The 136,633-nt window shown below is 34.2% G+C and overlaps 7 protein-coding genes and 3 long non-coding RNA genes across 12 annotated transcripts in view; 6 read left to right on the top strand and 4 right to left on the bottom strand.

Annotated features, from left to right (window-relative positions):
• Nucleotides 1-6,995: 6,995 nt before the first annotated feature.
• On the bottom strand, nt 6,996-13,531 carry LOC147074189 (uncharacterized). 2 transcript variants are annotated; one of them, XM_085943593.1, is made up of 3 exons: nt 13,291-13,531; nt 11,086-11,232; nt 6,996-9,113 (listed from the first exon to the last, which is right to left on the bottom strand). In XM_085943593.1, the coding sequence occupies exons 1-3, from the start codon at nt 13,432-13,434 to the stop codon at nt 8,781-8,783; spliced, it is 624 nt and encodes a 207-aa protein (XP_085799719.1). In that variant the 5' UTR covers nt 13,435-13,531; the 3' UTR covers nt 6,996-8,780. The 2 variants fall into 2 exon arrangements, with proteins under 2 accessions (XP_085799719.1, XP_085799718.1); XM_085943592.1 differs by lacking the exon at nt 13,291-13,531 and having other exon boundaries at nt 7,371-9,113.
• A 1,189-nt stretch (nt 13,532-14,720) lies between these two features.
• LOC147074190 (uncharacterized) lies at nt 14,721-24,967 on the top strand. The gene is made up of 4 exons (XR_015070271.1): nt 14,721-14,873; nt 15,745-15,879; nt 19,542-19,694; nt 24,461-24,967. It is a non-coding gene; the product is annotated as an uncharacterized LOC147074190 (long non-coding RNA).
• Nucleotides 24,968-35,569: 10,602 nt separating this feature from the next.
• LOC147074191 (uncharacterized) lies at nt 35,570-40,855 on the bottom strand. The gene is made up of 3 exons (XR_015070293.1): nt 40,645-40,855; nt 39,484-39,636; nt 35,570-37,767 (listed from the first exon to the last, which is right to left on the bottom strand). It is a non-coding gene; the product is annotated as an uncharacterized LOC147074191 (long non-coding RNA).
• Nucleotides 40,856-41,538: 683 nt separating this feature from the next.
• On the top strand, nt 41,539-50,094 carry LOC147074192 (uncharacterized). Its single transcript, XM_085943808.1, has 3 exons — nt 41,539-41,760; nt 43,640-43,792; nt 47,853-50,094. Exons 1-3 carry the CDS (start codon nt 41,617-41,619, stop codon nt 49,218-49,220), a joined length of 1,665 nt encoding a protein of 554 aa, XP_085799934.1. The 5' UTR covers nt 41,539-41,616; the 3' UTR covers nt 49,221-50,094.
• Nucleotides 50,095-53,570: 3,476 nt separating this feature from the next.
• On the bottom strand, nt 53,571-60,156 carry LOC147074193 (uncharacterized). The gene is made up of 4 exons (XR_015070195.1): nt 59,942-60,156; nt 58,689-58,820; nt 57,233-57,385; nt 53,571-55,940 (listed from the first exon to the last, which is right to left on the bottom strand). It is a non-coding gene; the product is annotated as an uncharacterized LOC147074193 (long non-coding RNA).
• An 893-nt stretch (nt 60,157-61,049) lies between these two features.
• Nucleotides 61,050-70,290, top strand: LOC147074194 (OCIA domain-containing protein 1-like). Of its 2 annotated transcripts, none has more exons than XM_085943504.1 (5): nt 61,050-61,674; nt 63,603-63,729; nt 66,085-66,259; nt 67,870-68,030; nt 69,976-70,290. In XM_085943504.1, exons 1-5 carry the CDS (start codon nt 61,585-61,587, stop codon nt 69,978-69,980), a joined length of 558 nt encoding a protein of 185 aa, XP_085799630.1. In that variant the 5' UTR covers nt 61,050-61,584; the 3' UTR covers nt 69,981-70,290. The 2 variants fall into 2 exon arrangements, with proteins under 2 accessions (XP_085799630.1, XP_085799629.1); XM_085943503.1 differs by having other exon boundaries at nt 61,455-61,674; nt 69,981-70,131.
• Nucleotides 70,291-97,372: 27,082 nt separating this feature from the next.
• LOC147074195 (uncharacterized) lies at nt 97,373-102,249 on the top strand. Its single transcript, XM_085943923.1, has 4 exons — nt 97,373-97,417; nt 97,513-97,659; nt 100,408-100,560; nt 101,859-102,249. The coding sequence occupies exons 1-4, from the start codon at nt 97,373-97,375 to the stop codon at nt 102,102-102,104; spliced, it is 591 nt and encodes a 196-aa protein (XP_085800049.1). The 3' UTR covers nt 102,105-102,249.
• A 17,332-nt stretch (nt 102,250-119,581) lies between these two features.
• Nucleotides 119,582-123,930, top strand: LOC147074196 (uncharacterized). Its single transcript, XM_085944023.1, has 3 exons — nt 119,582-119,799; nt 119,878-120,006; nt 121,687-123,930. The coding sequence occupies exons 1-3, from the start codon at nt 119,644-119,646 to the stop codon at nt 122,716-122,718; spliced, it is 1,317 nt and encodes a 438-aa protein (XP_085800149.1). The 5' UTR covers nt 119,582-119,643; the 3' UTR covers nt 122,719-123,930.
• Nucleotides 123,931-129,232: 5,302 nt separating this feature from the next.
• On the bottom strand, nt 129,233-135,554 carry LOC147074197 (uncharacterized). Its single transcript, XM_085943925.1, has 4 exons — nt 135,547-135,554; nt 131,264-131,526; nt 130,454-130,548; nt 129,233-129,580 (listed from the first exon to the last, which is right to left on the bottom strand). Exons 1-4 carry the CDS (start codon nt 135,552-135,554, stop codon nt 129,233-129,235), a joined length of 714 nt encoding a protein of 237 aa, XP_085800051.1.
• The window catches only part of koko (cyclin Q), a 5,508-nt gene continuing 3,774 nt past the window's right edge, over nt 134,900-136,633 (top strand). Inside the window, exons 1-2 of the mRNA XM_085944114.1 lie at nt 134,900-134,962; nt 135,549-135,788. Coding sequence (XP_085800240.1) covers nt 135,573-135,788 — 216 coding nt within the window. The 5' untranslated portion in view covers nt 134,900-134,962; nt 135,549-135,572. The remainder of the gene's footprint in view (nt 134,963-135,548; nt 135,789-136,633) is intronic.

Raw genomic sequence — 136,633 nt, forward strand, 5'->3', positions numbered from 1 at the left:
TTAAATTTAACCGTCGTTCGTATTTCAAACCGAACGAAATTATTTATGTTGTTGAATGACAGATGGCGCTACGTCCGAGAAGAATTCAAGAGAAGCGTCGCGTCATTTTGACATTTCATTCGGCATATCACAACGCAGTGCGTGCAAAATTTTGTACGATTTATTTTAATTTATCTATTTTTATGCGCGTGTATTACAGTGCACAATGCCAGCAAGACGCAAGGGGGGCCATTTGGGCCGTCGAACATATAAAGCAACAAACATGCGAAATAGTAGAGCATAAAAAACAGACGAACAAATCCAAATAGATAACAAAAACGTGCGTGTAAGCATGTCGCAATTGCGTGCATCTCAATCACAAGAGGCACGAGCTGAACGAAATCAACAACGACGTTTGGGACGGAGCCAAACGCGCCGGTTTGTAGTTAACACACGCAGAGATGACCAAATGACCGACAACGCCAACAAGTACATCGAACATTTACATCCGCTTCGTTCCTTCGTCTCGCATTCGAGTACGAGCCAGATATTGAATATTCCGCTCATCCGAAAGTGCTGATTGGTGCTATGGACAAAGAATATCCCCATTGTCATGCGCTCAAATTCAAACATGAGTCAGCCGGGATGTGTTGCGCATCAGGAAAAGTGCAACTACTAGAAATTGAGATACCACCAGAACCATTGAACGGCTTGCTCATCGGCACGGTTGCAGATTCAAACCTGTTCCTGAAGTCCATTCGCACATTCAATTCATGCTTCCAAATGACTTCGTCCGGAGCAACAGAAATAGTTCACAATACTGTGGCAAATGGTCAACTATTCTATTCTACATTCAAAATCAAAGGCCAAGTATACCACAAAGTAGGCTCATTGCTGCCAATGCCTAACGAACCACATACATGTTTACAAATCTACTTCATGGGTGCGGCGGTGAGGACATCAATCATGTGGATGCACGTTGCGGCTACAATAGCCTCAATTCGCCTAATACCAGGCGCACCATTGGCGAACTGGACGCCCTGTTGAATGAGCACAATGAATTATTGAAATTCTTCAAAGCACACATGCACGAATTGCAAAGTGACAATCACGCTATTGTCATCAATCCTGATAAAACACCAGCTGGAGAGCACGTACGTGCTATTCAATGCGACTGTTGTTGACGACATTGCTGGAATCATGGTTTGGCGACCGCACATCGACGCGAGAAACCGTGATTCGAAGAAGAAACAATAATCTGGAGTTCATCGCTGACACACACTGTTCATACGACGCTCTCCAATATCCGCTAATTTTCTGGAAGGGACAAGACGGATATTGCATAAACATTAAACAACGAGATCCTGTCACAGGTAATTCATTCATTATGAACATCATTTCGAATTTAGAAAATGAATGGTTGATGTTTTTTTGTTTTTATCGGCGGTCATCGTCTACAGCGCTCTATTCCTCTTTCTGTCATAGATCCCATCCCCACACACTTACGATACATTCGTTATTTTTTATTTAACAACCAAAATATTCACTAGAAACAGCGCTCGAAATGGAAAAATTTACGAACCGGAGCGCTCGACAGTTTTCTGAAGATTTTTACATAGTAAAGTTATCAAAGTTTATGTGTTTTTTTCATAAAAATAAGTGTTAGATTTTCTATTATATGGCATATCCAGCTCAGACGGTCAAATTATCTATTCCACGAGACGGAGCGAAAATTTTACCGATTTCACGAATAGGAACGGCGCTCTGGTGCGTTCCGGTTCATTTCGAGCCCTGACTAGAAATAATTTATATGGCAGAACAACGTTTGCCGGTTCAGCTAGTTATAATATAAAAATGGGGCGGCATTTTGGTGCTGACTAGGGCATTTTGTCTAGGGGCGTCACTGGATGGAACCATGGTTATCTCAGGGGTCGTTAAGTCGAAACTTCACAGTCCACCATCCCCTTCGCCGTACCAGTTAGCATATATTATGACACAGCATGTAATATTTAAATAATTAAGTACTTATTTTACAATAATTGTCGCAGAATCAAAGTTTCTGTAGGTACTGAGTACTGCACTTCACCCATTATGAAAAAGGCAGCTATGCGACAAATCTCACAAATTGTGAGTTAGTGTACAGATCACAGAACAGATAATAAATAAAATACCAATAGGCTATATTCAATACGCCGCATGGTGAAGCAGGCTTTTAAATGTGTGAGTGTCCTACGAAAATGAAGCACACATTATGCACGTGCAATAGTGTGTGTAATACACCAACATTAAATGATCGTAAATGCATAAACCGAGAGCAGTTCTCAGTATTCGACGTTGAACGTATTCTAGACACGTGTGTAAGTTTAACCCGGCTTCATCCTTACTCGATTCGGTTACCTGCTATCGCCTTACCCGTTGTGTATTTCAGTTCCCATTATTTCTGAGTTCCCTGGTACAGATAATGCTCTACTAGAAATTCTGAACCCTTTGAAAACGTCAAAAGCAGTATACAATTTTATTATTTATTTAGTACCTAAGTATAAAAATCGACATAAGTATTGTTTTTCGTTTTTTTTCCACGAAAATGTTAGTTATTCTAAACAAAAAGACAGTATGTATTACGAGATTCATAAGCCAAAACACAGCACCGATTGAAAATATACAGGTTTTTGTTTATAGGTACCATAAATCAAAAGATTCATCCACATTATTGAAAAATTTCCTAAGAATAGTTGATTAAACTTTAATGTCTCATTATCTCAAAATGTGACGTGGACAAATTGCTGCATTTTTGATTGGGTATATTAAATTGTAACAGTATGGCAACATAAATGACAATCTCTAATAAGGACAGCATTTACATAAAATAATATCATAGATATGATTTTTAGTGGATAGATCGACTATATAGCTTGAGGCATCAACCTGTCTTCGGTGTCGTGATGTAAGAAACCTAAGTTTATTGCTAGCCTTCTCAAAACACGTAATTTGAATATAAAAATCGTCTTTTTGTATGAATAGGCAGTTGTGAAATTGATAAAAATACGTTTTAAATAAGTAAATTAATAAAATAAAATATTTAAGAATGCTGCATTCTTTATTGACAACAAAATGGAAGTCGTATTTGCGGTATTGTGCAGGGCTGGTCATTTTACGGGACGGTAGGTATTGTTTTATGTAGGTAAGGTTCCTGATATGGGATCGGCGACGTCTCTTCGCGAGGGGTTGTATTTGGTATCAATTGATTTTGGTTAAAAATCCGTTACAAGATAATAATATGAATAACATGAAAATAAATTGTTAGTCTAACATGATGATATTAAATCGAATTCTTTGCATAGAAAATATAGGTGGAATTATGGGATAATAAGACCAAAGCATGTTCGTACCTAGATTATGGTTACCTACAAAAAGGTTATGAGGTTGATATTGATTACTAAGAATGAAGCTATAATATATCTATTCAACTGCACTAATGCAATGTAAATATCTAAAATATTAATACGAACATAATATTCTCACGATAGATTATAAATGCCGAAGAATGCTTAATTATATCATCTCGATTGAGTATGTGAATAATATGCGGAACACTCTTAGAGAACCCCTGCCTTAACGAATTAGACCAGCGATACTCAACCTGCGGCCCTTTAAGCTTTTATGTACGGCCCGATACACATTTATTATCAGGAACATGATTTTTAATTTTGAAATAAACGCTTGATGCCTACACATTACTTTTGTTTATAATTTTTAAAATCTCAAAAATGTTTTGTAAAAAAGGGGGAGTTTCATGATTTTTTTCTCACACCAGTTTAGTAGTGATGCGGCCCGCGTTACTTTACAAATATATGTATTTGGCCCGAAGAAAAAAAAGGTTGAGTATCATTGAATTAGATTAATATGTAAGGGCATTGTTCTGATTAAATTTATTTGATTGAACATGTAAAGCGATGTCGCTGTACATAGTTTAAGAGTCTAAGACATGCCTTAATAGTGAAGCAAAAATAACTTTTTGTTTGAGATTTTGTTCACGACTATGGATTATTTTGTGTTTCTTTAATAATTACATGCAATGCGCTTAAATGGTCTTTCGCCAGTAAGAATCATTTATGCTAGGCCCACGCTAGACGGAAGTTCCGTCGCTGAAATTACGTCGCGGAACGTCCGTTACTAAACATTGCAGCCACATTCAATATTCCGTGGCAGATTATCAGTCGACTGCAAACGCTTATTTACTTACGCGCGCGACGCCGACTATCCGCCGAATGTGCCGCGTTGCATTAAGATCTGACGCTGACGGAAGATCGGTTCGCGGAGGACGGAGCAAACACCGATGTTTAGCGGCCCGCTGACGAACAACCGATCTTCCGCGTAATGTGCCCGATGACGGTAAATTATAAATGTAAGTAATAAAATGTATTGGCGTTCCGTCGTGCATCCTCCGCGATGGAATTTCGACGTAGTGTAGCACTGGCCTTTGTGTTTATTCAACTTCTGGATTGTTTGTAGGAAAAATTACATTCAGTGCACTTAAATGGTGTTTCGCCAGAATGAATCATTGTGTGTGCAGAAAATTTACATTCATGGCACTTAAATGGTTTTTCACCACTATGAACCATAGTATGTAACTTCAAGTGAGAACTCCTACTGCATTGGCGTGCCTCAAAACAGGTAATTCAGTGTTTACTGGAACACTGTACACTCAGCGTACCACTGAAATAAAACTACTTAATAAATCTATTGTAAGACAATTTTATTTGACTATAATACACGCTACATAGGTCTTAATATGATTCATATTAGGTAGATACCTAACTACCTAACTAGTGCTTTAAAAAAAATATATATATATATAACCCAATAAGTAATAATAATTAACAAAATGATGTCGGAAACATTTTTTTTAAATTATTCGGTTTCACTTTTATCATTTTAAGCATCGAAAATAATGACACGGAAATAAGCTTAATTTTGACTCAGTTATGTCGATTCATTATGTCGCCATTAACTCTATTGAATCTCCATTGGCGCACAAGTAATAGGTATGATTTACAGACTTGTTCGTTCATTTTGTGTGTTTCAAACATTATGCAGGCGCTCCATTGGCGAGCCAAAAGTCCGAGGACAATAACTAATAATATTATTGTCCGATTTGTTACTAATGGACGAGTAAAAAAGTCGAGCTCTCAAAAGTCAAAAGTTACGATTATCATAATTTCTTCCGATAAACCTAAGACTTTGTGTTATATACATGTATATATATATATATATAAATAAATAATATAGTACTTAGTGTAAACAACACATTAAGTTTCACGTTTTCTATTAACAGTCATAAAATCAAATTTAAAAAATATTAATAAATGTCTCATTTTCTAATATTGTCGGGTTGCTGCCATAAGTTGGGAAGTCGACAGTTTAGGTATATCGAGTTAATAACGAATTATGTATCTACATATCAAGGTCATCTGATATAATAGAATATAGTTTTTTAGCTATTCATACCGAACTTCGCCCGCAACAATTAACATCGCCTAAAATATTACCTTTCTCCTTTGCCACGCCATTCGGACAATCTTTCCAAAGAAAGATTATTAATTTATAATACATAACATTTTTGCCTAATTTTGAATCTAATTTAATGTAGGTATATGTGTCAGGAAATCACGTTTGTTTTTTATGCGAGAGTGTCGAGTTACGAATTGGCTTACATAAAATTATATGCAAAAAGAATCGGTTGAAGGTAAGTTATTAATTTTGTATTCTATATAACTCGTTATCGCCAAAATGATCTCAAGGCACCATGTTTACTTTTTATTATTTTACATTCCATGATTTATGTTTTTGAAAGTTCTATTTTAAAATAATATGTCTGCATAAACTAGTCAACTAATATTGCTATGTATTTATAAACTACGTAGAGTATATTTTTTTGTTTCATAATAAATTTAATATCCTGTTAAAACTAAATAAATAAACATGGATTAGAAAAAAATGTCAAACAAAAAACTAAATTACTCAATGACCATCTTCTTGGCTATGTGTTAAAACTGTGAACTAACATGCTCCTCCCATTTTTAACCGCACTTCCATTATAAACTAACAAGCTCCTCCCATTTAGTCGACAACAGCGCCTTCCTCCACGTAGCCAAGAAGATGTTGTCGTACAATACACCACCAACCACGATGACAAGATGATGAATATCGCATTGCAATTAATGCGAGATAAAAAATCAGTGTCCTATCAGGCCAAAAATCAATTTGGCATTCCAAGGAGAATATTGTTAGATAAGCTACATGCTAAACAAGAAAAACCTGTTTTTTCTCCTCCTCCATCTCCAATACATCTTACTCAGGAAGAAGAAGACAAAATTGTCAAAGTTCTAATTGCTGCAGTGGATGAGGAAGAGGACGACTTGTGGCGCATCGATATCTGTGGGCGACAATTTATATTTGATGGCAATCCTCAAATAAAAAAAGTAGACATACATATTCTTTTCTAAACGTAGGAAACTAAGTTAATTCAACAACACGAACCGCTCAGAATTTAAAAAGATCATGTACCGAAAAAAATACAATGAAATCGAAATGTATTTCGAAAACTCGTCTTGAAAGAGACATTAAAAGATGCACCGTCGGAAAAACATATTTAATTACGATGAAACCAATTTGGTGATGACCCGGGCGCGTCCAAGTACATTTTTCGTCGCCCTGTTAAATATCCTGAACCTGTAGTGAATTACACCAAAGGATCAATATCTGTGATGATTGCCATGTCGTCAGGTGGTGATTGGTTGCCAGCGTACGTGGTTTAGAAAGCGGAACATTTATTTCACCAGTGGCGAATGGATGGTCTTGTTGGAGCAAGATACAAGAGGAGCAAATCTGGCTGGTTTATTTTTGAAGACAGGTTCCAACAAATAGCGATACCTTGGGCTAATTCGAAAATTGCAATTTATGTTATTGAATATATAATATTTTCTATATGAGTAATCACAATTAACACAGTTGTATGGGATTTCACCAGAATGAGTCGTTTAATGTAATTTCATATTATTAGATAATGATATACAAGAGTAATAACATTGGTCACATTTCAATGGATTTTCACCCGAATGAGTCATTTTGTGTATTTTTATATGACCAGATTGTATACAAGAGCATTCAAATTGGTCACATTTAAATGACTTTTTACCAGAATGGTTCATTTTGGGTAATTTCATCTTAACTGATTTTATACAAGAATATTCACATTGGTTACATTTAAATAGCTTTACACTATAAGAGCTATTTTTCTGCCTTGTCATCATACTGGATTTAATACAAGGGTAAACACATTTATATTGCTTTTCACCAGAATCACTCATTCTGTGTAATTTCAACGAATAATTTGATTTACTGGAGTAATTTCATTAGTCACATTTAAATGGCTTTCACCAGATTGAGATAATTTGTGTATATTTATGGTAGCAGATCGAATACACGAGTATTAATTCACAAGGCACATTAAAAAGACTTTTCACCAGAATGCGTCATTTTGTGTTTTTTCATGTAACTAGGTCTAATACACGAGTATTCACATTGGTCACAACTAAATGGCTTTTCACCAGAATGAGTCATTTTGTGGATTTTCATACAATTAGATGTTATACAAGAGTAATTACAAAGGTCACATTTAAATGGCTTTTTACCAGAATGGGTCAATTTGTGTACTTTCAATTTAGAAGAAAGTGCACTCGAGTACTTACATTGGTCACATCGAAATGGCTTTTCCCCAGAATGAATCATTTTGTGTCTTTTCATATCACTAGATGTTATACAAGAGTAATTACAACGGTCACATTTAAATGGCTTTTCACCAGAATGGATCATTTTGTGTAATTTCAATTTAGATGAATGTGCACCCGAGTAATTACATTGGTCACATCGAAATGGCTTTTCCACAGAATGAATGATTTTGTGTCTTTTCATATTACTAGATGTTATACAAGAGTAATCACAAAGGTCACATTTAAATGGCTTTTCGCCAGAATGATTTATTTTATGTATCTTCATATTTCTAGAGTTTATAGATGAGTAATTGCATTTGTCACATTTAAATGGCTTTTCACCAGAATGGGTCATTATGTGTGTTTTCATTGCACTAGATTGTATACAAGAATAATCACAATGGTCACATTTAAATGGCTTTTCACCAAAATGAGTCATTTTGTGCGTTTTCATAGTAATGGATCTAATACACAAGTATTCACATTGGTCACATTTAAATGGCTTTTCACTAGAATGGGTCATTATGTGTGTTTTCATTGCATTAGATTGTATACAAGAATAATCACAATGGTCACATTTAAATGGCTTTTCACCAGAATGAGTCATTTTGTGCATTTTCATATTTTGAGATTGGATACAAGAAAAATTACATTGGTCACATTTAAATGGCTTTTCACCAGAATGAGTCATTTTGTGCGTTTTCATAGTAACGGATCTAATACACAAGTATTCACATTGGTCACATCTAAATGGCTTTTCACTAGAATGGATCATTTTGTGTTTGATCATATTCTTAGATATTATACAAGAATAATTACATTGGTCACATTTAAATGGCTTTTCACCAGAATGGGTCATTATGTGTGTTTTCATTGCACTAGATTGTATACAAGAATAATCACAATGGTCACATTTAAATGGTTTTTCAACAGAATGAGTCATTTTGTGTTTTTTCATGTTATCAGATAGTATACACGAGTATTCACATTGATCACATATAAAGGGCTTTGCACCCGTTTTATCCGCTATTAATTTTTATGACACGCTTTATGAAGCTTTAATAGAAATAAAGATGCAAAAAAATCAAAACAAAGACTGCACGCAAAATTTTTGTTACTAAACGATTTTTTTTCTAGCTTTATTACGGCTAGTAATAATTTGGGAGCTGTGACGTTTGATTGTATATGCTGACATTTATCAGTGTGACTAAAGACATTGGTAATCGCTTCATATAACTCCAATTCTTTTTTAATGTCTTGATAGTCGATCTGTATTTCTTCATATGGCTTCTGTACTTCTAAGATCCTCTCTGGCAATCCGAGACTAGTGGAATATGTCATGGCAGTGGTTGCAGGCATCAACTAAAAGAACGTGGAGTATATTGCATTAACAAGACAAACGACATATGTACATCGTAGAATATTATTTAAAAAATAACACACCTTCAATATGTAGGAATCTTGTCATACAGGGAAGATAGAATTTAGAATACGAAGGGTATGTTGACAAGTTATATTACTATCTATATGTATTTCATAATATTTCAGTAACTTAATACGCATGACGCTTCAATATTATATTTTTCAGACGATTGCTTATGTACCCAATTCGACATATTATCTGCTTCAGATTTCTAAGGTATGCGAAGACCTAAAGATAATACTAATACGGAATTTGGCTACACCTATTCGCCTGATCTTGTAAGGCTTAAGAAAAAAACACCAGTCTCTCGACTATCTTCATCAGAGGATCCTAATCCTAGCTATAATATACGTTGACAACCTACATATTTTTAGCAGCAGGCTAGTACTATTTACTGAGTGCAAGTCATAGTAACTATATTGCCATAGATTAAATATATTTCAGATAGAGTTATTATTTCATACACGGATATGGGATTCATCACATTGCTTATCCGACCCCAGCACGTCATCTTCCAATCATAGCGTAGCAATTATTTACATCGGTATTGCTAGGACTTGAAATTATTCCCCGATTTGCCGAATTTTATCAAGTACCATATTTATAAAATCAATGAATATACTTTATTTAATCTCAAAAATACAATACGAATTATTTTGTAAATACTTAAAAATATTACATGAAATAAAAAATGAGTTGTCGTAAGACAAATATTATGTTTTAGTTGAATTATACATTAAGTGAACAGCTTAAAGAGGTAAGTTGAGCGTGAATCAGCGACTGGCGGATTGGAAGTGACTAACAGCTGCTGGACATGCTAAACCAGAGGTGGCCAAACCATGTCGCATGCGCCATACGTGACACATTGGATGATAACAAGTGGCGGAATGATATCACTAGCCATCTCAATGATCTAAATTTAAAACTACAAGCAAGAATAAAATAATTTATTTCCTCAGTTCATTTAAAATGAAATTAAAACTATTTCGTTTACTCAACGAATAGTTCACAAGATTTACAATGTACCATTCTAATTATTGAACATACATAATTTTGAAAAACACTTGTGAGAAAATATAATATTATAATCAATAGAAAAAATCTTTTTGAAAAAGGTAAGACACCGCACACACGAATTATTTATTAACACAATCTCAAGTTCCGTCGGGTGTCTTATTTTTTTACAAAGATTTTTTTAGAGGCGATCGGCATGAGATGTTATCAAATAATGAAGTACCTTCATATACCTACTTAACAAATATTGATTTATTAATCTTTTTAACCGTTGCAGAACAGACAAGAATAATTTATAAATTATTAAGTAGGTACCTATATTATTTTGTACTAGGTATGATGGAATTGTTAAAACGCCTACTAAAGAGCAAATATATATCGAAATAAAAAAAAAACTTAATTTTTAATAAATATTAGTATTGGCCGACCGGCTTAAGTAAGCGTCGGCCTATAATATCGTGGGACTGGCAAATACACACGATGTTTTTCAATGTGTACTTGGAGACAGAGTATAGACCTAATAGGTTGAGCAAGTGGTAACATCCATTTTCCGTAAAAAAATCTGTTAATACAAACACCCACTCTGTGTAAGCACATTATGATCCTATTAGGATCATACATGGTCGAAAGAAAAAAAAATAGTATAAGACAGCCAAAAATATCAAAATTATCGAATGTTTGTCATTTCATTTCATCACTATAATATCATTCCACCCCTTACACGAGTACAAAAGAATCGTCTAAACTCATTCGATGGAGATTAAAATTAGAAGAGTATACATATGACATAGTTTATAAACCAGGTAGAATTAATTCTAACGCTGATTGTTTATCAAGATTACCTGTTAGTGTCTTAACAGCTGAAAGCACATATGTATTTAAAATAAAAGTACCTACCCGATTCACTCTCTCCGAATAAGAACAACCCTGATGCTGATCCTCACAATTGAATGGAGATTTTACGTCTTCAATGAACTCAGTCTTGATGTCAATTAGCTGAGTATCTGACTTCGATGTTATTATTGTCGGATCTGAAACAATATTCTGAAAAAACAAAACATTACGTTATAAAATCAATAATATTGTATAACAAACAGACAATACGTGTGAAGCTCGACCACACTCTTAACGGCCCACGTGCTCCGCGTAGGTCAAAATGGAGCTTTTATGGTATTTTCAAAGCATGATCCTGGACATTCCTTAAACGTAGTAGATAAGCTATTTATATAATTTTGAAGCCTTATTATCATTTATATTTATTTTAAACATTTGATGACTGCATAAAGTATGTTTATTACATAAAATAGTATTCTTTTAAACCTCTCGATCTAATGTTTCAGAATATAGTCATTAGTCAGTACATTCATGTGCAGTGGTGTTAAGATTTTTTACATTTATTAATTTTTAAACGCATTTCTAAAATCGTTAGTAAAACTTATGTTGACATTATTATAGTGAAATATTAACGATAAAAAAATAAATTGACTATCTCTGTGATCCAAAATTTGACAATTAGGCATTTTATTATTTAAAAAAAGGGCAAGATTAACACATTTGAAGATAATTCTAAAGATACTCATTATAAGCTATGTTTTTGACCATTCAAGTGTGATAAACATCCGACGAATAATGATTGTTGTATAATAATTATTAAACTAAGAATATAGTAGTATTTTTTTAAATACGCCGTTTCTTTTGGCATTTACCAGTGGTTAAACTACAACATATGGTCGTAGCCATACATTGATAAACTATAACGGAAGTAGGGAGTAAGATCATGTTAACGCGCGTGTTTGAACATGTACAGTTTAAAAAAAAAGATTTTTTTTTTCGGCGCACGCCCCCCCTTAATGGGTCTCACCTCTTACAGTCTTGAATGTAGACGTGGGTGTGTCTGTCGTTATCAAACGCCAATCTTCAATAAAAACGAGAATTTTAAAATATAATGACAACCAGCATAATTAATATTATTGCAAACAATAGTAATCTGCAATAATAATGTTTGAATTATTAATGTCAATTCATACGTATTATAAAGTAATTTAAAATAAAACAATATAATATTATGAATATAATTATGGAGATGTCATAAGGACGTCTTTAAAGTAGAGGAAACTGGTCGATACTCAATTATGTCGACCAATTGCAATTGCTACCTATATTGTATAAGCTATAAAATAAGGATACTCTATATTAATTCAAAACGAACGTACCAACTTTCCTTATCCAAATCAGTCGGTTTAAGACTCGCTAGCGACTCATTTATACCTAGTTTTTTTTCAATCTGTGGAAATGTTGGTGCTTTTTACTGGTTCTCCTTCATCGTAATCTGTCAGTCGCCATTTTGAATTTTAGCTATCTTTTTGTCATCGAATTATAGTGCGCGATCCAAGCCATTATAGTATTTCGACAAAAATTATAGGACGTGTAGAAAATGAAAGTTTTTTGTTTGTCACATAAACATAACGGAGAATTCGAGAAATTTCGATGCCCTGCTTAATTATAACACCTCTTACGACCGAAAAATGCTAACACCGGCCGCCGTCATTAACTGTCACGTTAGTTTTTAGAGTAGGTATACAACGCAAAACCACGTCCATAGACTAATATCGCACACTGAGATCTTTTATTATTTATATTATACACAGTCCCTCGCTTCACGTTATTACGATTTGCTGTGATTGAAGTACGAACATTTTACTAACCTAACCAAACCGGCGAATTCAATTAATAAAATTTTTCAAAATTGTGGTATTTTTGACGTACTATACTTTTTTAATAGTACGCAGACGAAAATGTAACTTTTTGAATAGTACCCGAACCAAAATGTACTATAATTATAGTTCGGTTGGCAACACTGCGCTCACTGACAGATGACAGCGGCCGGTGGCGGAGAACCAGTAAAAAGACCCGAAATGTTAAATAAATTTCTTTCACGGCTACCATTGAAACATTCCCAATTCGATATCCGAAATGACTACATAATTCGTTCGGACATAATATACTTTATTCCCGTTTACTTAAATCGTTGGCGTCATTATTTGTTGATTCTCTGGAGAATTTTTATCATAAGATAGAATAAATAACCTTTGAAAAACTAACCTCCGCAGCGTGGCTGGGACCATCAGCATACTCTTGGTTGATGCAAGTATTTGACTCTGAATTATTTCCCTGTAAGGACACATCGAACCGACGTTGCTCATCTGCATCAGGTTCGTAGTGCCCCGTTTCACGTTTTACGTCCATTTTACGTTTTGTAAGCGTCTGTTCTCAACGATTATCGAGTCACACTAACGAACTGGCGATATTGACAAACCGGTATCTGGCAGCCGTGACAGTAGACAATGATTGCTTGTACCATAGACAAAAGATAGAACATAATATTATTGCCACATTACATGACGTATTATTTTGATAGATGCATTTTAATCTAATCTAAATAATTTAATAATATAATAAGATGCATTCTATCAATTCTATTATAAAGTGCGAAAACATTATGAAACATAAATTTTGATATCTGGTTAAGTGTGAGTTAAATTAGTACGTTAGTAGTTAGTATAGGACGTTTGCGATTAGTTTGGCCATTTTATATCTGTCACTGTGATGTATTGTTTGTCAGGGTTTCGGCAACAGACGTAAATATTAATATTAATGTTAGTTGACCCTTGCTTGTCGCAGCGCATTGTCAACTGAAGATGGCGGTGCCAGTGTTGCTATCTTTTCAAAGTGGAATTATAGTACAGCCTCCAAAATTATAGTATTTCGGGAAAAATATGGTACGCGTTGTCGTATGTTGTCAATGTAAAGCAGTGTTGCCATCTTTTTCTATACTGATTATAGTACAAAGGTGTAAAAGTTATAGTCTTTCTGAAAAAATATATAGTACAGGAACATTTTTCGTCTTAAATCTTTTAAAATTATAGTATTTTGGTATATTTGGCGTAAAATTATAGTATTTTACATTTTTCGGGGAATTAAAATTATAGTATTGTACTATAATTATAGTACGGTTGGCATCACCGATATAAAGGTTTTTTGTTTCTCAGTAAAAAAAAAATCTTTCTCCGAGACCCCTTTTTATTTAGGTACCTCTTCCGACCAAAAATGCTTTATACGAAGAATTCAAGATATTTCATTTTAAACCAAATTCAAGGGACTTCTTTACGTTCTCCGCGCAATTTTTTATCGAAGTTCTTCAAAGCTTCTTATATTGCAAAATTATAGTACATTTTCACCATTTTATCGAGCGGAAATATCGAAATAATAGTACTTTTTACATATTTTTCCGATATTCAAAATTATAGTATTTTAGGCGTACTATACCTGTTTTATATCGTACATAGTACGCGGGCCACAATTAAAGTACAATTACTATAATTATAGTATGGTTAGCAACACTATGCGGTGCGCAGTGGCAATGCCGACGCTTTGTTTATGGCGAGAGATTAATACCGTTTAGCCTATTGTCTATTGTCACGCGTGTCAATCTACTTACTGACTCTTGTGATATTTTTGCGTCAATTAAACTTCGTAAAATGGATGTAAAACGCGAACTAGATGATTTTGAAGGTGATTCAAAAGCGCAGCAATGCTTTGATGTTACAACAATGCATCCAATCAACCCAGTTACAAACATTTGTATAAAGCAAGAGAGTGCTTACGATGCCAACAGCACTAATGAGGTTTGGTTTTCCAAACTTATTAATCATTGTCATATTGTTTATTCTACGTTGAAGTGGTTTCTTACTGATGCAAATAAAACAGTTGCATGATACATTGAACCTTACTAACTGAAACATTTTAATAAATTATGCATCGTTGTATTGACACTTAATTACGATTATTTGACTATGTACCTAACTATAGGTTCTGTATATTTGTGGCCTTTGGTTCACTATTTTCATTCATCTGAAGACAACTTGACTGTTGAACGTTTATTAATAATAGCTAGTCAGTATCGAACCGTAATAATAGGTCACATACAGAAACGTCCGTGTTTGATATACATTATATAATAACAATATAGGCGTAAACATCATCATCATCATCATCAGGGGCGCGACAACCCGGTGTGGGTCCAAGCCTGCGATTTCCTAACTATCGACTCGTGTGTCACCCGACAACATGACGTAATTGTGACGTAAGCCAATACACGCTCGAGGCAAGCCGCGCAACACACACCGCTCGCCATAGATATTATTATGATGAAACACCTATTTGTGTATGGCTACAATGAATAACGCCACTATTTGACTAGCGTTATTTTCTCAAATGCTTTTATCACTCCGGTAGTACGTCACAATGATGTCATATGACGTCATGTCGACCGGGCGACTGGGACTCGCAAGTTTTAACATAAGGCCTAAGGCCCCCTAATTGGTGCCGTCATTGATCGGTCCATATATACGGCGGAGAATTTTTCTTTCAAAGATGTTCAGGGCTCGTTCATTTCGTGGAGTTAATGTCCAGGTTTCCGATGCGTAGGTGAGCACTGGCTTTACAAGTGTATAGGCGTAAACACGTATTATAAATTCCGTCTGTCCTGTTTTTCAGAGCCCTGTAACCAGCCTTGTCAGCATTAAAACTGAGATTGATCCTCTCCGAGTTGATTTCAAAGAAGAATTTGTTGAAGAGAGTGATCCGCAACTTGGCTACTCATATTCAAAATGCGAGGCAGCATTAAATCAGGTGCTTACATACTTCTAAAATATTGTGTAATATATATCGTGCTTGTAAGTGATCATGTCTATTTGGCTCCGTTATTATTATACCAATTGAATACAAAGTCTATTTTGTAAGAATATGTTAATATAAATTTATCGTAACGAACAAAACAGTACATAATATATCAAATGTTTAGTGCTCGGCCATAGTGATTTGGCGGACGCGGCACGGCGGCGTCTTGCGAAACTCAAACCTACAACCGTGTGTATTATGCCCCAAAAAAGACACTCTACGAACATTTTACACACGGTTATACGTTTGAGTTTCGCAAGACGCCGCCGCGCGACCACTACGTCCTTGCACTTAGACTTTAGCTCCTTCAGTGTCTTTTAGGATACTAGATTTGTGAAAAAGACTCTGTTATTTAGTATATTTGGTATTTTATTGTTGACATTCATTAAGTGTGTGTCATAAATGTGTTGCATATTATTAATCCCGGTACTGTGCGTATCTACAGCGATGTTTTGTTCGGCCATTGCCGACTGAAGAGTTATTTACTATTTTAACACTTATTATTTTAGAGCAATATTTCGTGTCAGTTATTTGGTTATATTATTTTATGTGTGGAAAGCAGCGATTTACGAAATAAAGTCTGGTCTTGTGTTCAATACGAAGGTACCTACAGAAACATTTGTTATGATCGTTCATTTTATTTTCTTTTATTTTGTTAACTGTCAATTCATGGTGGAACTGCATTGCATTGTTGTTTAATTTAATAAAACGCATTTTTTGTAGTACTTATTTCACTTTTAATCAATAAATTAGGACCGGTTTTGTCCGCCTTAGAGGGACATTTTCAACAAGAAAAGCTGAAAATGTCATTCTGAAGCGGACGAAACCGGTCCTAATTTATTGATTAAAAGTGGAATAAGTACTACAAAAAAATGCGTTTTATTAAATTAAACAACAATGATCGTTCAAGTAAAATTATTAAAGAATTCCCGAGACTTTTACATCAGTACTTAGGCAGATACTGTTACACCCCCGAATAGTCCCCATTTGTGGATGTTTCCTCTGGGGGTCTAAAGAGACTTGAACCATCATCGATCTGACATACAGTATAGAGAAGAAAAAATAATAATAATAATAATCTTGTCTATTAGTGGCCTGCAGGCGCACAATCTTTCCTGCGTGAAAGCATAATGTGCGCGATATCGCGCGACAAAGATCTTGTATATACAGTCACATAGTGAACAACGGAAAAAGAGAGGTTAGTCGCGTCCAATCTTTCACGCGTGCCACACGTCAAATCGTTTTTAGCGGCCTTTACACGTACAATCTTTAGCGCGTACTCAGGAGCGTACGCGCCAGATGCATTATTATGTTCTAAAATGTGTTTATGTAATTATTCTGAGAATTCTATAGGTGAATGCTGTTAATATATATTATATCCTTTGTATATCCATTATTACAAATCAAGCGTGTGCAGATGCCTAGTTCACGATACAATAAAATCACACACTCCTGATAAAAATATAGAATTGTCGTACACTTCAGCGACTTCCACGATCACGCGGTAATGAAAGCGCGATATGCCTTTAGACGCTAAATCCTGGCGCGCGCTCCTCAAAACGTTGTGCTATCGCGTAGGATATAGTTGATATTTAAATTTTAGCAGCAGACATCTGACACGTGTGATATAACGCGCTCAATACCGGGCTCTTGCGTACGCTCCTGAGCATGCGGTAAAGAATGTGCGTGTAAAGGCCGCTATTGCTTCGAGCGTAAACTTATCGCTAAAAGCGATGGGAGAATGCAGGCAGCGCTAAATTATTGCAACGGAGAGATCGAAAAGCAAACAATCTTGGCGCGCATGCGCAAAAGAGGGACGGTTGGTCAGCCATTTTGAAAACACAAAGAGAATTGTTTAATTATCGTAACAGAAAAGAGGTTAATTGACGCGCTCCGCAAATAAATTTATTAAAATGTAGTAATCATAGCTGTAAGATAAAACAAATATCGCCGTTTTCCACCATCATTCCGGTGTTATGTGTTCACTCCTGAGTCCGAAAATATGACAGACGATGATCAGAACACCGCCAGGAAGAAAAAAAATGCATATCACACTAGCTATTTGGAGGGAGAAGACAGTACCTACTAACGTGTGAAACAGAATTCAAACCAAGTGTTTTCTAGATAAGTGTCAGGAAAAAGAGTGTGTGTGTGTACTGTGCTGTCGCCGTGCGTTACATACAGATGAATCAAGACAAATATTTTATAATGTATTTGAAAATGTCTGTAAATATCCATGCACCTCAAAGTGTTATGAGTGTATTGTGGAGTACATTTACAAACTAAAATAAGCACATGTAATGGTACGTCAGGTGGCGAAAATTGACTTAGTCGATCTACTTACCTAATATTTTAACTGTGTAAGGATTATAATAATATACTTTTGTACTAACAAAATGACTATGCTATCACAGATTTTTCTCATTTGGTGCATTTCTGTCTTGACTAACTTTATGGTAGGTATTGAGATATCCCGAGTTCTGTGGATGTATTAGAACCCGAGACTCTCAAAATAAATTAATTAAGGGGTTCATGCTCAGCGTAGGTGAAAATGGAGCTTTTGTTCTATTTTCAAAGCATGATCCTGGACATACCTTAAACGTTGTAGATAATCTATTTATATAATTTTGAAGCCTTATTATCTTTTATATTTATATTTATATTATATATTATAATAAAAATACTTTATACAGTCATCAAATGTTTAAAATAAATATAAAGGATAATAAAGCTTCAAAATTATATAAATAGATTATCTACAACATTTAAGGTATGTCCAGGAGCATGCTTTGAAAATAGAAAAAAAGCTCAATTTTGAGCCACGCTGAGCACGTCCGCCCTTAAAACGTGGCTTTATATTTTCAACGGTTATTTTTACAAAAGAAACTTATGTTTAACAGTATCCAAATTATTTTTATATTAATACGTTCCTAAAGTTAATTATATCTTAACATTAGTTTATATTCTAGTTATTGATTATCTGAATTAGTTTTATTGTTAAGTTTAAGCGTGGCTGTTCGCGAGCTCAATTATCGTGTCTTTCTACGATTCGTCGAAGGCCGATGTTCACTCTTTAGATGGCGACCCCAGACTGACTTGTTTATATCGAGCAGTGTTGCCGTCTTTTTTTACATACTCCTTAATATTAAATCCCTTTGGCTTCCTCTCTTTTATTCGGCACAATCACATTCTTCCCTGATATAATATTATTATAATGAGATACAATTCTTACTGGCCAAGTACATGTTGAACATCTTGACAGTTAATTAAAAATTTTTGGACGTACGTACGCCCATTGTTAGGTGATGATGGATCAGGTGACATATTACACATAATAATTACGTAATTTAGACTATCAGGAGAGGCCCAATAATCATGGGTGTAACAGTATGCTGAGTTTTGTTGATTTTTCTTTAATTAAAGTATTTATTGGTCGAAAACAATCGATTTTTCTTTGACATCTCTATTGAGGTGTAACTTTTTAATAGAAAGCAAAAAAAATTGATACACTATGTCACCATATTACACACACAATTTTTCGGTACACCATATTATATCTTCATAAGTAGACACTTATATGCTTTTATATTTATAAAATCAATGTATTTTTTTAGATCACTTCAAAATACCCTACTAATTTAAAATCGGAGATTGGTTTCGAACAGGTTGACTCAGAGAATGAGATTTTTCAAGATGATGTAGAGCAAAGGAATGAAGATAACCCGCAACCTAGTTGCTCTTACTCCGAATGCAACCCAGGAAATCAGGTATATTACAATATATGTATTTAAAATAATCTACTAATACTAATATAACTATGTATATCATATTATACACATTTTCCTTAAAATTTAATCCTCCCAGAATAACAAGATTCCTACATAATATTTTTAAGATGTTTGATTTTTTAAATATTATTCCCTTATGAGGATGTAGGGCAAAGCAATAATAAGAACCAGCAACCTAGTTGCTCTAATTCCGAATGCATCCCAAAAAATCAGGTATCTACCTACATACTTAATGGTATGTTTTTTTTGTTGATAAATTTAAACTCTTCATGGAAGTTGTCACCTTGGACGATTGTCGCCAACTCCAACTTGATATAGATAATATATTAGATTGGGGCAGCCGTAACAAACAGGTCTTCAATATTGAAAAATGCAATATTTTATCATTGGCCTCGCGAGTATTATTTTTCCAATATTCGATGCATGGCATAGTTGTTTCGCGAATACCATCTGTAAGGGATATTGGCATTACGTTTGACAGTAAGCTATCATTTAGTGGCCATATAGCTATCATTTGTAAAAAGGCGCTACAAATGCTGGGGTTCGTATTGCGTACTTCCCGGGTATCTTCGGATGTTACTGTATTAAAAATTCTTTAGTAAGAAGCCGGCTTAAGAGTGGGTCGATTGTTTGAGCCTCGCATCAGTTGAAATATGACCTTGTGGTGGAGCGAGTTCAAAAAAAGTTTTTGAGGCTACATTATTTAAGGTTATATGGATACTATCCGTGGGTTTATCCAACTGACTTTCTCGGGTATGCTTACATACTGTAGTTTAAGTGCTAGAAGATATTATCAATATTATTGGCCACGAATTTTCTTCGACTTATACGTGGTGTTGGGGAGCACATCAGTCACTTGCGCTTTGCAGTTGATATTGTTATATTCTCACAAGACCCGAAAGACCTCCAAGGTAGAACGCAAAAACTCGCGAATCTCAGTCAAACGGTCGGCCTAGAGGTAAATGTCTCAGAGATAAAAGTGATGAGAAACTGACCAATGACTAACGCACTTTAAACAATTCACCACTACTAGGTCACAAAAAAGAGTGTAATGGTCATAATAAATGGTTCATGTAAAGGGGTGCTCACCCTGATCCATCTGTTGTTTTTTCACGTTGATCTTTCACTATTTAAAACTGTTAACAATAGTAGCTGATAAAAAAATTATAAAAAAAGTTAAATTGCATAATTTATTTCGCGTTTGGTTGCTGTGTGGCTAGCTACACCGGTTCTAATATATGCTTCCCACGTTAAACTTACCATGCAAGATTCAAGCACTTTCCCTTCAAGCCCGTTGGTAATACCCAATTTGGTGACTAGATGGACGGTAAAAGCCTGTACATGTCGAACATCGCTCTGCTATGTTATACCTAAACCGACAAACCTAATGACGTTACCCCAGTCCCGGTATAACCACAAAGGCACTATACCCTCAACCGGTCCTGCTCTTAGGCCGGATTGAGAACCTTTGCTTAAGCTAGCTCAGCCTTAAGTGGGAGGAGGTAGTCACCTAAAGTTCTGTTCGACACTATTAAACACACCGTATCAATATTATTTAAATTTAATTGTTCAAAAGAATCGCCACCTAGTAATAGGTTGACGTCGGGATCGTTAATTATTTTATTAACCTCTTATTTAATTTCGTAACTATATACGTGACATGTCAAAAACAGCTGACCGGCTATCACTCGATTCTTGTGTCAAATTATTATCCGTGAAAAACATCGCAGAATAATTCAAAAAAAATAAAACTCCTTAGTAACACAGTTTTAAATATTTATTAAATTATCTTCGATGGATAAATTTACTATAGTTAACATTTATCAATAGTTTAACATTATATTTTAATTTCTATTAAATATTTTTATTTATTTTATAAACTTATTCAATTATATAAAAACTAATTATAATTATTTTTATATTTACTTAATGTATACTTGCACACTTATATACTAATGAGCCGTCGCCTTTAAAGTTTGGGAAACAATGTTCCATTTATAAACGGACACGAGTGTACCATACCTATGACGAGGTAATATGACGATTTCGTTTGTTTACGAATATCTACTATCGACGCGTTTCGACTACGTCACCCACGATGACGACGCGCCGTAATTTTTCGTAAAATATCCCGAGGATATTTTCGAAATTACACGAATTTATTCTGTGGTAGCGACATAGCTGCGGACAACTTAACTCTATTATAGGAAATCGACGACTGACTTGTATGGAAAAAACGCGTTCCTTCATACTCTTTAGAAGGAAATTTTCCCGAAATGTGACGTCACAGATGCAAATTTCCCCCACTCTAAATTTATGTTTTCTTTGAATAACTAAAGAACTTTCCATAGTTTCGATTAAGATATTATGTCTACGCGTAAGGGTTCAAATACTTGTCATTGAAATATGAATTTTATTAACTTAAAATACACAAAAGGGTCGGAAAAAGTCTTACATGACTTTTCGGGGCGTGTTCACACGCGAAAAGTGAACCAATGTGGCAGTTTTTATACCTCCTCCGTGAGACCAAGAGCCAGACTCTTGGACCAATTACAGAAAAGCTATTCATTTCCCGGCTTTTCCGTAAAATTATGAATATTTGATTAGGTAAAAATAAGCGGCATATAGATGTCTATAGGTGGAACAAGTTTCGTTACAATCGCAAAAATCCCTCTGGTACTTTTAACACAGATTGGCTAAATATCTTCTGATTCATTTATCAGAATCGCGATTATTGAAAATGAAAAATTATCCGTTCAAAACGGTGCGTATTGCTGATACGAATAATAAAATCAACCGTTCGGATATGTTAGTGTAAACGGAATGAAGCAAAATTTAATCCAGTCGTTTCTTTTATATTCGGTACTTTCGTGCCGATCCTACTCAGCTAAAAGGTAGGTACGATCAAAATTTATATAATTACATTTATGAGGTACTTTTAACTAGAGATATGAATAGATCCAAGTAAGATTCCCACGACAAGTATTGACTTTCAAGGTTTGAAATTTACCTGTTTAGGGTAACTTTTTACAATTTAAAAATGATCTGTCGGGCTTAATTGTCAGATTTAAGAAATAATTTTTATTTTTAAATTAGCAAAATAATTGTGTCCTCAGACTTACATTGTTAGAATTTCTATTCCTAAATTCCTTTATTTACCTTTTACAAAAGAAGGTACTTAAACTCGTAGGTACCTTATTATAATTGATAACATTTATTTATTATTTAAATTAAGTGTGTGCATTCAATACTTACAATATGCAATCATTAGATTTTAATTACGACGTTATCTGATATCATAATTTATTTATTTAAGATATTTTATAAAAGTCAACGGAAATACATTGCGACAAATTTCAAATTCTTTCACGTAAATAAACTTTGATTTTATATAATTCAAAATTGGACTAATTATGAATGGGCATTTGTTTACAACATTTAGCTAATGATATCACATATCTCGTTTACATTTTATTATTTATTTTTAACCTTAACTCTAACATTTTATCTTTCAGGAAGACCGCTCGGTCTTCCTGAAAGAAACTCATCCATAGTTCACTCTGAGTGGCTGTAAGTCGCTCAGACTGTACTATGGGACTTATTACTCATTATAGCTTTGTTTAGAGGTAGGCCGCGTAATTGCATACAAAAATCGACATTTACGATCGAACTGAAAAGTTGTGACGTCACAAATTTACCGAAAGAAATGCCGGCTGTAGGCGTGCATTTCGTGGCCCTGTCACTAACCCACCACTTAATTGGATACTAATTTTCAGGAAGATTATCTTTCTATAACAAAATTCCAAAGCAAACGTGACCATGCTTAGCCCGGTTGCTCTTTATTAGAATGCATGAAAGTAAATCAATAACTCACACAATATTCTATGAATTTTAAACAATATGGCAGTGTGACTTGCACTCAGAAGAGATTACAAGCTGCTGCCAAAATTAAATAAGTACGTCGTTTGCGAATATTTTTGCTAGGATCATCAATCTCTGGTAAGGTGAATACATATAGCCGGGTTCTGTATTCGTGTAGTCTTAAGGCTCTACGCGTACCTTAGAAATCATAATTTACACATGAATTTTTTAACATTTATTATCAAATATAAATTGAAAAACGATTTTCCATATGAAAAAAATTGACAGAAAACACAAAACTTTCAAAGACTGATCAGGCCATTTAACACAATTAAGCCAACGTTGACTCAGAATGAGCGCAATTTTTGCAACATCAGGAAATTTTGTGTCTCAAAACAATAGGAGATTGTCAGATGCAGCTATTGACAGTCTGTGTTTTTTTAAATTCTATTTAATAAGTAATGTTTTGAATTATTATTGTATTCCTTCTATTTTATTTGTCTTCTTACATAAATAAAAAAAAATCATATTTTTTTGGAATTTATCTGTTTTTACACTGATTTTAGGATTTTACAGTTTTTTTTAAATATCCCGATATCTCGAGAATTCTTTTCTAGAAATCCCGAAACTCGAGAATTCAAAATTTCATCATTTCGGGAAATACCCAACTCTAGTTATGGGAACATAAACAATCGTCTGAAATATGATATTTAAGTTACATGCATGTTCACTTGAAATAAACAAATACTTATCAACATAGGGGGTATGTTTCCTTAAAATTATGTCCTCTCTGCACACTCTACAAGGTGTTTGATTTTTAAAATATTATTCTCTAATATAGGTTCCTATTTCTTGTTATTATGCAATACTTTACGTTATTTTAGTTGATTCCTGCAACCACTGCCATGCCCTATTTCTCTACTCTCGGATTGTCAGAGGATGTCTTAGAAGTACAAGAGCCATATGATGAAATACAGATTGACTATCAAGGCATTAACAAAGAATTGGGTGTACATGAAACTAATATAGTCCGTCGCACTGCTAAACGTAAGCATATACAATCTAACATCAAAGTAACTACGAAATTACACGAAGTGACTCATTCTGGCGAAAAGCCATTCAAGTGTGACCAATGTAATTACTCCTGTATAAGATCTAATTTTCTGAAACATCACAAAATGACTCATTCTGGTGAAAAGCCATTTAAATGTGACCAATGTAATTACTCTTGTATCCAATCTCAAAATATGAAAATGCACAAAATGACTCATTCTGGTGAAAAGCCATTTAAATGTGACCAATGCAATTACTCATCTATAACATCTGGTCAGATGAAATTGCACAAAATGACGCATTCTGGTGAAAAGCCATTTAAATGTGACCAATGTAATTACTCCTCTATAACATCAAGTGATCTGAAAATACACAAAATGACTCATTCTGGTGAAAAGCCAATTAAATGTGACCAGTGTGATTATTCATCTAAAACATCTAGTAAAATGAAATTACATAAAATGACCCATACGGGTGAAAAACCATTTCATTGTGACCAGTGTAATTATTTATCTCAAACATCGAGGAAAATGAAATTACACAAAATGACTCACACTGGCGAAAAACCATTTAAATGTGACCAATGTGAGTACTCGTGTATACAATCTCGTAACATGAAAACACACAAAATGACGCATTCTGGTGAAAAGCCATTTAAATGTGACCAATGTAATTACTCTTGTATAACATCTGGTGCTATGAAAAAACACAAAATGACCCATTCTGGTGAAAAGCCATTTAAATGTGATCAATGTAATTACTCTTGTATAATGAATAGAGATATGAAACATCACAAAATGACCCATTCTGGTGAAAAGCCATTCAATTGTGACCAGTGTAATTATTCATGTATCCAATATCGTTATATGAAAAAACATAAAATGACTCATTCTGGTTAAAAGCCATTTAAATGTGTTCAATGTCACTATTAATCTAAAACATCTGGTGAAATAAAATGACACAAAATAACTCATTTTGGTGAAAAGCCATATTAATGTGACCAAATGTGACCAATGTTATTTCTCCTGTACAACATCTGATTCGATAAAAAATACATAAAATCACCCATTCTGGTTAACAGCCATTTGAATGAAATCAGTGTGATCACTCGTGCATCTGGTAACATAAAATACTCAAATTAACTCATTTTAATAGAAAGCTCTTCAAATGTGACCAATGTAATTATTTTTGTAGAACATCTCTTAATATGAAATCATAAAAACTTACTCATTCTGGCGAAAAACCATTTAAATGTGACCAGTGTAATTTCTCCTGTTTACGATCTAATTCGATGAAACATCACAAAATAAGTCATCAGGGTGATAATTCATTTTAAATGTAACCAATGTAATTTTGTATAACATCTGGTGGTGTGAAAACACATAAAATTACTTATTCTGGCGAAAATCCATTTAATTGTGAATAATTTGTGATGTATCCATAACTCCCCTCTGTATGATATGTCCTCTTTTTTTTGCTTGCTTGCTCTTTAATTCATCGACACCCTAAATTACTAATTATGTAAAATTGTTAAGAATATTCGATCGGTATGATTTCGACTGTTTTAATGTACCTACACACTATTATATTATTGATCAACCCCAATTTATCCACCCTATCTAACTGTGTTACTACACACATATTATAAACCCTTGTACATGAACTAAGCAACATTGGTTAAAAACAATAATTTCAAAATCAAATACACAGCACATCACAAAAATTAATCTATTGACTAGTCTTGCATCCCTCGCTAATGGTCTCTGATAAGCGTGAAACGAGTAAACTGTTTTTACCCAGAATAAGTCATGTATGCGACCACATACTGATCAAGGCCTGAACAAAAACGAACCATAACTGCGAGTGAGTAAGCATTCGGCACCCTTATATCTCCGCACTATGTGTTAAAGTAAGATAGAATTTCTACAGCTGAACTAAATATTTTGTCAAAACGTCGCTGGTAAAAATGGATTACACTGATTACATTAATTTAATACTGCGAGCACGTCTTGCTGAAATTTATAGTTTTTGTGTTAAATATAAGGTTAGTGGTTTAGTTAGTTATTTTTAGTTCATTTATCATAAGATTTTTTGATTACTATGTTGTGTTTAAATCTGGTTTCATAGTTAAGTTGATAATAATAAAAGCGAGGTTCTAATGTGCAGTATACCTAAAGAATAAGGCTTTATTTTGCCGAAAAATAGACGCCCTCTTTATATCATTAATCTGAGCTACTGATCTAGTTATGATTGAGGAAATGTCGACGATTAGAAACGCTCTATAGTTTTGTTTCGACAACGAAACCTACATTAAAGTGTTTCACTCATTTAATGCTAAGTGGTATGATTGCTACAAGACTTGTCATAGTTTTTGCTCATGCGTAGGTATATTTAAAAAAAATCGGTCTGTAACGGTTCTAGAAATGCCAACCATCACGTTCGATAGGAAATATCGAAGAAGGTAATTTCATGATACTTTTATGTGAAAAGATACACGTTAGAAAAATACAATAATTACTATAAACATGTTAGTTATTAGTAAAAGAGAGAAATTTATGCTTTTGTTCAATTAATGCAATCAGTTACAGCCTTGTATGTATTAGATAGTCACTGATACTTGCAAAATTTGTCAAATTGGTCAGACGATAACCTCCTAAATAACTAATTTTGCGATTAATTAAACCGTAATCGACTTCGGGTGATCTTATAACTTGGAGTAAATTGTATTTAGTGATTAAGATTAAGTTGTATGTAGTATGTAAGAATAGTGTAGTAAAAATTGTACTTGCCTACATGGCCTAATCGAATTCCAAAATTTCAATATTGTGAGTCTATTTTATACAAAAGGCGGCTATCGACGGTAGTTTTCTCATTTATTGTTAAATTAAGTTTAAGTTAGCAGTCAAAACTGTATCTTGCTCTAAAAGTTAACACAGTTAAAAAAGTGATTGTTAAAACATAGCTCTTTTGAAAACTTATTGTAACTTCCTCTGTACATAAATATTATAATAAATTACCGTCGATAACAGTATTTTGTATTAAATATACTCGGAAATGCCGAAAGCGTTTTTATACCTGGCTGTCATGCAACTTGTACGAATTCCTCAAATTTATAGAATAATTATTATTATCATAAATTGTACTTATTATGCTGCATTATTCATTTTAAAATAAAGGTTTCCACCGTAAGCTCTATTGACTATTGAATTCGCTCACCCCCTGCTATTCAAATTCAAATGTATTTATTCTACATAATATTATAATGGACATAAGTAACAATTAAATTTTATTTCAATTTTACTTTATTTTTTTAACATATTGTGGATAGTAGGTACTAATTATAAGACGTTCACAATATGACATGAAACAGAGGTAACAAATTATAAAATCAAGCTTTCATGACATGACATAAAATAAGTGTTAACAATTTTTCGACTGAAAATCAGGGCAACGTGAGTACTGTAAAAACAATACTCGTGAGGCTTTAGTAAACTATAAAACATTGCATTTGTCAATATTGAAGTATTTATGATCAAATGCTTTAAACAAAGACAAATCAATTGCCGAAGATTTAAAAACTTAACTCAATGAGGATTTAAATGCAATAGGTATTATATGTATTGTTAATATTATGAGAAACCGCATTGATCACGATTATTATACACAAGTAGCATGGCCCCCACATCCTGAAGCGGGCCCCAAGGCTAAGATCTTTGGCGGGCCCCCCGACCCATCGCTATGGATAAAGACAATGTGACGCTCTACAGTAGCGTTTTCCAAATTGTGTAGGTACGCGGTAAAATTAATATGTACTTGTATTTAATAATTTTTTGTATATTTTAATATCCATTTGAATTATGGCGTTGTACCGTACAACGACATAATTTTAAATAATAATATAGGAAGAAAAATAGACTTTTTTTACTATTAATACACATTTGTGATGTGTGTTTATCTCATTTATCTGGTTGACTCGCCGGGCCCCTCCTGAGCCTGGGCCCCTAGGCAAGAGCCCTGTCAGCCCTCTCTTTTTGGGGGCCATGTCGATTAGTCTCTTTGATCACATTTAAATGATTTTTACCTGAATGCGTCATCTTGTGTTTTTTCATGTCACTAGATTTTGTACATGAGAAATCACATTGATCACAAGTAAATGGATTTTTGACGCCAACACAAGAGCACTGACCTTCAGTTGGTGTTCGTGGAGGTAAAATATTGACGACATTACTGCATATTTCAGCTTTATAATCAATCCTGTCGCTACATAAAGTGACGTTAACCAGCCATTACAAAACCAGAGTAAGAACCGAGAAGTAGGTCCAGCAGTTCATACTGACCGGTTTAACAACTAGGTGGATGTTAAGAGTCGACCTAAGCGGTCACGAATAAATTATATGTAAGTATTATGGATGTAGTATATAGGATCAATTAAGTAAATTTATAGGTATTACTCGTATGCAACACGAACTCATATGTAGGTATTTAAATGTTTAATTGTATTGTTAACATATAAGATCGGAGAGCAAATTTAATATGCCATTACTCAATGTATAGAATCGATTAAATTAATATATCATTTAAAATTGCCATTGTATAATCAAAATAACGTATCAAAATACGGAGTTATTATATAAAATCGTGTAAAAAGCAGCATGCATAGTTTAAATTTATGGAAGTATTATAATTATGCAAATTTACGTAAATAATGTGCAAGCTCTCTTTCTTATAATTGTTATTTATCTCTATGTGTCAAACAGAGCCAGCGCTCGTCCAATTTTCCACACATGTTTTGTTTTAAGTATAAAGACTTGTTCGGACCGGTCGAGTGATGTAGTCGAGTAGCGAGTGATTTGGTAAATAAATGTGTCTGAACAGACAAATTTAGTCGAGTAGTTTAGTAAAATCATCAGTCCAGTCGATCCATTTTATTCTATTATTTCGGTCGAGTAGCGATCCCCACCACCTCTCACTAAATAGGTACTAAACAAGCCACGAAACAAGTCTGAACAGGCGAGTTCATTAGTCGTCGACTGCCGTAGAAATGGCACAGCGTTGGAGTGAAGATACTAGGTACTCGAAATAGCAGTGGCGAAGGGTGGAGGTAGGCTGTTAAGATCCGCCATAAACAGTGCACATTAAACTTTTTCAGACATACATATTTGTTTTCATTGAAATAAGACTACAATTTACAGATAGTGTAGGTTAGTTTTTAAAATTCAATTAAACCCTGAGAAACCCAGCCATAATAGATAATAGTCAAAAAATACATGTCTATCTATAAAATATCTAAAATTATACAATTAAATCATACATAACTTTGAATATTCTATAAATAGAATAATATTTTTTATTTATTATAGTTTGGTTTAGACAGGGCTTAATGAATTAAAAAAATTAACCAACAATATGTGTAATATGTATTTTTAATCCAATAAAAACAAATAACTATGAATGAAAAAGTGTGTACAATTTTGTCGTTTTGCCCAAATTAGACCAAAACTATTATGTTTTCGTTTAGGCATGGTTTAATTGATTTTTAAAAACCAACTAACACCATCTGTCAATTGTAGTCTTAGTTCAATAAAAACAAATACATATGACTAAAAAAGTGTAGTGTGCACTATTTATAGCGAATCTTAACAGCCTACCTCCACCCTTCGCCACTGCGAAATAGTATAACCGTCGTGACCCCGAACTTCGCCTAGTTTTAGTGTGATTTTGCGTAATATCATAAAAATTATGATGTTTTCGTAACTAGTAATTATATCCAATGAAGTATTGCGTTGTCAATTTTGTACAAGTGACATGAAATTTCACATTTTGTAGGAAATACATTAATTTTTGATCATTGAAAGACACCAGCCGAAGCATGGTTTAATAGTAAAAAAAGCGAAGCAAAGATTTAATGGTAAAAAGATGTGTTCAAAACAATATGAACCATAGTGATGTGTGTATAAGGTTCAATTTAGCAAGATATTGGTAGTAGGCGAAGTACCGAACCTGTTCTGGCGTGTTTTCATACATTAGATAAACTTCTGTCAGGGTTGTCAATAAAACTAATGTGGAATAATTTTAATAGTTATTTATGATTTTTTTTGAACATATTAATATAAAAAAGTAACATTTGTTTACAACTGCAATTAACTAAATTAACTACACATATGCCTATACCTATATTAAAATATGTTATAATCATTAGAATACAACTTATTAACATGTTGAAAAATTGTTTAAAACTTCTGAATCAAAATCAAAATTTCTATGCGATAATATGGGTTCAGTTCGTATAGAACCAAAACAATATCGGTTTTAATGATTTGACAAATATAACCAATGAAAATATAAAAAGGAACATTTGTTTACAACTACAATTAATTAATTTAAATCAACTATACATGTAAGTATACCAATAACGAAAAAAATACAAATCAATCTCATTCGATTAGAATGCCATAGATAAAAAATGATAGGTAATAAAAAAATCTTATGATACAATTATTCAGCAAACTTTTATGCACATAACACAATATTTATTCACTCATAATGTCATATACACTATACACATTAGAATACAGCTTATTAATATACTGAAAAATTGTTTAAGACTTCTGAATCAAAAATCAAAATTCCTCTGCGATGTGGTTTCGGTTCGTTTAGAACCAAAACAATATCGGTTTTATTAATTTGACAAATATCATCTACCACCGGCCAGCCATATCTGTTTCTTCCTTTATTTCTCAAAAATGTTATCGTATAAGTTTCACTTATTTTTTTAATTACTTGCCCAATATAAAAGCGTTCCGATTTCTGGACAGGAAATTTGACTAAAACAAAACAATTACCTAACTGCCAGATTGTCATACTGTTCAGGTGTTTCGCTTGTTATATTGAAATCAATATCAGTTTTTATATTTCTACTCTTAAATTCTTCAGATACTTCACCGAATTTAATAGATTCGGTGTCAACATCACTATTTTCTCGAGGCAAAAAGTCATCAGATTCATCTAATAGCGAATATCTACTAATGCTACTAATAGTCTCTTCAGAATCTGACGAATCTGTAAGTATAATGTGTTCTTTTCGCTTCTTAGTTTTAGTGGGTGGAATTATTTGAATATCCGAAGTTACTGTAATTTTTTTGTTTTGATGCCTTTCGTGTTCGGAGCATTTCCAATCTTTTGGATCTTTAGATGTTCCAGGTAGAATTATTTCATTAGATGTATTAGAATGTTCTGGTACAATTATGCTATTCGCTGATGTATTAGCATATTCTGGAACAATGATTTTACTGGATGTATTAGAACGTTCTGGGGGAAAATTGTAAGTTGACGCAGACGTACCAGGCTGGATGTAAAGTCTTTTATTTCTTTCTTTCTTCATAGGGTTGGGTGACCTATCTTCCTTCAGGTAATCTAAAAATGATTTTTCTATTGAATATTCATTTCTATTTGATACATCAGGAAATTTCCGCAGTACTTTCTCTGGGTTAAAAGGGTATATGCCGGTATTTACAAAAGCACTAGTAATATTATGCCTTTTTTCGTCCAATTCGTTAATCAGCTGTTTAAAGAGTTCTGGAAAATGAGCCTTATTTAGAGATGTTTCTCTTGGATTCTGGTATTTATATTTTAATAATATAGTACGCCACAACTTCTTCATGGGCCCAAAGTAACAAACATCTAACGGTTGAGTCAAATGACTCGAGTTTGGTGGCAAAAAAACAAATTTAATATTGTTTGATTGACACAAATCCACAACGTAATGATTGATATGTGTCGCTAAATTATCTCCAATTATAACCTTTGGTCCAATTTTAGAATTAGCCCAAGGTATAGCTATTTGTTGGAACCAGTCTTCAAAAATAACAGAATCAAACCAGCCAGATTTGCTCCTGTTATATCTTACTCCAATAGGTCCATTTATTCGCCACTGATGAAATAAATGTTCCGCTTTATACACCACATACGGTGGCAAGCAAACACCACCTGCAGATATGGCAAACATCACAGAAATTGATCCTTTGGTGTAATTCACTACACGTTCTGGATATTTAATACCGCGGCGAAAAATGCACGTGGACGCACCCGGGTCATCCACCAAATTGGTTTCATCATAATTTAATATGTTTTCCGGTGGTACATCTTTCAATGTTTCTTTCAAGTTTTTAAAATACATTTCGATTTCACTTGAATTTTTTTCGGCGCGTGATCTTTTTATATTTTGAGTGGATCGTGTTGTTAAATTAACATTGTTACGTTTAAGAAAAGAATATGCCCACTTTTTCCCTGGCGGATTGCCATCAAATAAAAATTGTCGCCCATTGGACAATTAATAGGTATCGATGCACCACAAGTCCACCACCAGCAGAGTCAGTGGACAACCGTAATCCCCAGCAGCAATTAAAACTTTCACAATTTTGTCTTCTTTTTCCTGAGTAAGACGGGTTGGAGAACCAACTGGTTTTACATGTTTACCATGTAGCCTATCCAGTAATGTTCTTCTCGGTATGCCAAACTGTTTTTCCGCTTGATACGGCGATAACTTTTTATCTCGCATTAATTCTAATGCAATATTCATCATCTCCTCGTCGTGTTTGGTGGTGTAATTTCTTTTTTTATTAGACATTTTCTTCGCACGGAATATTTTATCTGAAACAAAAAATATACTCATGTAGTTAATAAGTCATATTTGTTGAAAAGATTATGCAGACATATTATTTTAATACAGATATTTCAAAAACATAATTCATGGCATGTAAAATAATAAAAAGTACATATGGTGGTGCCAGCCCTACGCGTAGGCGAAGCTGGGATCACTTTGGCGGGAAAAGGCTCGAGTCTCTTATTAATTCAAATTAAATGCTTATAATCAAAGATAGAGTTCTAAATGTTTTCAATTTATAAACATAAAACTTTATTTAACCTATAGAATACAAAAATAATAACTTACCTTCAACAGATTCTTTTTACAGACAAATTTTTGTAAGACAATTCGTAACTCGACACTCCCGCATCACAAACAAACGTGTTTTCCTGACACATCCACATGAAGTTAGATTCAAATTTGGGCACAAATGTTACCACTATAAAAAATATATCTTTGGAAAGATAGTAGGAATGCAATTGTCAAAGAAAGAAGGGTAATTTTTAGGTTTAACTAAAATACGCGATGCAAGGTACTGCAGGCGAAGCTCGTGGTCACGACGGAACTTATAATTATACTTCAATGCGACAAACATTAAGATAACCGTCGCGAACGTGTGCTGATAGATCCGTAGATAAATGGCAGTATTTCACAGAAAGCTTGTTGTTATTGAGGATATGTGAATCATCTTATAAGTTATATTCATTTATTATTCCGTTTATTTTGTATACTCAGTATGAAGGATATTATGTCATGTCGGTAGGTAGTGTGGATAATTGGTTGATTAATACGTTGATAAATAATGGTAATATTTCACAGAAAACTAGTTGTTATTGTGAGTAGGTAAAGAGGTAGGTACACATTATCCTAGTGTTCATAATAATTAATAATTATAAGTTATATTCATTTATCATTCCGTTTATTTTGTATAGTCAGTAAGGACAATGGAGCATAAATTACCTATTTATTACCTAAACAAACTACAAAAATACATAGGTAAGCATACAAAAATTTATGAAACCAAAAAAATATAATAGGTATCCTATGTAAATTAGTTTTTAGAATTAGGAGCATAAATCGATTCAATTACGTCAACGCCGTTTATGTATCTTGACATTCGAATTCTTTTTGAAGTTACAATTTTATCTGACAGACGGCAGTACTCTCGTGTTGCGCGAATGGTGTCCGTTTTGAAATAGCCGTCGCTCTGTTCATTTTGACACGTCACTCACTAATGTACTGTGTTCGGACACTTTTCAGTTACTAATCCACTAAATCACTCGACCGGTCCGAACCGGCTTTAAGGATTTCCGAGTTACCACTGCCGGCAGCAGCAACATGATGTCTCTCGTGTATTCCGCTCTTAGTGACCGTGAATAGGTACCTAAGTACCTACTCGATCAGCTGTACCGCCGCGAGTTCATCATAGTTACGTGTGCAGTTCCTCGACTTTTCCAATTAGCGACTCATACCCCTCCCCTAGAGCCGCATAGTGTTACTAAATCTAGACTATAAATAATTATAAGTATAAATTTTTATCTATAATTTTAATAGTGTCTTAAAATTATTTTTTTACAAATATATAACTAACTAAATTATGTATATTTTATTAATAAATTATTATTATGAAATATACTCAAAGTATATAAATTAAATATAGACATTATTAAGACATTTATAAGTTAATAAAAATTAAATAAATAAATATATACAAATAAATTGGACTTTAATACTAATAAAATTCTAAGAATTAGTTCCTATAATTATAAATATAAACTATATAAATTAACAATTTTTTCTAAGAACAATATATAAGTTATATGTGATCTTGACCATTGGATAATGGTAGTGCCATTAACAATAAATATCGTTTTACTGAACATTAGTTTTATTTGTTAAAATTCCTATAGTGAAGCACCATCATCGAGTGTTCCCACAATGTACTCCAAGATCCTCAGATAGATGACCCCAGATCACACATCTCAGCTAGTCGAATCTAGGTCACTTTACACCAAAATGGGTCATTTTGTGTACTTTCATGCCCCAAGACGTCCTAGATGTATAATTATACTGAACACATTTGAATGGCTTTTCAGCAAAATGAATTATTTTATTATTAACTATTTCTTTTATTCAACGAATTAAAGAAGAATTAACGAAGTTAAAGTTTGTCGCAATTAGTATTTCACTGCGTAGCATAGAAGTAAATGCGATTAACAGGGCGTAAACCCAGGAGATGCAGGGCTCGATTCCCGACCGGGGTGGCTTATTTTTTTCAAAAAAGATTTTTTCTATTGGTTATAATATATTCTCTCAGAAAGTGTTTTTCAAAATTATATATGTTAAATAATTAGAATGGAACATTCTTAAATCTTGTGAATTATTCGTTGAATAAAAGAAATAGTTAATTATAAATTATTAGCAAGTTCAAGTAAGTTACATCATAAAAAATATTGGAGGAATCCACGACGTCGGTTAGTAATTGAAGTAATAGGTATTTACTTTGATTTAATAAACAAAAATCGATTGCCAAGGAGCTTGATTTGGAAGAGCGCTGATGAGTGGGTAATAAAAGTGGCCAGTAGGTAAAATTTGTTGCAATTAGTATTGTCACTGCGTAGCATAGAAGTAATGCACGGATGGGGCATAAACCCGGGAGATGGAGGGTTCGATTTCCTGCCGGGGTTGCTTACTTTTTTCAAAAAAGATTTTTTTCTATTGGTTACAATATATTCTCTCAGAAAGAGTTTTTCAAAATTATGTATGAATCATTTTATGTTTTTTCATCCCAGTAACTTGTATACATGAGTAATCACACAGGTCACATTTATATGGCTTTTCACCAGAATGCGTCATTTTGTGTTTTTTCATGTAACTAGATGTATTACATGAGTAATCACACTGATCACATTTAAACGGCTTTTCACCAGAATGAGTCATTTTGTGTCTTTTCAAGTTAGAGGGTGTTGAAGATGAGAAGTCACATTGATCACAAGTAAATGGCTTTACACCAGAATGGGTCATTTTGTGTACTTTCATGTCCCAAGACGTTCTAGATGTATAATTACATTGAATACATTTGAATGGCCTTTCACCAAAATGAATCATTTTGTGTATTTTCAACGGAGTAGCTTGTATACATGAATAATCACATTGGTCGCATTTATATGACTTTTCACCAGAATGAGTCATTTTGTGTTTTTTCATGTAACTAGATCTTATGCACGAGTAATCACACTGGTCGCATTTAAATGGCTTTTCACCAAAATGAATCATTTTGTGTATTTTCAACGTATAAGCTTGTTTACATGAGTAATCACACTGGTTGCATATAAATGGCTTTTCACCAGAATGCGTCATTTTGTGTTTTTTCATGGAGCTAGATGTTGAACATGAGAAATCGCATTGATCACAAGAAAATGGCTTTACACCAGAATGGATCATTTTGTGTATTTTCATCTTGCTAGACGTTATACAAGAGTATTGACACTGGTCGCATATAAATGGCTTTTCACCTGAATGCATCATTTTGTGTATTTTCATGTTATTAGATTTTGTACATGAAAAATCACATTGATCACAAGTAAATGGCTTTTCACCACAATGAATCATTTTGTGTAGTTTCATGTCCCGCGACGTTCTAGATATATAATTACATCGAGCACATTTAAATGACTTTTCATCAAAATGAATCATTTTGTGTGTTTTCAACGTAGAAGTTTGTATACATGAGTAATCACATTGGTCGCATTTATATGGCCTTTCACCAGAATGCGTCATTTTGTGTTTATTCATGTAACTTGATGTTGTACATGAGAAATCGCATTGATCACAAGAAAATGGCTTCACACCAGAATGGGTCATTTTGTGTGTTTTCATAGAAGTAGATGTAATACATGAGTAATTACATTGGTCACATTTAAATGGCTTTTCACCAGAATGAGTCATTTGGTGTAAATTTAACTTGGTATATGTTGTACATGAGTAGTTACATTGATCACATTTAAGTGGCCTTTCACCAGAATGAGTCATTTGGTGTAATTTTAACTTGCTATATGTTATACATGAGGAATCACATTGATCACATTTAAATGGCCGTTTACCGGAATGAGTTCTTTTGTGTAATTTCATGGAATTACATTTATATGACTGTACACTCGTCTTTTTCACTAATCCTTTTTTATGAATTGCTTTGTGAACCTTTAACAGATATAACGATGCAAAATAATCAAAACAAAAACTGCATACAAAATTTTTGCTATGAATCGTTCTCTTCTCTATCTTTATGACAGCTTCTAATAAATCTGGATATTTGATGAAAGCTCGTATTTGATTACATTTCTTTAAATTAGTAATCGTTTCATAGTCCTCAAGTTCTTTCTTAATGCCTTGATCATCAATCTGTATTTCATCGTATGGCTTTTTTATTTCTGAGATTCTCTCTAGCAATCCGATACGAGAGATGCATGTCAGGGCAGAGGTTGCTGGAATCACCTTAAAGAAATTGAATATTATATTATTGTTAATACAAAAACATATGTAAAAGAATAATACTTCATAAATTAAAACACCTTAAATACATGAAGAAAATATTTTGGCATGCTGGATACGGTAAAATCTACAGAAAAGGCGTATAAATTATTATATATTATATCGGCTAATTCATTTCACATGAAAACTAATGGAACTTTAATAGTTTATTTCAAACGAATGCTAAATTTACACCACGCGTAGAGCCTAACGATGACAGGAATGCAAAAGCCGGCTCCAGGCTTCACCTTCACTGATCTTGACCATGTGAGAATTCTTAAGAAGCTCCAGTCTTAAATGCATATTTATAAAAGATACTCAATTAACGGTAAACTAATTCGTGAATGACCTCCTGTGCAAGTTTGTACTCCTCTGATATCAAGGTATCAAATAAGGCTGACTCACTCAAGTTTAAATAATGTGCCTTCAATGTAACTGTTTATAATGTATACCATACCTATTGTGTTTCACTTCTCACGCAGATCTTTTATGGTTCAAATACACTATGATGACGTTAAGCCTCAATGGCATTGCGCTACTTTACAAGCTGCTTGTTGATGAATACAAAAGCGGTCGAGTCAGCTAGTGCGATTGTGATAACATACAAAACTTTCCACTCGCTCAGAAGCCATCAAGCTAGTGAGTTGAAATTATCATTTTTGGTACTATTTTGACAGCACGTATTGAGTAGTTCGTTTTTTTACCGGGAGGTCGCTACTATCGCTTTACTGTGCAGACGCAGTAGGCCCACACGCCATCGTGTAGCGTATAAAGTTGACCGGCTTTCAACTTTTCTCGGTAGATTGTTTACAATCTGCTTGTTAGTTTATTCGATGATGACACTGGGCGAGTTTACAAGCAGATTGTAAATTCGCTGGCTTGTAGCTTGTAAAGCAGCTCAATGTCATCGAGGCTTTATGTGTTGTCACGCACTGTCACAGTAAAGCTATGCTACGGGAAAAAAGTATGTAATGTCGTATTTCTTGGTAGGTAGGTATGTATATTGTTATCCGACCAATGCTCCCATTCCGTAGACCAGAAATCACCAGAACAACAATGAGGTCACCATACGCGTATCGTTCTTTGTTTTTAATGTTTTTCTCTGGATTTTCTATTAAATGATTATCCAAGTCTGCTGTTTTCGTCTATTGTTTATGGTCTGCTGGTTGGCTTTTGTTCAAAATATTATCTATGGATGCAAATCGCAAGTAATTTTAACGTAACGCACACGTAGACATTGTTAAAAATAATTGAAATTAGCATGAATAATGCATAATAATTCGAAATACTAATACAATAGAATTGGCACTCCCATACTATAGAATTTATAAAAATAGTGATCATCCAAAATATTCTGCGGCATGACAAAACCATAGACTTAATTTTTCGCTGTTGACAGGTCATATCGTGATGATAATGTAGGTATTTGTAGCATTAGTGACGAAAGTAAACTGTCACTTTAAAAATATCATTAATTTTCACTGCATTCATTGCGCAGTGTGCTAAAAAAATAATACTTTGGACGATGAGGACGCACCTGGCGCGTAATGATTAGGCGGCCGATCGATGTAATTAACGTGCATTTTAAAGGTGGTAATTAAAAAATCATTATCTAGTCAACAGCGAATGAGTATGATGTTAGATACCAACATTGTTGAAGTTTCACAGAAAATTGTTTACCTGATTTGCTGGTCCACTATTCAAATAAGAGCAGCCAGGTTGTGGGTTGTCGTATTTGCTTTGAAGAATTGTCTTTTCAACATACTGGTCCTTGAACTCAATTCCTTGAAGATTAGTCTCTGATTTTATGTATGGAAGGTTTATTGAACGTTTCTGAAAAATCAATATAGGTAAGTACTTACAGTTGTATTGAAAAATAAAAATAAACTAGTCAGCATTCGTAAGTAGGGTAGAAAAGTGTTTTTATCATGACTAGTCTCTGCTTTCCACCATAAAACAGACTTTCAGGAAAGGTGCTGAATGTCGTATGGAGATAAACATGACTGAGGCATACATTAGTGATTAAAGCCAGGTAGGTTGATAAGATCCACTATAAATAGTGCACGTTAAGGCCATTGGACCCGTTTTTTCCTGTCTTCTCGGAAACGTGGAAATGGCAAGCACGTTTAAAAAGAATTGATACACAATAAACTCTTTATTTATTTAAAATCTGATAAATAGTATTCTAATGAAACATAAAACATCAATAAAGTTTAAAGTTAAAGCGAATTAGAGATTAAGCAGTAATATTAAGTGACGGAAATGTGTATGAATAATATTGTGAATTGATGGTGTGTCGATATAGCCAAAATATAAAAACCACGTTCTCTGAATGAAGCAATCAAGACTTTTTCATTTTACTGCTACCTATTTCAATTATTATTTAATTTTTGTGAATCCCGGGTCCTACCAACATCCCGAGCTAGCCACAGGACCCGGGATATCTCACTACGAAGAATATTGTGATGTTTGAAATTGAACACGAACACACGTCGCATGTCTGCATGTTGTATTTTTTATAGAGGTTCAATTCAGTAAGAACTGCATCAAACGGTTGGAAGCGATAAATTATCGGATCATCTTTTTCGATTTGATCTGCTTCAGAAGAATCAGAATGTCGCCACCACATTTCAATATATCATCAAATTTTTTGATTGGTAACATTGGTAAAAAACCTATACACGCGTACCTAGCTCTATGTCACATAGACCTTTAATCGCTCACAATCAGATCAATCGATATTGAACATGTAAATAATATATAAGATTTGTGAGTTAATCGACCAAATCGGTTAACGAAAACTCAGGTAGGTAGGTAAAAAATAAGTTTTATTAATCTAACCTGAAAATTGTCGCTGGCACTATCAGGAATCTCTTGCTTAATATACGCCATACCGTTCGCTTCTCGACTACTCTCCTCTTCAGCATCAGCTTCGAATTCATTTTGTTCGTGTTTTATATCCATTTTACCTATTAAAACCAACAATGTATCACGAACATGACGCGAGAATAGAGCTCATCTTTCCTTCTCATAGACAACATTAAATTTAATGACAGTATTGCCACTTTTGCCGTTTTTCAACTATTCCTCACATCGCAAATTTTATGTTTTCCAAGAATTTTGTTTTATGCCACGTTTTTTTATTTCCTTGGTAACTTTCCTACTGACGTGTAACCAGTTAGGTATTTTGCAGACTAAAGCCAGGTTAGTAATAATTGTTATCCAATGTGTTCATATTAATTTTCACCGAGAATCGTAATGCATCCGTTATTGCACGTATGAGATCAATTTAATTTTATTTATTATCATTCGAACATCGGTCAAGCCTTAACAATAAAATTTATTCAATACACCTGCTTTGAGAACATCTCAGATACAATTAATAATATACCTACCTATCTACCTTCAATAAAAATATAATTCGTTTGTGTTTTTTTTTATTATGATGCCCGACGATTCTTGAACCTACAGCGTCTGGATACTTTCCAATGTAGGGTACCCTAATTATTAAAAACGAATTTGTTCGAAAGAGGTAAAAAAAAATTTCATTGATTTAAAATGATTTTTTTTAATTCACCGGTAAGCATTTTTGATCCGAAGAGTAACCTAAATAAAAAAGGTCCTTATGATATCTCAAATAATTATATTACATTATCAAACAGCAAAATGACAGCACGTACAATTTCTTGGACTTCGTTTTTATAATTCGGTGACAAAAAAGATGGCAACACTGCGGCATATTGTCATTTCACGACTGCCAAATTGTGTTCTGTCCCGATAATACTGAACTTATTCTCACTTCAAACACGAAAAATGGACGTAAAAAGCGAAATATGTGACCTCGAATCTTATATAAAAGATAATATTTATTGCTCGAATGTGAAAAATACAAGCAAACCAGACGCCAACACCAATATAAAGCTAGAGAATGCTGACGAACCCACGTGCATTTTTGAGGTTTGTTTTTGCATATTGGTACCTAAATTATTAATAATAAAATTGTAGTATGTATGTAGACGTTAGTTCGCTTTTCTTGTAGGTATATTTCATCACCATTTCAAAGCAAACAAATGAAATCAGATGGTTCGATTTGACAGATATTTTACGAGGATAACTATTCCGATATTCGGATTCCGATAACTAATCATCAGTTTTGCCAGTACCTATCTTAAATGTAATTCAATAATACTTACTTTGTCTCTAAAACAGCAACACATTGACTGAAATGTCAACTTGAGATAAGTACCATGAAATTCTAGCCTGCTATAGCCCGTCGTCTACAAGGAAACAAATTTAATTTTCGAAATCATTTATTTTAAATGTATAAAATATAAACAATTCTTCATGGCACCCAACGATGGCAGAGAGGCTTACGCGCTTCGCCCTTTCTCATTTCAAATTGAACTATAAAAAAATCTTAAATCAAATCAATATTAACTATCAGTGTTATTAAAAAAAAAATACATTCCTGTTATTCATCTGCTGTCAAAGTCAGACTAGTCCTTCACACAAAAACCGGTGGTAATATCGATTTCCATAAAATATGTAGCATTGATCTTCGTAGAAGGTGTGTTAATGTTAGTGTATTATTTATCATGTAACTCATCTATCCAAATCAAACCATTCCCTGTGTGAACACGACAGACGCGTCAGTATGTGCACTCTATAGAACAGTGACAGGTCATCCATAGACAACAACGGGAGGGGCTGAAAAAGTAGGACCAGTCGTTGTGAATGTATCGGCTTTCTACTTGAGTCGGCAATGAAACTGGCCAACGACTGATCCTTCGCACACGGCGCTACTGAAACCCACTTACAATAATAATCTTAACCTCAAACTGTCAAACCCATTGTCTTTCCTACTTCATTCTAAGCTTTTTCCGTAATATTTTTACGGGAATATTGTGACAGCATGTAATTATACAGACAAGAGTATTTTTCAACATCTACCACATATTTTAAATTAAAAATCGGTTCGCCCATGTTTATCTTTTGTCGTCTTTACTTGTTTTTGCTTGTTCAGTGCAGTTCAGTACCTACTACCAATTTTGGTGTAGAAAATATAGGCCAGCGCCTTAAGCACTGTACCATGAGAAAGAGCACTTGCATAAATACATAAGCAGTCACCTACATCTTTATTAAAATATGCATAATATCTTGATTTATGATAAACTTGTGGTGTATGCTCTCACACAGGAAATTAGTATTGGAATATCCATTCGGAAAGGCAGAGGCATAGATGCCAACGTGACTCCTTCACTTTCTCGGGTGCTTTCCCTGTGTCCAGACACTCCTCAATATGTTTATTTCTAGTTTTATCTATGTATAATATCTTGGCTACCAGCTATAACTAGTGTCAGGATGCTCATCTACAGGACACATACCGTGCAGAGCTCGAAATGGAGTGGGAAATTTATCGATCGCTCCGGTTTGTTAAATTTACCATTTTGAGTGCTAACATAGTGACGTCCAATGGGGTAGGCAGGTTATGTATCGCGGTAATACATTTTTCACGTAATTTGATTTGCAGCGTTTGTAACGCAGTTGTCGATGCTAAAGTACTCTTAAAAGTCACAAAGTGATTCACACAGACGTCATTGCTGATCAGCGACATAGTAATCCTAAATTACTTGAATTTTTAATTGCGCATAACATCCTCACTTGCAGTTATTACTACTATTAACGTATTTGAGTTTTAAAAACAATCACCTGGTGTCGATCCACTGCTCGATGAAGGCCTCCCCTAGCCCCTACATACTTCTCTTCTCTAGAATCGATTCTACTGTAGTTATCGTATTAAAATAATGATGTTTGAAATTTTATTTTTGTTTTTCAGTGGCCTGAAATTAATCTCGCTAGTCTAAAGTCTGAGACAGATTCTCAACTACAATTAGTGAAAAAAGAATTTATAGAAGACACAAAACATGGAATCAAATATGAAGATTCCTTACCCGGTTGCTCATATTCCGAATGCAAACCAGTTGAACAGGTACGAACGTTTATAATATTAATTAATTTATAACCAAGAGCTACTAAGTATTTGTGAGCAATTATGATTTTTGATACAGTATGTCAGCGATTTCCAAACTGGAGGCGCGGAATGTTGAAAAGGGAGGTGCGAAAAGTATAACACAAATGTAGCAACAGGTTTGCAGTTTAGTAACAGACATCACAAATTTAATCTAATAGTTTAAAAAAAGTCACCTGTGGCGCTACTTTGTTTAGAGACTATTAAATATTTGAAATATGTAGTTGTGCATTGCAATTTGATGTGATATCTATTGTGATGGTTGCTATAGGTACTTAAATGATAACTCCCGTGTATAATTAAGGAAACACTAGAGCACCACACTGCCCTTAACCTCAGCGATAGGTAGATGGGCCCGCCAAAGATTTTGGCCTGGGGGCCCGCTTCAGGATGTAATTAAGTTAAATTTAAATATAATAAAAGTAATCAGTAAAATCTTTTTTTTTGTTTTTTTTCTTTGTTGTATTAAGTAGTACAATTTTGGCTATTTAAAAAGGTGTCTGTATTATTTATTGAAATAAAGGGGGGGAGGCGCCAAGATAAGATTTTTTTAAAAGGGAGGCGTAGTAACATAAAGTTTGGAAACCACTGCAGTATGTTGTTTGTATTATCTCACGTAACTCATCAATTAGAAATATTAGTACTATCGACCGGTGAAGGAAGTTATTGCAAAATATTTTCGCAATCGGACTATTATAAAGAAAAATTACATACTTAAGTACCTACATATAGTTTTCGATGCAAAAGTGCTCTAAAAAGTCACAAAATAATTCACACGGACGTGATTGCTGATCAGCGACTTAATAATCCTAAAATATTTGAAATTTTAATTGTGCATAACATCCTCACGAGCAATTATAACTACTAGTAGCGTATTTGAGTTTCAACACTAATGAGTAGGTACCTAGGGTGTACTGTCAGCAGTGACGTCCCGTGGTGATAGGCAGATTGAGCGTCGCTTCGGGGTGGCAGTCACACGAAGGGCGGCAAATCGAGGAGATTCATTGTGTATATAGAAATAACCGTACGTTAGTAAGTAAAACGGAAAATTTCCATTAAAAAAAATCTACTCACTGGTTGGACAATTACTATAAAAGTTTTAATATTACTATAATTTTTGTCGAGCTCGTGATTTCTAGTTTACTTCCGTTGTCCTTGGACGTCACGTCTTTAGTGAACAGCAATGACACGTGCAGATTTGCGAATTATATTTGAATTAGGTATAGGTATATAGGTAGTAAGTACGTACTTACTTAATTTTGTGTAAAATGTTTACCAGCCACTCACTAGTTTTGGAAGTTGTCAGGTGTATTTTTAAATGTATCTGAAACCGTAGACTCGCAATATAGTCTATTGAAGCAGAGATTGCATTTAAAATAAATTTAGTGGTATATATATCGTGTTAGAAATGTATCCATCCAACACATTTCTTAGATATTGGAGTCATGAAAGGATGATAAAAATACTCTGTAACAAAAATGTGGCGGCATTTTGTCTAGGGACGTCACTGACTGTCAGACAGTCGACAGTGCCTAACATTTTAAACTGGTTTATGGCATATGGCCATCGTGGCTGTTTTTGACGAAGCGCATTCTTGACGTCCGGTTTTGGGCTACGAGCCCTGCTGGCCGTATATCACAATAACACGAACAATGTTGTTTTTCAAAACATCAATTACTTATCTATGGCAATCAACGTATGCGAGCAATGTCACATATTCACACAGGAAATATTCCATATTTGTTAAATCGCACGACTTTGGAGGCAAATTGACAGGTTCATATCATGAAATAAACTTATTGCCAATTTTGATTTCAATCAGTCGGTGGTTGTAGCCATTGTATGACACGTAGTTTCATACTACAGATAGGTACCACATCTTGTCCGTATTTACGCCAACCATATTTGCAACAGCAACAATGATCTCTATTGACCGTAACGCGAGCTCCGGTCTCATTTTTTCATAAATAAGGTTAGATGATTCGACCAACATGTAAACCACACAAGTCGGTGCATTCTTTTGATGTAATGAAGTCTGTAAAGTCACTTCTAGATTGTACTACATATGCGACAATTTTGTTTCTTAACACACCCGTTTAGCCCAAAATGAACGTCATAGCTTAAGGCTATACCTCAGTTGAGGCATGGTCTAAAAATATCGTGGCTAGGCGATGCGCGGATTGCGGGTCGCGGGTGCAAATGACGAATGCCGACCAAAATATAATTTGTCATGTAAATCCAACAGCGTCCATTTAATGTTCTGTTTATTATTCTATTGGTAGCAGGCTTATTCTTTAAGCACTACGGTGCATGGTTGCAGCATCAGTCCCGTGCGGCTCCGTCTCGGGACGGAATGAGCACTTACAATTACTTCTTTCAGACACATTTAAAGCATCATAGAAAGCGGCCGTGCATATATGACGGGTGGTGGTGGGAACTTATTTATGTTCTATTAGTAATAATAATAATAATATATCATTGACATGTTTTCTTTTTAAAGTAAATGGGTAACGTTTTTAGTCATCTTTACTTGATTTAAGAATTAATACTCCCGTCGCCATCACGAAACAAATTGACGTATTGACACTTCAACGTTCGCTCTCAGACTGCCAGCGAGTCCAAAACTTCGTCGAGCCTATAGTTGAAAATTATTTTCCTTTTCACTGAAGTATCGCCTTAAGTAAAAGTTGTTTTTTTATTTGGAATCGCTGTTGGATCGTCACTATATCCATAATTTGTCGGTCTAAATACTGTTCATAAATATCAAAAAATATCCGCAGTATCACAGTTCGGTTTGACAGGTAACCCTTCCGTAAGTTCGATATAAGCAACAAAATAAAATTGTGAAATCTTGAAAACTGAAAGGTATTTCATCCGAATCAAGTCAGACGTCATGAAATTGGCGATTTAATGTAATACCTGCATGTCTTCTGTAACAATTTAATAATATATACCAACTTTAACGAGTGTAGTTATATGCAGTGGTTAAAAATTCATCTCTAAAGTAAGATATATATACTTGGTTCATTTCTCCTTGGCAGCGTGTATTTTTAGTGTGGATAAGTGATTGCACCCCTCACCCTACTCTGTCATAGACTAAACAAACAAAAGATTATGGAAAACTAATGTTCAAATGACAATTCCTTATAAAACTAGCAATAATTTATAGGCGAAACGGGGATGTGCCGCAACAGTGGGCAAGCCAAACGTTATTAACTTATTTATAAAATATAATTATTGATATTTAGTAATAATATTCGAAATTTGCGAAATTGAAACCAACCTCAAAAGTTTCCACTGGGTATAGTAATTTTGTGTTTCGCTACCAAATAACTGCTCCCGCACCATTCTTCATTTCCTTCAATATGGAGTAGTGACGTATTATAGTGAGTGTTCTATTAAATCATGTGGAAATTCGGAGTATTGCTATTTAAATATTGTTTATAGTCCTAGGTTCTAATCAATTTAAGTATTTCGTGACCTTGGTTTCGTCTTTTAGCGTGGCAGGCACTATGTACACTTCAACGACACACTAAAAGATAATATTGTTAGTTACCACACGAAAATTACGATATAATTGTTCTCTAAAATGGTGCAAAACTGCGTCACCGTACCTTCGTAATTCTGGTGATCATAAATTATTATTATCAATAAATATTAGAAATAGATATTGCACAGTTACAGAGTAAACCTATCCTACTCAAATCAGTCAAAGTAATTGAATTATAACTTAATTAATTGAATTAAAAAATATGGACCCATTCGGACTATAATAGGTTACCACATACTACATAATATGTATGAAGAATTTTACCACAATACTATCAGAGTCAGTTAGTTATATGCATTTGCTTTTGAATTTTTTATGTAGGTGTATTTTTTACCTACTAATGGATCATTCCGTCACAATATTTATATTATAATATAATACCAAGATAGGTACTATTATCATTTCTTAAAGTCATTTTACTCATACTTCGTTCTTTAATAACGTCTAAAGATGCTGAAATGGTTTTTCTAGGTTTCTACCAAAGGCATTTTCACGAGGCATCACGTTACAGAGAGAAGTCAACAATCTTCATCTGTTGGAATCCAAGAGAAAACGATACAGTATTCAGAAGTGACGATAGATGTACAAAATCTTAAACAAGAAATGTCAGAACTAAATTCTCCGAAGGAACTTCGACTTATTCTGAGAAGAGTAATGCATTTCTCACGTAATTTCATTTGCAGTATTTGCAAAGCAGTTTTTAGTTGCAAAAGTTCTCTGAAAAGTCATATGATGGTTCACCCAGAAATGAAAGTTGATCATTGTCAAGACACTGTATTATCGCAACTTAGTAATCTCAAACCACATGAAAAGGCAAAAACAGGTGAAAAACTTTATAAATGCAATGTGTGCTCATATAGATTCTCGCAGCTTAATCATCTTAAAACGCATAAAATGACACATACTGGTGAAAAACCTTATAAATGCAATGTGTGTTCATTTAGTTCTTCGCATCTTACTTCTCTAAGACAACATAAAATGACACATACTGGCGAAAAACCTTATAAATGCAATGTGTGCCCATATAGATCCTCGCGGCTTAATCATCTAAAAAGACATAACATGACACATACTGGTGAAAAACCTTATAAATGCAATGTGTGCTCATACAGATCCTCGCAGCTTATTACTCTAAAAAAACATAAAATGGCTCATAGTGGTGAAAAACCTTTTAAATGCAATGTGTGCCCATATAGATCTTCGCGTCTTACTACTCTTAAAGGACATAAAAGGAAACATACCGGCGAAAAACCTTATAAATGCAATGTGTGCTCATATAGATTCTCGCAGCTTCATAATCTTAAATCACATAAAATGATACATACTGGTGAAAAACCTTATAAATGCAATGTGTGTTCATTTAGTTTTTCGCATCTTAGTTCTTTTAAACAACATAAAATGACACATAGTGGTGAAAAACCTTATAAATGCGATGTGTGCTCATATAGATGCACGAGACTTTATTATCTTAAAATACATAAAATGAAACATACTGGTGAAAAACCTTATAAATGCAATGAATGTGCATATAGATGCTCACGACTTAGTAGTCTTAAAATACATAAGATAACACATTCTGGTAAAAAACCTTACAAATGCAATGTGTGTACATATAAAAGCTCACGACTTGGAAATCTTAAGTCACATAAAATGACACATACTGGTGAAAAACCTTATATATGCAATGTTTGCTCATATAGTTGCACGACACCCAGTCAGCTTAAATCACATAAAATGACACACACTGGTGAAAAACCTTATAAATGCAATGTGTGTTCATATAGATGCAGACGACTTAATAGTCTTAAAAAACATGAAATGAGACATGTTGGTGAATAACCTTTTCAATGTAATAATAATACTGCTTATACTTTTCGCATGATTGAATACTATTTTTAAAAGTGACCTTCTATTGTATCCTAAGCATAAAATGTTCAACCCATATGTGCTACTAACGCCCACATATGTACCTGAAACATGAACTCAATGTAATAAAAAATATAAATATACATAATTTAGAATTGCGCCATGTGGTATGGGAATGTGCATGTTAGAAACAATGGTTAAAGTTCACAAAAAACCAATTGATAAATAAGCAGACAAAAGTACGCGATATCATAGAGGTCGCTAAGCAGATGAAATAGTAGGGTTAAACATGTCTCTTATCGAGTGGACAGCCGCTAAACTAATGCTGGACCCAAGGAGCGGAGCATTTAACACCCACAGGGACGTCCAACAACCCGCTGGATAGAAGAAACCTTAAAATGCACGTAGCTGCAAAGAACTAGGGACCGAAAAGGGTGGGAGGGAGCTTGGACTTTGAGAATAAATGTTTGCGACGGATACTGGGTTTGCGGTGGATGAGTAACGAGGAGATAAGAGAACGAACCGAGCCTTAAAAGGCGCCGTTAGACCCGGTTCAGTCACGTGTTGCGGATACCAGGAGAGAACTTCAACTTAGCTTGCCTGTTCTTCAAGCTAAATAGATTCCGGATTCGTGGAAGGCCGCTAAATATAACATATTTATAGAGTGTACGCGGAAGACCTACGGGATGTCGGTATAACTTGGAATGATGCAAGAAGACTTGCGAGCGACATGTATTCTTGAAGCGCAGTGTAGTGTCCAGCTAACAAGGGGAAGGGGAAAAAAATAATGGAATTATGATATGAATTACATATAGGTATATCATATTATTGAAAATAAAATTTAGGTGGTGGTACTCAGTGATTCTTTATTTTTGAAGATAGAGGGCTTCGAGCTGCTCAGTAGGGAACAGATCTGGTCTGTATCTATCCAAGTATTATAGAGTATAAGTTGTAATAATTATTGTTACATTAAGTGTTATGTTTCAACAGCACCATCTAAGCTGTGACAAATATTAGAATGAGATAGTCAGTTCAGACGGCTAACTTATTGTAATTGTGTTAATATTTCAATACTTTCCTGCCCTAGTTAGCTGCCGTAAAGGCCGAAAGCAGTCTTGTGTATAGAATAGATGCGCTGATAGGCTTGGACACAAGGAAACGGTTCCGATCCAGAATAATTAATCATGGCTGCGACCACGTAGATAATTATTGACAATACATAAATTGAGTACCTACCTACATTAAATTTGAAATTCCACGGCAACAGGTCTGGTCTGTCGATCGTCAGTAAAAAAAGGAGACGTCCTCCTTTTGAAGCACGCTTCTAGTTATATGTATCTTGTCTTTTGAACTTTTAATCCTTATGGTGGGGCGGAGATCGCGAACTTTAGTGATTTTACCTAGCACTTGGGGCGAATGGCGGCGGCTTCTCCATTAAAGGAGGTAGGTGTGGGCAATCTGGAATGGCTAGTGGCCTCTCGAAACCTTCATATTTGGTGTCATCAGGATATATATATTAGCCATATACATAATATACATTGGTTGGCTCAAATTGATCACATTCTATTATTTTTATGTAAGTACTGAAAATTGGGGTTACTTTACTCCACTTTTCGCCAATGTCTCTTATTTCATTGTCATAAAAATGATCTAAAGGTTTTTTTTATGTTTCATTTATTTCATTCGATTAAAGCATATTTATAAATGATTTGTTTTAATTCATTAAACATTTAATTTGTAAATTGCTATAATATTATTATGCTTAATAGTGCTATACATACAAATAAACATAGTAAATATTTTATAATTTTTATGTGTAAACTATTTAGTGTTTAAAATTAAGTCATATATAAATAAATAACTTTTATAAAATTTTATAACAAACTATTTTACAAAATAAAGGATAATTAGAAATTATATAAACAGTAAATGACATTTATAGAATAATGTTATAAACCAAGTTTTATTAAAAAAAATACCATTAGAAATTATATAAATAATCTTTCTATAAATAAAATAAAATATAGACATAGTATAATGTTATATAAGTGTATAAAATAAAATATGGACCGTATTACAACTTTTATAAGTTTATAAAATTATATAAACAAGTTTATATAAATAATTTAGGATAATGTTTAATGAACTTCTATAAACTGAATACCTACTGACTATATACAATTTATATACCTACTAAAAAGTAAACTCTCGTGACCTTGAACATAAAACACCGTGACCTTGATCACGGAATATTGTGATATAATGAAACAATAAAAATATTATTAACGTGTAAGGTGCTTAGTTCCAAAATAAAGGACCTGTATGATCAAAAATATCAGAGCTAATCAGACTAGGCTGACTGGCTGTAAGACTGTGGGAGATAAAAAATTCGGAGTTAACATATTAGAGTAATCCTAATCCGTCTACATAGCGCTTGCGGCGTCCAGTCAATGAGCTGCACCATTTATGGGTCTCTTTTCGAAATCAAGCTGCTATATAGGTATCTCCCTGATTATTAATGTTGTGTTCTCAGTTGCCGTGGAAGTTGAAATTTAATGTAGGTAGGTACTCAATGTATGTATTGTCAATAATTACCTACGTGGTCGCAGCCATGGATAATTATTCTGGATCGGAACCGTTTCCTTGTGTCAAGCCTATCAGCTCATCTATTTTATACACAAGACTGCTTTCGACCTTTGCGGCAGCTAACTAGGACAGAAAAGTATTGAAATATTAACACAATTACAATAAGTTAGCCGTCTGAACTGTCAAAACTATCTCACTCTAAAATTTATCACAGCCAAGAGGGTGCTGTTGAAACATAACACTTAATGTAACAATAATTATTACAATTAACTTATTGTAATTGTTACAATAAGTGAAAATACTTGGATACTTTCCTACCCTAGATAGCGGCCGAAAGCAGTCTTTTGTATAGAATAGATGCGCTGGTACCATTAGCGAGGGCTGCAAGTCTAGTCAATGCGCTCTCCAAAGACGCAGACATTTCCGGTGACGTGCAATATATTTTGTATTCGAAATTTTATTTTTCTGTATAAAAATACACTACCTACTTATGTTTTATTATTAATATTATAATGTATATTATATTCTTTTGTGGGGGTAATATTTGTTATAAACTAAATCTTATATTGTGAACGTCTTGAATATAGTTTGGTATGTCCACAATGTCTTGTTTTCTTAAATAAATAAATAAATGTCTTTGTTTCCCAAAAAGGGGCATCCATTTGACAACACAGTGGTTAAAGCATTCGACCGTGAATACTTTGAATCAGCTTCCACCAAGGAAAATATGAATAATTATATTATATAGGTAGGGACTTTAGGAAGCTTTATAGATTAAGTGATGTCCCGTGGGTTAGGCAAGTCATGTGATGCTTAGGGGCGGCGAATTATTAATGGCAGCAAATGTGGGAAAGAATACCTACGAATATTATAACTTTTGAGAGTAGTGACAGGTTAAAATTTAATGTATTTTATTTACAAAATATAATAAGTAGGGTATTAATGATTCAACGACATTTTATGACTGTGGTTCCTCCCCGAACATGTAGTGTTATTGCCTACTTAGATATGAAGCAATACGGATGCCACATCTAAATGTTACCCACCGAATTGTTTTAAATTCGCGCATGCGCAAAAACTATTCCAATACTTAGTATTGGTGACGCTTTTAGCAGTTGACTTTTTAATCTGAAGGTGATGGTAGATTACGGATCTAGAAGGAGGGGGGGGGGGGGTTAACATGAGAATACCGGGCACTGACCTTTTGATGTTGAGGGCTAGCGCAAACTGGAACCGGTTCGGTATTCACGCACTGGTAAACGGATGATACACATTGATGGATGACATATGATGTTTATGAATGATGATGATATGCTGTATGATTGACGGACACGACGTGTTTTCAAACCGTAACAGACTGCGATGCGGCTTGTAGGTGGCGACGGTAAAGTTATAACAAACTTGCTCACGTCTGCTTGCTGCATATCAAGTGAGCTAACTGCCTTATTTGCCATCAGTCTTATTATGACTCGTTATTGCTGATCGTCTGGTCTTGTGACAATGATAAATAAGAGGATTCGGGTAGGTTGGCACTAAAGATGAGTGCTACCACAATTGAGCATAACAAAGTAGCTATTTTAGTAACAAATTATTATCAATTAGTCCTCACCAAAAAAAAATCCATTGACAATATTCTTTTATTTCAATTCACTGTTAATTCACATACCTACTTAACATTTTATATTATATACTAAGTTATAATATTACAATACTTATATAGATCTACCAGCAGTGGTGAAAGGTGGAGGTAGGCTATTAAGTTTCGACATAAATAGTGCACACTAAGCTTTGTCAGTCATACTAATTTGTTTTGGTTGAACTAGGTATAAAATTTGCAGATGGTGATGGTTAGTTTTTAAAATTCAATTAAATCCAACCTAACCTACACCATAATAGTTTAAGTACCTATACTATGGGCGATCCGACAAAATAGTGCACACTTTTTTGGTCATGATTATTTGTTTTCGTTGAATTATAGGTATATATTATTACAGATGGTGTTGATTTAGTTTTTTTTAATTCATTAAGCCATGCCGAAACCAAATTGTAATCGATACAAAATATTTTTCTATCTAGAAAATATCTAAAATTTTGTATAATTTAGTGGCATAATTTTAGATAACTACCTACTTTATTGATAGACGAATATTTTGTGACTATTATCTACTGTGGCTTGGATAAGGCAGGGTTTAATTGAATTTTAAAAACTAACAAACACTTACAAAACTTATATAGTTGTATGAACCGAAGGGCCCATTACTTAGGCTTAAATAACTACAGCTTCAGGTCAGGTGATAGCTGTTTGACATTGTGTCTGTTTTGTACATATAATGTGTTATTTGCTTGAAATGTACCAAATCAATTTATGTTGGTGTTGTTGGTTTAATAGATGCATATGTACCTACTTATTAGTGGCAAAACCAACATGTCCGTTAAGTTAAGCAATCCAGTAGTTAATTTTAAATAAAAACTTATAAACGGATGTCGTCGGGAAATCGGATCATTTTTGTAGAATGGAAAATAAGCAAGTTAAAGCATTAAACGGGTTAACTTTATAAATGCTGGGAGGTATTAGAATGGTGGTACCCGGCAAGCCACGAATTTCTATAAAAAAAAATTGAGAAACATCTTTATTTAGAAATATTATTAAAAGTATATCATAAAGACTTGTATATCGGTTAAGAATGTCGCCATGATTACAAGAGATATCAGTATAGTGTGGACAATGTATTAATTTATTTAAAACAACCGACCGGGGCTAGTATAGTTAGGGTAAAGTAAAACGTTTATACACGCTCATTTTCTACGGCCGGCCTTACATGCACGGCACTTGTGGCATACATCCGGTTAAGAAAGAAATAAAATTATTATTCTAAAAGTAGGCTTTCAATAACCACCAGTATGGAGTCTTCGCCACTGCAATAAAGCTGATAACAAATATTAGTAAAAAATCTTTTAAGATTTCAATTAATTGTGGTACCCACCGATGTGATTTCTAGTGACCAGATGTTCTACATGTAAAACTACAATAACTACATATAAATGGCTTTTCACCTGAATGAATCAATTTGTGTGATTTTGTATAACCAGACTGTATGCTACAGTATATTGATCATATTTAAACGGTTTTTTACCAGAAATGGTCATTGTGTGTAATTTCAGTTTCACATACTGTGCACATGAAAAATTACATTAATCACATTTAAATGGCTTGACAACAGAATGGGTAATTTTGTGCAATTTCAAAGAATGCCTCGTTCTATATGAATATTTGCATTTATCGCATTTAAATGGTTTTTGGACAGAATGAGACATTTTGTGTGATTTTAGTTTCTTATTTTGTGAACATGCAAAATTACATTCATCACATTTAAATAGCCATTCACCAGAATGGGTCATTTTGTGATATTTCATCTGATCAGATCGTATACAAGAGTAGTCGCATTCATTACATTTAAATGGCTTTTCACCAGTATGAGTCATTTTGTGTAATTTTAGTTTCCTATTTTGTGAACATGCGAAATAACATTTATCACATTTAAATGGCCGTTCACCAGAATGTGTCATTTTGTGAAATTTCATGTTACCAGATCGTATAGAAGTGTAGTCACATTCATTACATTTAAAAGGCTTTTCACCTGAATGGATCATTTTGTGTAATTTTAAATCACTAGGTTTTGAACACGAGTAATTACATTGATCACAATTATATGGCCTCTTATTATGAGTCTTGTTAAACTCAGTATAAGAAACTTTAGCCCTTGGTATATTATGCGACATTTTGTGAATGTTCAGCAAGGCTAACGATTGAAAAATATCAAAACACGTACCGCACACAAAATTTTCTTTAAAAATAATTATTTTTTTCAACTTAATAACAGCTACTAATAATTCGGAATTGATTATCACGTTCAATTGGATATTATAACGTTTACCAGTGTGACAGATAGCACCCATATTTGTTGACTTTTCATTATATTCCTTGAGTTCCTTCTTAATGTCTTTTTCATCAATTTGTAAGTCGTCAGACGATGCTCGAAGTTCAGTCACTTTCCAAAACGGTTTGTGACTAACATCATTGGTTGATACGGTGGCTGCAGATATTAACTAAAAATAAAACAAATAATTAATTCAATTGTTGACACGACATAATGGTTTGATTTGTTGCAGGTGTTTCAGTCTACAAACAAATCCTTGATATGATCTGACTACCGCTGACCATGGACCCCAAGGCCAGGATCCCAAGGAAGATAGACTATCCGCATGGGAGACGAACCTAGCCCCTGATGTCTCGACGATTGGGTAAAGCAACAGAGCATCTCTTACCCGGAGCAAGTCTCAGATACCGTTCATGGAGAGCCCTAAACAGACTGAGTATTATGGTAGGGCGCACCCGAGACAACTTAGTGAAGTGGGGGTTCGAAGAACAAACCTGCGCGAGTGCGGTGAAATGCAATGCATCCAAAGAGATTGCAGTCTTTCAATCTCTTTGAATGCATCCTATTTTTATGCAAAGCTGCAATTTCGAAGAGATCCTACAAGCCGAGGAAAATGGTGTTGCCTTCGCTAACTTTTAGAGCGACACATTCTAGTTATTAAATACTGTATACGACGAAGAAGGCTAGGATCTGTGGCGCGCCCGCCTATCCATCGCTAGGGTTAAAGGGCGCTACGGTTAATCACACAACCAGATATTTCATAATATTAAGACGCTATAAATAAAATAACGCCGCAAGCGACTATTTTCCATTTAGGGAAATTTGTGATTATTTATTTTGCTTATCAGAACCTGGGCCCCCAGGCTAGAGCCCTATCAGCTCCCCCCCTTTATGAGGGCCATGCTGCAGACCATTCGAATAAGGAATACATAGACTCTATATTTATAATAAGGTATTTTGGTTCCATCACCTTAATGCCGTTTGAGAAAATAGGTAAAAATAACTAAATGATCTTTGAATTTAAATAAAATACATATCATCATGTAGTACTTAAACTTGTTTTCAATTAAATAAAATAAAACTGCTTCATGATGTATAATATAATTTCAAGGGGTACCATTACTTGCTGTTGTGGCGTGTGTACGAAACTTTAAATGCTCGACTTATTCTGATAATTGGGTCACTCTATGATACGTCGCTTGTTCGGAGCTAATTATTATTGAAAATTATCCCACGACAAGTATCAAATCACAATTTTGCAGACCTTCCCGTGTCCCCAAACCGGGACATCATAGCGTTTATGGGGTAAGAATAATGACGAGGGTAAGTGAGATGGACATGACAAGACTCAAATACGATGCGTGTGATTGAGAAATAAATAAAATAAAATAAATCACGCGATGATGTTAAGTTATATCAGTATTAGAACATTATTTTAAATGAATAGATTGTCTTAGGTACCTGATTTCCTGGGTTGCATCTGGAATAAGAGCAACTAGGATGAGGGTTATCATAATTGTTTTGCTCTACATCTTGTTGAACAATCTCATTATCTGAGTCAACCTGCTCAAAATCAGTCTCCAGTTTTACAGTGGTCGGGTATTTTGAAGGTATCTATAAATAATTACATGATAAAAAAGAACCTTTTGTATACTTACAACGTTTTTAAATTTTCTGTTGAATCATATAAACTTGACTTGACTAGCTTAAACGATCAAAAAAAATTGTACTTGATAGAAATAATACTGAAATGTCATTTTGATTTCCATAGTAACGCACGTATATTTTAATAATTTAGTTCCTAAGACCATCCGCTTAGCAACCAATAATGGTGTCAAAATAACTTTTCATACAAAACAGAATTAACTGAAAATGAATTCAATTCTACTTGAAGATGGCTAAAAATATTTTAAAAAAATGCATTGGCATCGTGTTCTGATAATAAATACTCGAAAAGTTTCAAATGTATAGCTAGTCGGGAAGTTAGTTAAAAATCGATTGCAAGATTTGTACCGGACAAAGAACCACCGGACAAATAAGAATACGAGCTAAGAAAAACGTTGTAAAATACATTGATTTTATAAATTATAAGGCATATCACTATATTTTTATGACGATATAATTATTATAGTATAATACTCGTATAACGTCTTTGTTAAGAATATAAAAGAATACACATTATTGCAAGTTAAAATAGGTATAAAGGTATACCTACTATGAGTATTAATAGAGTTGTACCTTAAAATATAAAAGAAGAAGAAAAAACATACATAACTACTATTAATAAAAGAATAAAAGCATTTTTAACGTGATATATTATAATGATTGCGTACGTAATAAAAATATTGTGCTCGATTCAAATTAAAGTAAGTTCGGGACTTCAAAGAAGTGAAAGTGTTTATTAAGGGGATACATCAGTGAAACGGCAAATAATTTGATACTATAAACGCGACGAAATTTTGAGCTCGCTGCCATTCGGAGAGAGAACGTCGAGCTGGGAACACGTCAATTTGTTTCGTGATGGCGACGGGGGTATTAATTATTCTTATATCGTGTAAAGATGACTAAAAATGTTACCCATTTACTTGATTAAGAAAACATTCCAATAAATATATTATTATTGTTACTAATAGAACTATAAACAGAACATTAAATGGACGCATGTTGGATTTATATGACAAATTATATTTCGTTTGGCATACGTCATTTGCACCCGCGACCCGCAATCCGCGCTTCGCCTAGCCACGATATTTTTAGACCGTGCCTCAACTGATGTACAGCCTTAATAAAGACACTAATGTTTAAATAAGAAGTATGTTATCCTATATATTTTAGAGTAACTATATATGTAGATAATCGCATAATAGCACCTATATATTTAAAATAATAATACAATATTGTATAAGTGGGTAAGCACCTGATTTATTGGCTCGCATTTTGAATATGAGCAACTAGGTTTCGGATCACTGTCTTCGACAAATTCTTCCTTGAAAACAACTCGGAGAGTATCACTGTCAGTTTTAATACCAGCAAGGCTGGTTACAGGGCTCTGAAAAACAAGACAGAAGGTATTTTAAAATACGTGTTTACACCTATATTATTATTATGCGTTGAGCCACCGCCATCTTTAGATTAATAAAGCCTGAACATTACTTTTTGCACAAGCAACGAGTGGTCCACTTTTCAGCTGTCAAAATCAGATCCCTGATTGCTTGACATTTTGATTCGATCTTTCCGTTTCAAATTGAATTATAAAAAAATCTCAAATCAATTTATTAACTATCAGTGTTATTTATAAATAATATACATTCCTGTTATTCATCAGACTAGTCCTTCACACACATTACACCCATGGTGGCCGCGCGGCTTAAGCGTTGGACTATCACGCCGTGGGTCTCAGGTTCGAATCCTGGGTCTGGCAAGTACACGTCATATTGTTTTTCAATTTGTGTGTGAGTCAGGGTATGGACCTAATAGGTTGAGCAAGTGGCTGACATCCATTTCTCGTAAAAAACAAAATCTGTTAATATAAACCTCTACTCTGTGGAGGCCCATAATATATGATCCTATTAGGATCGGAAAAGTCCTTCACACAAAAACCGGTGGTAATATCGATTTCCGAAAAATATGTAACATTGATCTATGCATTACATATTTTGTAGATGTGTTAATGCTAGTGTATTATTTATCATGTAACTTATCTATTCAAATCAAACCATTCCCTGTGTGAACACGACAGACGCGTCAGTATGTGCACTCTATAGAACAATGACAGGTCATCCATAGGCAACAACGGGAGGGGCTGAAAAGTTAGGACCAGTTGTTGTGAATGTATCGGCTTTCTACTTTAGTCGGCGATGGTTGAGCGCAAACACATGGACGTTACTTTATGTGACTGTCTAGCTATTATTAATAAACGTTCACCAGCTGTCTTCAGATGAATGAATGTAGTGAATCAGCAGCCACAGAGACGCAGAACATATAGGTAGGTAGTTACCTAGTCAATAATGATCGTTGTGAAGTGTCAATACAACGATGTATAATTTATTACATGTTTCAGTTAGTAAAGTCTAATATGTCACCCGACTGTTTTATTTGCATTCATAAGAAACCAATTCAACTTACAATAAACATTTTTTTACAATGATTAATACGTTTGGAAAACCTAACCTTAATTATTATTGTGCTGTTGGCATCGTAAGCATTCTCTTGCTTTATACAAATGTTTGTAACCGGATTGTTTGTATGCATTGTTTTAACATCAAACGATTGCTGCACTTCTGAATAAGATTCAAACTCATCTAGTTCACGTTTTAGATCCATCTTATGAAGTTCAATTGACGCAAAAATATCACAGGCAGTCTTGTAGGTAAGTAGATTGACAGATGATTGACAGTCGTGACAATAGACAATTGGCTAAACCATATTAATCTCTTGACCATAGACAAAACGTCTGCATTGCAATAATTGCCACTACAGTCAACACTAGTTATAATATTAATACTATCGACCGAAGGTACCTACTTGATGGAATTTGAATTTAAATTCTAATGGATTTAAGTTTTGTACTATTCCATTTGAGTCGTTTTTGCGACCAGGGTTTCGCCCTTCGGCATCCTCATGCACTAAATGCACTCACCAAAAGGTAAATACGCACTGACAACGAATACAATCAATTATTCTTACTTATATAATAAATTAATACAACAAAGTAGGCAGTGACGTCCCGTGGGGGTAGACAGATTGAGCGCCGCTCGGGGGCGGCAGCTACCCGAAGGGCGGCAAATCGAAGAGAATCATTAGGTATATACTATAGAAATAGCTACCTACCTAAACTTAGTAATAACGGAAATATTCTTCCATTGAAAAAACAGCTCACTGGTTTGAAACAAAATGTATTAATTACTATAAAAGGTTTAACAGGACTGTATTTTTATCTTAGGAATAGAGGGCATCCATTGTATGTTCTCCCAAGGTGGTACCCAATTATTGTGATGTCTACGATATTACATAAATAATAATAAATAATAAAATTATTTTGTTCAGGGGATTTTATGTCATATAGGGACAGATAATAAAAATACTTTCATCTATGGATAAGTTATTCAGATATATAGATTGTAGAACTATTTAGTGAGCCGAGAAAACCTTGACTGATTTATAATGGAATTGGAAGTGGTCCTAAATAAAAAAGGGCCTCGGATTTTTTTAAATTCTCCCTTATTTTATTGTGAGAAACAAATAATCTATACATTTTCAACAGAATGATGACAGCGTGTACTATAAAATATTTAAGAATTCGGTGAAAAAAATGGCAGCACTGCGTTTATTATCTTTGCAGGCAACACCATAATCTACCCAATCTACTCAAAATTTCGATATTTCCTTAAATTGGTGCAGAGTACTATAATTTCGCAACATAAGTAATATGAAATTTTGGAGAACCTGGAAAATATTGTACGAAAACGAAAAAAAAGGCCTTGACTGTAAGTCCTGGTTTCAAATGAAATTTCTTGAATTCGTCAGAGAGCATTTTTGGTCGGATGAGGTACCTACATAAATAAAAAGGGGTCTCGGAGTTTCTCAAATTCTCCGTTATTTTTTTCAAGAGAAACAAAAAACCTACACATTTTCAACAGAATTTGACCACGCGTACTATATTTTCCCCGCAAATACTATAATTTTGGGGGCTCTGTACTATAATTCCACTGTCAAAAGATGGCAACTCTGAATCTACCTGTCAACCGGTTCCTGTCATCAGGAAATAATTTTTACGTAATCTTGTGTACAAAATGGCATTTTAAAAATTCAAAATGAATCCAACTAGTACTGATTTACCAAATCAAGGAATACCGATGGATAGAGGCCTAGGAAATCAACCACCCAATCGAAGAGTGCTTCAAGTGAGTAAATAAAGTCGTACACAAATTTTGTTTGATTTAGTTCGGTAGGTAAACATTCTACACAAATATTATATTGTTTATTAATTATGTTACAAAGCCTTCTCAATTTTTGTAGATAATAATATATCACTATATTTTGAATACAATTTACTTGCCTGTCGAAAAGGCAAGGTTGCATCTTATTTATTGACGTCTGCATTTGTGACAATAATGTTCACGAAAATATTACAAGTTTAAGGAATGATCAATGATAGCAGTAACTCTGGACTATGGAAATATTAATTTCGGTAATATTGCTGTTATAAGTACTTATATAATATGTGTATCAATAACATTTACTTTGCGAAAGCGATTTGTTTCAACTATAATGTTATGAAGAATACCTTGCTTGAGACTTCCTCGTTGAGTTCCTCGTCGCACAGACCATTCTCAAGAGATACCTAGGTAATGTGTTAGAAAGCACTATTCGATGCAAACCCTCCGCATGAGCCGATTTTAGTGAGTAATGTTTTACCAAGTGCATTGCCAACACTCTAGTGTTGCCATAATATAATTTATAAAAATATCGCTTGTAAAATTATAACATTGGAATAAATATTCGATATCTGGCAACACTACGACACGCACACAGTCACACATATTTTCGAATAACCCTGGAAAGGTTCGCGGAGGAAGCGTGAAGGGGGCGAGGCAATTGTATGAAAAAGTTCGTCATGTTTTGAGGGACAAACACTTGCAATAGCTATATCTATATTTTTCTATAATCTAAGATTCGATGTATGAATGTGTGTCAAAAAGGGTTCTGTTTACCTGACAGCTAACATTGCTCGGAGTAAAAGCGGCGGGGTGATAGTTTAAACTTTACAGTGTCAGTTGTGATGACCAAAGAGACTAGATTGGATGTAGGATTTTGCTGAAATAGACGGATGCCATGATTTTTAAATGTATCCCATCGTCTGTATTAATATTGTCAAGGTTTTTGACCTTCTTCGAGCAACGTTCGCAGTCAACTTACTCGACAAGCCCGAAACATCAAAGAAATAAGGAAGAAGCATTTACCACCATCTTTACATCTCCTCTTTCTTAACACAACCTCAACTTTTCTCACTTGCTCAACCTATTAGGTCTATATTCTGACTCCAAACACAAATTGGTAACAATATATGTATTTTCTAGACCCAGGATTCGAACCTGGCACCCACTATATTATAAACTTCACCACAGGGCATCCCTAGAAAAGGGGAATTAATGGTTCGTGGGAATGGTAAAATGGAAAAGTCCATTTTACCATTCCCACGTTTGGTGCCCTGGTTTGTAAAGTCTCCTTTGAATAGAAATGAGCTTAAGCTGATACTAAGGCTAAGAACAGAACACGTAATGGGTAAAAGATTTGATGTCCTCATAGAAAAAGCGATTCGCAACTCTGCGATGAATGTGATGTTTTGAAAGACATTGTACATATAGCAGTACAATGCCCTAAATATGAACGACACACGAGTACAGCTGTGAATTGCGGAAATCTTTGAGAATGTCGATGAATTGAAAGGTGCCCTGGCGGTGGGTAAAACGGAAAAGCTTATCAAAATTGTAAAGTTCTTTAACAGAATTGGAGTGAGGGCCTGATCGGCGGGTCCTCTTCCAGATGAGAAGAGGCGATATGACAACGAGTCGCAGTCAAAGCCTCGGTAAAATAAAAATAAAAAATTACAAAATAGTTATACTTAATAAACACTTCCAAAAAGCATCTCCTGCGACAATAGAAAAAGATAACCCCTATAATAAACTTGCTGAAACAATTTTCGCAATGATAAACGTGTGTTCATACAGCAATGTTACCTTAATTTTCAACGGAAAATTTGTTTAAAATAAATTCATCAATTTTCATTTGATAATTGTTTTGTCTATAAAAATAATTCCACCCTTTTCAGCCACCTTTAAAAATTTCGCCAGAAGAAAAACGTGTCATCAATGAGTGCAACAGTGAAAGTTTCTATCAACGTTCTCTGCCGCTGGCATCAATGTCGGGCTTCTTGGTGTATCTTGGTGTTCAGTCAGGTAAAAGGCATATTTTTTTCAGAAAATTACCAGATTCATGTGGTTTGTGTTTTATTGTACTATCTATGTACATGCGAGTAGAGTTGGGTTTCGGGAATTTCCCGATGGGATTCTCGAGAAATTTTCTAGATTTTCCATCCCAAATCTCGAAAATCTTTTCTCGTGATTCGAGATTTCTTAATTATCAAAGAATAATTGAAATAACGATTTCCTATATAAAAAAGTGGTCAGGAAACACAAAACGTTCAAAGACTGATCGGGGCATTTAACACAATTAAGCCAACGTCGACTCAAAATGAGCGCAATTTTTGCAACATCGGGGAATTTTATGTATCAAAAGCGTACGCGATTATCAGACGCAGCGATTAACAGTCTGTGTTTTTTGAAATTTCATTTTAATAAGTAACATTTTGAATTATTTTTGTTTTCCTACTTCTATTTTGTTTGTCTTATATCAATAAAAAAAATCATGTTTCTTTTGGAATTTGTCTGTTTTACACTGATTTTAGGATTTTTTTTAAATTTCCCGAATTCTCGAGAATTCTTTTCTGGAAATCCCGAATCTCGAGAATTCAAAATTTATCATTTTGGGAAATCCCGAATCCCCGAGATTGAGATTTTCTCGGGAAATACCCAACTCTGCATGCGAGGTGCCTTCTGTTTAGACACCTTCACACTGTGTATGGAAAGGTGGCCATTTTGGATATAGAATATGAATATGAATTATTGGGAGAAGCCAGAACATTGCCCAAGCTATTAATTATTGCTCTCCTGCGCATCTATTCTACACACAAGACCACTATCAGCGGATAACGAGGGTAGTTTATCATATTATGTTTGTATTGAAGTATTATAATTGTTGCAATAAATTAGCCGTCTAAACAGTCAAAACTGTCTATCTCGCTCTAAAATTTAGCAGAGCAAAGAGAGGTGCCGTTAAAATATAGCACTTATTGTAACAATTACAACTAACTTATTGCAATTGTTACAATAAGTGCTAAGTGCAAGAACGTAGTGGTCGCGCGGGGGCGGCGCGGTGGCGTTTTGCGAAACTCAAACGTATAACCGTGTGTAAAATGTTCATAGACAGTGTGTTTTTTGGGGCATAATACACACGGTTATACGTTTGAGTTTCGCAAGACGCCGCCGCGCCGCGCCCGCCAAATGACTACGGCCGAGCACTAATAATCGATACAAAAATATGAAAAACTACCCTCGATAGCGGCCGATAGCAGTCTTTTGTATATAGTAGATGCGCTGATAGTAAGAATAGAATTGTATTGATAATTTTATGATAGACTATAATAAATGCAGAAATGTATAATTTAATAAGTGGCTCTTTACTGCGTCGTATGACACCCAATGCTGGAATTTAGTCAATTATTATTTTAGAATGATTGCTATACACACTAGTCTGCACTGCTTTGAAGTGAGTTATTACTTAATGCAGCGATTTCCAAACTGGAGGGCGCGTCTCCTTGAGGAGGCTTGGACTGTTGCAAAGGGAGGTGCAAAAAGTTTAACACAATAAGTAGCCACAGGTTTGCAGTTTGCAAGAATAATTCGTTCATAAAACGGAAGCTAGTTATAAACTACATAAAAAACAGTCCTAAAAAGTTAGGTTGTTTGCAAACCTGCTTGAAGATAAATGGACACTAATTTTTTATACCTCATTTCGATACTATTGTGCATGGCCCCTACAAGAGGGGGCTGACAGGGCTCCAGCGTGGGGGCCCAGCGTTGCTGATCGACCAGTTAAGTGAGATTAACACACACCACAAATTCGTTCTATTAGTAAAAAAAAAGTCACCTGCGTCGCTGTTTCAGTTGCATGTTATTAACATTTTATAATATATTTGTATGTGAGATACAATTTGATGTGATTGTGCGATGTGTGTGATTGATGATAATTCACATGTAGAATATTATTTTATAATTATTTGTAGTGTATTTCCTGAGTAATAAAAATGGCTAGGTATATGGAAACAAAAACCTTTGTTTAATTTTGGTTGAATCGAACTGAAGAATCATATAATACTTTGTCAAGAAAAGCAATGCAAGTAGGTAGGTAGTGCTACCATTCGTAACATTAAGTATATTTATGAGAAACGGAATTTTCTGCATTAGATGCAATGAAATCCATATATCGAGCCCGTTTAGTAGAAAAAGCACTTTGTATAAAAATGTATTTAATGAAATAAAGGGGGGGATGGGGAGGCGCCAAGATTAGATTTTTTAAAAAGGGAGGCGTAGTAACGTAAAGTTTGGAAACCACTGACTTAATGACGTTTCGCGTTAATTGGTTCTTTCTGTTCTCTTTTTGTATATAATGATCATTATTGATAACACTTACAGGATATTTGAAACGAAATAGTCGATTTGGCCCTGTCCCAAAAGTAATGGCAGCATTGTGCGTTGGCTATTACATGGGAAAGGTGTCGTATCAGAAAAGATGCGCGGAGATGCTGATGGAACTTCCAAATAGCACAATTGGACAGATGCTGCGGCAGCGAAGAGATGGAGAGATTGCGTAATTTATAATTCCTTTTAAATACATTACTTTACTATCAGATATTGGGCCGTATGTATGAGATTACCTAATTCTTTATAAGCTATATAACTGATATTCCACCATGCACCGTATAGCACTGTTTGTGACATAAGCAATCTGCCGTCACACGTCATTCAAAATGGCTGCTTCATCTGTCACTTTCAAATGTAATTTAAATAATGCATTCATTACAACAAATGTTTGCTTGAGGCCCTCGTTCATTTTGTAGACTCTGTAAAACATTTGCGAACTTTAAAAATAGTTCCTAGTCGTGCTGTTTACAAAATACGTATAATTTTGGTCCATAGTCTATAATCTAGCTAGATAATAGGTAACTGATGGAATGCTCTCGTATTTCGCTTACAACAAAGGTAACTGTAATAAACAAATCAAACGTCTCAAACATCAATAGTGTCATATGGTGATTGGTATAAATGATAATATTATACAGAGATTACCGTTTAAAAAAAAAATCGGTTTGGTACATGTTCAAACACGCGCGTTAACATGATCTTACTCCCTACTTCATTTATCGTTTGTCTACGGCCTATATGGCTACGACCGCATGTTGTAGCTTGACCACTGGGAAATGCCAATAGAAATGGCGTATTTCAAAAAAATACTACCTTAATCTTAGGTCAATAATTATTATAAAACAAACATTATTCGTAGAATGTTTATCACACTTGAATGGTCAAAATTATAGCTTATAATTAGCATCTTTAGAATTATCTTCAAATTTGTTAATCTTGCCCATTTTTTGAATAATAAAATGCCCAATTCTTGTCAAATTTGGGATCACAGAGATTATCAATATAATTTTTTATCGTAAATATTTCACTATAATAATGTCAATATAAATTATACTGATGGTTTTATAAATGCGTTTAAAAATTAATAAATATAAAAAATCTTAACACCACTTCACATGGACGTACTGAAATATGACTATATTCTAAAACATTAGAGCGAGAGGTTTAAAAAAATACTATTTTATGTACTTCTTAATAAAAATACTTTATGTAGTCATCAAATGTTTAAAATAAATATAAAGGATAATAAGGGTTCAAAATTATGTAAATGGATTATCTACAACGTTTAAGGAATGTCCAAGATCATGCTTTGAAAATACCATAAAAGCTCCATTTTGACGTACGCTGAGCATGTGGGCCGAATGTCAAATCGAATTTGCATAGTAATCGACGGACGAAGTCTGGCAACTCGAAGAGTAAAATATCAAAAATGTTTGAAATCCAACGAGCCAGGTCTGCGGATTAAAAGTTCCGCAGATTTGGGGTGCTCCACGCTAAAAAAAAGTCCGAAGACTGTCAATCGTCTGACTGCGTGTCAATGGAGCGCCGGCATCAGTCAATATATCGCCCTACCCTGCTTATGCAAAATCTTATAAAAGGATACTTTTACCTAACTGCAAATTTCTCACAATTAATGTGCGCTTTTCATTGCCTCAAAATAAATTAATAATAATAGTATAACTACGTTTCTCATTTCAGGTTAATATAGTGTAGAAAAAAAAATACACTTTATTAAAATAAATAAGTACTTAATTGATTTTCTTTGTTTAATTGTAGGACCCTTTCTCCTGGATTTGGAAACCCTATAACTATGTTCGTTGCATCATCCCCTGACGTTTCCTCCGATGCCGGGCCGAGTTCATCATTTGATTTAGACACTGATCGACCCAATTTCTCTAACTCCAATCTAGATGACACCTACAGGCCTGTTCCTGATGGTATGGTTAACTTTTTCATTTCCTCCGTTTTTTTTTAAATAAATTGACAACCAGAATAAGTCATACTATGTTGAGCTTAGTGTTAAAAGAGAGTGAGGTTGATTTAAAATAATTTTAGAAGTTTAGAGAGATGTAAAATCTGCTGTCAGTAAAGTTGATCCATCAGGTGTCTTTATCACTCGAATGTTCCTTACTGTCAAATTTTTAGCTTCAAGTTGAAGTATAGTACTGATTCTGTTTAATAATTTGTCAGAGATTATTTTGAATGTCAATAATTATTGGTTTGTTTTAAAGAAGGCACTTCATTTTATTTACATTTTTGATATCTCCAGACACTTATTTTTCCTAACGAGAAATTAGGCTGTGTTGTGTTGAGCAGGTTTGTATATAAGTTAAATGCAATAATACTTTTTTTTGTCAATTTTCAATTAATTTTTTGGAACCTCAATATTAAAAAACCAAAAATCTACCATAAACATTCGGCGAATGGAACGACTACATCCAACTACAGTCGGTGGTGGTGTAAATCAAAAGAACATTTTTTTTCAGTGGAATTGGGCATAAATATTGTAATTGGGCATAAATAAATATTTCTCTCTAGACCAGTGCTTCCCAAACTTTCGACATCTGTGTACCCCTTCTATAAGAGGGTACGAGGGGTACCTCGTCAAAAAAATGCACATAAGTACTTTATTAACAATCAAAATATATTTATTTTTTCTTTTTGTAGTACATAAACAAAATAATAATAAACGAAAAATAAAATTCATTCATAATAAAATCTAAATAAAAGTTATATTATAAAAAATAACATTCATTATAATCAATGAGAATGATGAATTAATTGTTTATGTTGAAACGACAGATCATCGTAATTTGGTTCCCTGGTTATTAATAATTTTAATCTGAGATGCGATTCCACACCCAAAAGGCTGTTCCTTTTTTTGATTTAATGTCTACAAATGCTGAAAAAGCAACTTCACAGAGATATGAAGTTGGAAAAGGCAAGATGTATTTCAGGAATTTGTCTGTTAAAATTGGATACAATGTTGTATTTGCAACCTGAATGATGTTAAAGTACACTCCTTATATTTATTTTGCAAGAATCCGTCTGAAGCTAATTCCAACAATTGCTCTTCTTCCGCATGCGATAAACCTTCTAGCATGGATGTTGTATTAATGCTTGTTGCACCAGCAGCCATATGTTCTAACTAGTGATATAAAGTCACCCGAAGACATGACGTAATTGTGACGTAAGCCAATACACGCTCGAGGCAAGCCGCCCAACACACACTGCTCACCATAGATATTATTATGCTGAAACACCTATTTGTGTATGGTAACAATGGATAACGCCACTGTTTTAGTAGCGTTATTTTCTCGAATGCTATTATCACTCCGGTAGTACGTCACAATGATGTCATATGACGTCATGTCGACCGGGCGACTACAACTCTCAAGTTCTAACATAAGGCCCCAGGCACAGCAACTGAAACCAGAAACTGTACAAATATATCTCCGTGTATTGTGAAAATATGTAAAAATAATTAAGTATATGAAGAAAAAAAAAGAGCCTATGCTACTAATTTACATTCTCCCCCAATATTAAATCCTGGGTGCGCCACTGATTAGGTCCATACTCTGACTCATACATAAATTGAAAAACAATATGTGTACTTACCAGACCATGGATTTGCGTATCATTTACTTTAGTATAATCTCAGAAAATTGTAAGAAAATATATATGCAGCAAAGCTGGCGTGCGCCACGTAGGTGAATTTTACAGTGGGGTGATTGCATAGAAATCTCGAATGGCCTATTTCTGCGTATGCTTGAGTAAAAGTGCCTTTTCATATTGTTGCTATAGATGAGACGGCATCTTTACGCCGTTGTGCTATACTACATACCAATAAAGTACTAATTGGATCTACTAATTTTTTTCTAGATTAGAAGAGCCCACTCCGCCAATATGAGACATAGACCACCTGAGGCTAAGAACAAATACGGGGACACCATGGATTGAATTTAGTGCCATTTACCAAATTGTTGTTATTTACTTATCATTAAACCCTGCAAGAATTGTGTGGTTTTTCAATCAATAGTTGTAAGTTATCTTTCTAATATATAAAAATCAATATTTGTTTGTTTGTTTGTTCGTATTTTATGCGCTGCCATACCGTTCATCCGATTACGATAAAACTTTGTCAACTTATTGCTTGTGCTTGCGCGAAGGTTATAGGCTATATTATCTTTTAATAAAAATGAATGTCTGTCTGTATGTCTGTCCCGTATGCGTTCCTATACCATTCATCTTTGGAGAGTTGTTGTGCGCACACCCGCAAAGGTTTCTGAATTAGCACAACCATCTTCTTCTTCTTCTTCATTATATTTTCTTTAATTCGTATGGTTTCTATACCATTCATCCGATTACGATGAAACCTTCCTCAGTTGTTGTGGTAACACCCGCAAAGGTTTCTGAATTAGTACAATCATCTCCTTCTTCTTCTTCATTATATATTCTTTTATTCGTATGGTTCCTATACCATTCATCCGATTGCAACGAAACTTTCATCAGTTATTGTGCGCACACCTGCGAAGGTTTCTGAATTAGCACAACTATCTTCTTCTTCTTCGTCATTATATCTTCTTTTATTCGTATGGTTCCTATACCATTCATCCGATTGCAATGAAACTTTCATCAGTTGTGCCAATACTCGCGAAGGTTTCAAAATTAGTACAACCAGCTTCTTCTTTTATGCGTATGGTTAATATACCATTCATCCGATTTCAATGAAACTTTCGTCAGTTGTTATGCCCACACCCGCGAAGGTTTCTGTATAAGTACACCCATCTTCTTTTTCTATTCTATCTTCTTCTATTCGTATGCGTTCCTATACCTTTCATCCGATTGCAATGAAATTCTGATCAAGTGTTGTGCTCACGCCCGCAAAGGTTTTTTTAAATGATACAACCATTTTCTTCTTCTTTTTCTTCAATTCTATCTTCTTCTATTCGTATGCGTTCTTATACCATTCATCCGATTGTGATGAAATTTTGACCAGTTGTTGTGCGCACGCCCGCGAAGGTTTCTAAATTAGTACAACCATCTTCTTCTTCTTTTTATTCTATTCTATTTTCTTCTATTTGTATGCGTAGTACAATGACGTCACCCCGGTCCTGGTAAAGTGCAAAGGGCGTCAAATTCTCAACCGGCCCTATCCATAAACAATATTGAGAACCCCTGCTTTAGGCTAGCTAAGCGAAGGGGTGGAGAGGGTGGTCAAATAAGAGTTATTAACGACATATATGAACACACCAGAGCAATACTGCGTTATAATAACTTAGAGACGCCACCCGATATTAGGATGACGTCAGAATCCAATAGGTATATTATTTATATAATTTAAAATAGATTCACGGCCACTGCGTGAAACGTCAAAACCAGTCAGTCGGTGACAGAAATTCAATGTCACCGAGCTCACGGGCCGTATCGTGACTTTGATTATAGGGATCGAGGATCAGTATAAAGTTTTTTTTAATGATAATTTAATTATTTATTTAATCGTTCCTCGATAAAACAATTTTTATAATTAATTTTATTTGGTATCACGAATATTTTTATTAAAAAATAATTCGAAAATATGTATTTATATAAAACTTATTCGATCACTTAATATTATTTCATATATCTACTTATAATTATTTTTATATTTATTTATCTTATTGGTACAGCTACGTGATTATTTAATTAATGAGGCACAGTCTATAAAAAATTGGGAACAGCTGTTCCTCTTCTAAATGTACCGTTAGGTACTCAGTAACTACGTACTCAGTGACGTCGTCATCTACTAGATGAACAATATCGGCGACGTCATATTATTATATCGGTGACGTAATATGTGACGATGACGTATAACGCGGCGACGTATTTGTACGTACTGCGCACAAAAAAAATCCCGATAGATTTTCAAACACGATCGCCTGCAAATCTTTGCGAAGAAGGGCGTAGATTAGAGCACTTAGCTCAAAACGGAGGAGTCGACTACTGATTTTGTATGGAAAAGTACGAGTTTATATAGGCGACTAGCGGTGATTTCCCTAAAAAATTTACGTCAGAGGGACTGAATCCCCTTCTCTTTTCTTAGGATTTTACTAAATATCTTGAGAACCGTCAATAAATCCGATTACAAAATTATACAAGCAGATGAGGGTCACAATTTCCTCTATCGCGATATAAATATTGATTGTTTGAAGTTTAAGAAAATACGGGAAACAGCCTTACATGACGTTACATGACGTTTTTGCGCGCGGAAGGTGGACCAACGAGATCGCTTTTTTCTCTCTCCACCAGACCAGGAGCAAAATCCTTTAGCCAATCACGGAAAAGCGGTTCATTTTCCACTTTTCCGGCAAATTATGAACATCTAACTAAGTTAGAAACAAGCGCTACCCAGGTATCTACAGGTGGGGTAAATTTCAAAAACATCGCAAAAATCTACTAGTAGTTTTAACATAATTTAGGTATATCTTTTCCGATTCAAATATCGGCATTATAATAATATAAAAAGAAAGTTTATTGATTAAAAAATGTACATATCGCTAATATGTACAAAAATAACACGCCTCAAATAACTGCGTGAGCTCACAGTGGCCGCTGGAATGAATTGAAATTAAAATTCGTGGGTCGGGATGTGAAGTCAGGTAAGTCACAAATTGTCATTTTGAGATATAGCAAAAACAAAGTTCAAAAAATTCCCCACATTCCCCTAATTATAGTTATTTTTTTTTATGGATAACAAATCAAAGAACATGTAATTGGCTTTCAATTATATGTCCTAGAAGTATTCTAGCTATTTTTTTTCATTAAAACTTAATTGATTTAACTGAAATTGCACAAAAAATGATTGACTTACCTTACTACGCACAAAGTAATATTGTTATTTTTTCATGTTAATCCGACTAATGTTAGCAATAAAACACACATTTTGTACATAAATCTTATTGGTTTATTGAACAAAATATTATATAAATTTAAAAGTAGCATTTTTATAACTTTTTTTTACTTTAATGTTATTTGAGTAGTGAAAAGGCACACAAACTATAATATTATAAAGGTTCATCGTTATCATTAAACTTCAGTATGGATTTCTTCAATGGTATCAGGTTAAATATCACTGACTATCAGCTCAGATGTCTCAAGTGACTCATAAAATTCTCTATAATACGGTGAAATGTATGGAAGTAAGTCTATCAAATCTTTCGTCTTGTCTCGTCTTATATATGAAATTTGTTAAAATGCAGTTGTCTCGTCGAGAGTTCTTTTAAATTTCACTATTCCCGGTTCGTGTTTATTGAATTGAAGCCACTTAACATCTCTCCAAACAAACTTATTCCCATCTGTGTCTATTTTTCTGAGTGGCAATGGTTCTTTTAATAGATCCAAGTAGTTAAAATAATCTGCACGAGTAATTTCAGTGACTTTAAAAGGATTTTTCTTTGCAACCTCACACATTGATTTAACCCAATCATGAGGATGTTCGATCGTTCCACTAAATGTCTTTTTTTCTTCTCAATTATGCGATGGTCACTATCGCACTCCATATGTGTGTGGCCAGGGACTAAAAAATGTGATCAATTTTGTTTAAAGTCTCAGAATGTTTTACTGCTATCATGCGCATTACAGCTACGTGGCTATTTTTGTTTTGACCCACACATCTATCAGAATACATGATCACATGCTTAATATTATCATGTATCCCCTTGGTTAAGTATTTAAACAGGCATGAAGCGATATCGTTAGATTCTCTATTAGCAAGAGTATCATGGCATACATAGCAATATCCCTGGTTATTATCACAATCATGCACTGTCAAATGTCGTTTGTAAAAGGCCAGGGAACTTTGCTGCATGTCAAATATTACAATTTGGCAAGAGGAATCTTGCAAGTACTCTTTATCACAACTTTTAGCTGAATATGCAAAGTCAGCTTCGTCATGATGCTCTTTAAATTCCTCACGATTTTTATTTCTTCCTTCATAGTTGGTGAAATTCTTAATTAAGTTAAGTTTATCGCATTTTCGGCAAGTATCTTTATTTGGCCGTTTGAATGTTAAGTTCAAGCCATGGAATATTTCTGCGTATAAACGAATATTGATGGGATTAGAGCTAATACTCTTCAAATATTGAGAATACATCACAGTTATTGTCAAATGTGGCGGTAAGTATTTTCTGACAGTCCCTTCTAGATGATGGAATTGAGAGTACATGTGTCTTTGCTAATTGCCTATCTCTTCGCTATCTTTGTTTTTAGAGATATTTTTCCTCTTGCATCTTCTTGAATAAGTATACCGGAAGTAGTCGCACGTTTTTTTCTCAAAACATATTCAAAAAAAATGTGACGTTCACGTAATGTTTTTAGTGTACAACCTTTACAAATTGGTTTCTGTAACAGTTCAACAGTCAAGTAATATTGAACTGTTACTTGGCGAAAATGTTGTTTTCCTGTTCGCTTTGTCTGATACGACTTAATATTTTCGTATTCATAACTTCCATTATAGGTACTTGTTGTGTAACTTTTGCCAGTATTTCGTGCAACATTTTTATCATTTCTGAAGGCTTTGTATCATCCCTTAAGTTACATTTTTGGTGATTATTACTTCTCAATCGAGAACGAGGGTAACAGGTTAACACATCGTTGTGATGTGTAATCGTGGAAGCACTATTTGAGCATGAAGGGCATGGTTCTTCAATGTCGGTAAATTAGACTGTAATAATTCTTGAATATTAAAATCAGGATCTTTTATGCTATCAATGAATCGTCAACATACAAGTTATTGGAGTATGTGGTTGAACCTAGAAGAAAGATTATTTGTTTGGATATTGTGTACGTGTTTTTAGATTTAAATAAATCAAATTCGATAAATTTTGTATATTTTGTATTATTTACAAATAATATACATACTTACTTATTTATATAAGTCATAATTTATTATAATATGACTATTTTACTTAGGTTCCGTTGTTATTTTTTTTTCAAAATTTCTCAAAATATCTTTAAAAATACGTTAGATTTACCAAAATCAACACTGAGAAGGTATGACGTTTGAAGGTAAGCCAACTATGAGTAGTAAGGTAAGTCACACAAAATGTTGACTTATCTGACTACTCATGTGACTTAACTGTGTACACACCCCGTAAAATAAGAAATATGTTTTGACTGAAACTGCATCTCGCAAATGGTGAGACGTACGGCTTACCTGACTACACACAACGAAAGATTTTTTTTTTTTTAGTATAGTGGCATTCATATCTCATTTTTGCTGTTTTGTGACTTACCTGACTACACATCCCGACCCACGAATTTATGTCGTCTTTTATACTCGAAATTTTCCGCGGCGTTTCCCTTGTTCAGAGGAAAAACGCGAGTTCGATCTATACAAATATGTTTACAAGACAATATAAGACATCAATAAAATTTAACATCTAAACGATATTTTCACGGCAAGTGTGAATTTACGAAGTCTAAAGTTTACCTGTTTTAATGTACTTTTTTACCAATTGAAAACGGTCTGTAAGGCTTAGCTGACAGATCTAAGATATAATTTGTAATTATAAGTTAATAAAATAATAGTGCCTCAATATCTACATCATTTCAATTACAATTTTTTACATTCTTTTTATTTATTTACTTTTTTTCTGACCATGTCCGATCCTGTCCGGGCCTCCACAGAGTAGAGGTTTGTATTAACAGATTTTGTTTTTTACGAGATATGGATGTCAGCCACTTGCTCAACCTATTAGATCCATACCCTGACTCACACACAAATTGAAAAACAATATGTGTACTTGCCAGACCCAGGATTCGAACCTGAGACCCACGGCGTGATAGTCCAACGCTCAAGCCGCGCGACCACCGTGTGGGTATTTACATGGTAGGATTAAATGAAACTCGTTTTATTATGTTCGGTTTATATTTTTAGATTACTCATGTTAGTTACACTTCCAATGTTTTATGCATTAATTGTAGTGTCGTTATTAATAATTATTATCGTTCACAATTATGGCCTTTCACTCCGTATCCCATTTTTCACTTCCATGCTCGATTTGTATTTGTTTTGCTCTCTGAGTTACTTCTTTAAATGGTGACCGTAGACTCACTCTTTTCTCTATCGAACAGTGTTGCCATCCTTGCCTTACATACTCCTTATTATTAAACTCCTTTGGCTTTCGTCTCTTTTATTCGGCAAATAACATTCTTCTCTGACATACTATTATTATAATTAGATACAATTCTTACGTGCTAAGTACATGTTGAATATTTTGACAGTTAATCAAGGAATTTTGGACGTACGTACGCCCATTGTTGACTAGGTCAGGTGACATGGTTATACCTAATAATTACGTCTAATTACAATCCGGAGAGGCCCAATAATCATGGGTGTAACAGTACCTACATCCAATATTAAAAATCGGCTATTTTTGTCAATAGGCAGTTGTGAAACTGATAAAAAAACCTTTTATGTACTTTTGTAAATAAAACATTTTTATTTCAATATAAAATACAAAATATTGAAGAATGTTACATTTTTTATTCACAATAAAATAGAAGTTGTATTTCCGATATTGTGCAAAATAGTGTTTATTGGTTTAAAAGATATTTATATTGTAACACTAAATATATTTATATTGAGCTTGATAGTGAGATAGACGTGCCACCATGTGCAAGCTTTTTATGTCGCACTATTACACTTCTTCTTTCTTTCTTTTTTTCTTTCCCAATTCCCAATTCTTTCGATTGTAAATTACTTTGAAATTTCTCTAGTCTTGTTGAAAAACCTATGGAATATGTATTTGTTCCCATGGCAGGTGTCTTCTCTTACATATTTAAACTATGAAGGGTATATCAAAGGCTACTGCACTGCGGACTTTTGACGAAGTTAGAATGCACTAGATGGCTAGAATATATTACACTTTTACCAGAGGTGAAACCTTGTTTCCACCCACAGAAAATAGCCACTTAGGCCTAGGCACGTTTTATTGTTTGTGGCCTATGCTGCTTTGTTGCTTTGAAATAAGTTTACTTAAAATTTGGTAAATACATATGAGAATTATATGCGGAATGGAGAACCCCTGACTTAACGAATTAGACTTATATTTCAGGGCAATGAATCTGATTAAATTAATTTGATTGAGCATGTAAAACGGTGCGCTGTATATAGTTTACTCTAAGACATGCCTTTATAGTGAACCAAACAATAACTTAGAGGTTTTGTTCACGACTATGGATCATTTTGTGTTTCTTTAAGTTACTAGATTGTGTGCTGCAATAATTACATTCAAGGCACTTAAATGGTCTTTCGCCAGTATGAGTCATTTTGTGTATATTCAACTTACTGGATTGTCTGCAGGAAAAATTACATTCGGTGCACTTAAATGGTCTTTCGCCAGAATGAATCCTTTTGTGTATAATAAAGTTACTGGATTGTATGCAGGAAAAATTACATTCAGGGCATTTAAATGGTTTTTCGCCACTATGAACCATATTATGTAACTTCAAGTGAGAGCTCCTACTGCATTTGTAATCGCATAATTTACACTTAAATGGCTTTTCTCCAGTATGAACCATGACATGTTCTATCAGATATCTGTTTCGGTTGGTTTTATAATCACATTTATCGCACTTAATGGCTTTTACGGTATGAATAATTTTGTGTCTGTTCATTTCGGCTGCTGTTTTAAATCTTAAATCGCAAAAATTGCATTTAAAAGGTTTCCCGCTAACATGAACCACCATATCGTCGTTTCCGTTGCAAAATTGAATATCTGCAAAAAATGGGTTTGTGACATTTTGGTATTATTGAAACCGCAAAAATCGTCTTTACGTACATGCAAAGTTGCACAACTGACAAAAAATTTGTTTTCGCTTAAATTAAGGAAATCTTTTTTGAATATCTGCATGTTCAAAAATTTTGGATGCAAAAATGTATAACTGATTCAACTGTCATACAAATCTGACGTCTGTGTGTGTTGTGCTCAGGATTTATTCGTTTTAAAAGGTATATATGAATACATTCTGTTACTTTTACATAATTTAATGCTTTTTCATTTATTGTCAATGAGATTATAATGTGGTACTTCGAATTAATGCGTTAGAACCACTTATTTTCATAATTTTAAAATCTGTCATCAGTTATTCAAATTTGCAGGTTAGGTTTTTTACATGTTTTTTTATTTTATTTGCAGATATACATTTTTGTCATCATGAATAGTTCAACAAACAAAAGCCTTTGTGAAGGTGAAATAGTGGAGAGTTTACTATATTTAAGTGAAGATAATGCGGACTTAAATAACATAATATTAATTCTTCCACTTGAAGACATAATATCCGATCAGCCTGGATGTTCAGAAAATGGAACCATTGATTTGCAAAAGGTAAAAACTATTATATGAATACGATATTAAAATTATTTTTTGCTTAAATGCTTATATTTAGATAATTACATTACTATTTTGTCATTGTAGGAAACAGAATCTCCACGTCACGCTTTAATAACCGAAAACGAAATTGAAAACCAAGATCCTGCGTATTTTCATTCGAGTTCCTCAGGCTCTTTATCTCCAAGTGAGTCTTCAGATGATGAAAATGGGAGTAGGCCTGGAATATTGCAATATATTCCACACAGCTCTGTTGATAATATCGATGACGCACAAGATATTCAACAACAAAAAAAGCACACTGGTGATTCGCAGAGAAATATGAATAAAAAATTAAGGATGAGTGGAAAGTCTTACAGTGGCCTTAAAAATACTGATGGTATTTACAAGCTGTCTGAATCCCGAGATCAAAGACTTTTAAAGCCGATTTGCTCATCCAATAAATGTAAACAGAAGAAATATATTTACAGCACATTAAAAATAAAGAACAAGCCAGAGAAAGCAAGGGTAATGATAAAATTCGTGCACAAAATTCCCAAGCCACTATAGGCCTCTTTACTATCGACATGCAGGCAGTTAAATTATCGCCAAATTTAAAAGCAAGTGCGTTATATTATAAAACAAAACTATGTGTGCATAATTACACGATCTACAACATGATTTCAAAGGATTGCTTTTGTTATTTATGGAATGAATGTGAGGGAGGATTAACAGCGAATATCTTTGCTTCCATATTATTTAAGTTCATAAAAAACTATTTAGAAGAATACAAGAATACCACTACCATTATTATTTATACAGATGGATGTGGTTACCAAAATAAAAATGTGACAATTGCAAATGCACTTGCCAAATTAAGTCAGATGTATTCAATTGAAATCATACATAATTATTTGGAGAAGGGCCACACGCAGATGGAGGTAGACCATTGCCATAGTTTAATTGAAAGGAGGTTAAAAAATAGGGAGATATATTTGCCTACAGATTATATTAGTGTTTGTAGAGAAGCTCGTTCAAAACCTTTTGTTGTCAACTATTTGACGTTTGACTATTTTCTTAATTTTGATAAGATTGATTTGTATAAATCAATAAGACCTGGGCAAAGAAGAAGAGATCCAACAGTTGCAAACATAAAATGTTCAAAGTATGAGTCTGGAATATTTTTTTATAAGTTAAATTACACTGATGATTGGCGACGAATTTCCAATAAATCTGTGGAAACATGTCATGATGAGCCAAGTCAGTTGTACAAAATGCAAATAAAAATTAAGCCAGAAAAGTTTAAGCACCTGCAAGTCATTCCACAATTTTGCTGGGAATTTTATGATAAATTGCCTCATTAATAGTTATTATTTACTTTATTTTTTTATATCTTAAAATACCTACAATATTTTAATATTATGTAATATTGTAAATTAATAAAAATATCTAATAATAGTAATTCTTGCTAGTTTATCAATCCAATGTTAATGCTTTTGTTTTATTTCATTCTTAAAATTAATGTTTATTTAGAAATAATTGATTATTAAAGTTGCTGCAAAAATGAATATCAGCAGAAAAAAATTTGCAAAAATGAATAACTGACATATAATTATAAGGAGAAGATAATTTGTTTCAAACATGTTAAAAAATGATAAAAGATTAAAAAATATTAATTACGTGTTTTTTTTTTTTTTTTAATTTCCACAAAGTTTTTTTTAAAACAGTTTTTATGCTCCCCTGAAAAGTTGTGATTTTGCAGATATGCAATTTTGCAACGGAAACGACGATATGTGCCTTTAAATTACTTTTATCTCTATATTTATAACCACATAAGTTGCATGCATAAGGTTTTTCACCACCGTGGACCAGTTTATGTTGTTTCAATACAGCGGAATATCTGCATTTATAATCACTTTCGTTGCATTTTTTAGGTTTATACGTTGATGATTTTTCTCTACTGTGAATCATACTATGTCGTTTCATGTGGCTGATATTTTATTGTACCATAACCACACATATTGCACAAAACCGGGACATCCCCACTATGGAGCATTGTATGTTTTTTTAAAACATCAGCGTTTGTCGCATTATATCCACATTTACTGCGTTTTATCTTGTGATTATTGTTATCTTTGCCAGACAAAGACTCGCCGTGGATCAATTTGTGTTCCTTTAAAATCTATACAGATGAGAAAAAAGCAAAGCACACATGACATACAAAATTTCTATCATAGAATGTTGTTTTTTCCAACTTTAGGCAGACTTCCTTTTCGATAGTCAGGGCTAATAATTCCTTTTTAATAATATCATTTTCGTGAAAATCAATATCATTATACGGCTGCAAGGGTTCACATGTAGACTTAACAGGTGTTCTGCGCGGGCTTAGATGTACACCTGCAGAGTTGTTGGGTTTATTCAAATTGTCTTGAGGAAAACGCGTTTCGTTTCCCATAGTTTTATTATTTAGATCAGATGATGTAGAAGTGACATCACCAAGACGATAAACTTGCTGTAGATCACATGTTTGCAAATCCATTTCCTTTTTAATGTCATGTTGAGGTATTCCAATTGAATCAGTCTCAGATTTTATGTAAACTGGGCTCGTTGCAGGACTCTGAAAATCATAGTATAATATATAAAAAACAAAGAAAATAAAATGTGTAAATAACACATACTACGACAAATGAATTATCATCCTCAGCCGAGATCGATCCACTGCTGGATGAAGGCCTCTCAATGCAGCCAATCAGGTATCCACTGATAAGTATGGAGTGGTTTTTGGCCTTTGATATTTTATATAATTACGATGCAGGTTTGTCTAACCTGAAAAAAAATCATACTTCATTTAAGACTTGCTTTTCCCTATACCACCTGCCAGGTCTCCACACCCGTTATGTAGGCGTATACCGTGGCGTAACAAACGTTAGACTCTCTTCAAATTTGCGCTGAAAGTTTGCGAGGAGCAACTTCCCATAACCTTGGTTGGCGTGCACTAGAGTGTGCGTGATTCCTACTTCGCTTAATTTAAGACTGTTTAGTGTCACCACAAAGTTGACCAATATATATTTTATGGTAGACTTTAACACTGGTAACTAAGCGTATATTATTATGTACCAATCAAATCAAGTGGCAACACGATCGAATTGGTTACTGAATCATTTCGTGTAAATTGAAATTTAAAACCCTGCCAAAATCAAACCATACTAGTTTAGGTATGCTACGGACGATCCGATAAAAATAATGCACACTTTTTCAGTCATACTTATTTGTTTTCGTTGAATTACAGAAGGTGTTGATTAGTTTTTTTTCAAATCCATTAAACAAGCCCTGTCTAACCATACTATAGTCGATAAAAAATATTCTTCTGTCTATAAAATATATTATAGATAGTATAATTTTAGATTATTTTATAGATAAGCGAATATTCTTTTACTACTATCTACTATGGCTTGGATTAGGCAGGGTTTAACAATCTACACAATATTGTAGCTTAGTTCAATGAAAACGTTTGATTCACAAATTTTAGTGTGCACTATTAATGTCGGATCTTAACAGCCTACCTATACCCTTCGCCACTATTAAAAAGTCATTCGTGTGCGCTTAGCCTAAGTTAATAAATAATAAACTTTACAAACTCTGTATTTTTTTTTACGAAATAATAAATTTGCAATCTGTGTAATAAATAAGTTTAATGAATAAAAATTTTATAATCTAAATATAACTGTTTTTATAAATAAATAAACTATTCAAACTTTTAGTAAGGATGTTTCATGAAGAAGTTTCCATTATAAATGACCTTAAGGTTTATAGATAAATAAACTACAGAACTTTTATAGACATTTATTTGATAAGAACTTTAAATATATAGAACCCCCTATGGGTATAATAATAAAACTGTTTGTGTATAAAGAAGATATTAAACATCGATACACTAACAGCGAAATTTATTTTTGGAAGTCAATTAAAGAAAGTGTGACTACTGCACTACTACAACACAATCCAAATCCTCAATTTTGACCTCCGGATTCAGGGTTGGAGCCACCCAGAGCCCGAATAAAGTCACGAACCTAACAGATAATCCAGTAAGCATATCGGCTATTTTCAAATTTTGTTTACCGCTGGCTTCCACTAAACTCACAAGAATCGTTTTACTAATAATAATCGTCCGAAGATGTTAGTATTAGCCTCACCGCATGCCATATAAAACAGTTAGGTCTATAAGACTATTCGGTTTAAATTAACAAAAGTAAACTATGATAAATAATAATATGTCTTTGGATAGGGCGGCTCTCGTGGTGCAGTGCGTAAGGCGCTTGCCTTCCACCCGAGACTTCCTGGGTTCGATCCCGATCAGGACACACAATATTTATGTGTTTTTCTCAAAGCCTGGGTGTTTGTGATTGTTCAAAATTACTAACAACCACCTTGTACGAAAAAGCAAGGCCATGGTTATTAATAATTCTAAAAAAACATGTCTTTGGATGTAAGTAATAAAAAGAATAAAAATAATAAATGGTGACATGTTATGATGATTCATGCCGTTCAGATCCAGTGAATGCAGTCATATAGATAAGATAAGTATATGCTTAGAATATCAGTCCTATGCGACATTTCTTTTACCACGGGAAAAAACTCGGCTACAGTTCCCAATGAATACGACAAAATATTCATCAGAATCACCACCGCCTTGCGCTACGAAGAATTCTCCAGGGTTTTTACAAGGCGGTTTCATAGGCCCTGGCCGAATTCAAATTAGCAATACCTACCCGTTGCGGGTTGAAGAATAGTTTTCAATAAGGCATATTCTCTCAGCCGGCACAATTTTCATTTGACTAGCATCAAGTAGAGTAGTTTGCGTGCCAAAGTCCTTAAGAAACCTAGATAGTAAATGCGAGGTATCCATAAAGGCATCTAGAAAAAAAATGTCTTGAAAATCTAACCTCAAAACTGCAGCTGCTGGGATCGTCGCAACTATCTTTCTTAACATTCATGTTACTATAATGACTGATTGGATGCAATATTGGCTCATCAAACCTATGCTGCCCTTTTGCATAAACCTCCATTTCTTTTGGTTCGCGTTTTATATCCATTTTTAGTATTTGAAGCAAAAATACGTCGTGCAGTCACTTGTCAAAAATGTATATTGACCGCCGTGGCAGTAGACTCGTGGCAATATACAAAACAGTTAGTAAATAATTTTATAATGGACAGCGGAATCGAATTAGTTTTTGGAACGATTCACAAAATAATGGTATTTATTTATATTTTATACTGAAATTATATTATTAGGTAGGTAGGTACCATGATTGAAAGAATTCTGAATATACTTATTTAATAAATAGGTACCTACGAACATTAGCAGGGCCTCGAGATTTATCATAAGAACTAGGTAGGTATTTACATACCTACGAATGTATGGGTTCGATGCATAAAGTGCAACGAAACCATAATCAATAAAAAATATTATAGCTAGATATGTATCTATAAAATATCTAAAATTATGTATGGTTTTAATTTGTATCTACTATGGCTTGGATTAGGCAGGGTTTAATTGAATTTCAAAACCAGCTAGGAAGCATCAACTACACTTACTTATTATTCTTATAGTAAGTAGTTACCTACCTAGGTAAATGTTTCAGTTCAATGAAAAAAAAATCGTTTGACAGACAATGTTTAGTGTGCACTAGTTATATGGAATCTTAACAGCCTACCTCCACTCTTCAAACTTATAATAGGTACCTAGAATAGGTATATATATTTATATTGATTTATTTACCCTTGTACGCCATTGTACTGAGAGATATATACTCTCGCAGCAGGGTGCAGTTTCAAAAAATTCTTTATGAAACCCCTCCAAAAACTGTGATTTCTCGCAGAAGTTTGGACAATTATCGACGCAGAGCAAACGCATTTGAACCGCACCGTTGACGCAAACGATGTTTGGCGGATGTTTGGCGGATGTTTCCGAAACTTCGCTCTGCCACTGCTTCCCGCGCCCCTCCCTCGCACACTCGACAATATTCTATTGAAATCGGTACTGTGCAACATATTTATCATATTTCTTGGAGAAAAAATAAATATGTTTTGTACAAATACAAAAAATATTTACCTATTCGAAGTAACTAAAATTTAATTATGTTAACAATATAGAATTTACTATTCTATACACACATATATAATTAAAAATATTACAAATAATAATGAAATAGAACAGTAGTCTATACTTATATATAAAAATTAATGTTTATTTGTTTGTTTGTTCCGCATGCGTTCCTATACCATTCATCCGATAGCAATGAAACTTTAGTGAGTTGTTATGTGCATACCCGCGAAAGTTTTTGAATTGGAAAAACTATCTTCTTCGTCTTCTCTTCATTGACAACAACAACTGACGAAAGTTTCATTGCAATCGGATGAACGGTATAGGAACCATACGAATAAAAGAAGATAGAATGAAGAAGAAGAAGATGGTTTTTCTAATTCAGAAACCTTGGCAGGTCTGCACACAATAACTCACCAAAGTTTTATCGTAATCGGATGAATGGTATTGGTATAGTGTACATATAATTATTTATATTAGTTATTATTATTAATAACTAGCTGAAGTACCCGGCTTCGCACAGGGTCGCTTCGTGGTTATATTTATCTTAGATATTTAAAAAATAATAAGAGGTAATTATTTTTTTAATATTAAAATATCTGTGTAATACAATATAGCAATATGAAAACAATTATTCTAATATGAGTAAAGGTCAAACAAAAGAACACTAAATGATAATCGAGTCCAAAATATGAAAACGTTATTAATGTTATTAATATGTAGTAAAAAAAAAACACAAAATTGGATGGAACAAACAAACTTTTTATTTTATATAATACTAATTTAGAAACCTTCGCAGGTCTGCGCACAACAACTGACTAAGGTTTCATCGCAATCGGATGAATGGTATAGGAACGTATACGAATAGAAGAAGAAGATGATTTTCTAATTCAGATATCTTCGTGGGCATGCGCACCATAACTCATCAAAGTTTCATTGCAATCGGTAGAATGGTATAGGAACGCATACGAATAGAAGAAGAAGAAGATGGTTGTGCTAATTCAGAAACCTTTGCGGGCGTGTGCACAACAACTGGTCAAAATTTCATCGCAATCGGATGAATGGTATAAGAACGCATACAAATAGAAGAAAATATAATAGAAGAAAAGGAAGAAGATGGTTGTACTAATTCAGAAACCTTTCCGGGTGTTACCACAACAACTGACGAAGGTTTTATTGCAATCGGATGAGTGGTATAGGGACCATACGAATAGAAGAAGATATAATGAAGAAGTAGTAGAATAAGATGGTTGGACTAATTCAGAAACCTTTGCGGGTGTGCGTACAATAACTGACGAAAGTTTCGTCGCAATCGGATAAATGGTATAGGAACCATACGAATAAAATAAAATAAAATAGAATGAAGAAGAAGATGATGATGATTTTTATAATTTAGAAACCTTCGCGGGTGTGCATACAACCACTTACCAAAATTTCATCGCAATCGGATGAATTGTATAGGAACGCATATGGGACAGACAGACAGACAAACAGACAGACAGCCATTCATTTTTATATATAAGATATAGCCTATACTCTTCGCGCAAGTGCAAGCAATAAGTTGACAAAGTTTTATCGCAATCGATGAACGGTATGGCAGCGCATAAAATACGAACAAACAAACAAATATTGATTTTTATATATTAGCTAGTTAGTGGCTGTCTCTACTTTATATTTTGTTATTATGCATTTTTAAATATTTGTATAGAAAATAATAAGTTGGTAAAACCGGTCCTGATAATTAATAAAATATATGAAAAGGGTATTAAGTCAATAGGTACATATTTAACGTTTTCAATGATAAACTGTAATTATTTTAAATCAAGTAATTTTATAATCAACAATAGGGACAGTATGACGAGACACCACTGACAAAATAATATCACGCAGAAATTGTAAATATTCACTAACCGTTTTTGGCGTTCGATATTAACTTCCCATGTTTCTTTTCTTCGTAAACGCTTTCTTGACTCACTGGGCTTACATTTCGACACATTAATCAGTTCAACATCTAATATATAAAAAATAATATTTGTGTGTTTGTTTGTTCGTATTTAATGCGCAGCCATACCGTTCATCCGATTGCGATAAAACTTTGTAAACTTATTGCTTGCACTTGCGGGAAGAGTATAGGCTATACTAATATATAAAAATGAATGTCTGTCTGTCTGTATGTCTGTGTGTCTGTCCCTTATGCGTTCCTATACCATTCATCCGATTGCAATGAAATTTTGGTAAGTGGTTGTATGCACACCCATGAAGGTTTCTGAATTAGAAAAATCATCATCTTCTTCTTCTTCTTCATTATATTTTCTTTTATTCGTATGGTTCCTATGCCATTCATCCGATTGCAATGAAATTTTGGTAAGTGGTTGTATGCACACCCATTAAGGTTTCTGAATTAGAAAAATCATCATCCTCTTCTTCTTCTTCATTCTATCGTCTTTTATTCGTATGGTCCCTATACCATTCATCCGATTGCAATGAAACCTTCGTCAGTTGTTGTGGTAACACCCGCAATGGTTTTTGAATTAATACAACCATCTTCTTCTTCTTCTTCTATTCTATATTCTTCTATTCGTATGCGTTCCTATTCCATTCATCCGATTGCAATAAAATTTTCGTCAGTAATTGTGCCAACACCCGCGAAGGTTTCTGAATTAGCACAACCATCTTCTTCTTCTTCTTCTTCTTCTTCATTTTATCTTCTTTTATTCGTATGGTCCCTATACCATTCATCCGATTGCGATGAAACCTTCGTCAGTTGTTGTGGTAACACCCGCAATTGTTTTTGAATTAGTACCACTATCTTCTTCTTCTTCTATTCTATATTCTTCTATTCGTATTCGTTTCTATTCTATTCATCCGATTGCAATAAAATTTTCATCAGTAATTGTGCCAACACCCGCGAAGGTTTCTGAATTAGTACAACCATCTTCTTCTTCTATTCTATCTTCTATTCGTATGCGTTCCTATACCATTCATCCGATTGCAATGAAATTTTGATCAAGTGTTGTGCTCACGCCGCAAAGGTTTCTGAATTGTTACAACTATTTTCTTTTTCTTCTATTCTATCTTCTTCTATTTGTATGCGTTCTTATACCATTCATCCGATTGCGATGAAATTTTGACCAGTTGTTGTGAGCACGCCCGCAAAGAGTTCTGAATTGATACAACCATTTTCTTCTTCTTTTTCTTCTATTCTATCTTCTTCTATTCGTATGAGTTCTTATACCATTCATCCAATTGCGATGAAATTTTGACCAGTTGTTGTGCGCAAGCCCGCGAAGGTTTCTAAATTAGTACAAACATCTTCTTCTTCTTCTATTCATATGCGTTCCTATACCATTCATCCAATTGCAATGAAACTTTGGTGAGTTGTTGTGCGCACGCCTGCGAAGGTTTCTGAATTAGTACAACCATCATCTTATTCTTCTATTCGAATGCGTTCTTATGCCATTCATCCGATTGTGATGAAATTTTGACCAGTTGTTGTGCGCACGCCCGCAAAGGTTTCTGAATTAGTACAACCATCTTTTTCTTCTTCTATTTGTATGCGTTCTTATGCCATTCATCCGATTGTGATGAAATTTTGACCAGTTGTTGTGCGCACGCCCGCAAAGGTTTTTGAATTAGTACAACCATCTTCTTCTTCTTCTATTCGTATGCGTTCCTATACCATTAATCCGATTGCAATGAAACTTTGGTGAGTTGTCATGCGCATGCCCACGAAGATTTCAGAATTAGAAAATCATCTTCTTCTACTATTCGTATGCGTTCCTATACCATTCATCCGATTGCGATGAAACTTTTGTCAGTTGTGTGCGCACACCTGCGAAGGTTTCTAAATTATTATTATATAACATACAAAGTTTGTTGTTTGTTTGTTCCATCCAATTTTGATTTTTTTTTTACTACATATTAATAACATTAATAACGTTTTCATATTTTGGATTCGATTTTAATTTAGTGTTCCTATGTTTGACCTTTACTCCTATTAGAATTATTTTCATATTGCCATATTGTATTACACAGATATTTTAATATTAAAAAAATAATTTCCTCTTATTATTTTTCAAATATCTAAGATAAATATAACCACGAAGCGACCCTGTGCGAAGCCGGGTACTTCAGCTAGTTTATTATAAATATTGAAAAATACTATTAACCTACAGAGTGATCAACACGAAGTCACTTTAATTTTGTTCAGGCAGACATTGAAATCCGTGTCACATGACCATCAGAACAGCCGCTGATTGGCTTATTAATTTTAGGGGGATTTAAAATTCACACGCTAACTGTTTTAGGGGGTTTTGAAATTAGGCCTATTTTTTGATAATAAATATTGACGGTTTAAGGCTTTATTTGAAACTATAACTTTGTCCAACATAGTGGACAAAAACATATCTCTAAATATATATCTAGCTCAAAATTTTATGAAAACCGTTTTAGGGGCTTTTGAAACTAGGCGCTTCAAATGTAAACAGCGATCGCCTCGGCGACTTCAACGGTAAATTTTATGCTTTCTCTATTGAGGTCGGATGTATTTTTACCGATAAGGGCAAACAGATAGTTTGCGTTGTGTCAGGGGACGCTGAGAAACCTCATGTTCATTTGCGAAATATTTATTTTATAATATTTATCGGGGGTTACAAACTTTTACAGGGCTGGTCATTTATGATTTGATATAGAATTCTGATGTGTGATTTGAGGCATTCTTTGGGGTTGTATATTTGGTGACAGTACCTATATTATAATATTACATTGTTCTCAATTTGCTTGTGGGTGCCGCAGTTCCGCAGTGCATATGGACAAGCCGCCACTTGTTATAATATTATGACATATTTCCTTTCTTCTCTTGTCATCGATCTAACTGACGTGCTAACCAGTTGGGCTTTTTACACCTGGACAATCACTTTACAGTGTATTTTCTCAATTTGCTAACACTATAATAAATAATCCAAAATTATTGTTTGGGAAATAAATCGGTGAACTATCAGCAGAGTATTCATATAATTTATATTGTATTGTCTTCTATATGTCTTCTTACCACAGCGACTTAATGTTATCGCCGATTTTTTGTTGTCGGATAGTAATCAAGCCTAGCAAGATAGTATAGATACACCAACACAAAATAGTGAAAAAATTTAATAAATAAAAAAAATTAAAATATTATCTTAATAATTATAAGAGTCAGTTATGTAATTAAATTGTCTATATGTTAAGGGGGGACATGCTCGTCGAAGGTCAAAATTGAGTTTTTATTGTATTTTCAAACCATGATCCTGGACACTCCTTAAACGTTGTAGATAATCTATTTATATAATTTTGAAGCCTTATTATCCTTAATAGTTATTTTAAACATTTCATGACTGCATAAAGTATTTTTGTTACATAAAATAGTATTCTTTTAAACCTCTCGCTCTAATGTTTTAGAGTACAGTCATATTTCGGTACATAACTGTGCAGTGGTGTTAAGATTTTTTACGTTTATTAATTTTTGAACGCATTTATGAAACCATTAGTATAATTTATTACGAGATAATTTTTGTAAAATATTCACGATAAAAAATTATATTGATAATCTCTGTGATCCCAAATTTGACAAGAATTAGGAATTTTATTATTCAAAAAATCGGCAAGATTAACACATTTGAAGATGATTCTAAAGATACTTATTATAAGCTATGTCTTTGACCATTCAAGTATGATAAACATCTTATGAATAATGATTGCTTTATAATAATTATTGACCTAAGAATAAGGTAGTGTTTTTTTGAAATACGCCATTTCTTTTGTCATTCCCTAGTAGTTAAGCTACAACATACGGCCGTAGCCATAAATTGACAAACTATAATTAAAGTAGGGAGTAAAATTATGTTAACGCGCGTGTTTGAACATGTACCTAACCGAATTTTTTTTTATTTTTTTTTTAAACGGTACATGTTCAAACACGCGCGTTAACATCATTTTACTCCCTACTTCAATTATAATTTGTCAATTTATGGCTACGGCCGTATGTTGTAGCTTAACCACTGGGGAATGACAAAAGAAATGGCGTATTTCAAAAAAACACTACCTTATTCTTAGGTCAATAATTATTATAAAGCAATCATTATTCATAAGATGTTTATCATACTTGAATGGTCAAAGACATAGCTTATAATAAGTATCTTTAGAATCATCTTCAAATGTGTTAATCTTGCCGATTTTTTGAATAATATAATGCCTAATTCTTGTCAAATTTGGGATCACAGAGATTATCAATATAATTTTTTATCGTGAATATTTTACAAAAATTATCTCGTAATAAATTATACTAATGGTTTCATAAATGCGTTCAAAAATTAATAAATGCAAAAAATCTTAACACCACTGCACAGTTATGTACCGAAATATGACTATATTCTAAAACATTAGAGCGAGAGGTTTAAAAGAATACTATTTTATGTAACAAAAATACTTTATGCAGTCATCAAATGTTTAAAATAACTATAAAGGATAATAAGGCTTCAAAATTATATAAATAGATTATCTACAACTTTTAATGAGTGTCCAGGATCATGGTTTGAAAATACAATAAAAACTCAATTTTGACCTACGACGAGCACGTGGGCCGTTAATATAGATACATCGAAGATATTATGGAAATTAAATGTAGGTACTAGTCTAAGAGAAAACCGTTAAGATAAAATGAGAATAATTAAAATACAATACAATAGAATACAAAATGTTAGAAGTGGCACATTTAAAAGAAGAAGGTGAGTAATAAAATAACATGGATTAACAGTAAAGAAAATATAAAATTTTAAATTATTTAAAAGTTAGTAGGTAGCAAGATAGGTTAAGAAAACGATGAAACTTTTAGTATGTCAATTGCAATGACTGGTATTGTTCGATGAAGAGTTATGTGAATTCAGTTCTGGGATATTAAAAACTTCGTAGAATTTTTGTGGCGTAACAATTCTAACAATTTTTGACCAATAAACAAGTCGATAGCCTGTGTTTATGTATAAACAATGTAAAATCAAATCAAATTTATTTATTTATTTTACATAATAATGAACATGACAAATTACAAATTCAAAGCGTTCACGACATGACATAAAATACATAATATAGGTGTTAACAATTTTTAAATTAAAAATACAGATAAATGTGGTTTAATAATACATTAAGTAATAAGATAAGAAATAAAATAAAATAACAATAATAAAAGTAGATGGATGCACACATAATGAACTATTGATAGACCCTGTCTTAAAAACTTATAAAACAACGTCCACCGAAATTCACTCTCGCGTAAGTGGAATATGTCAATATCCGAAGCGATTTCATTAAACATGGTTATTGCTCTCCCAATTGGCGTCACTAATGGCAGGTTAGTTATGCACCTTGGGAGAACAAACAACGGATGCTTTCGTTCCTAAGGTAATTATCAGAGACACACAAGTCAACGCCACCAAGAATGGCAGAATTCACATTTACGCCGCGTTTAAGTCGGAAAAAATATGTCGCTAAATAAAGATCCCATCTAAATTTTAAGCTACAGTATGAAAGCATACCTAATGCCGGCGCTCCATTGGCACGCAAGTCAGACGATTTACAGTCTTCGGACTTTTTTTTCGCGTGGAGCACCCCAGGTCTGCGGACTTTTTAATCCGCAGACCAGGCTCGTTGGATTTCAAACATGTTTGATATTTTACTCGCCGAGCCGCTGAAATTCGTACGTTCACCACGCTTTACCGTCACATTATTTATATCTATGCCGACGGACGACAGCGCCATATATTAGTCTATGAGCGCCATCATTATTTTACTGTCATTCAAAGTGTTCGGACATCGAAAACAACAATGGTAGATCTACGAGTGCATTCGAAAAGTTTCTTGGAAGATTTTATTAGTTGTTTTAAAGACAACCCGTCGTTGTGGAAGACGACAAGAATCGTGATGCCAAGTCCTTGGCGTATGCGGAACTTTTGGAAATATTAATCAAGGTGGAGCCGCAGGCAACGGTCAACGATGTCAAAAAGAAAATACAGACATTGAGGTCGGGTTACAGAAAGGAGAGAAATAAAGTAAGGACATCATATCGAAGCGGAGCCGGCACAGACGCAGTATATCTACCCAAACTGTGGTACTATAAAAATTTGGAGTTCTTGAACGACCAAATGGAAGGTACGTGGGAATGCTTTAAAGCTATTTATTATTCACGTGCAGATTATGAAATTGTCGTAGCTCTGAAAGTGACATCGCATTAGATTAGCTACTATTAAGCAATTAAAACATACAGCTATGAATCATTTCTAGTCACAATAAAATTACTTATTCTTTGCTGAGGTAGGTAATAAATAATAATAATATATAGGTACGAGGGAATGCTTTAAAGCTATTTATTATACACGTGCAGACTATGACATTGTCGTAGCTCTGAAAGTGACATCGCATTAGATTAGCAACTATTAAGCAATTAAAACATACAGCTATGAATCATTTCTAGTCACAATAAAATTACTTATTCTTTGCTGAGGTAGGTAAGAAATAATAATATATAGGTACGATCATGGCGGTGGAAGCGCGGCTTAAGCGTTGGCTTATTGAGTCGTGGTCGGGTCCCAGGTTCAAATCCTGGGTCTGACAAGTACACATTGAATTTCAATTTGTGTATGAGTCAGAGTATGGACCTAATATGTTGAGCAAGTGGCTGACATCCATTTCTCGTAAAAACAAAATCTGTCAATACAAACCTCCACTCCGTGGAGGTCCATATTATGATCGGAAATGGTCGAAAGAAGAAGAAAATAAATGATCATGAAATCAAAAATCGCTCGAGTTAGGTTCCTTCAGAGACAATCAATAAATCGTCAATCATCAATCAAAATTAATGGTACAGTTTGGTTATGAGGAATACAGCGGAAAACACATTTTGAAAATACCTGATATACTGGATTACACCAATTATACCAATATAAATAATCATATCAATATTAACCGTATGAAGGAATGGGTACTTAGGGGAGAGATAATAAAAAACAAGTTTGATTATTATGTTGTATTTTAACAATTTACATTTTGTTTTACAGAATCGAGCTCAATATCCAGCATGGCGGACGATTTGGAAAACATGTCTCCTGATGAGAGTTACTCCAACTCGTTAAACAACGAAGATTGTATTGAGGTAAAACATTTTAACTAAACTGTTACATTGGTTTAATTTATCTATTGCTTATCATACTTTCTTGCCATGTGACAGCCCCGGTAGTATTAAAATATTTTTCAAAATCTCCTCGCGCTTTCTTAGCATTGGCAGTCGAGTTCCGATTAGTCGTTGCTTCCAAAGGCGCTAAGGTGTCCTGTAACCTCAGTCCGAGCTCTATTAAACCTGTTACGTAATGCAAAGGCTTCATCGCCAATATAAACAAATGGCAGTGCATCAGAATTAGCAGTAGGTTTTTTTGGTGCAGGTATTTTTAATCTGCCTTCGTCTAAACGTTTGAAAAAAATAGATTTTCTCAGTACGCCTCCATCAGAAATACGTCCATTTGTTCCAACATCAACATAAATAAATTCATAATTAGCATTTGCAATCGCCATCAAAACAATGCTGTGGAAATGTTTGTAATTATAAAAGTGGGAGCCGGCGCCTGCAGGTGGCACGATTGCAATGTGTTTCCCATCAACTGCGCCCAGGCAATTTGGAAATTGCCATTTACTATTAAATTCTTCTGCAATCGTCTCCATTTCTTCGTGCGTATCAGGGAACTGCAACAAAAAATAATCAACATTTTATTTACAGATAGAATATTCGCCTTCAACATCCACGTTGTCGACTACTCCAAGGTCGAATCTCAATAGAGCACCAGAACCCCCATCGTTCAAACGAAAAAAATCGAATGATAGCGCCAACAAAGTGTTAGAATTAATCACCGACAAACTAAGCAAGACTGAAGATGAATTTGATGTTTTTGGCAAAATGATGGCCATGAAACTACGATCGATGTCACAGGGACAAAGATTGCTGGCCGAGAAGCTGATGCATGAAGTTGCCTTTATGGGACAAAGTGACAAAATAACGCCAGCAACTACTGTTCATACTCAACCAGTTTATCGTATATTAAGCAAAAATGTACAAAAGCCGGTATAATAAATTAATGTTTTTTGTATGAATAAATATCTTGTAAAAATATTTGTTTTTTTGTTTGTTTTTATGCCTATAAACCTTAGCTTAAGCGATACAACAAATGGTAAGTATTTGAGCTATGTTAGCAAACCTATATTATTATGTGGCCTCATTTAGAAATCAAATTCCATGCTTGCTTTTCGAAGAATATGACTAGTATTACAATACATTCAACAGGAATAATTAAGCAGCTTGCTTACAGCCTATATGGAGAGTCCTGGCTAGGTACAGCATTCTAATGGTCTATTGAATATTTAGCATGTCAACGATGGCCTTATTTGTGACTATATATATACCTATCTCAAATGCATCTTGTCTGCCATTCTTATGATGTTGCCGTCTATGATTTATATAGGTAAAACAATCCACTAAACGTTCACTTTATAAGACCAACCAATGTCTACTTGTTAATGATATATTTGTAAATTTGCCCAACTTTATTAGATGACGTATAATATAATACACACCTTGAAATATTCTCCTTTCAAAACGTCAATGATGACTTGGCAAGTTTCGGGAATTATCTTGCCCAGAGTTTGTCTTCCAATCGCAGTTCTATAATGCAAGTCAGTGAACGTTCCGCCGGCAGCCAAAAATCGCAGGGTTGCACATAATCTATCATGAGGAGAAATAGCTTCCCTCATCATAGTATTTTTTTTTTTAATAAATGGGGAGACCAAATTATACAGTTCTGTGTATACATCCTCCGACATTCGCAAATAATTGCGGAAATCGCTCGGTTGCAAACGCAATTCTCGTATTAAATTTGTGTGGGATAATGTCGTTCGTTTCCTTAACCATTGTTTCACCCAGTATTTGTGTACCCTTTGCTTCGTTATTAGATTATCTGCCACCCAATAACCCAAAAAACACAAAACGTCGGTATCATTTAACGCCATCACGATTTAACTGTCAAATTTACGTATATTATCTATGCTGTCAAAGTCGACGGTTTTACTCGTCAAATTAATAATATACCTCGCTTCGTTGAACGTCTGTTAGCCAGTAGCAGAATGTAGAAAAATCTGAAGACTTATTGTCCTCGGACTTTTGGCTCGCCAATGGAGCGCTGGCATATACTGATAAACATAGTCTAATGATAAACATTCTCCTAAAAATCAACAAATAATGATTTCAACGGTATAAGTAAACAGAAAAAAGTTTATTTCCAAAAGAATTATGTACTTAGGCATTTTGGAATTCGAATTAGGAATATTTCAATAGCCGTGGAAGGTACCTAACTATTTAACACGTCTACCGATTGTAATGGTCTATTCCAGGGTTTCCCAAACTTTTTCTGCAATGGAACACTTCGCAAACCCGGAAATTTTAATGGAACACTTATTTAATTTTTTAGGCTATTTATTAGCGCGGCTAACCGTTCTGTCAATTTTGGCAACTGTCGTTAAACTGACGAGACTTGTCAGCCGGTCAGGTAAAAGCTATATACCCCATCTTTTTCATGCGCACGGTGTGAGAAATGATGGTCCTCCGCTAGTACCTAGATCATGGCCCCAACATCCCGAAGCGGGCCCAATGACATTAATATGGACGAAGCATCTGGGAATAAAAATTACACTCACTTTTTGTCGGGTCTGCCGAATGGTTCGGTTCGAACGAATTCGCTCAGATGAACATTGACACTAGAAACACTGTTCTAACGCCATTAAAATAAAGGTGATATTGCTATAAATTTCCGATGCGTGATATCCCATAATGGAAATTGCGTGACGTCTACCTATACATGTGTGAATGTCGCTGTGCGTGAATTTACTTGCTAGCTACTGTATTGAGTACGTTGTCCATTAATAATGTCATTGGGCGGGCCCCCTACTTATCGCTCAGGCTAAAGGCAATGTAACCATCTACAGTTGTATAGTCCAAATGGTGTTCGACGTAAAATTAAGGGCATTTTTTGTATTTTTAATACTCCCACTCTTTTGTTGTTAGGTATGCACAATTATGGACATGTCAAATATCTACAATAATCAAAAATTGTATGGAAAAATCACATATTATTAAATGCTAGTAAGCCCGAAGCGAAACAGCACCGCAGGCGACATTTTTTTACTAGTAGTGCATGTTTGTGATGTGTGTTTATCTCACTTGGCTGGTTGATCTCTCACGCCGGGCACCCCGTAATCCCAGGCCCCCAGGATAGAGGCCTGTCAGCCCCCCCCCCCCCCCCCCCTTGTGGGAGCCATGACCTATCTAGATACTTGACGTCATAAACATCAGTGGAGATTGATCATCACTCGTTTTTCAATATTAAGAAGATTCTTTAATTATTATAGTTTTACTTATTTCACTTCTACTTAGTAGAAGATCTTTAAATGTGTTGCAGTGTATAAAACCTTTCCAAATGGTCGCGGAACACCTATTCAGGTTCGGCAGAATACTGGTGTTCCGCGGAACATAGTTTGGGAAACCCTGGTCTATTCTATATAAATGAGTAACGAGTAAATTTATTCTGCTAAAATTACGCCCTTTTGACCTTAACCGAATAATCATATTCATCACAATTTCTTTAATTTTTAATTTATTTATTATAGGTATGAATTGACACGTGTAAATGTTATTGTAGATATGTATTATTTGCAATGTGTTGTCAATATATTAATTAAAAATACTCGTTATTATTTGAATATGGCGTTAGATAACGACAGACACATCATGTCCATGTTGAAAACTGTAAGAGCTGAGATCTCTCAGGTGTATGCCCGAGATTCACACTTATTGTGGATTATTTTACAAAATATTCTATAACATTACATTTCGTTTTTCAGAATCTTGTTACAGACCTGTCCGTAATAACATCGCAGACTGATACTCAGCTAGTTGTCATCAAGACTGAGATTATCGAAGACACGATTCTCCCATTCAATTATGAAGATCCGCAACCGGGATGTTCTTATTCCGAGCAGGTAAATCAGGTAGGTAGTTTTATTTTAAATAATGATAGTTTAAAGGGTGGAATGAACTGAGACATATTCGAACATTTGATATTAAATTAAACTGTCACTATTGGTAGTACCTATCGTAGAAATAATTAAAAATACTAACCACTTCATGATTATAGTTGAACCTTTTGCTTTTTGTGTCCACAAAATCTTCAATATGTCAAGGTATATTTTCCTTTTCACACTCTTGTTATATGACATAGATGTTATGGATGTACCAAAAACAGGTACTTATCGGAAAATATGTATAATATATTCATGGCAAGGTGTAAATGCATCCAACATCGTATAAGCCTGCGATTTTCTAACTATCGACTCGTGTGCGACACGACAAGTTAGTATCGCACGTTTCATGTCGTATACGATAACATCTATTTTGGTAGCCACTCGCTAAGGACTCTTAACTCGCGAGTTATCCTAGAAGTGCAGCAAATGTCACTATATCTGGGATTGACATCTTATACAATAATTGGGTGAACGATACAAATATATAGCAATGCTTTGGCGAAATATAAAATAATAATATGTTAATAATTATTCTCGCGAGCCCAATAATAAAAATAGTATCTTTTCGCAGCTTAGCCTTTCATTTTTGACAGCTCAAAACCAAACTACGGATCGGCGCGAGGTATCAATGCGCATGCCCACAGACTCTAGTCATATGAGCGACTCTGATCACGAGTATCCGTTGGTATGGGCAATAATATCGACACGGATTATGACTAATTCAGGTAGTGATAAAGTTACAACGTACCATATTTCGACAAATACGTCACGTTAGCAAATAACTGCGATGTCACACACGAGTCGTTAGTTACGAAATCCGCCTGCAGCATACACGCTGCAGAACCTCAACGGATTTCCGGTCTCAGGCATAGTCCCCACGAGGGAGGGAGTGACACGGCTCTAGCCTGGGGCCCGGCGTGATGGCTCAACCAGATAAGCAAGATAAACACACGTCACAAATTTGCTGTAATAGTAAAAAAAAGTCGCGCTTTTTTACTTCAAGACTGTTAACATTTTAAAATTGGTTGTTTTGCAAAGCAATTTTTGATAATTATTGTATGTCGTTACTCTATTATTCAAGTAGGGACTTAGTTGGATTAAAAAATACAAAAATCGATCACCATTTGAGAAACGCCACAGTGTACAGCGACGCACCGCCTTAAACCTTAGCGATAGGTAGGGAGGCTTCCCAAAGACCTTAGCCTGGGGGTGCGTTTCAAGATGTGGGGGCCATGACTTTCGGGCACACTTTATTATATCCTCATAAGAGACTGATATGCTTTTGACATGTATATTTCTTACCGCTCGACATGATAATAAAATTGTGTGCAGAAATTCAAATGTAACGCAGAAAATGTTACTATTACTATTTTACAAATTTTTTCACGTCATCGCTACGCGTACGGTAGCAGAGTGCTCTCAGTGCTCGGCCGTAGTGATTTGGCGGGCGCGGCGCGGCGGCGTCTTGCGAAACTCAAACGTATAACCGTGTGTATTATGCCCCAAAAAAAGACACTATCTACGAACATTTTACACACGGTTAATACGTTTGAATTTCGCAAGACGCCGACGCGCGACCACTACGTTCTTGCACTCAAAGCTTGTCGTCCAATCACCGATATTAAGCAACATAGGGCGCGTTTACTACCTGGTTGGGTGACGGCTTGGAACATTTTATTAAAAATTTTCACGGTCTAAGATTTAAATTCGCGTGGGTTCGAAACCTTTTTTTATTTTATTACTAATAATAATAAATTGTATTACTTAAATTATTAATTTATATTTTTAACCTTAGTAAGATAAATGTACGTTAAAAGGGGGAGGGTTGTACCTACAGAGGCACCTAGCCGAAAAATACGAAGCTTGCAATTTGAGACAATTTTTTTGATAATTTACAATTTCAACTGTATAAATTAATAAATGTGTATCTGAAAACATTAAATATATTTTTTTTAAGTCAAAGATAAACTTACAATTGTAAAAAAAATGTAAATTTGTTAAATATTCAATTCCCCTGTTACGTTATTATTACATTATATTTTATGGTCATATTTATTATTAAAAAATATTCTTCTATCTATAAAATATCTAAAATGGTGCTGAACGCCCTACCTTTGCACCAAAGGTCGCCGCGCCAATAACGACAATTTTACGGTATAACTATTAACTGCGAACGTTCGAATTTTTTCGCCCGAGCGATTTCGAGCCGCCCAAGCAATCGCTCAGACATATACATGATCTAATGTACTTCCGTGTACCGTAGGTACTCAGCATCAGGGTACTGACGCATTTAGGTATATCGTATAAAATGAATCTGTCAAGATCTTTTAAATATTAAAAGTAATTACTACTCATTTCCAATTCCTCCTCACCTACCCCTCAAGAAGAAACAACGTCCTATCTATTCATTATTTGTACTTTAGATATTTACTCTTTCTCACATAATATAATCTACCTACCAGATATACTATTTTGGAGGTAGATGAGATGAAGGAGATATAAGGTTGTTGAGATTGTTGGTAGATACAAGAATACACTGAATACAATAATAAGGATGATAACGTGAGATTACATTCGTGGATAAAGATGTACTGGTGAGATCGAGATGAACAAGAGATTGCTATGTTGAGTGAACGACTCGTGACAATAATAGTACGTTTAATGATGGACTCGATGAGTTAAGTGAGTTTATTTATAAAATCAATGTACTTTTAGATTCCGTTAAAATACCCTACAACTATAAAATCGGATATTGATTTCGTGCGGGTGGAATCTGAGAGTGAAAATGTTCAAGAGGATATAGAGCAAAGCAATTATGAAAACCTACAACCTAGTTGCTGTTATTCCGAATGCAACCCAGTAAATCCGGTAGGTATTTAATAATCTTTAATTTCTAAAATCTTTATATGATAAAGTATGTATAATGGTGTTAAAACTGAAAACAAAAGATAATAATATAATATGCGTGACAGAGCAACGATTTCGACTTCTTGTGACCCGCTAAGTGTGATTCTAACAGTTTCACTGTGTTTTATATAGAAAATGACTTTTGTTGGAACTTCCTCATCTTATTAGACACATTAAGAGTACCAATTGATTAGTTTCCTCTTTCTCAGATGATTCAAACATGCGGTTGTTACATAAGCATTCTTCCTCCTGATATCAACCTGATTCCTGATTGCAGATCTCAATAATTATAATATTATTTATTCTTCTTCTTGGTTTTAATCTCATGGCTGAGGACCGTGACCACTTTTTAATTTTACCATTCTTTGAGCCACCAAGACTTTCCATCCATCTCGATCTTCCGCTTCTCTCAGGGCAGAATGCATGGTTAATTACTTCAATTGGTCGCTCTAGTGCTTAGACGCACTTCCTCTGCTTCGCCTACCCTGGAGGCCACCCAAAACCTCCAGTTTTTCCAGGTTGTCCGGTCTGCTCCGGACAATATGTCCATAAAAATGCAGAATGCGTCTCAGACATATTGTCGAGTGCTGTTTATTAAATATTTATTTTTACGTACAGTCAGTCAGTCAGTTCAGTTCAGCATTATATTGAATATGATTTCGAAATGTTATGAGATGGCGGAAATGCGAATTCATAACATCACTAATTAATATTATTTTATAATGCGGCCGGTCAATAAATAGCGGGTCAGAATCGATTGGACATCTCACTCGATTACAAGTTTCCGTCAAAGACACATCGCTCCGAACTACCGTTATGTTTAATTTATTGCATCGATTGTACTTATTTGAAACAGTAAATAAAATCTCGCCTCTTTCATCATCACGAACACCTACTACCGTATCTCATCTCCTATGCCTATCCTCCGCCAAACCTTAAAAGGACAAAGTGAATAAATGTAGCCAGATTCCGTATACATGATATCCTTAGGTCTTACGCGTATGTAGTGATGGGAACATAAGCAATCGTCTGAAATAATAGATCTAATTTCAATGCGTATTAGCTTGAAATAGCTTGTAATAAACATACTGATATAACTTGTCAACACACATATTTTTCCTCTAAATTATATCCTACCTGCATGTCAAGATTCGTACAGATCTTTTAGGTGTTTGATTTTTTAAATATTATTCTCTCATCTACCTATGTTGTTTTTTTCTTGTTTTCTATTTAATGCAATATACTCTACGTTTTTTTAGTTGATTCCTGCAACCCCTGCTATGCCCTATTTCTCTACTCTCGGATTGTCAGAGAGAAACTTAGAAGTACAAGAGCCATACAATGAAATACAGATTGACTATCAAGACATTAAAAAAGAATTGGAGTTATATGCAACCGTTACTAATATAGTCAGTCTCACTAATAAACGTAAGCATATACAAGCTAACGTCACAGATCCCAAATTATTAGTAGCTGTTATAAAATTAAGAGAAAAAATCATTTAATAACGAAAATTTTGTGTGCAGTTTTAGTTTTGATTTTTTTTCATCGCTATCTCTATTGAAGCTTCATCAAGCGTGTCACGAAAATTCTATAGCGGTTAAGGCGGAAAATTACATAAGCATTCGAGCTGATATCAATAATCTAACCAAAATGGAAAAAAATACTGGTAAAAAGCCATTTAAATGTGACCAATGTAAATACTTTTGTAGAACATCCAGTACGTTGAAAATACACAAAATGACTCATTCTGGTAAAAGGCCACTTAAATGTGATCAATGTAACTACTCATGTACAACATATAGCAAGTTAAATTTACACCAAATGACTCATTCTGGTGAAAAGCCTCTTAAATGTGACCAATGTAATTACTCTTGTATACAATTTGGTAGTATGAAAAGACACAAAATGATTCATTATGGTGAAAAACCATTTAAATGTGACCAATGTAAATACTTTTGTAGAACATCCAGTACGTTGAAAATACACAAAATGACTCATTGTGGTGAAAAGCTAATTCAATGTGATCAGTGTAATTTATCATGTATAACATTAAGTGATATGAATAGACACAAAATGACTCATTCTTGTGAAAAGCCTTTTAAATGTGACCAATGTAATTACTCTTGTAAAAAATCCGGTAATATGAAAAGACATAAAATGACTCATTCTGGTGAAAAGCCATTTAAATGTGATCAATGTAAATACTTTTGTATAACATCTAGTGCGTTAAAAATACACAAAATTACTCATTCTGGTGAAAAGCCTTTTAAATGTGACCAATGTAATCACTCGTGTATCGCATCTGGTCACATGAAATCACACAAAATGACTCATTCTGGTGAAAAGCCATATCAATGTGACCAGTGTAATTATTCTTGTATAACATCTAGTGATATGAATAGACACAAAATGACTCATTCTGATGAAAAGCTATTTAAATGTGACCAATGTAATTACTCTTGTAGAACACCTGGTACACTGAAAAAACACAAAACGACTCATGTTCGTAATAGTATATTGTAATTATATTGAATGTTAAAACAATTTTTTACCAACACAATTCACAAATACAGTCACGCTGTCCATTTTCAATAGTTATAAATAATCTTTTTCATGTTATAAGTCATTGATTAAGACAATATATTTAATAGCGTCTTTCTCATAAGCCTAAAAAATTTAGCGCCAATAAAAAAAATGTATTGGATTAATTGTCGTAGAAATATTATATACTTACTTACCATTGTTTGGGAAATTATCCAGCATTATTTTTTATTTATAATAATAATACGATGTAAATGTCATCATTTGAGTTATCTATAATTTATTATTGTGTGACCAAAAGCACATTTCAAAAACATTGGGGCACTTCGATTGTGTTTAATTTGTATGGTCTCACTGTTGTGACATTATACCTTTATCGATTGTCAGATGATAATAAGTGTTCGTTTTTTTTTTGCCTCGGATGCCTCGGATTCTTCATTTACTTTTTTTCCTGTCTTGTATTCTCATATTGATAAATATTTTGATCGTTAAATTATGGAAAATGATTCGTATGGTTCTTGATGTTACTTAATACATGGACATGGAAAGGATGGTGAATTAGGCAATTTGATGGAAGGGCGAAGAGGTGACTGGACATATAGTGGCAGAAGCATTATTTGCTGGTCATTTGAGGTCCGTCTACGCAAATTTTATCCAGAATCTGGATGTCGCCTTAACGTCAAGAAAACGATCATGCGGTGCCCAATCCGTTGACATCTTCCCAATTGATGATGGTGACGTATTAAAATTTATTAAAAAAACCTAATACGTTACATAATTAGCATGCTTTTTAAATGTGGTAATTAAAAAGTAATTATCTAGTCAGCAATCAGTGTGTTAAGAATACTCGCTCTTTTGGACCGGAAAATAAGCCAACATTTTTTTAAAAGGCTGTATTGACTTTGTCAAGGGCCCGCTTTCATATATATTTAACCTGATAATGGCCATCAATGCAACTAACCCACCCAACCATCTTGTATGAAAAAGCAAGGGCATGGTTATTAATATTTAAAAAAAAACCTGACAATGGAGACGGGTATTTTTCCGAAAGCATGGAAGATGTCAACGGTTACTCCAATTCATAAGAGTGGTACGTTGTCATCAGTGGAAAACTACAAGCGCAGGCTACAGGCTAAAACTCCAACTAATTGGATTATCTGATCGATTTCTCAGGTTATTCGGGAGATATTTTAGAAATCGTCAACAGTACGACGTATCGTACGGTCTTTATCAGTCACTGACATTTGAAATATTTTCTGGTGTGCCTCAAAGCTCAAACTTGGGGCCATTGCTCTTCACGATTTTTATAAATGACAGGATTGGTAATTAATAATGATATGTTTTTGACTACTGATGACTTGAAACTCTTCATGGAAGTTATCAACTCCAACTTGATATAGATAATATACTTTAGATTGGGGCAGGCGTAACTAACTGGACTTCAATATTGTCAATGTTTTATCGTTTACTAAAGCCTCACCGGTATTGTTTATCAAGTATTCGATGCATGGCAGAGTTCTCTCACGAATATCACCTGTAAGGGATCTTGGCATTACGTTTGACACTAAACTGACGTTTAGTGGTCATACAGATACCATTTGTAAATAAGCGCTAAAATGTTAGGCTTTGTCTTGCGTACCTACTTCCCGGGTCTTTTCGGATGTTACTTTACTAAAAATTCTCTAAAACTCCTAAGCTAGAAGCAGACTTGAGAGCGGGTCTATCATTTGGGTCCCGAATTAGTTGAAGTACGGTCTTATGATGGAGAGAGTCCAAAAGAAATTTTTGAGACTCCATAACTTTCGGCTGTATGGATATTGTCCGTGGCTCTATCCGACTGACTTTCTCTTATGCCAGCGCTCCATTGGCGAGCCAAAAGTCCGACGACAATAAGTCTTCAGATTTTTCTACGTTCTGCTACTGGCCAACAGACGTTCAACGAAACGAGTATATAATTAATTTGACGAGTAAAACAGTCGACTTTGACAGCATAGATAATATACGTATATCTGACAGTTAAATCGTGATGGCGTTAAATGATACCGACGTTTTATGTTTTTTGGGTTATTGGGTGGCAGATAATGTAATAACGAAGCAAAGGGTACACAAATACTGGGTGAAACATTGGATAAGGAAACGAACGACATTATCCCACACAAATTTAATACGAGAATTGCGTTTGCAACCGAGCGATTTCCGCAATTATTTGCGAATGTCGGAGGATGTATACACAGAACTGTATAATTTGGTCTCCCCATTTATTAAAAAAAAAAATACTATGATGAGGGAAGCTATTTCTCCTCATGATAGATTATGTGCAACCCTGCGATTTTTGGCTGCCGGCGGAACATTCACTGACTTGCATTATAGAACTGCGATTGGAAGACAAACTCTGGGCAAGATAATTCCCGAAACTTGCCAAGTCATCATTGACGTTTTGAAAGGAGAATATTTCAAGGTGTGTATTATATTATACGTCATCTAATAAAGTTGGGCAAATTTACAAATATATCATTAACAAGTAGACATTGGTTGGTCTTATAAAGTGAACGTTTAGTGGATTGTTTTACCTATATAAATCATAGACGGCAACATCATAAGAATGGCAGACAAGATGCATTTGAGATAGGTATATATATAGTCACAAATAAGGCCATCGTTGACATGCTAAATATTCAATAGACCATTAGAATGCTGTACCTAGCCAGGACTCTCCATATAGGCTGTAAGCAAGCTGCTTAATTATTCCTGTTGAATGTATTGTAATACTAGTCATATTCTTCGAAAAGCAAGCATGGAATTTGATTTCTAAATGAGGCCACATAATAATATAGGTTTGCTAACATAGCTCAAATACTTACCATTTGTTGTATCGCTTAAGCTAAGGTTTATAGGCATAAAAACAAACAAAAAAACAAATATTTTTACAAGATATTTATTCATACAAAAAACATTAATTTATTATACCGGCTTTTGTACATTTTTGCTTAATATACGATAAACTGGTTGAGTATGAACAGTAGTTGCTGGCGTTATTTTGTCACTTTGTCCCATAAAGGCAACTTCATGCATCAGCTTCTCGGCCAGCAATCTTTGTCCCTGTGACATCGATCGTAGTTTCATGGCCATCATTTTGCCAAAAACATCAAATTCATCTTCAGTCTTGCTTAGTTTGTCGGTGATTAATTCTAACACTTTGTTGGCGCTATCATTCGATTTTTTTCGTTTGAACGATGGGGGTTCTGGTGCTCTATTGAGATTCGACCTTGGAGTAGTCGACAACGTGGATGTTGAAGGCGAATATTCTATCTGTAAATAAAATGTTGATTATTTTTTGTTGCAGTTCCCTGATACGCACGAAGAAATGGAGACGATTGCAGAAGAATTTAATAGTAAATGGCAATTTCCAAATTGCCTGGGCGCAGTTGATGGGAAACACATTGCAATCGTGCCACCTGCAGGCGCCGGCTCCCACTTTTATAATTACAAACATTTCCACAGCATTGTTTTGATGGCGATTGCAAATGCTAATTATGAATTTATTTATGTTGATGTTGGAACAAATGGACGTATTTCTGATGGAGGCGTACTGAGAAAATCTATTTTTTTCAAACGTTTAGACGAAGGCAGATTAAAAATACCTGCACCAAAAAAACCTACTGCTAATTCTGATGCACTGCCATTTGTTTATATTGGCGATGAAGCCTTTGCATTACGTAACAGGTTTAATAGAGCTCGGACTGAGGTTACAGGACACCTTAGCGCCTTTGGAAGCAACGACTAATCGGAACTCGACTGCCAATGCTAAGAAAGCGCGAGGAGATTTTGAAAAATATTTTAATACTACCGGGGCTGTCACATGGCAAGAAAGTATGATAAGCAATAGATAAATTAAACCAATGTAACAGTTTAGTTAAAATGTTTTACCTCAATACAATCTTCGTTGTTTAACGAGTTGGAGTAACTCTCATCAGGAGACATGTTTTCCAAATCGTCCGCCATGCTGGATATTGAGCTCGATTCTGTAAAACAAAATGTAAATTGTTAAAATACAACATAATACTCAAACTTGTTTTTTATTATCTCTCCCCTAAGTACCCATTCCTTCATACAGTTAATATTGATATGATTATTTATATTGGTATAATTGGTGTAATCCAGTATATCAGGTATTTTCAAAATGTGTTTTCCGCTGTATTCCTCATAACCAAACTGTACCATTAATTTTGATTGATGATTGACGATTTATTGATTGTCTCTGAAGGAACCTAACTCGAGCGATTTTTGATTTCATGATCATTTCTTTTCTTCTTCTTTCGACCATGTCCGATCATAATATGGACCTCCACGGAGTGGAGGTTTGTATTGACAGATTTTGTTTTTACGAGAAATGGATGTCAGCCACTTGCTCAACATATTAGGTCCATACTCTGACTCATACACAAATTGAAATTCAATGTGTACTTGTCAGACCCAGGATTTGAACCTGGGACCCGACCACGACTCAATAAGCCAACGCTTAAGCCGCGCTTCCACCGCCATGATCGTACCTATATATTATTATTTCTTACCTACCTCAGCAAAGAATAAGTAATTTTATTGTGACTAGAAATGATTCATAGCTGTATGTTTTAATTGCTTAATAGTTGCTAATCTAATGCGATGTCACTTTCAGAGCTACGACAATGTCATAGTCTGCACGTGTATAATAAATAGCTTTAAAGCATTCCCTCGTACCTATATATTATTATTATTTATTACCTACCTCAGCAAAGAATAAGTAATTTTATTGTGACTAGAAATGATTCATAGCTGTATGTTTTAATTGCTTAATAGTAGCTAATCTAATGCGATGTCACTTTCAGAGCTACGACAATTTCATAATCTGCACGTGAATAATAAATAGCTTTAAAGCATTCCCACGTACCTTCCATTTGGTCGTTCAAGAACTCCAAATTTTTATAGTACCACAGTTTGGGTAGATATACTGCGTCTGTGCCGGCTCCGCTTCGATATGATGTCCTTACTTTATTTCTCTCCTTTCTGTAACCCAACCTCAATGTCTGTATTTTCTTTTTGACATCGTTGACCGTTGCCTGCGGCTCCACCTTGATTAATATTTCCAAAAGTTCCGCATACGCCAAGGACTTGGCATCACGATTCTTGTCGTCTTCCACAACGACGGGTTGTCTTTAAAACAACTAATAAAATCTTCCAAGAAACTTTTCGAATGCACTCGTAGATCTACCATTGTTGTTTTCGATGTCCGAACACTTTGAATGACAGTAAAATAATGATGGCGCTCATAGACTAATATATGGCGCTGTCGTCCGTCGGCATAGATATAAATAATGTGACGGTAAAGCGTGGTGAACGTACGAATTTCAGCGGCTCGGCGAGTAAAATATCAAACATGTTTGAAATCCAACGAGCCTGGTCTGCGGATTAAAAAGTCCGCAGACCTGGGGTGCTCCACGCGAAAAAAAAGTCCGAAGACTGTAAATCGTCTGACTTGCGTGCCAATGGAGCGCCGGCATTAGGTATGCTTTCATACTGTAGCTTAAAATTTAGATGGGATCTTTATTTAGCGACATATTTTTTCCGACTTAAACGCGGCGTAAATGTGAATTCTGCCATTCTTGGTGGCGTTGACTTGTGTGTCTCTGATAATTACCTTAGGAACGAAAGCATCCGTTGTTTGTTCTCCCAAGGTGCATAACTAACCTGCCATTAGTGACGCCAATTGGGAGAGCAATAACCATGTTTAATGAAATCGCTTCGGATATTGACATATTCCACTTACGCGAGAGTGAATTTCGGTGGACGTTGTTTTATAAGTTTTTAAGACAGGGTCTATCAATAGTTCATTATGTGTGCATCCATCTACTTTTATTATTGTTATTTTATTTTATTTCTTATCTTATTACTTAATGTATTATTAAACCACATTTATCTGTATTTTTAATTTAAAAATTGTTAACACCTATATTATGTATTTTATGTCATGTCGTGAACGCTTTGAATTTGTAATTTGTCATGTTCATTATTATGTAAAATAAATAAATAAATTTGATTTGATTTTACATTGTTTATACATAAACACAGGCTATCGACTTGTTTATTGGTCAAAAATTGTTAGAATTGTTACGCCACAAAAATTCTACGAAGTTTTTAATATCCCAGAACTGAATTCACATAACTCTTCATCGAACAATACCAGTCATTGCAATTGACATACTAAAAGTTTCATCGTTTTCTTAACCTATCTTGCTACCTACTAACTTTTAAATAATTTAAAATTTTATATTTTCTTTACTGTTAATCCATGTTATTTTATTACTCACCTTCTTCTTTTAAATGTGCCACTTCTAACATTTTGTATTCTATTGTATTGTATTTTAATTATTCTCATTTTATCTTAACGGTTTTCTCTTAGACTAGTACCTACATTTAATTTCCATAATATCTTCGATGTATCTATATTAACGGCCCACGTGCTCGTCGTAGGTCAAAATTGAGTTTTTATTGTATTTTCAAACCATGATCCTGGACACTCATTAAAAGTTGTAGATAATCTATTTATATAATTTTGAAGCCTTATTATCCTTTATAGTTATTTTAAACATTTGATGACTGCATAAAGTATTTTTGTTACATAAAATAGTATTCTTTTAAACCTCTCGCTCTAATGTTTTAGAATATAGTCATATTTCGGTACATAACTGTGCAGTGGTGTTAAGATTTTTTGCATTTATTAATTTTTGAACGCATTTATGAAACCATTAGTATAATTTATTACGAGATAATTTTTGTAAAATATTCACGATAAAAAATTATATTGATAATCTCTGTGATCCCAAATTTGACAAGAATTAGGCATTATATTATTCAAAAAATCGGCAAGATTAACACATTTGAAGATGATTCTAAAGATACTTATTATAAGCTATGTCTTTGACCATTCAAGTATGATAAACATCTTATGAATAATGATTGCTTTATAATAATTATTGACCTAAGAATAAGGTAGTGTTTTTTTGAAATACGCCATTTCTTTTGTCATTCCCCAGTGGTTAAGCTACAACATACGGCCGTAGCCATAAATTGACAAATTATAATTGAAGTAGGGAGTAAAATGATGTTAACGCGCGTGTTTGAACATGTACCGTTTAAAAAAAAAATAAAAAAAAATTCGGTTAGGTACATGTTCAAACACGCGCGTTAACATAATTTTACTCCCTACTTTAATTATAGTTTGTCAATTTATGGCTACGGCCGTATGTTGTAGCTTAACTACTAGGGAATGACAAAAGAAATGGCGTATTTCAAAAAAACACTACCTTATTCTTAGGTCAATAATTATTATAAAGCAATCATTATTCATAAGATGTTTATCATACTTGAATGGTCAAAGACATAGCTTATAATAAGTATCTTTAGAATCATCTTCAAATGTGTTAATCTTGCCGATTTTTTGAATAATAAAATTCCTAATTCTTGTCAAATTTGGGATCACAGAGATTATCAATATAATTTTTTATCGTGAATATTTTACAAAAATTATCTCGTAATAAATTATACTAATGGTTTCATAAATGCGTTCAAAAATTAATAAACGTAAAAAATCTTAACACCACTGCACAGTTATGTACCGAAATATGACTGTACTCTAAAACATTAGAGCGAGAGGTTTAAAAGAATACTATTTTATGTAACAAAAATACTTTATGCAGTCATCAAATGTTTAAAATAACTATTAAGGATAATAAGGCTTCAAAATTATATAAATAGATTATCTACAACGTTTAAGGAGTGTCCAGGATCATGGTTTGAAAATACAATAAAAACTCAATTTTGACCTTCGACGAGCATGTCCCCCCTTAACATATAGACAATTTAATTACATAACTGACTCTTATAATTATTAAGATAATATTTTAATTTTTTTTATTTATTAAATTTTTTCACTATTTTGTGTTGGTGTATCTATACTATCTTGCTAGGCTTGATTACTATCCGACAACAAAAAATCGGCGATAACATTAAGTCGCTGTGGTAAGAAGACATATAGAAGACAATACAATATAAATTATATGAATACTCTGCTGATAGTTCACCGATTTATTTCCCAAACAATAATTTTGGATTATTTATTATAGTGTTAGCAAATTGAGAAAATACACTGTAAAGTGATTGTCCAGGTGTAAAAAGCCCAACTGGTTAGCACGTCAGTTAGATCGATGACAAGAGAAGAAAGGAAATATGTCATAATATTATAACAAGTGGCGGCTTGTCCATATGCACTGCGGAACTGCGGCACCCACAAGCAAATTGAGAACAATGTAATATTATAATATAGGTACTGTCACCAAATATACAACCCCAAAGAATGCCTCAAATCACACATCAGAATTCTATATCAAATCATAAATGACCAGCCCTGTAAAAGTTTGTAACCCCCGATAAATATTATAAAATAAATATTTCGCAAATGAACATGAGGTTTCTCAGCGTCCCCTGACACAACGCAAACTATCTGTTTGCCCTTATCGGTAAAAATACATCCGACCTCAATAGAGAAAGCATAAAATTTACCGTTGAAGTCGCCGAGGCGATCGCTGTTTACATTTGAAGCGCCTAGTTTCAAAAGCCCCTAAAACGGTTTTCATAAAATTTTGAGCTAGATATATATTTAGAGATATGTTTTTGTCCACTATGTTGGACAAAGTTATAGTTTCAAATAAAGCCTTAAACCGTCAATATTTATTATCAAAAAATAGGCCTAATTTCAAAACCCCCTAAAACAGTTAGCGTGTGAATTTTAAATCCCCCTAAAATTAATAAGCCAATCAGCGGCTGTTCTGATGGTCATGTGACACGGATTTCAATGTCTGCCTGAACAAAATTAAAGTGACTTCGTGTTGATCACTCTGTAGGTTAATAGTATTTTTCAATATTTATAATAAACTAGCTGAAGTACCCGGCTTCGCACAGGGTCGCTTCGTGGTTATATTTATCTTAGATATTTGAAAAATAATAAGAGGAAATTATTTTTTTAATATTAAAATATCTGTGTAATACAATATGGCAATATGAAAATAATTCTAATAGGAGTAAAGGTCAAACATAGGAACACTAAATTAAAATCGAATCCAAAATATGAAAACGTTATTAATGTTATTAATATGTAGTAAAAAAAAAATCAAAATTGGATGGAACAAACAAACAACAAACTTTGTATGTTATATAATAATAATTTAGAAACCTTCGCAGGTGTGCGCACACAACTGACAAAAGTTTCATCGCAATCGGATGAATGGTATAGGAACGCATACGAATAGTAGAAGAAGATGATTTTCTAATTCTGAAATCTTCGTGGGCATGCGCATGACAACTCACCAAAGTTTCATTGCAATCGGATTAATGGTATAGGAACGCATACGAATAGAAGAAGAAGAAGATGGTTGTACTAATTCAAAAACCTTTGCGGGCGTGCGCACAACAACTGGTCAAAATTTCATCACAATCGGATGAATGGCATAAGAACGCATACAAATAGAAGAAGAAAAAGATGGTTGTACTAATTCAGAAACCTTTGCGGGCGTGCGCACAACAACTGGTCAAAATTTCATCACAATCGGATGAATGGCATAAGAACGCATTCGAATAGAAGAATAAGATGATGGTTGTACTAATTCAGAAACCTTCGCAGGCGTGCGCACAACAACTCACCAAAGTTTCATTGCAATTGGATGAATGGTATAGGAACGCATATGAATAGAAGAAGAAGAAGATGTTTGTACTAATTTAGAAACCTTCGCGGGCTTGCGCACAACAACTGGTCAAAATTTCATCGCAATTGGATGAATGGTATAAGAACTCATACGAATAGAAGAAGATAGAATAGAAGAAAAAGAAGAAGAAAATGGTTGTATCAATTCAGAACTCTTTGCGGGCGTGCTCACAACAACTGGTCAAAATTTCATCGCAATCGGATGAATGGTATAAGAACGCATACAAATAGAAGAAGATAGAATAGAAGAAAAAGAAAATAGTTGTAACAATTCAGAAACCTTTGCGGCGTGAGCACAACACTTGATCAAAATTTCATTGCAATCGGATGAATGGTATAGGAACGCATACGAATAGAAGATAGAATAGAAGAAGAAGATGGTTGTACTAATTCAGAAACCTTCGCGGGTGTTGGCACAATTACTGATGAAAATTTTATTGCAATCGGATGAATAGAATAGAAACGAATACGAATAGAAGAATATAGAATAGAAGAAGAAGAAGATAGTGGTACTAATTCAAAAACAATTGCGGGTGTTACCACAACAACTGACGAAGGTTTCATCGCAATCGGATGAATGGTATAGGGACCATACGAATAAAAGAAGATAAAATGAAGAAGAAGAAGAAGAAGAAGAAGATGGTTGTGCTAATTCAGAAACCTTCGCGGGTGTTGGCACAATTACTGACGAAAATTTTATTGCAATCGGATGAATGGAATAGGAACGCATACGAATAGAAGAATATAGAATAGAAGAAGAAGAAGAAGATGGTTGTATTAATTCAAAAACCATTGCGGGTGTTACCACAACAACTGACGAAGGTTTCATTGCAATCGGATGAATGGTATAGGGACCATACGAATAAAAGACGATAGAATGAAGAAGAAGAAGAGGATGATGATTTTTCTAATTCAGAAACCTTAATGGGTGTGCATACAACCACTTACCAAAATTTCATTGCAATCGGATGAATGGCATAGGAACCATACGAATAAAAGAAAATATAATGAAGAAGAAGAAGAAGATGATGATTTTTCTAATTCAGAAACCTTCATGGGTGTGCATACAACCACTTACCAAAATTTCATTGCAATCGGATGAATGGTATAGGAACGCATAAGGGACAGACACACAGACATACAGACAGACAGACATTCATTTTTATATATTAGTATAGCCTATACTCTTCCCGCAAGTGCAAGCAATAAGTTTACAAAGTTTTATCGCAATCGGATGAACGGTATGGCTGCGCATTAAATACGAACAAACAAACACACAAATATTATTTTTTATATATTAGATGTTGAACTGATTAATGTGTCGAAATGTAAGCCCAGTGAGTCAAGAAAGCGTTTACGAAGAAAAGAAACATGGGAAGTTAATATCGAACGCCAAAAACGGTTAGTGAATATTTACAATTTCTGCGTGATATTATTTTGTCAGTGGTGTCTCGTCATACTGTCCCTATTGTTGATTATAAAATTACTTGATTTAAAATAATTACAGTTTATCATTGAAAACGTTAAATATGTACCTATTGACTTAATACCCTTTTCATATATTTTATTAATTATCAGGACCGGTTTTACCAACTTATTATTTTCTATACAAATATTTAAAAATGCATAATAACAAAATATAAAGTAGAGACAGCCACTAACTAGCTAATATATAAAAATCAATATTTGTTTGTTTGTTCGTATTTTATGCGCTGCCATACCGTTCATCGATTGCGATAAAACTTTGTCAACTTATTGCTTGCACTTGCGCGAAGAGTATAGGCTATATCTTATATATAAAAATGAATGGCTGTCTGTCTGTTTGTCTGTCTGTCTGTCCCATATGCGTTCCTATACAATTCATCCGATTGCGATGAAATTTTGGTAAGTGGTTGTATGCACACCCGCGAAGGTTTCTAAATTATAAAAATCATCATCATCTTCTTCTTCATTCTATTTTATTTTATTCGTATGGTTCCTATACCATTTATCCGATTGCGACGAAACTTTCGTCAGTTATTGTACGCACACCCGCAAAGGTTTCTGAATTAGTCCAACCATCTTATTCTACTACTTCTTCATTATATCTTCTTCTATTCGTATGGTCCCTATACCACTCATCCGATTGCAATAAAACCTTCGTCAGTTGTTGTGGTAACACCCGGAAAGGTTTCTGAATTAGTACAACCATCTTCTTCCTTTTCTTCTATTATATTTTCTTCTATTTGTATGCGTTCTTATACCATTCATCCGATTGCGATGAAATTTTGACCAGTTGTTGTGCACACGCCCGCAAAGGTTTCTGAATTAGCACAACCATCTTCTTCTTCTTCTATTCGTATGCGTTCCTATACCATTCTACCGATTGCAATGAAACTTTGATGAGTTATGGTGCGCATGCCCACGAAGATATCTGAATTAGAAAATCATCTTCTTCTTCTATTCGTATACGTTCCTATACCATTCATCCGATTGCGATGAAACCTTAGTCAGTTGTTGTGCGCAGACCTGCGAAGGTTTCTAAATTAGTATTATATAAAATAAAAAGTTTGTTTGTTCCATCCAATTTTGTGTTTTTTTTTTACTACATATTAATAACATTAATAACGTTTTCATATTTTGGACTCGATTATCATTTAGTGTTCTTTTGTTTGACCTTTACTCATATTAGAATAATTGTTTTCATATTGCTATATTGTATTACACAGATATTTTAATATTAAAAAAATAATTACCTCTTATTATTTTTTAAATATCTAAGATAAATATAACCACGAAGCGACCCTGTGCGAAGCCGGGTACTTCAGCTAGTTATTAATAATAATAACTAATATAAATAATTATATGTACACTATACCAATACCATTCATCCGATTACGATAAAACTTTGGTGAGTTATTGTGTGCAGACCTGCCAAGGTTTCTGAATTAGAAAAACCATCTTCTTCTTCTTCATTCTATCTTCTTTTATTCGTATGGTTCCTATACCGTTCATCCGATTGCAATGAAACTTTCGTCAGTTGTTGTTGTCAATGAAGAGAAGACGAAGAAGATAGTTTTTCCAATTCAAAAACTTTCGCGGGTATGCACATAACAACTCACTAAAGTTTCATTGCTATCGGATGAATGGTATAGGAACGCATGCGGAACAAACAAACAAATAAACATTAATTTTTATATATAAGTATAGACTACTGTTCTATTTCATTATTATTTGTAATATTTTTAATTATATATGTGTGTATAGAATAGTAAATTCTATATTGTTAACATAATTAAATTTTAGTTACTTCGAATAGGTAAATATTTTTTGTATTTGTACAAAACATATTTATTTTTTCTCCAAGAAATATGATAAATATGTTGCACAGTACCGATTTCAATAGAATATTGTCGAGTGTGCGAGGGAGGGGCGCGGGAAGCAGTGGCAGAGCGAAGTTTCGGAAACATCCGCCAAACATCCGCCAAACATCGTTTGCGTCAACGGTGCGGTTCAAATGCGTTTGCTCTGCGTCGATAATTGTCCAAACTTCTGCGAGAAATCACAGTTTTTGGAGGGGTTTCATAAAGAATTTTTTGAAACTGCACCCTGCTGCGAGAGTATATATCTCTCAGTACAATGGCGTACAAGGGTAAATAAATCAATATAAATATATATACCTATTCTAGGTACCTATTATAAGTTTGAAGAGTGGAGGTAGGCTGTTAAGATTCCATATAACTAGTGCACACTAAACATTGTCTGTCAAACGATTTTTTTTTCATTGAACTGAAACATTTACCTAGGTAGGTAACTACTTACTATAAGAATAATAAGTAAGTGTAGTTGATGCTTCCTAGCTGGTTTTGAAATTCAATTAAACCCTGCCTAATCCAAGCCATAGTAGATACAAATTAAAACCATACATAATTTTAGATATTTTATAGATACATATCTAGCTATAATATTTTTTATTGATTATGGTTTCGTTGCACTTTATGCATCGAACCCATACATTCGTAGGTATGTAAATACCTACCTAGTTCTTATGATAAATCTCGAGGCCCTGCTAATGTTCGTAGGTACCTATTTATTAAATAAGTATATTCAGAATTCTTTCAATCATGGTACCTACCTACCTAATAATATAATTTCAGTATAAAATATAAATAAATACCATTATTTTGTGAATCGTTCCAAAAACTAATTCGATTCCGCTGTCCATTATAAAATTATTTACTAACTGTTTTGTATATTGCCACGAGTCTACTGCCACGGCGGTCAATATACATTTTTGACAAGTGACTGCACGACGTATTTTTGCTTCAAATACTAAAAATGGATATAAAACGCGAACCAAAAGAAATGGAGGTTTATGCAAAAGGGCAGCATAGGTTTGATGAGCCAATATTGCATCCAATCAGTCATTATAGTAACATGAATGTTAAGAAAGATAGTTGCGACGATCCCAGCAGCTGCAGTTTTGAGGTTAGATTTTCAAGACATTTTTTTTCTAGATGCCTTTATGGATACCTCGCATTTACTATCTAGGTTTCTTAAGGACTTTGGCACGCAAACTACTCTACTTGATGCTAGTCAAATGAAAATTGTGCCGGCTGAGAGAATATGCCTTATTGAAAACTATTCTTCAACCCGCAACGGGTAGGTATTGCTAATTTGAATTCGGCCAGGGCCTATGAAACCGCCTTGTAAAAACCCTGGAGAATTCTTCGTAGCGCAAGGCGGTGGTGATTCTGATGAATATTTTGTCGTATTCATTGGGAACTGTAGCCGAGTTTTTTCCCGTGGTAAAAGAAATGTCGCATAGGACTGATATTCTAAGCATATACTTATCTTATCTATATGACTGCATTCACTGGATCTGAACGGCATGAATCATCATAACATGTCACCATTTATTATTTTTATTCTTTTTATTACTTACATCCAAAGACATGTTTTTTTAGAATTATTAATAACCATGGCCTTGCTTTTTCGTACAAGGTGGTTGTTAGTAATTTTGAACAATCACAAACACCCAGGCTTTGAGAAAAACACATAAATATTGTGTGTCCTGATCGGGATCGAACCCAGGAAGTCTCGGGTGGAAGGCAAGCGCCTTACGCACTGCACCACGAGAGCCGCCCTATCCAAAGACATATTATTATTTATCATAGTTTACTTTTGTTAATTTAAACCGAATAGTCTTATAGACCTAACTGTTTTATATGGCATGCGGTGAGGCTAATACTAACATCTTCGGACGATTATTATTAGTAAAACGATTCTTGTGAGTTTAGTGGAAGCCAGCGGTAAACAAAATTTGAAAATAGCCGATATGCTTACTGGATTATCTGTTAGGTTCGTGACTTTATTCGGGCTCTGGGTGGCTCCAACCCTGAATCCGGAGGTCAAAATTGAGGATTTGGATTGTGTTGTAGTAGTGCAGTAGTCACACTTTCTTTAATTGACTTCCAAAAATAAATTTCGCTGTTAGTGTATCGATGTTTAATATCTTCTTTATACACAAACAGTTTTATTATTATACCCATAGGGGGTTCTATATATTTAAAGTTCTTATCAAATAAATGTCTATAAAAGTTCTGTAGTTTATTTATCTATAAACCTTAAGGTCATTTATAATGGAAACTTCTTCATGAAACATCCTTACTAAAAGTTTGAATAGTTTATTTATTTATAAAAACAGTTATATTTAGATTATAAAATTTTTATTCATTAAACTTATTTATTACACAGATTGCAAATTTATTATTTCGTAAAAAAAAATACAGAGTTTGTAAAGTTTATTATTTATTAACTTAGGCTAAGCGCACACGAATGACTTTTTAATAGTGGCGAAGGGTATAGGTAGGCTGTTAAGATCCGACATTAATAGTGCACACTAAAATTTGTGAATCAAACGTTTTCATTGAACTAAGCTACAATATTGTGTAGATTGTTAAACCCTGCCTAATCCAAGCCATAGTAGATAGTAGTAAAAGAATATTCGCTTATCTATAAAATAATCTAAAATTATACTATCTATAATATATTTTATAGACAGAAGAATATTTTTTATCGACTATAGTATGGTTAGACAGGGGTTGTATTTATGAAATTCATAAAATGAAACGAAAAACTTGTGTTGTTTTCACTGCTGTATTATTTTATGCAAGTCTTGATATAAATAACACAAAATTATAGGATTATCGGAAGACATTACGTTAATCGCAACTTTTGACTTTTGACAGCTCGACATTTTTATTCATTCGTTGATCAGTAGCAGAGCATAGACAAATCGGACGACTTATTGTCCTCGGACTTTTGGCTTGCCAATGGAGCGTTGGCATAATAATATGACGTTTGATATCAGTCAAAACATTGAGTCAACACAATAAATTTATCATGGTAAAAAGTGAACGAAAAACAGATAAGAAGCAGGAAATTTATAAGTATGTATTGATTTCTATTTAATAATAATATATTATGAGTGCAAAATGAAGAAGGCATTAGGACGTCAAAAATCGATATTTTTCAGGAGAACTAAAAGAATATTATTTTTTTTTGTTTGGGCCTCTAATGTTCTGCGTTCGTTTTAATAATCCAGAGATAAAGAAAGGTCGATATTCAATTATCGATAATAGCAACACTGTGATTTGACGTCATCCACTATTTACACATTCTCTTTCCTTGTGTCGTTGTTTTGATCCGTTTACAAAATATAAGAAATGGAATTTAAAAGTGAGCCAGCAGACCCACATTCGTACACCGGAACACCGTTTGGTGTAATATTCATACCAATTAACAGTTCGTCTAACGCAGAAGTGCAAACGTCACAGACTCTTATCAAACAAGAAAAATATGTAGATGATGTCACTGAGCAGGTTATTTTGATACCTATAAGATTATTGCGAACGTTTTATGCGTCTTTCAAATGGGCTAACCATATTATTTATTTGTAGGTTAACAGCCAACTTGATGTGGAAACTGGTACAGAAATCGATCCTCTGAGTACACAAGTCGCTAAAAATCGTCACTCGATTGAAGAATTGCCTGCATTCTCGAATGCATCGAAATTTGATGAATCACAGGTAGCTTGATACAATTAATTATCTGCCATTTATAGTTACCTAGTAATAATAATATAGTATTTCCGAAAAATAGGACTCTCAGTATAATCATCATCGCAAATGATAAAATTCCTTCTAGAAAACGGACTTATTGAAGCAAATAAAATTGGAAAACTACCTACACTGTCTGCCATAGTTTGTGCTTCCGCTTTCCGCTTATTATATGTCACACGATACACTTATAGACATGCGGATTCTTTCCTTATGATAAAGATAATAAAATAAATTTTCCGACTCGTTTTCTTCTGGGTATGCTATGAATGCAATCCCTGTCTACACGAAGAGTGATTGCTCTGTTAAGGGGGGACATGCTCAGCGTACGTCAAAATGGAGCTTTTATACTATTTTCAAAGCATGATCCTGGACATTCCTTAAACGTTGTAGATAATCTATTTACATAATTTTGAAGCCGTATTATCCTTTATAGTTATTTTAAACATTTGATGACTGCATAAAGTATTTTTATTACATAAAATAGTATTCTTTTAAACCTCTCGCTCTAATGTTTTAGAATATAGTCATATTTCAGTACGTCCATGTGAAATGGTGTTAAGATTTTTTATGTTTAATAATTTTTAAAAGCATTTATAAAACTATTAGTAAAATTTATGTCGACATTATTATAGTGAAAAATTTACAATAAAAAATTATATTGATAATCTCTTGTGATCCCAAATTTGACAAGAATTAGGCATTTTATTATTCAAAAAATGGGCAAGATTTACACATTTAAAGATACTGATTATAAGCTATGTTTTTGACCATTCAAATGTGATAAACATTCTACGAATAATGTTTGAACTTGAAGAACAGGAAATTAAAGTTGAAATTCTCTTGAGATATCCATAGCACGTGGTCGAGCTAGGTCCAACGTCGCCTCTACACTCTAAGTCCTTTCTGTTATACATTACTAGGACGGTTGGTTTCCTTTTGTGTCATCCACGCGGTCTTATTCTTTAAACATGCCGTGTCAGAATAATAAAGCAAACATTGGATGCTCTTGATGATTGCAAGAATTGCTAAGTTTCACAGGTCTTCCATTGACACGGGCCTTGCGTAGGTACTGTTGAATCCTGAGAAGAGTGAGGACAACCCTCTGAAAAGGCCGTTTGATAGCCAAATATAAATTGATCGCGACCCTGAGTAATAAACTCCTGACGAAAAGATTAAGTATTATTCGTTTCACATAAATTCGGATCCGGATACGAAACCCGCCACCGCAATTCTGTGCGCGCATGTTTAGCGCTCTTGACGAATATACCTAATGCATGGCCCCCACACCTTGAAGCGGGTCCCCATGCCAGAATCTTTGGCGCCCTCCCCCCTACCCATCGTTAGGGTTAAAGGCAGTGTCACTTTTTACAGAATCGTTTTCTAAATGTTGTTTCAGGTGAAATTAAGGGAAATCGGTGCATTTTTAGCGATTTTTTTGCATTGAATAAATCCATTTGAACTACGGAGTTATCGAATATCGACGCACAGTAATCAAAAATTTCATCATATAACGAGACATTTTAATATGTTAAGATTCTACTTTGCCATTAGGGCAAGCCTGTCAACCCCCACACACCCCCCCCCCCGCCTGTGGGGTCCATGACCTAAGATTTTTTGGTATTAACTTTATATGTTTTCTTTTCGTAGGTTTCCACGCAGCAATGTTTAACAGAAGCACACTATACCAATGAATGTCCACAGGCTGGCACGAGTTCAAATACGTCCAACAATATGAACCAATCCACCAATCGTTCAAACTCTACGGCCAATGAATTTCAACACGAAATGATGCAAAATTCAGAAATGACCATAGACGTACGTAACTTAAAACAGGAGGTCTTATTATTAGATTTTCCGAAACAAGTGCGTATTAAGCTCAAAAAAGTAACATTTTTTCGAAGAAATTTTATTTGCAATATTTGCTATGAAGTCGCTGGGTCTGTAGGTGATTTAAAATTTCACAAAATCATTCACAATGATGTCATTGCCGATTTCTTTCGCTTTCGCCAATCGTTTAAAAAGATGAACATTGAAAGACGACAACAAGTTAATTTAAAAAAGAGTTCAACTGAAAATACAACTGCTAATCAACTGACCACAATACTCAATAATATTCCTGACGACAAATCCAGTACGCCGGAAAATCCGACAGTCCCGTACGCCACCGAAATGCGACATAAATGCAATATGTGTACGTATCAGTGCTCACGGAACACTTATCTTAGATATCATAAAATAATGAACCATGCTGGTGAAAAACCACATAAATGTGATGTATGCTCCCGTGCATTCGTCTTGCCCGTACATCTCAAACAGCACAAATTAGTTCATACTAATGACAAACCATATAGTTGTAAAATGTGCCCTTATAAGTGTTCACGGCTCGCTAGCCTCAAAGAACATCAAATGAAACATACAGGTATAAAGCCATATGAATGCGACGTTTGTTCTTATACGTTTACAACGCTAAGGTATTTGAAAAATCATAAGAAGGTACATGTCGAAGAAAATCCATTCAAATGCGACAAATGTTCTTTTTCATGTAAACGGTCTCACGGTTTAAAGAAACATAAAATTACCCATACCATAAAAAGACCACATAAATGCGATGTATGTGCATTTTCATGCAAATCGTTTATAACTTTAAACACCCATAAAATTACACATCTTTCTGAATAGATGTAATTACATTATTTGCCCCTGTGAATTTTCATGGTGCTACAATTATTATAAATAATATTAAATGATGCATGTGTAGTAAAAACTCTAACCCCATTCGCTCATTAAAAAGTTCAGAATCCGAGTTATATGCTTATAAGCTTAGTAAGATGCCACGTCTCACAGGCAGCACGCACGCGTTGAACAAACAACTTTTGGTGTCACAGAATATAGCTTTGACCTCGATGTGACTCGCAAGTTGGCTGAATGCACCCGCCACACCCATGCGGATTCCATTTTCTCTAGAAAGACTGCCATCATTGACAACTGGCAGATCGGAAACCCGCCGAGGAGTGTCGGTGTCAATACTGTCAATGCATGCAGCACTGGTCATAGATTTTGGTCTTTGCCAAATTCAGATCACGTATTACATGGAGTAAATTTGTTATAGTTGTTATTTCCGAAAGTTCTTACATGAAGCCTATTGCATCGTTTTCTCTCGTTTGGCGTCGCTCTAACTATGCCATATTTTCTGTCTAAACTATAAACATTACATAATATTTGTAAATATTTCACCATTTAATGTTAACATTAATTTTACTAATGGTTTTATAAATGCGTTTAAAAATTGATAAATCTTAACACCACTGAACATGGATGTACTGAAATATGACTATATTCTAAAACGTTAGATCGAGAGGTTTAAAAGAATACTATTTCATGTAGTCATTAAATGTTTAAAATAATAATAATATAAAGGATAATAAAGCTTCAAAATTATGTAAATAGATTATCTACAACGTTTAATGATTGTCCAGGATTATGATCTGAAATTACCATAAAAGCTCCATTTTGACCTACGTGGGGCATGTGGGCCTTTAAGCAGTTTAGATAAAATATACACCTAGGTGGACTTTATAATATGTTTTGATGAATAATTCTTGGTTGGGGTTAATTTGTGTTCATATGAAGTTGATACCGCCGTTCCATAACACTACTCCAAAGGTAGAGATTTTCATTGTCCGTCAAGATTTACGCAAAACCAAACATTGAACGATGTCAGTCGTAGCGACTCTAATTTTATACGAAACTCCTTTATCGTGTGCTGTTGTTTGAATTATGATATTAATAATTTATTCACCGTCGATACATTGATTATATGTATAATTCACCGGCTTCATTTAAATGCGCTATCTCCAAAACTGTGTATAATAAAACTAAATACTAATCGAATATTTCAAATATTGGATATTTTCTTTTTTATTTCCTCATTATACTCCTTATCTGTTCTATCTTAATTGAGGTAGGAATGTAACTTCTCACAATGTATAAATTTCAATAATTTATTGTGAACACATAATATGGATTCTTTGCTTCTTGAAATATCTCTGTATGAGCTATAGCCAGTTTGTATTTCTAATTATTGTGGATAAATAAAACTCTTTATATTTTTTACATTGTAAAAGTTATTCGGATGTAGGTATGAACCAGTGGAATGCAGTGAATTCTGAATGAAAGATAAAAATATGCTCGTTAAATAATTAAATTAATTGTATATCACACCATGCAATTGGCTATTGCACATTAATACATAAATATCTATGGATAATATTTATTAATGAAGAACGCGCCGCATCCATGGCATCTATGGCCCGCATACTACTGGTAACTACCATCCTTAAAGTATTAAATCGTCTTGCTGTATTTCATAATTATTATTCCTGCATGAAATAAATAAAATAATAGATATGCTGTATTGTTGTCCCTATTATTTAAGTGTTTTGGGATAAGAAAATATATTTCAATTTAATATAAGAAAATAAGTAATACGATTTAATTAAATTGTATTTATTTAAATACATAATATTATGGTCAATTTTATAAATTGACATTCACGACTTTTTAAAAACGGGTCTAAGTCAACGCATTTGTGAAATTTTATGAAACTAGATCAATTACATTAATATGGACGAAGCATCTGGGGAAAAAAACGACACTCACTTTTTTGTCGGGTCTGCCGAATGGCATAATCTGTTCTAACGCCATTATAATAAAGGCGATATTGCTATAAATTCCCGATGCTTTTTGTCGAGCTGCCAAATGGTTCAAACGGGTTCGCTCAAATGAACATTGACAATAGAAACACTGTTCTAACGCCATTACAATAAAGGTGATATTGCTATAAATTCCCGATGTGTGATATCGCATAATGGAAATTGCGTGATGTCTACCTATACATGTGCGAATGTCACTATGCGTGAATTTACTTGCTAGCTACTGTATTGAGTGCGTTGTCAATTAATAATGGCATTGAACCAGATTGATACACGAGTAGGTAATCGATTCAATACACTTTTACACATATCTTAGTTCTATGAGTCATTTTGTGTGACCTTAGGAGGAATAATTTGTTTACACCCTAATTGCATATTCATATCAGTTGAAAGTTTTTCTTTAGAATGAGTCATTTCGTGTAATTTTATTTTATCAGATCGTACAAATGTGTAATCACAATGTTCACATTTAAATGGCTTTTCACCAGAATGAGTCAATTCGTGTGATTTTATGTTATGGAAGTGTATACACTAGTACTTACATTCAGTACATTTATATGGTTTTTCGCCAGAATGAGTCATTTTATGATATTTCATGTGGAACGATTGTTTGCATGAGTAATTACATACACCACATTTAAATGGCTTTTCTTCGAAATGAGACATCTTATGTCGTTTTAAGTCGGAAGATCGAATGCAAGAGTAATTGCATTCTGTACATTTAAATGGTTTTTCATGAGAATGACATATTTTGTGTAATTTTATTTTATCAGATCGTGCACACAAGAAATCACACTCATCGCATTTAAATGGCTTTTCGTTAGAATAAGACAGTTTATGTCTTTTCATGTCACATGATCGAACGCAAGAATAATTACAGTTACAACATGTATATGGCTTTTCACCAGAATGAGTCATTTTGTGTAATGTCAGTTTACATGATCGTGCACATTCAAAATTACAAATATCACACTTAAAAAGCTTTCTATTCGTTTTTGGAAACGTTATAACTGCTTGTTTGTGAATGGTTTGCGTTAACAGACCTGTGTCATCCGAACTATATAAAACTTTTACCATTGCGACAGATGAGATCGCTGGTTGTTAACCTTGCATTATATTCGAGGTTATTTTTAATGACTCGTTCGTTGATCTGTATGTCATCGTATGTAGCTTGTACTTCTGGCAGTCTCGCCGGAGAAATGTGATCGACATCTTCTGACAATATGACACTGCTCATTGCAATAAACTAAAAATAATTTGAAAGATTTTTTATTACAATCATGATAGTGGAATTAAAAGTGCAAAGGCATTTATCCTCGTCCTTAAACTCTTCAATAATTTATATAGAGGGAATGAATGAAAAAAGAGCACAATGGAAAAAAAAGCATCGGAGTTGGAGATAAGAAGCTTTACAGATTCGCAAACACGTTAATCTTTGAAAAATCACCTGTAGGTCTCGCCATCCTGCTTCGCTGAACTAAAAAAAAGTAAAACTCGAAACCTTAATAATATAAAGACATAAACTGATTCATAGTAGTGAAAAACCGTATGCCTGCAGCTTATATAATTATACATCTATAGATAAAGGTGATTTAAAGAGAGATATGGTAGTTCATGGTAGCGTGAAACCTTTTAAATGCAATTTTTGTGATTTCAGATATAAAACAGCAGGCGAAATGTACAGACACAAAATTATCCATACTAAAAAAGCCGTGATGTGCGATAAATGTGATTATAAAACCTACAAAAAGAGTCATATCATAGACCATGTTATGACTCATACTGGAGCAAAGCCATTTAAGTGTAAATTATGCGATTACAAATGCAGGAGGCGTTCTCACTTAACGTCACATAATAGGGTTCATTGTGGCAAAAAACCATTTACGTGCAATGAATGTGGTTTTTGCTGTACATTATCTTGTACTATAAAGAAGCACAAAATGCTCCATAGCGGTGAAGCACCTTTTCAGTGCAACTTGTGTGATTTCAAATGTATATGGGCAACTTCTTAAAATATACACAAAATGATTCACAGCCGCGAACAAAATCACTAAGTTATTTTTTGGTACACTATAAAGTCATGTCTTAGACTAATCTATATAGAAGCGACACCATTGCGCTTGCTCAATCAACAAGTTGTAATATAATCATTGCCCTGACATCTCCAATGCAGTATGCCGCATATTATTCTCATACCAATTTAAAAAGTTTGAAGTCAACGTATTTCGTAGCAATGACGCAACATCGGCCATAAACAATGAAACGTTCGTAACCCTAGGTGGGTATTAATTATCTGTAGTTACGTGGAAAAAGGCCAGAGTAACTCCGCCAATAATTGTATGCAGTGCAGGAGCCACCAATGTACACTTTAATACTCTAAATTTGTAGGAAAATTCACCTGCCATAGGGACTCATACACATTCCTTAGTTTTTACAAGACTAGAGATTTCAGAACCATGTGCAATCGAAATAATAGCGAAGTAGTGTGAGAAATGGGATCACAGAAAAGGCTTTCGTTTGGCTACAGAACGGGGTGACAGAACCGATAATCATTTGATAAATTTGCCATATGCGATAATCAACCATATTTTTAACGCCAATGACGCGGTCAAGATAATGACCATGGCGTGGACTGGCAAAATTTAGATAAATCCCTCGTGTGTACACGACAGAGAACGAAGATCGCAGGATATGACGGAATGAAGGTAGCAATATCGTTATCAGTACCACGACTACCTCAGATCGTCCCATTATATTATTACTCGCCTTTGAACCACGTGCTGTTTCGAGCGTATATAAGTGAAACGGCAAATAATTTTCAAATGTATGTAGAACGAAATTACGGCCGCTTTGCCATTCGGAGAGCGATAGTGGAGGCGTCTGCACATCGATTCGTTTTGTCATGGCGTCGGTTGAAAATATTCTTAAATCGTGTAAAGATGACTAAAAAACTTTAGGTATGTACATAAAAAAGAAAACATGTCAAAGAATATACTATTATTATTACGAATATCTATAATAATAAACATAACATAAAAAAGACGCATGTTGCACTTTTATGACAAATTATATTTCGTTCGGCTTCCGTCATTTGCACCCGTGACCCGCATTCCGCGCATCGCCTAGTCACGATCTTTTTAGACCATGCCTCAGCTGAGGTATAGCCTTAAGCGCGAGATATATATTATGGTGCACGTCGCGTACTATCACGTGACGTCACAATAAGCTGCTGCTACGGGGAAAAAAGTGTGTAATGTCGTTTGTCTTGATGTTTAAATGTTATCAGACTGATGCTCTCATCCCGTAGCACCAGTGACGTCCCTAGGTAAAATGCCGCCCCTAGGCTACGCCAAAATGCCGCCTCAGTTTTTATCATCCTTTCATGAGTCCAATATCTATGAAACGTGTTGTAAGGATTAATGCCAGCGCTCCATTGGCGAGCCAAAAGTCCGAGGACAATAAGTCTTCAGATTTTTCTACATTCTGCTACTGGCTAACAGACGTTCAACGAAACGAGGTATATTATTAATTTGACGAGTAAAACCGTCGACTTTGACAGCATAGACAATATACGTAAATTTGACAGTTAAATCGTGACGGCGTTAAATGATACCGACGTTTTGTGTTTTTTGGGTTGAAGCAAAGGGTACACAAATACTGGGTGAAACAATGGTTAAGGAAACGAACGACATTATCCCACACAAATTTAATATGAGAATTGCGTTTGCAACCGAGCGATTTCCGCAATTATTTGCGAATGTCGGAGGATGTATACACAGAACTGTATAATTTGGTCTCCCCATTTATTAAAAAAAAATACTATTATGAGGGAAGCTATTTCTCCTCATGATAGATTATGTGCAACCCTGCGATTTTTGACTGCCGGCGGAACGTTCACTGACTTGCATTATAGAACTGCGATTGGAAGACAAACTCTGGGCAAGATAATTCCCGAAACTTGCCAAGTCATCATTGACGTTTTGAAAGGAGAATATTTCAAGGTGTGTATTATATTATACGTCATCTAATAAAGTTGGGCAAATTTACAAATATATAATTAACAAGTAGACGTCGGTTGGTCTTATAAAGTGAACGTTTAGTGGATTGTTTTACCTATATAACTCATAGACGGCAACAGCATAAGAATGACAGACAAGATGCATTTGAGATAGGTATATATATAGTCACAAATAAGGCCATCGTTGACATGCTAAATATTCAATAGACCGTTAGAATTCTGTACCTAGCCAGGACTCTCCATATAGGCTGTAAGCAAGCTACTTAATTATTCCTGTTGAATGAATGTATTGTAATACTAGTCATATTCTTCGAAAAGCAAGCATGGAATTTGATTTCTAAATGAGGCCACATAATATAGGTATGCTAACATAACTCAAATACTTACCATTTGTTGTATCGCTTAAGCCTTAAGGTTTATAGGCATAAAAAACAAACAAAAAAACACAAAAAACATTAATTTATTATACCGGCTTTTGTACATTTTTGCTTAATATACGATAAACTGGTTGAGTATGAACAGTAGTTGCTGGCATTATTTTGTCACTTTGTCCCATAAAGGCAACTTCATGCATCAGCTTCTCGGCCAGCAATCTTTGTCCCTGTGACATCGATCGTAGTTTCATGGCCATCATTTTGCCAAAAACATCAAATTCATCTTCAGTCTTGCTTAGTTTGTCGGTGATTAATTCTAACACTTTGTTGGCGCTATCATTCGATTTTTTTCGTTTGAACGATGGGGGTTCTGGTGCTCTATTAAGATTCGACCTTGGAGTAGTCGACAACGTTGATGTTGAAGGCGAATATTCTATCTGTAAATAAAATGTTGATTATTTTTTGTTGCAGTTCCCTGATACGCAGGAAGAAATGGAGACGATTGCAGAAGAATTTAATAGTAAATGGCAATTTCCAAATTGCCTGGGCGCAGTTGATGGGAAACACATTGCAATGTGCCACCTGCAGGCGCCGGCCCCCACTTTTATAATTACAAACATTTCCACAGCATTGTTTTGATGGCGATTGCAAATGCTAATTATGAATTTATTTATGTTGATGTTGGAACAAATGGACGTATTTCTGATGGAGGCGTACTGAGAAAATCTATTTTTTTCAAACGTTTAGACGAAGGCAGATTAAAAATACCTGCACAAAAAAAACCTACTGCTAATTCTGATGCACTGCCATTGGCGATGAAGCCTTTGCATTACGTAACGATTTCTTAAAGCCGTATTCACAAAGGCAATTAAATCACAGTAAAATAATATATAATTATCGGACATGCAGAGCCAGGCGAATTATAGAAAATGTTTTTGGCATTTTAGCTGCTAGATTCCGCAATTTTCAAGCTCCAATAAACATGAAAATTGAAAATATCAATACAGTTGTATTAGCTTGCTGTGTGCTGCACAACTTTCTTCGTCGCAAATCAACACATTCTTATACTCCTTCTCATGACCTTGATAGGGAAAATCCTGAGACAGGTTTAATAGAGCTCGGACTGAGGTTACAGGACACATTAGCGCCTTTGGAAGCAACGACTAATCGGAACTCGACTGCCAATGCTAAGAAAGCGCGAGGAGATTTTGAAAAATATTTTAATACTACCGGGGCTGTCACATGGCAAGAAAGTATGATAAGCAATAGATAAATTAAACCAATGTAACAGTTTAGTTAAAATGTTTTACCTCAATACAATCTTCGTTGTTTAACGAGTTGGAGTAACTCTCATCAGGAGACATGTTTTCCAAATCGTCCGCCATGCTGGATATTGAGCTCGATTCTGTAAAACAAAATGTAAATTGTTAAAATACAACATAATAATCAAACTTGTTTTTTATTATCTCTCCCCTAAGTACCCATTCCTTCATACGGTTAATATTGATATGATTATTTATATTGGTATAATTGGTGTAATCCAGTATATCAGGTATTTTCAAAATGTGTTTTCCGCTGTATTCCTCATAACCAAACTGTACCATTAATTTTGATTGATGATTGACGATTTATTGATTGTCTCTGAAGGAACCTAACTCGAGCGATTTTTGATTTCATGATCATTTATTTTCTTCTTCTTTCGACCATTTCCGATCATAATATGGACCTCCACGGAGTGGAGGTTTGTATTGACAGATTTTGTTTTTACGAGAAATGGATGTCAGCCACTTGCTCAACATATTAGGTCCATACTCTGACTCATACACAAATTGAAATTCAATGTGTACTTGTCAGACCCAGGATTTGAACCTGGGACCCGACCACGACTCAATAAGCCAACGCTTAAGCCGCGCTTCCACCGCCATGATCGTACCTATATATTATTATTTCTTACCTACCTCAGCAAAGAATAAGTAATTTTATTGTGACTAGAAATGATTCATAGCTGTATGTTTTAATTGCTTAATAGTTGCTAATCTAATGCGATGTCACTTTCAGAGCTACGACAATTTCATAATCTGCACGTGAATAATAAATAGCTTTAAAGCATTTCCACGTACCTTCCATTTGGTCGTTCAAGAACTCCAAATTTTTATAGTACCACAGTTTGGGTAGATATACTGCGTCTGTGCCGGCTCCGCTTCGATATGATGTCCTTACTTTATTTCTCTCCTTTCTGTAACCCGACCTCAATGTCTGTATTTTCTTTTTGACATCGTTGACCGTTGCCTGCGGCTCCACCTTGATTAATATTTCCAAAAGTTCCGCATACGCCAAGGACTTGGCATCACGATTCTTGTCGTCTTCCACAACGACGGGTTGTCTTTAAAACAACTAATAAAATCTTCCAAGAAACTTTTCGAATGCACTCGTAGATCTACCATTGTTGTTTTCGATGTCCGAACACTTTGAATGACAGTAAAATAATGATGGCGCTCATAGACTAATATATGGCGCTGTCGTCCGTCGGCATAGATATAAATAATGTGACGGTAAAGCGTGGTGAACGTACGAATTTCAGCGGCTCGGCGAGTAAAATATCAAACATGTTTGAAATCCAACGAGCCTGGTCTGCGGATTAAAAAGTCCGCAGACCTGGGGTGCTCCACGCGAAAAAAAAGTCCGAAGACTGTAAATCGTCTGACTTGCGTGCCAATGGAGCGCCGGCATAAGGATACATTACTAACAACATATCTAAATAATTATCATAAAATATCAAAATAATTATTCGCAAATCTACACGTGTCGTTTCTGGTCACCAAGGACGTCGAAGGGCAACGGAAGTAAACTAGATATCGCGAACCCGACAAAACCAGTGAGCTAATTTTATTAATGGAAAGATATTTTCGTTTTTACTAAGTTTAGGTACCTAGCTATTTCTATATATTCCAAATGAGTTTCTTCGATTTTCCGCCCTTCGAGTAACTGTCGCCCCCCACGGGACGTCGCTGCGTAGCACATTTTGAACATTTAATTAACATTGAACAACAACGAACAAACACGCGCATTAACATGATATTACTGCCTACTTCATTTATCGTTTGTCAATTTATGGCTACGGCCGTATGTTGTAGCTTAACCACTGAGAAATGCCAATAGAAATGGCGAATTTCAAAAAAATATTACCTTATTCTTAGGTCAATAATTATTATAAAGCAAACATTATTCGTAGAATGTTTATCACATTTGAATAGTCAAAGACATAACTTATAATCAGTATCTTTAAAATTATCTTTAAATGTGTAAATCTTGCCCATTTTTTGAATAATAAAATGCTCACATATATGGATCACAGAGATTATCAATATAATCTTTTATTATGAATATTTCACTATAATAATGTCGACATAAATTTTACTAATGGTTTTCTAAATGCTTTTAAAAATTAATAAATATAAAAATCTTAACACCAGTTCATATGGACGTACTGATATAAGACTATATTCAAAAACATTAGAGCGAGAGGTTTAAAAGAATACTATTTTATGTAATAAAAATAGTTTATGCAGTCATCAAATGTTTAAAATAAATACAAAGGATAATAAGGCTTCAAAATTATATAAATAGATTATCTACAACGTTTAAGGAATGTCAAGGATCATGCTTTGAAAATAGTATAAAAGCTCCATTTTGACGTACGATGAGCATGTGGGCCGATTAATGTGAGAATGATTATTCTTTTCGCTTACCCTTCACCTATGTGCCAAAGGAAAATGGATTTAATCTTCTTACATCATAAATTTTATGATTTTTTTAAGACGACTACCCAGTTACATACGTACCACTGGGATTAATAATTATTGTTAATAGATATAGATAGGTACCTAGTTTTAAGCATTTCAATAAATTTATGTTTTCACGATGAATGTTGAATTTCATTTTTCCTTTGATAATTTTTAGTCTATCTGCATCAGTTATCAAGTTATAAAATGATTTTATAATATTACGAGAGTGCATAATATTTTTTTTTTACTTTTTACATAATATTTACACTTTTTGGCAAAGATCAGTGTGCAAAGAATCCACCGTGTTCTAATTATGTTTATTGGTTGTCTTGATATTGAACGTAGTAAAATTGAGATTTTTCAAGTTTAACTAGCGTTGAATATCAGCTTGCTCGTCATAAATTAATGTAGAAACGAAACATTTATGCACGGAGGAGAGCTAACGATACAGTGAAAGCCATCAATTTTTTAATTAAAAAATACTTAATATAAATGTGACATTGGGTGGTGGAATTGTTTTTTGAGACAGCTATGACTGTTGTGAAGAGCTCCGCAAAAGATATTTTGACGACATATCTATAAAAATACATACAGATGGTTGTCAAATTGAAGCACGAATATGTTAGATTGGTACACATATAGAAAAAAGGTAGGAAGGAAGCATTACAGCCGGGTTGACTATATTACGAGACTCTTTTGACAGGACCATCCATACGAATGCGGTTGTTTTTTTTCGGGATATTTTGACGGGGTACTTAGTAAAAATGCAAAATTGCAAAGAGATTGGACTTCTTCAGTCTTCAATCTCTTTGCAAAATTGCGAATTTTTTGCGTAATTTTGGAAAAACAATAAAAAAAATACATGAAAAAACATGCAATTTTTCGGTTATTATAGGTGCACAAACGAAAAAACATCGTGCACAAACAAACGCACACAAAAAAAGTTGGAGTTTAACATTGGGATCCAGGTAAATGGACCTAACAAAGATGGCAAAAAGCCAATCGCCATAGGCAATAATAATAAAATATAAATAAAAGCGAATATACCATAGACAATAAGTATATTAGTCTATACTCTATGGGCTACTGAACGTTCCAGTATATTAGTCTATGGTTCCAGTGTTGCCATGTCTACTTAAATTTCAGTAGATCAACTGATATTTTTTGCCAATAAACTTAATTTTTGATTTTTTTCGAAATTCAAGAAATCTACTGATATTTGTGTTTCTCCATAATTGTAAATTAACTGATGATTCTTTTAATAATAAACTTGAAATGATTTACGCATAACCTTTTTTGATGTTATACACTTCTAAATTGACATAAAAAGCATTGTAAGGCCATCCTCCCACGGCGCAACTAAAATCTGATGGAACTAGTTTGTGAAGGAACTAATAAACTGACCAATGGGATGCTTCGCACACGGCGCTACTGAAACCCAGTTGAAATAATAATCACATAACCTCAAACTGTCAAACTCAACTATCAACCGTGTTGTACAAAAACTGACAACACACACGCTGCAGCGTTTACATACGGTTATTTTGATTTTCCAATTAATATTTAACCAATTTTGTTAAGAAAATATGATTTTTCACCGAAATCTAATGATGTTGGTACCACTGTTTTACGGTGACTGGAAACTTCAGAGACCGCGCGACTAGCATGTCGCATCTCTTCGCGACCGTTTTGAAGCTGAGAGATTCCAGTCTCGCCGTCAGCGAGCCGCCATTGAAATACATTAGCTAGATACTGGCTGTAATTTTAGTTTCAGTTCCGACGGACATAAGTTGCGCCGTGGGAGGATGGCCTAACTCTACCCAAGAGCGCCATTTTACCCATTAATATCATCATTGTTTACAATAAAAATAATATTATTATATATTGTTATTCTTATTAGCTTTAAATCATATCTAATAAACCACATTTTTCAAAATCTACTGATATTTTAAATTTTGACTTGGCAACACTGGAACGTTCGTGAAGTGCAGTGAAGCCGGTTGAATTGATTATCAAGTTAGAAGTTATAATTTGGTAATTATGGTTGAATTGATTATCAAGCTAATTATAATTAAAATATTACGATATCGGTAAGCGCCAAAACAAAATAGATTTCGAAAAGTGAAATACGTAGAGCAGAATCACTGTTACCTCCAAAGCTGTTTTATAACCTCAAATTTGTTTTTAAAACTCGAACATTTGCTGTTATTATCATTTCTCTATTAACTTTTATTTTGGATAAACATGCAATTAATATTGTAATGGAATGTGTTTGAATATCACACAAATCAACCAAGTTTTAGTCTACAGGGACTGAGCAGATAGCAAAAAATGACATTCCACTGACAGTTTGCCTTTTCGTCTTTTTTTTATAGAAATAGATAGGTATATTGTCGATGTTCAAAACAACTACATGCAATTATTTATAGTTTACCGCTTTTTACATTCTTTTAGCTCGTAGGCCGAAGAAACAAAAAAAAACAAATGAATATAAAAACAAAATCAAGAAATATATTTGAAGGTTTTGCAAATTCTAGATATTTGGCTGTAGTATCATGGTAGTATCTATCACTGGCTTTTAATAATCTAGAATGTGGAAATGGCGCTTTTTTGCTTACAGCACCATATTCCACTATAATCCTCGATGATGAAGGATGTGATGGACGGTTTGGCGCTGCAAAGAGACAAGAATCGAGTAAGACAGCCGGACTACATCGCGGCCCCAGGACACAGTCTAGCGGTTCATTACATTTTCGAGTGTGGCATCAAACTCAACGCACAACCCGTCACTGTGGCAACTGCTGCGGCCCTTTTCCATAAATTCTTCCGAGAAGTCGATAAGAGTACATACGATTGTTATGTAAGTTTTTACGCAATGATTATATAATTTTAAGAGAAAACATGCAAATTTTCGACGCTCTTGCACAACCGTGTGCCGAATAAAACAAAATATGAATCTGCCTTTTTTCCTTTCATTTGTGCCTGTGATGGCCGACAGATAACGTGTCGTCTTATAAACCTATGGACCTTGAGTTTGAATCCTGGATTTGGCAAAAACATATGCTGTTTTTAAATGTGTTTAGACCCAGGGCATGGACCCAACAGGGTTAGCAAGTGGTTAACTTGTTAGTTTAGGTTAGGTTAGGTTTGGTTAGGTTAACCTAACAAATAATCCAGTTTATCGGCTATTTTCAAAATGTGTTTTCCGCTGTATTCCTGATAACCCAACAGTACCCAAAATTCTGGTGTGAAACCTCATGTCGTGGCCAACATCCACATCATCAGGCCTATTCTAACATATCACATAACATCCAAAAAGTGCTAATTGTGATAAATATATCACATTTATCACTTCACGTATTCAGGCAGTTAATTATGTAAATAAGTTAACCCCTCAAATCTCAAAAAGTGCTATCTTTCAACAGACCCTCTCTTGTAGAACGAGACAGAGTATGTCAATTTTACATATTGAGATGCAAGATCCGATTGTTTTGAAATAAGATGATGCCACGGCCGCCGTCTTAATTTGTAGTTCCCCGCGAGCTATCAAATATCGAGTGGCTAGTAGCGGCGAGTAGTAACATAATTTTTGTTTTAATGTAATTACATTTTGTGATGCAATCTCACGACTAATAGAATTGTAGGTAATGTTGATATGTCTGAAGTGGAACTATTGGAAATATCCGCCGATAACAGCTTTGTGTA

This window comes from Rhyacophila brunnea, unplaced genomic scaffold, assembly GCF_057557595.1.
Source record: "Rhyacophila brunnea isolate RB1 unplaced genomic scaffold, BYU_Rbru_1.0 scaffold_16, whole genome shotgun sequence".
In the NCBI taxonomy this organism is placed as follows: domain Eukaryota; kingdom Metazoa; phylum Arthropoda; class Insecta; order Trichoptera; family Rhyacophilidae; genus Rhyacophila; species Rhyacophila brunnea.

Excerpts from the sequence above, each read along its gene's own strand:
- LOC147074189 (XM_085943592.1), bottom strand. The coding sequence starts at position 8,709 with ATGAAAAAACACAAAATGACTCATTCTGTTGAAAAACCATTTAAATGT.
- LOC147074192 (XM_085943808.1), top strand. The coding sequence starts at position 41,617 with ATGGACGTAAAAAGCGAAATATGTGACCTCGAATCTTATATAAAAGAT. Across the intron at positions 41,761-43,639 it reads AACCCACGTGCATTTTTGAG|TGGCCTGAAATTAATCTCGC; the intron begins GTTTGTTTTTGC and ends TTTGTTTTTCAG. Across the intron at positions 43,793-47,852 it reads AATGCAAACCAGTTGAACAG|GTTTCTACCAAAGGCATTTT; the intron begins GTACGAACGTTT and ends TGGTTTTTCTAG.
- LOC147074194 (XM_085943503.1), top strand. The coding sequence starts at position 61,585 with ATGAATCCAACTAGTACTGATTTACCAAATCAAGGAATACCGATGGAT. Across the intron at positions 66,260-67,869 it reads CGAAGAGATGGAGAGATTGC|GACCCTTTCTCCTGGATTTG; the intron begins GTAATTTATAAT and ends GTTTAATTGTAG. Across the intron at positions 68,031-69,980 it reads CTACAGGCCTGTTCCTGATG|AAGAGCCCACTCCGCCAATA; the intron begins GTATGGTTAACT and ends TTTCTAGATTAG.
- LOC147074195 (XM_085943923.1), top strand. The coding sequence starts at position 97,373 with ATGGCGTTAGATAACGACAGACACATCATGTCCATGTTGAAAACT. Across the intron at positions 97,660-100,407 it reads ATTCCGAGCAGGTAAATCAG|ATTCCGTTAAAATACCCTAC; the intron begins GTAGGTAGTTTT and ends ATGTACTTTTAG. Across the intron at positions 100,561-101,858 it reads AATGCAACCCAGTAAATCCG|TTGATTCCTGCAACCCCTGC; the intron begins GTAGGTATTTAA and ends ACGTTTTTTTAG.
- LOC147074196 (XM_085944023.1), top strand. The coding sequence starts at position 119,644 with ATGGAATTTAAAAGTGAGCCAGCAGACCCACATTCGTACACCGGAACA. Across the intron at positions 119,800-119,877 it reads TAGATGATGTCACTGAGCAG|GTTAACAGCCAACTTGATGT; the intron begins GTTATTTTGATA and ends ATTTATTTGTAG. Across the intron at positions 120,007-121,686 it reads CGAAATTTGATGAATCACAG|GTTTCCACGCAGCAATGTTT; the intron begins GTAGCTTGATAC and ends TTCTTTTCGTAG.
- LOC147074197 (XM_085943925.1), bottom strand. Across the intron at positions 130,549-131,263 it reads CTTGAACGACCAAATGGAAG|AATCGAGCTCAATATCCAGC; the intron begins GTACGTGGAAAT and ends TTTGTTTTACAG. Across the intron at positions 129,581-130,453 it reads ACAACGAAGATTGTATTGAG|ATAGAATATTCGCCTTCAAC; the intron begins GTAAAACATTTT and ends TTTTATTTACAG.